Consider the following 131,022-nt stretch of genomic DNA (forward strand, 5'->3'; position numbering starts at 1 on the left):
TGCTGGTCACTGACGTCATCTTTGCCAGAGCTGGACAGCATGTTCATTTAAGGACATGGCCTTGCAGGGACAGAGAGCATCGGGTTTCGCCTTCAGCGTTAGATTCCCCCAAATACGGCACATTAGTGATTGTACCAATATGGCCATTAAGGCACTGAGTGACTGGCCAGTGACATCCATCAACAAGACTGACTTCCACTCCCTCACTGGCCTGCAAACATAGCAAGAGTTGCCTCCATGTGTGCACTCACTTTCCTGGCAGCTGCCATAACTCCTTTACCTTGCCAGTCCAGGCTGCCTCAGATCTTTACTCCAACCCCCAAAGTGCGTGAATGGATCCCAGGGGACAAGGCCTTGAAGCGCTGGCTACCGACCCTTCCATGGGAGCCCCAGATGTAATGTTACTTGATCCTTTGGTATATGAACTATTACAAGATTCGCAGGATTACAACTAATATCCAAAGAATATTGGAAGTTTTATTATAAATTAACTGGAACAAATTTACACCATTACTACAGAGCCACACCAACACACGTCTCACTCTGTCAGGCTACACCAACAACCCCATGGTCATTTTAAAAAATTCTTTCATGGGATGTGGGCATCACTGGCAAGTCAGCATTTGTTGCCCATCCCTAATTGCCCTTGAGAAGGTGGTGGTGAGCTGCCATCTTGAACCACTGCAGTCCATCTGGTGTAGGTACACCCACAGTGCTGTTTGGGAGGGAGTTCCAGGATTTTGACCCAGCGACAGTGAAGGAACGGTGATATAATTCCAAGTCAGGATGGTGCGTGACTTGGAGGGGAACTTGCAGGTGGGGTGGTGTTCCCATGCCTCTGGTGTCCTTGTCCTTCTATGTGGTAGAGGTCGTGGGTTTTGGAAGGTCCTGTCGAAGGAGCCTTGGTGAGTTGCTGCAGTGCATCTTGTAGATAGTACACACTGCTGCCACTGTGTCAGTGGTAGAGGGAGTGAATGTTTACGGTGGTGGATGAGGTGCCGATCAAGCTGGCTGCTTTGTCCTGAATAGTGTCAAGCTTCTTGAATGTTGTTGGAGCTGCACTCATCCAGACAAGTGGGGAATATTCCATCACACTCCTAACTTGTGCCTTGTAGATGGTGGACAGGCACTGGGGCGAGAGGAGGTGAGTTACTTGCCACAGAATTCTTAGCCTCTGACCTGCTCTTGTAGCCACAGTATTTATGTGGCTGGTCCAGCTCAGTTTCTGATCAATGGTAACCCCCAAAATGTTGAAAGTGGGGTATTCAGCAATGGTAATGCCGTTGAATGTCAAGGGAAGATGGTTAGATTCTGTCTTATTGGAGATAGTCATTGCCTGGAACTTGTGTGGTGCAAATGTAACTTGCCATTTATCAGCCCAAGCCTGAATGTTGTCCAGGTCTTGCTGCATATGGACACAGACTGCTTCAGTATCTGAGGAGTTGTAAATGGTACCTAACATTGTAATGTTACAACCAGGTGAGAAAGGGGTCTCGGGGTTGCCTCTTAGCCTTTTCCTGGTTTGGCTGTAACAGGGTTTAATTTTTTAAAAACACCATGTTTTTAGCTTCCCTTCAGTGAATTCTTGTTCACTGCTTTCCAATTGTAATGGCAAAGAATTCAACTAGACAGATTTTCTTAAACTTACACCTTTCTTGTTTAAATCTATTAACCTTAAAACTCTAATTCGGTTAAACTACTAAAAATACATGACACGACCTTGCTAGCATGCACACGCGATAAACACACACACAGATAGAGACAGAAAAATAGAAAAAATCAAGGGGAAAGGTTTGAAGCAGTAGCTGGTGTTCATTTGCTGTCTTTTGAGTTTGATGAGTCTTTGGTTGCAATTAAATCTTGCTGTCTCATTGGGACCCAGTACGCACATTCAAACTTGTTTTGATAGTTTTCTATCTTCTTGAAATCCAGTTGCAGTCTTTTCATGAGAGAGAGAGAGCGAGACAGGGAGATGCTGTCTTCTTTCAAGTTCAGTTGCAGTCTGTTTTTGTTTTCTATGCGGCACAATTCAAGCCAAACCTAGACCAGCAGGCCAGTCATGTGATCTTTTTTGGAGCAACCTGCCGGCAAGGTTTTGTGGATTCTTTTAATCATAGTAGACATCCTTAGTAGGCTGCTGGAATGCTGACTTTCAAACATCCAATGTCTTTTGATCAAAATCCATTTGGTTAATTGAATCAGGGAGCAGTTCCATTGTCTTCTCCAGGCAACTGTCTTTTAGAATGCAAATGTTTCCAGCCGCTGTCCTTTTAGAATGTAGGTGCAGCCATGTTTTCAGTCCAGTAAGAGTTTAAAATTAATGTTCCATGTGACGAAATTAAATGCCTCATTCTTGGCAGGTGTGGTTTTCATCACCGTACAATCATTTGCAAATATCTCCACTTCTGACCTTATGATGGAAGGAAGGTCAGTGATGAAGCAGCTGAAGATGGTTCGGCCTAGGATCCTACCTTGAGGAAAGCCGGCTGTGTTGTCCTGGGACTGAGATGATCGACCTCCAACAATCTCAACCAGCTTCCTTTGTGCCAGGCACGACTCCAGCCAGTGAAGAGTTTTCCCTTTGATTCCCATTGACCTCAGTTTGCCTAGAGCCCCTTGATGCCACATTCGGACAAATGCTTCCTTGCTATCCAGAGCAATCACTCTCACATCACATCTTAAGTTCAGCTGTTTTGTGCATGACTTGTGGCTTGCAGATGGTGGACAGACTTTGTGGAGTCAAAAGGTGAGTTACTTGCCACATAATTCCCAGCCTCTGACCCGTTCTTGTAGCCACTGTATTTATATGGCTCGTCTAGTTCAGTTTCTGGTCAATGGTAAACCCCAGGATGTTGATAGTGGGGGATTCAGCGATGGAAATGCCATTGAATGTCAAGGGGAGATGGGTTAGATAGTCTCTTGTTTGAGATGGTCATTGCCTGACACTTGTGTGGCATGAATGTAACTTGCCATTTATCAGCCCAAGCCTGACTATTATCCAGGTCTTGCTGCATCTGGACATGGTCTGCTTCAATAGCTGAGGAGTCGCGAATGGTGCTGAACATTGTACAGTCATCAGGGAGCATCCTCACTTCTGACCTTATGATGGAGGGAAGGTCATTGATGAAGCAGCTGAAGATGATTGGGCCTACCCTGAGGAACTCCTGGAGTAATGTCCTGGGACTGAAATGATTGACCTCCAACAACCACAACCATCTTCCTTTGTGCCAGTTACGACTCCAACCAGTGGAGACTTTTCCCCTGAGTCCCATTGACTCCAGTTTTGCTAGGGCTCCTTGATGCCATACTCGGTGAAATGCTGCCTTGATGTCAAGGACTCTCACCTCACTCTTGAGTTCAGCTCTTTTGTCCATGTTTGGGCCAAGGTCAGGAGCTGAGTGGCACTGCCGGAACCCAAACTGACCATCGGTGAACATGTTATTGCTATTAAGTGCTGCTTGATAGCACCTTTGGCGACCCCTTCCAGCATTTTGCTGATGATCGAGAGTAAACTGATGGAACAGTAATTGGCTGGTTTGGATTTATCCTGCTTTTTGTGGATAGGACATACTTGGGAAAATTTTCCACATTGTCAGGTAGATGCCAGTGCTGTAGCTGTACTGGCACAGTTTTCTAGGGACACGGCTAGTTCTGGAGCACAAGTCTCCAGTACTACAGCCAGGATGTTGTCAGGACCAATGGCCTTTGTAGTATCCAGTGCCTTCAGCCATTTCTTAATATCACATGGAGTGAATCAGATTGACTGAAGACTGGCAATTGTAATGCTGGGAACTGAGGTGGATCATCCAATCGGCACTTCTGACTGAAGATAGTAGCGAATGCTTCAGCTTTGGCTTTTGCACTGATGTACTGGGCTCCACCATCATTGAGGATGGGGATGTATATGGAGCCTCCTCCTCCTCTTTTTTAGTTATTTAATTGTCCACCACCATTCACAACTGGATGTGGCAGGACTGCAAAGCTTTGATTTGATCCGTTGGTGGTGGGATTACTTAGCCCTGTCTATTGCATGCTGCTTCCGCTGTTTGGCATGCAAGTAGTCCTGTGTTGTAGCTTCACCAGGTTGGCACCTCATTTTTAGGTTTGCGTAGTGCTGCTCCTGGCTGCTCTCCTGCACTCTTCATTGAACCAGGGATGATCCCCTGGCTGGATGGTAATGGAGGGATATACCGGGCTATGAGGTTACAGATTGTGTTTGAATTTTGCTGCTGCTGATCACCCACAGCACCTCATGGATGCCCAGTTTTGAGCTGATAGATCTGTTCTGAATCGAACGCAATGTGGCAATGCCACACAACCAGATGGAGGGTGTACTTAGTGTGAAGACAGGACTTTGTTTTCACAAGGACTGTGCAGTGGTCACTCCTACCAATACTGACATGGACAGATGCATCTGTGACAGGTAAATTGGTGAGGACGAGGCAATGTAGGTTTTCTGCAACAACACTTCACTTACAGCTTCTTAAAGTGGCCCTCTTAAGGTGGTCCCACAACACCAGACAGAGTCACAGAGGCAATATAACCAATGCCACCTGCTCAGTAGGATGACCACTGAGCAAGCCATAGGGCTTCTGAAGATCAGATTCTAGTGCCCGGACTGATCAGGTGGTACCCTCCAATACCCTCCTGCAAGGGTCTCAGTCATTGTGGTGATCTGCTGATCTCTGTATAACATGGCCTTCCAGAGAGGTGTGGATCTTGAAGGAGACAGTTCATCGGGGGAGGAGTAGGAGCAGAAGGTAAGGGGGGAGGAGGAATTGGTGGCGGAGGGAGATGATACTAAACAGAGAGGTACCCCTGTTGTACAATGAGGTGGCCTCCTCCTGTCGCTCTCCAGGAGGAGGGCCTCCCTCCTCTCCCTCACAACCTCCAGCATTATATCCAGGTCAGCGAGGGTCTGCCCTACCCCAGGTGCCGGGCCTCCAGCTCCTCTCTGACATCCCGCTTCCCTCTGGTGCTGTGGAAGGCTTTGGCATAAACTGCAGATTTTTCCTTCAGGGCACCCAGCAGCCTCAGTGATGGCTGTCGTTGGTGTCTAAATGAGTCCCAACCTTAATCTGACCAAGCTCCATTCCCGCCCCCACTGGCTCTAAATGGACAGGAAACCCGTCTCCAGATCAATTAAGGGTTCACCCCTGTGAAAATCTGAACTTTAATCAGTCTCCCACCAGAGGTGGTTTTCTGACCCAAAAACAGACTCGACTCCTGTTTGCCGCCTCCTTGGTGAAAATTCCGCCCTGAGCGTAAAAGTCTCAGCTGACGTTCCAGTCAAGTACAGGGGGAACTGCTCTGTCAAAGGTGCTTTATTTCGGATGACACATTAAACCTAGGGCTTGTCTGGTCTCTCAAGTGTATGTAAAAGATCTCATTGTACTATTTTAAAGAAGAGCAGGGGAATTATTTCCAGCATCTTGGACAATATTTGTCCCTCAATCAACAGTATTGCAAACAGCTTATCTGGTCATTATCACATTGCTGTTTTTGGGAGCTTGCTGTGTGCAGATTGGCTGCTGTGTTTCCTACATTACAAGTGACCACACTTTAAAAGTACTTGATTGGCTGTAAAGTGCTTTGGGGCATCCTGAAAGGTGCTATATAAATGCAAGTCCTTATTCTTTCTCGATGTCAACCCTATCAAACACCTTCATAATTTTAAGGACCTCTATTAAGTCGCCTCTCAGTCTTCTCTTTTCTAGAGAGAAGAGTGCATACTGATCAGACTTATTAAGACAATACGCAAAGGGAAAATAGAACAATATAAGCTCAGCTTTGATCGACAGTAATTTAGGCGTGCCACTAAATTGCACACACAGCAAGCTACCTTTCCCAGGCTTCATACAGTTTGAGCATATGAGCAAACGATTATACTCAGGTAACTCTTAATCAATCACCTCTCCTAATTACACTCAGGTTTTTATTGACTCCTTAGGCCATCAGAAATCAGTGATACAATTATATAGAATACACTGTACCTGAAGGAAATAACCAAGCCAGTTTTTAGCAGAACAACTATCAATAGTTCTATAGCTAGACACTGCTCAGTAACACATAGGGGAATAGATTCCATTTGCTAGCTATTTATAGCAAAGCCAAACATGGATTATAAAGAATATGTTTCCAATTACAATACAAATAGGGAACAGAGGAAATCCTGCACCACACCAACTCCCCACATAATTTATTCATTTATTCTTTTGATGTGGATGCTGCTGGCAAGGCCAACATTTATTGCCCCTCCCTAATTGCCCTTCAGAAGGTGGTGATGGTTCTTCTTGAACCACTGCAGTCCATGTGGTGAAGGGGTTCTCACAGGGGAGAATTTTCCAGCAGGCGTGTAGACTTTGACGTCGGGACCATATGTGAGTCCCAAGACTACACACGGCCTCAGCATGCCTGCTGGAGCAACTTCATGTGAGGCGGCCTCCTAATTAGCCACCTCCACATTTGTTGTCCAATTGAGGATGGCAGGAAGTGGGAGGCTCAGTGAGAGAGCCCACAACAATGTCTGGCCGGCTGCCCCACCAGGAGAGGTGAGCACAGCTGGAGAAGAGGGAGACCTAGGGAGAACCTCAAAATAGAGGTACTCACAAAGGCATCCTTCTTCAGCTTAATCAAAAGAAGGCCCGAACTATGAGGGGCCTTAAGGTGGAGGAGTAACCCCTCCACGAAAATGCCTGCGGCCACTTCTGGACCCCTGTGAGCCTTGTAGACTCCCGATACTGCCATATCATGCACCCTCTGATGGTCTGCTGACCTCTCGCCGGGAAGGCCACCTCCAAATAGCTGCCGAGCTCCTGACACAGCACAGGACATGTGCACCTTCAGTAAAGTTCAATACTCCTTGTAAATTTACCATTAATGACCCCCTTAACAGCCTTAATTGGCTACCTGTCTTCAGCAAGCAGGTTCCCAGCCCAACCCCTGGGAAACTCCCCCTGGGGCGGGAGGATCTCGGGAAGCCATCCCAATGCAGCTTCCCCCTACTTTCCCGACCCCCTCACCTCCAAACCCATTTCCACAGGGCCGGAAAAATTACCCCACAGTATCCATAATTTATTACTGCGTGTACAGGTGATAATGTGTTAGGACTTAGAAGTCATCCAGAGTTGACATCTAACCTCTGTGTGGAGCAAGAGTCTGATCAATGTCTTTATATTGCGAGATTTTGGTTGATGTCGCAACTTAAAACTGTCAATAGTTAAATGTTAGTATCAATTTCAGGAGGGTTAACCTTTTACTTGTGGGTAAAGATTTTGGGAAGATATATTAGGGTATACAGTGTCAGGCAAGCCCCACCAGCCAAGGCTGAGGCACACATTATTTCGCCACATGAACGTTAAAACTTAAAATTGCAAGCTCTGACTGGAAGGAAATTTCCATGGTAAAAGACAATGTTGAAACAATAGGGATCCAGCAGTTGCTTCTCCAATACACAGAAGTGGTCAGACCAGTTTTGGACACATGACTGACTGGCTGGAGTTTTTGAATTTGAACTTTCAACCAAGGAGGTTGAGGAGACTGTCCCATATGAGGAGCTAGTCACAAGACTAATCTGATGGGCAACTTGGGAGTTTTTTTTGAATTTGAACTCCCAACAAAGGTTTTTTTGAACAGCTACAAAGCTGTGTGCTCATGGAGTCAAGACCTTCTCCTGGGACTGAGAACATCTCCTCTCCTGCCTGCCCTGTCTGACTACCTTCATCTCTTCCCACGGAACGGAATCTTGTGAAAACACGTGAAACTCAAAGACAGAAGGGTTTGCCACGTGAACAAAGTTTTAAGAAGATTACTGGGCCCCAACGAACTGCAAGACCCTATCTTTAATCAAGGACTACAGCAAGCTCGAGAAACAGTAACAAGATATTGCCTCAAACTGTTCTACTTATCTTTTCTTTTCCATTCCTATCTGCATGTTAATATTGTATGTGCATGCTAGCAGGAGTGTGTTGTATATCCGTAGGCGTGAACCGTATTAGAGTTTAAGTTTTAAAGTTTTAATAAATTTCCTCTTTCTGCTTTAAACTAAAGAAAGCCTGTTTGTGCTCAGTTATTTGCCTGATAATTGGAAACTGTGAACACGGATTCACAAATAGCGGAGCTCAAAACAGTTTAAAATTAAACCCTGTTACAATAAGACCAGGTAAAGACAGCCAAGGACCCCTAGACACGTTGCTCACCTAAGTTGTAACATAAAATAAAAGTGGATTAGTGTTAAAACTATGTGAAAGGCCAAGACGCCGCAGAGCCTCCACGATATTATGCGCAGAGGCTCATTAGCATCACTGCACCGAGCTGCCCTACCCACCCCCCCCCCCCCTATTATGTGGGGAGAGGCAGGACATTTTGACAGCTGTGTAGCAGGTGCTGGGGCCCTATTTAAAGCGTCCCAGCACCTGCTTCCTGACAGCTGTCAAAGAAATACTTACCTGACTGCTGAAGAGTGGGGCTGCTGTCAATCTGGCAGCAATGCAGAAAGTGCTGCAGAAATCCAACAGGTCAGGCAGCATCTGTGGAGAGAGAAGCAGAGTTAACTTGACCAAGTTCACAGACCTGAAAGTTAACTCTGCTTCTCTCTCCACAGATGCTGCCTGACCTGCTGAGTGACCCCAGCCCTTCCTGCTTTGCTGCCACATACTTACCCTGCTGTGGCCCAGTGTCCTATGAAATTGCGATCCTCTTCTTCCACTCAAGTGTAACATTCCTACTTGTAGGCGTGCTGCACCTGGATGAATAATCTTAATTTTTCACATTCCAGGATGTGAGACTTAAATAGACCATAAAAGGCAAATACGCAACAGAAATAAAACCATAATTGAAGAATAATTACCTACTATGAGCATCTAATCATCTGACTGTGTAAAGCCACCGACTAATAAGCATTTGGAACCTGTATTCATTTCTCTGCTCACTATTATGTGATGTAAATACATGTAACTGCAATTATACGATCTTTGTTAGGAAAACTGGAAAATATGTTCATATTCTAGCTGCATTGCCAACTAGAAATATTACACCAACAAATATGATCAACTACTGCAGAAGCAAAGTGTTCGCGAACATGTGTCGATGTGTAATAGTTGAAAAACCATGACAACAGCAGAGATTTCCTCACTCGTCCTGCATTGGTTTTCAAACCTGTACAAGACAAACCTTGTAGCCAGAAGTTACAGCTGTTCCATGGTTCAGTCACTTTTGCATTTAAAGGACCAGTCCAAAGGCGGAGGATGGCAGAGGGGTGCTCTAGGGTGGCCCCGCAGTTCAGCGATGCCTCCCTGGCCACTCTCCTCCAGACTGTGTGGACAAGGTGGGAGGTCCTTTTCACCAGCGACAGTAAGAGGCCCTCCTGCCTGAACAAGACAGTCTGGCTGGAGATGGCAGAGGAGGTGAGTAGCCGTGGGGCCATCCGGCGTCAAAGAGTCCAATGCTGGAAGGGCATGAACGAGCACTCTTCCAGCCAGCCGGGGCCTGCTGGGCCTCGTGTGCACAGGGTACGAGCGCCAAAGTCATCCACAGCCAAATCTGATCAGCAGCCTTCCTCCAGTCAGGCTGCTAGTGCAGAGGCTGCACCAAGAATGGGCAACCTCTCCGTTTACAGAGAACACACTGACACAAATGGGAATTCACGGGTGTCGCAGCAATGTAAATACATCTTTCACTAAATGTTTCTCTCAAACGTGTGTCCTTTTCTCTCTGTGAATGATGTTTGCCAGCATGTAACGCCAATGTCACGTCCCTTTGCACCTTTGGCCCTCAGAAGAGCCAACGTATACAATAACATCATTGCCATGCCACCATTACTCATGAGCATCTCCACGGATGCAGTGACATGGACATTGGCTCAGTCAGCTGCTGCCTCTAATGGTTTACACAGGGATGCTGCAGATGTGGACAGGTGCACAGCAGGTGAGCGAGGGTGATGTGTGACTTGCAGAGCTCATGTCGGTTCCTATGGAGCAGAGAGCCTTTGTCTGATAGGCCACTGCCGTACATCCCTACCTCACTGCTAGCCCTGCGTGCAGAGCCTGGGTGCCACGCGCCCTTCCATATGTCTTTCATGTTCTCGGTCCTCAGCGTCCTTATAGTCCGATGAGGAATCCTGTTGACCTCTCTCCTCATCATGCCAGGTCTGGCCCCTATTGGGTGCGTAGTTGTGCAGAGCAGCAAAAAAAGGAGCTGGCCTTTTTGGCCCGTAGTACAGGGCATCACCCTATCCATCCAGGCATTGGAGGTGCTCTTTCAGCATGCCGATCAGCTGCTCAATGGTGGCTCATGTAGCTCAGTGGCTGGCATCGTATCTCTCCTCTGCAGCAGTGGTGGGGTCTCTCACTGGTGTCAGGAGCTATGTCTGCAAAGGATAGCCCTTATCTCCAAGAAGCTACTCCTCCATCTGAGCCAGTTCAGTGAACAGCGGTGGCAGCTGGGACTGGCACAGGTCTCATGGCAGCTGCCTGAGAAACGGTCACAGATTTGCATGAAGCATCTCTGGTGATCACGTACCAGCTTCAGCTAAATTGAGAGGATTCCTTTAATGGTGAAGTCTGCAGATGGTAGCCTGGCGGGAGGCCTGTTGGCCACATGAGTGCAGTCTATGAACATTACAACCTATGGTTCTCTGGCAATGTTGTCGAAGCCAATGCCCCTCTGGACCTGGCTGTGAGAGTCCGTCCTGAAGCAGACATACTCACTGGCCTCTGGTGCAAGGCATTGGTGACCTCCCTGATGCAGCGGTGCACTGCTGACTGTGACCCCACAAAGGTGGGCCCCTGAAAAGCTGCATAAGCATCAAGCTTGAGAACCACTGCCATTATGAGGACCAGATGCATGGGATGTCCAGCAAAGCCCATGGACTGCAGGTGATCATTGAGCAGGGAACAGAGACATGTCACCACCCTCTCTACATGTGCAATTGCCTCTGATACTTTTTTTAAATTTTAGAGATACAGCACTGAAACAGGCCCTTCAGCCCACCGAGTCTGTACCGACCAACAACCACCCATTTATACTAACCCTACAGTAATCCCATATTGCCTACCACCTACCTACACTAGGGGCAATTTTACAACAGCCAATTTACCTATCAACCTGCAAGTCTTTGGCTGTGGGAGGAAACCAGAGCAGCCGGCAAAAAACCCACGCAGTCACAGGGAGAACTTGCAAACTCCGCACAGGCAGCACCCAGAATCGAACCCGGGTCCCTGGAGCTGTGAGGCTACAGTGCTAACCAGTGCACCACTGTGCTCTGACATTTGATAGCATGTCATGTGGGGCCTGTAGATGCATGGCAATTGTAATGGCGAGCACCCCTTGAGGGCTGCTGCTCACGACCGGGGGCCTCTATGTGGATCGCACCTGCTTGTTGATTTTTGCCTCTGGTGCATACGGATCCTCAGAAGCAGAGGATCACACAATGTAGGATGAGCCATACCTATTTCCATGTGATAAATAAATAATTGAACCCTTCATGTATTCAAAGGATCCTAACAGGGCAAGCATTGGTGCTGACGGGTACGTCAGCTCCTTTCCTGGATCAACTATGTGGCGTGCCATGGCCTTGCCCATCTTGGCCAACACTCAGTGGCACAGCATGACCACATCAAGATCCTCGTAGCTGAATCGATTGCCCCCACCATCCATATAACCTTCATGCTCCCACCCTCTCTGACACCCTCCCCACACATAGGGTGACTAGAGTGCCATTGCTCCTTCACAAACACAAACAAAAGCAAAGTGTACACTGTCTACCGAGAGAGGGTACACAGTACCTCCTTTCATGCCTGCAGAGTTTTCCCTCCAGTAATCCCAGACCTCCTCCCTTTCAGAGTGCAGAGTGACCCCTGTAACTCCCCCCTTCCTTCCTCCCTTTAAGAATGTAGAGTGATACCCCTAAAAACGGAACTTCCCTTTCTGTAGTGAAACCGTCTGCCTCTGATAACCCACTGGCTTTTCAAATCATGAATGTAATGGCACGTGACGGCCGTCCGTTCAAAGTAAAATCAGGAAGTGTCAATGGAGAGGCGGTGGGCTGCATAATCTGCAGAGGTAAGTATCGTTTAACATATTCTAATTGGGGTGCCACTGCTGTGCGGCGGGGGGGCCTCACTGAGGTCCACTGCCGTGCAGCGGGGGGGCCTCACTGAGGTCCACTGCCGTGCGGCAGGGGAGCCTCACTGAGGTCCATTGCCGTGCGGCGGGGGGGCCTCACTAAGGTCCACTGCCGTGCAGCGGGGGGGCCTCACTGAGGTCCACTGCCGTGCGGCGGGGGGGCCTCACTGAGGTCCATTGCCGTGCGGCGGGGGGGCCTCACTGAGGTCCACTGCTGTGCGGCGGGGGGGCCTCACTGAGGTCCCCCTGCCGCCGGTAATTTGCAGCTGTTCCTTCTCACATTGTGGGTCGAGGCGGGCCTCTCCCCGCAGAACTTTACCGGCCTCCACGTCACAACCCGCGGCGTCAAGGGGCTGGTAAAATTCAGCCCCTTATGTTTATTCAAACCATAATCCTCACTCTTGTTCCGATCACCAATATTAAACGTGAAGCTCTCCATGTAGAGGGTTTGAACACTTATCTAATGTTGGTACTCAGTAAGAGCTACAAGCAGTCCCAGATAGGTTTAGTATAGGCCAAAGCATTACTTTGGTCTAGAAATATTCACCTCCCCATACTTCAGTAGAGCATCCCTTTCTGCAGCAATATGGTTTTTTCCATACCAACCTTCAGCACAATGGCATTATGTGCAGTTTAATGTCGAGACCGCCTTAAGGGCCAATTCACCAAATCTATCTAATTTTTACATCAGACCCATGCAATTGGCCTGTCAATAAGGGGAGGGATTTAAACCTATGAAAAACAAATGTTAAAACTCACAACATCCCCTCTAACTATACACCTATAGTATCTGTATAATTCAGTAGCTGATGGGGACAGAGACCCATAGCTGGAGGGGTTAGAGATTGCACAACACTAGCCTACTGCCAAGATCTGACTGTGAGGGAGAATCTTTGCACTGGTACCGATGGACCAAAGACCCAGTTGAGACCCAGGCAGCTCACCAGCAAAGCGGTCCTCAGTTCATTCCTGGAGGAGGGGGGAGGGGCAGAGTGTGGAGCAGGCTATGGTTGGGGGTTGGGTGGGATGTGTATTGAAGTGATTTATGACTTTAACCCCATATAGGGACTAAACTAAATCAAGCATACATCCATATGAGTCTCCTTTAATTAAGTTCAAACTAGACAAATTCTTAGACACTTATTTGGGTCCAAAGAATTGAACTAGTCTCCCCTCAAAGAAAGAAAACTAACCGAGAATATTACCATCTTTCGGAAAGCCTATTTTAAAAATAATTGTAGCTAAGTCATAAATATCCCAGATATTATAAGAGTCTGAGAAACTCTCTTCAATACGTATCTCCCCACTTAAGAAGACACAGAGAGGGGTTCTTGTAGATGTATACAGAATGCTACATGAGATGATTTATTAACTTTTATATATTTATTAAAGAATTGAACATGCAATACACTTTAAGTGGCTAAGTATACTACAATATCAAAGATTGCTAAGAGATGTAACACATAATATTATTTCTAAAATAGAATCCAAAAGTTCAACCTTGATAATGTTACAGCAAAATATCTTAGACTAACCATCAAAATTTAAAATAAACTTTTACCTTAAATTCCCCGAGTACCATAGGTTGAGAAGCATTGATGAGGAATTCAATACTTCTGGTTCTTTGATTCAAAACTCTTATGCTTATACTGTTTCTAACTTATCATCTCATCTTTTAGAATGTAGCTGTTACCTTTCTGTGCGTGTTTTTTCCTGATTTTGAAATCCATATATGGTTATATCATTAGCTACCATCCCCACTTAACTTATTTGCTGGAAATACCCTTCTCTTGAAGTTGTGAGCTTTTATCTGGTCAAAATATTTGTAATTGGGTTTACTTGGCTTCTGTTTTTATAAGTACCATTTCATTTTGTGATTTATCATCTGTAATTGTCTTTTTATGGTACCTTGTACCATCCTTTTGAGTCAGTCTGTCTATATCACTAACACTATCAACTAATTAAGTTTATAGCTCCTTTTACTGATGTCATATAACTTATCTCGGTGTGTTTCAACCTCCAATTCCATAACAGCAGAGACTCTGAAATGGATTTCCCAACTTAAAAGGTGTTTCTGGTTCTCATTCTATTGTAACAGGGATGTTCATGGATCTTTAACTCTGCCCATAAAAGGGGATTTCAGTGAGTCTTGAAAACTGACATATTTATTCAATCATTAATTCTAAAAGGTATGATATATTAATTATTTCTAAATTCTACCTAATTAAACCTATTATACCTATGTTTCATCACAGTCTGATCACAATGCCTATGGAGTCAGGGATGCACTCCTGCTCCTCCCCGGCATCACGGAAAGGGTATTTTAAAAATAAAAATTATAATTACCTTTCGTTGGCAGCCATACAGACTGCTGAAGAATCCTGAGCGGGTCTGCCCCATTCATCACTGACTAATTTTAAAATGGGATCCCTTAAGAAGGGTTGGACCCAAGGGCCTCTTTTAAGCATCCACTCATAACAGCTAAAAGGTGGGGCCCTTGGATTTAGCTTTAGAACCAGTACATGTGCAATTGGCACAGACTATTCCATTGCTAAATTGGTACGCTCTGCACTCTAAAAACGAATGCAACTCACACTGATTTCTACCCCAAAGAGTTTAATATGCAATGCTTATTTAAGAACCTCAGTAAACCAGCCAATTACCCAAAGTTAAAGGGCTGTAAGTGATCAAGCAACCTTGTCATGCCTCCATCTCCTGAATGCTCTGTACATGTCATCAGTGCACACAGGTAACTCAGGAATCAAAGACCAGCTACAGTAGGTCTACAACTTCACTCACAATCTGCACAAGTATTGATAATCAATAAGGTAATTGAGCCCTCAAAAGACTGTCAATGCAGCTAATTGCAACCAGGAAAACGTTAGCTAAAATAAAAGGTGAAGTTCAATACGTACAGGAAGGAGAAAGGAATAGAAGCATATGCTGATAGGGTGAGATGATGTAGGGTGGAACGAGGCTCATGTGGAGTATATGCACTGGCATTGACCAGTTGGGCCAAATGGCCTGAATCCATACTGTACATTATATGTAATTCAATGTAAAAATAATAACCAAAGCCAAAATTATTGTTGGTTTTCATCAAAAATTCTAGTGTTGAAGGGTTTTATTTTGAAAAAGCAGTAATATTCTCATGGCTGTGGTGTACTGACTCACAGGATAACAATACATTAGTGATAGCATTACCTTACTCACACAACCCACAGCCCTATATTCTGCTACAAATTGACAAGTGTGCACCCAAGCACAACTTGCTTTGGAAGTGCCCCAATGTCAGTGTATAATTGAGCAAGTGCACTCCATTCCATTACTAGCACCAGAGCTTCCAGTAAAGCCGTGACTCCTTGCCTGCAGGAAAAACCAAACTGTTTATGCAGTCACAGAAAAGCTGCCAAGACCTGTCTGCCCGTGAAAAGGGAAGTCAGTAGATGGTTTTCAAAAAATGGGATCTAAAATTAAAATTCTTCTTACTCTGTAAGAACATCTTGCATTTAAATAGCACCTTTAACAGAGTAAAATGTCCCAAGGTCCCACAGGAGCGCAGTAAGGTAAAAAGAAAAAAATAGACATTGAGCCAAAGGAGACCAAAAGCTTGATCACAACATTAGGTTTTAGGAAGCGTCTTAAAGGAGGAAAGGTTGAGAAGGACAGTTGATTGATTGATTCCAGGGATAAGGGGTTTGTCTTATGAAGAGAGATTGAGCAGTTTGGGCCTTTACTCTCTAGAGTTTAGAAGAATGAGAGGAGATCTAATTGAGGTATGTAAGAAGATTAAGGGGATTGACAAAGTAGACGTAGAGAGGATGTTTGCTCTTGTGGGGCGATCTAGAACCAGAGGTCATAGTTTTAGGATAATGGGTAGCAGATTTAAAACAGAGATGAGGAGAAATTACTTAGTCATAGAGTTATACAGCACAGAAACAGGCCCTTTGGCCCATCGTGTCTGTGCTGGTCATCTAACACCCAACTATTCTAATCCCATATTCCTGCACTTGACCCGTAGTCTTGTATGTTATGGCATTTCAAGTGCTCATCTAAACACTTCTTAAATGTTGTGAGGGTTCATGCCTCCACCACCTCTTCAGGCAGTGCGTTCCAGATTCCAACCACCAGCTGGGTGAAAAAAAATTTCCTCAAAAGCCCTCTAAACCTCGTACCCCTTACCCTAAATCTATGCCCCCTGGTTCTTGACCCCTCCGCTAAGGGAAAAAGTTTCTTCATATCTAACCCATCAATGCCCCTCATAATCTTGTATACCTCAGTCATGTCCCGCTCAGCTTTCTCTGCTCCAACGAAAACAACCCTAGCCTTTATAGTCTGTCTTCATAGCTGAAATGCTCCAGCCCAGGCAACATCCTGGTGAATCGCCTCTGCACCCTCTCCAGTGCAATCACATCCTTCCTATAGTGTGGTGACCAGAACTGTACACAGTACTCCAGCTGTGGCCTAACTAGCATTTTATACAGCTCCATCATAACCTTCCTGCTCTTATATTCTATGCCTCGGCTAATAAAGGCAAGTATCCCACATGTTCTTCCTAACCACCTTATCTGTGCTGCTGCCTTCAGTGATCTATGGACAAGTACACCAAGGTCCCTCTGACCCTCTGTACTTCCTAGGGTCCTACCATCCATTGTATATTCCCTTGTCTTGTTAGTCCTCCCAAAATGCATTACCTCACACTTTTCAGGATTAAATTCCATTTGCCACTGCTCTGCCCATCTTACCAGCCCATCTATATCATCCTGTAATCTAAGGATTTCCTCCTCACTATTTACAACATCACCAATTTTCATGTCATTTGCGAACTTACCGATCATATCTCTTATATTCACGTCTAAATCATTAATGTACACTACAAACAGCAAGGGTCCCAGCACCGATCCCTGTGGTACACCACTGGTCACAGGCTTCCAATTGCAAAAACAACCCTCGACCATCACCCTCTGCCTCCTTCCACTAAGCCAATTTTGGATCCAATTTGCCAAAATGCCCTGGATCCCATGGGCTCTCACCTTCTTAAACAATCTCCCATGTGGGACCTTATCAAAAGCCTTACTGAAATCCATGTATACTACATCTACTGCTTTACCCTCATTTACACATCTAGTCACCTCCTCGAAAAATTCAATCAAGTTAGTTAGACACGATCTCCCCCTGACAAAGCCATGCTGACTATCCCTGATTAAACCCTGCCTCTCCAAGTGGAGATTAATCCTGTCCCTCAGAATTTTTTCCAATATTTTCCCAACCACTGATGTTAGACTCACCGTCCTTTAATTACCTGGTTTGTCCCTGCTACCCTTCTTGAATAATGGTACCTCTCCTGTGGTCAGAGAGGATTTGAAAATTTGTGCCAAAGTCCCTGCTATCTCCTCCCTTGCCTCATGTAGCAGCCTGGGATACATCACATCTGGGCCTGAGGATTTATCCACTTTTAAGCCTACTAAAACAGCTAATATTTCCTCCCTTTCAATGCTAATATGTTCAAGTATATCACAATCCCCCTCCCTCATCTCTACACCTACATCGTCCTTCTCCATAGTGAACACCGATGAAAAGTAATCATTTAAAACCTCACCTATGTCCTCTGGCTTCACACAAAGATTGCCACATTGGTCCCTAATGGGCCCTCTTTCCCTGGTTATCCTCTTTTCCTTAATATACTTATAAAATGCCTTAGGACTTTCCTTTGTCTTGCCCGCCAGTGTTTCTTCATGCCCCCTCTTCGCTCTCCTAATTACTTTAAGTGCCACCCTACACTTTCTATACTCCTCTAGTGCCTCCGCTGTTTTCAGCACTTGGGATCTGCCGTAAGCCTCCTTTTTTTTTTCCTGATCCAATCCTCTATATCCCTCGACATCCAGGGTTCCCTGGGCCTGTTCGTCCTACCCTTCACCTTAATGGGTACATGTTGGCTCTGAACTCTCACAATTTCCTCTTTGACTCCCGCTGATGTGATGTAGACTTTCCTACAAGTAGCTGCTCCCAGTCCACTTTGGCCAGATTCTGTTTTATCATATTGAAATCGGCCTTCCTCCAATTCAGTACCTTGATTTCTGGTCCCTCTTTGTCCTTTTCCATAACTACCTTAAATCTTACAGAATTATGGTCACTAGCCCCGAAATGCTCCCTCACTGACACTTCTACCACTTGTCCGGCTTCATTCCCTAGGATTAGGTCCAGTACTGCCCCTTCTCTTGTAGGACTTTCTGCGTACTGGCTCAAAAAACTCTCCTGTATGCATTTTAAGGATTCCGCCCCCTTTAGCCTTTTGCATTAAGACTATCTCAGTTAATATTGGGGAAGTTGAAATCCCCTACTATTATTACCCTATTATTTTTACACCTCTCTGAGATTTGTCTACATATCTGCTCCTCTATCTCTCCCTGTCTCTTTGGAGGCCTGAAGTTCACTCCCAGCCAAGTGATTGCCCCCTTTTTGTTTTTAAGTTCTACCCAAATGGCCTCATTTGAGGAACCTTAGAAGATGTCATCTCTCCTTCCTGCAGTAATTGACTCCTTGATCAACAGTGCAATGCCACCTCCTCTTTTATCCCCTCCCCTGTCCCGCCTGAAGATTCTATATCTTGGAATATTGACCTGCCAGTCCTGTCCCTCCCTCAACCATGTCTCTGTGATAGCAATAATTCTCTCAAAGGTTTGTGAGTCTGTATGACATTGAGTAAATTTAAGGAGGAGATAGACAGATTTTTAATTAGTGATGGGTTGAAGGGTTATGGAGAATGGGCAGGAAAGTGGAGTTGAGGCCGAGATGAGATCAGCCATGATCATATTTAATGGCGGGGCAGGCTCGAGGGTCTGAATTGCCTACTCCCGCTCCTAGTTATGTTATTTTCTTAGGACAGAGGTTTAAGGAAGGAATTCCAGAGTTAGGGCTGAAGCAGCTGCAGCCACAGCCACCAATGGTGGAGCAATGGAAATCAGGGATGCGTAAGAGGCCAGAGTTGGAGAAATGCAGTGTTCTTGAAGGGTTGTAAGGATGGAGGAGTTGACAGAGATAGATGAGGGATTTGAACACAAGGGCAAGAGTTAAATTTGAGGCATCGGTGGACCATGATTATTAAAGAAATATCCAAATGTTACTTTGCAGTTATTTTGCACATTTTCTATCGGGTGTGAATGGTAAGCATACAAGGTAAACAAAATTCAAGTCTTAAATTAAAAATCACCCCATAACTGCTGTAATTATTCGGCAGGGTACTATCTGAATATTGCAACCAATAATGCCGATTTATCCAGAAAAACTCTCAGTTTAAGCTTCAGAGGTTTTTGCTTCCGGCAGCTGTGCGAATGAACTGATGCCAGCCAGACTGAAACAAGCACCCTTGAGACAGCTAAATGCTCTTCCTTTGTATACTGAGCAACATAAACTGGAGGTATAAAAACAAGACATGCTGGAACCACTCAGCCGGTCTGGCAGCATCTGTGAAAAGAGAAGCAGAGTTAACGTTTCGGGTCAGTGACCCTTCATCGGAAAGGGTCACTGACCCGAAACGTTAACTCTGCTTCTCTTTTCACAGATGCTGCCAGACCTGCTGAGTATTTCCAGCATTTCTTGTTTTTATTTCAGGTTTCCAGCATCTGCAGTATTTTGCTTTTAAAAATAATTTGTAGTCTATTGCTTATTTCTTCCACAAACATTATTTCCGATTCTGAACTACCTTCTTGATTCGCTGCACAGTGTATGATGAAGGTATTCCCATCCGCAGTATTTTGCTTTTATTTTAATAAACTGGAGGTAACCTTCCACACTGTGTACAATTTTACATTCCCGCCACCGAAGTCTGCGGCAGGCTAAAACAATGGCGGCTGGCCTGTGCGGGCCACACGTCGCGGAGCCGCTGCGATCCTAAGCGCGGCGGCTCATTTAAATAGCTGGGGGTGGGGGCCCCCGATGACGTGGAGCCGGCAATGGTTTCAGCTGCCTGTACACAGGCGGGACGCCATTTTTAAAGTCTATTAGCCCTACCGTTGAATTAAAAAATTTAAAGAGACAGCGAATATAAAAAGTAAATACATTTATTTTGCCCCTCTCCACCCCTCCAATAACCATTAAATTAATTATTTGCCCTCTCCCCAAAATACTTACCTTGTCCACCTGACCTCCCCCACAAAATGCATTAACCTTAACCTGAAACCCTATCCACCATCCCCCCCCACCAACGATTTTACTTTGACCCCATTTACCCCCACCCCCCACACTGAGAAACTTACCTCCCCACCCCTCGTTACAAGTGTTCTGCCTCGTTTCCCCTAACGGGGATCCGAAGGCGCAGGAGTGCCGCCCAGTGGCAGGAAGATCGCACCAGGATGGAAGGCGGCGGTATAAGTATAATTGATCCAATAATTTTGATTTATTTAGATATTTAAATGGAGGTCCCGTCGCCGAGCAGCAGGGTGGGGGGAGGGTGTCATCATGAGGCCTCGCCACCACTGGCAATACCAGGCTGGGCCCTTCCGGTGTCAGGGCAGGTGGCGGCCCTCTCCTGAAGGCATTTTCTGGCCTCCGTCATCATGACCCCTGCCGTTGGGGGGGTCTGTAAAATTCAGTCCACTGATTGAAGCACTAAGATGTAACAAATCTTGTGCCAGGCCAAACTGATTTGGTCTCTTTAGTCTCCCTGGCTATGAGTTCACTAAGTCTAATCCTCCAGTTCTCCTCAGACAGTAAGAGAGTGTCACAGCAGAAACAGAGCTGTTCTCTTCTCCAGACCAATGTTTCTTTTCTATTCTTTCATGGGATGTGGGCATCGCTGGCAAGGCCAGCATTTGTTGCCCATCCCTAATGCCCTTGACATCTGAATGGCTTGCTAGGCCATTTCTGAGGGCAGTTAAGAGTCAACCACATAGCTGTTGGGTTTGGAGTCACATGTAGGCCAGACCAGGTAAGGCCAACAGATTTCCTTCCCTAAAGTTTTAATAAAATTTAGGAATCTTCAAGTTAAAAAAAATCTGTTTGCATCCATCAACTTTCAATATGTCACTGGACTTCTAGAGGTGAAAGGTTAATGTGAGCAGGACGTATAACAATGTATTGACAGATGCTGCGACAGCTTTGTCCGCCATGGCTTAGTTGGTAGCACTCTTGCTGCTAAGTCACAAGGTTCTGGGCTCAATTCCCATGCCAGGGCTTGAGTACAAAAAATCTACAGCTGACACTCCCGTGTCGTACTGAGGGAGTGCTGCATTGTAGGGCATGCTGTCAAGATGTAAAAGATATCAGGGCACTATTTTGAAGAAGAGCAGAGAAGTTACCCCCAGTGTCCTGGCCAATATTTATCCTTCAATGAACATCACAAAAGCAGAATAGCTGATCATTATCACATTGCTGTTTGTGGGAGTTTGTTTTTAGCATACTGGCTGCCACATTTCCTGCATTACAACAGTGACTACACTTCAAAAATGTACTTCATTGGCTGTAAAGCACTTTGAGTCATCCAATGATCCTGAAGGGTGCTATATAAATGCAAGTCTTTCTTTCTCTCAAATACTTAAAGACCCAACCCATGTAATAGGAAGTATTTGGATTAATCTCCACTGACAATGTGCATTAAAGAAAATCTTTTTTCAAAATTTCATTCTGTAGATGTGGGCATCACTTGCAAGTCTGATATTTATTGCCCATTCCTACTTGCCCTTGAGAAGGTGGTGGGCCTTCTTAAACCGCTGCAGAAATTGAACCCTGCCCAGTTGAGTTAATAACCTGAGATTGTGGAGAAGCGATCACATAAATCCAGACTGGGCAGGGATACATGAGCGAGTCTTCCCATAGACAGTGGGATCCACTGCACCTCGTCTCTCAAAGCAACACCATCTGTCCCCAGGTCATCAATAGCTGATTCAGCCAACATTAACTCATCAGATTATGATGCAGCACAGGGACAGTCAATTCTTCAACCTTGTATTGTATTTAACAGTGTTGCAAACTGCCACTTGTCTGCTGCAAAGCAGTTGCTAGCACGTCTCAAGAATGAACCACACTTCATCAATTTGAAAAGACCACCGAGATAATCAAAACATTAAGGAGCTCTCACTGAATGTTACTCTTGCATTCTACTAGTGGAAGGTAAAATAGGAGCTGCAACTAGTGATAACACTTGTTACCACCGAGGCAGGAGGAGTGCACTGTTTGTTCTAGTCCCACTTCTCCACAGGTCACAACATATATTTAAATTTCCCACTTACCGATACAATCAATCATGCACGCTATTTTTCCCCAGAATAAGCATGCCAACCAGGTTTCTTAAATCAACAGCAAAATTATCCATTTATCATAAACCAAGTCTTACCCAATAATAAAGTAAAACATACACACAAATTGCCATACTAAAGCCCCTTATTTATCCCAGTCCTCAGACACACACACACATAAGCACGGGTTAACCGGGAAAAAATAAAAGGGATTTTTGTTTACAGCTGTTACAAAAAAAATAGAAGGAAAAAAAGAAAAAACACTTAGGCTGAACAGAAGATGTGGAAAGATATCCTTTGTTTTGATTTGGCGTCCCAAATGCGAATAGGCAGCCGTTACTAGGATCTTCATAGAACAGTTCTTTCCAGGCGATGTTGATGATCAATTTGGGTAGGCTTTCCAAGAGGCTTTCCTCTCCAGCTACAGAAAGTCCAAATAGGTTTTACAGCAGGAACACAGCAACAAGGTTTCAGTTCCACACATTCGACAGACAAAGTTCCGGTCAACATGTAGGATTTCTTCAGGAGGAAATAAGAATCTCAAACTGGATGCAGGATTGGTTTCGAGAGAGAGAGTTGAGCTGTTTTTCTTCTGTGCAGGCAGAAATGCCAGCTGTTCTTTTTTAGTTTCAATTTGAACTGTTAAACTTTCCTGAAAGCAAGCCTCCTGATAACCATAAATCTTTTTAGATTTAGAGATACAGCACTGAAACAGGCCCTTCGGCCCACCGAGTCTGTGCTAACCATTAACCACCCATTTATACTAATCCTACACTAATCCCATATTCCTACCACATCCTCACCTGTCCCTATATTCCCCTACCACCTACCTATACTAGGGGCAATTTATAATGGCCAATTTACCTATCAACCTGCAAGTCCTTTTGACTGTGGGAGGAAACCGGAGCACCCGCTTGTCACTTTTTTGTAAACAACTCTCCAAGTCAGAAACAACGCCTATTGGGTTTTTATTTGAAAACAGGTGCCTTTCAGTAACTATTTACAGTTCAATCACAGCCCAAACCTTCTGGTAATATCCCTTTTTTTAAAATAAACACCCAAAGTTCCAGCATCTATGGAATCCTTTTCACTTTTACAACACAAATTCTCAAAACATAACAAAAAAGAGGAAACACTCGTAACACTCAGAGAAACTAGCGGTGCGATAGTAATCAATGTACAACTTTAGAAAGGATGTGAAAGCTCCAGAGAGGCTAGAGAAGAGATTTACTAGAATGGTTCCAGGTTGAGAGATTACAGTTACATGAATAAACTGAAGAAGCTGGGGTTGTTCCCCTTAAAGCAGAGACGGCTAAGAGGAAATGAAATAGAGGTGTTCAAAATCATGAACAGTTTAGATAGCGTAAATAAAGAGAAACTGCTTCCAATGGCTGAAGGGTTGCGAACCAGAGAGCACAGATTTAATGGTGATTACCAAAAGAACCAGAGGTGACATGAGGAAACATTTTTTATGCAGCAAGTTGTTGTGATCTGGGGCTGGATTATGTGCTGGAGGTGGGGCTCCGATCTCTGCATTTTCCTGCACCGCACCGCTGCTGGTACTGCAGTGGCCTCAGACCCAGGCTTAGCACTGGAACCCCAGAACAGAGTTAAGTGAGGCAGGGTTGCCAGGCCCAGTCCAGAAGGCCCCAGCGAGGGGGTTTGGGGTTGGTCGTGCAGTCTAGGGGGAGGGGGATCCCGAGGCATAAAGTTGTTCCTGGTGGGGGTCCTCCTTGGGCCATAAATAACCCACAAAGGAGTGACCTCCCCTCCAAGCCTGCAGGGAGGGCGCTGTGTTTTCCTGAGTCACTAAAAACTAGTATGTAGGTGCAGCAAGCAATTAAGAAGGCAAATGGTATATTGCTCTTCATTGCAAGAGGATTTGAATACAGGAGTAAAGATGCATTGCTTCAATTGTATAAAGCGTTGGTGAGAACGCACCTGGAATATTGTGTACAGTTTTGGTCTCCTTATCTAAGGAAGGATATACCTGTCATAGAGGGAGTGCAACGGATGTTCACCAGACTAATCCCTGGGATGACAGGATTGTCTTATGAGGAGACATTGTAGAAACTGGGCCTGTATTCTCTAGAGTTCTGAAGAATGAAAGGTGATCTCATTGAAACATACAAAATTCTTACAGGGCCGTGACAGGGTAGATGTGGATAGGATGTTTCCCCTGGCTGGTGAGTCTAGAACCAGGGGACATAGACTCAGAATAAGGGGCAGGCATTTTAAGACTGAGATGAGGAGGAATTTCTTTACTCAGAGGGTGGTGAATCTATGGAATTCTCTACCCCAGAGGGTTGTGGAAGCTCAATCATTGAGCATGTTCAAGACAGAAATCGATAGATTTCTGGATACTAATTGACATCAAGGAATATGGTGATAGTGGGGGGAAAATGGCATTGAGGTAGATGATCAGCCATGATCTGCTTGAATGGCAGAGCAGGTTCAACAGGCAACGGGTCCTCTGCTCCGCCACTCCCTCAACACCCATCATGATTCTCCATGCCTCCCCGCCTCAAGGAGGCCCTGGATTGCAATGCCAGATAGGGTGCTAAAAACAGATTCAATAGTGGCCTTCAAAAGGGAATTGGATAAATACCTGAAGGAGAAAAAAATTGCAGTGATAAGGGAAAGAGCTGGGCAGCAAACTAACTGGATTGCTCTTCCAAAGAGTCAACAGAGACTGGATGGGCCAAATGGTCTCCTTCTGTGCTCTACTATTTTAGAATTCTATGAAACTCCTCCGTTCCATACCGAAAACAAACCAAGAAATCAATCCTACAAGAAATCTATCCTACGTAGATACTGGAATCAGAAATCCATTTATTATTTCCATCAGGGAAGACACAGATTGAATTGAGTGAATAGGTTTATTGATTTTATTTATTTGCATAATACGGAGAATATTAATTATATTTAGCAAACCTACCTCCTTGCCTTGCTACTTCCTTCCTTGTGTTTAAAGCCTGCTCAAAACCAATATTGTTCAAGCAGCTTTACTGTTAATTCTCCAAATTCTACTCCAGTTCAGTCTACTCTCTACTATATAAAGAGACTTGGGGCGTTTTAAACCTTAAGGGTGCAATACCACAGCAGGTTGTTGTTAAACAGCTTGACTTCCACAGTGCTAATAGCAAACACACTTTTTTCAGTTAATAACTTAGCTTCCATTAGATTCCAGATGGTATTGAAATGGAAAAAATTGGCAAGGAAGTGAAATAATCTAACATTCCGCACTGAAGTGGAGGTAGGTTTTGTCTGTGCTCTGAATGCTAGTTTGTTTGGCAGTGTCGATCAATGCATTCAGGAAATATATCAAACAGTTTTATTATACTGTGGGTGGAATTGTCTCTTGCTCCTGATGTGACTCCAGCAGGAGACTGGGTCAGTTATCTTTTTCCTGATTAAGTGCATTTCACTGCACTTTTAATGATATCTCTACATTTACCTTCCCCAAAAGTAACAGCGCCTACACTTCAAATGTAATCTACTAGCTCTGATTTGGGATATTCTTAGGATGAGCAAGGTGCTTATCTGGGAGTGGTAACCATGGCTCAGTTGGTAGCACTTTCATCTCTGCATCATAATGTCTTGGGTTCTGCAGCGAGTAACTCACTTCCTGACAGCCCAAAACATGTCCACCAACTACAAGGTACAAGTCAGGATGGAATACTCTGCACTTGCCTGGATGAGTGCAGCTCCAACATTCAAGTAACTTGGCACCATCCACAGAAAAGCAGCCTACTTGATCGGCACCCCATTCACTACCTTAAAAATTCTCTCCCTATACCACTGGCATACTATGGCTGCAGTGTGTACAATCTACTAGATGCACTGCAGCAACTTGCCAAGGTTCCTTCTACAGCAGTTTTCACTAGAGCAGTGACCTCTACTATCTGGAAGATCGGGGCTGCAGACACATGGGAACACCACCACCTGCAGATTCCCCTCCAAGCCACACACCATCCTCACTTGGAACTATATCACTGTTCCTTCATCATCGCTGGGTCAGAATCTTGGAACTCCTTGCCTGGGTGTGTACCTATGTCACACGAACTGCAATGGTTCAAGAATGTGACTCACTGCCACCTTCTCAAGGGCAATTAGGGATGGGCAATAAATGCTGGCCTAGCCACTGATACTCACATCCCATGAATAAATATTTTTTTAAAAGTCCCATTCCAGAAATTTGAGCCCCATAATTGGGTGAGACTCCCAGTGCAGTGCCGAGAGAATGCTGAGGTGCCATCTTTCGGATGGGATGTTAAACTGAGGCCCCATCTGCCCTCTCTAGTGGATATAAAAGATCTCATGTTGCGCTTTTGAAGAAAAGCAGGAGAGTTCTCCCTGGTGTCCTGAACAATATTTATCCCTCCAACAACATCACTAAAAAACAGATTACCTGGTCATTATTACATTGCTGTTTGTGGACCTTGCTGGGTGCAAATTGACTGTCAAGTTTCCTACATTACAACAGTGACTACTCTTCAAAAAATATTTCATTAGCTGTCAAGTGCTTGGGACGTCTTGAGCGTGTGAAATGCACAGACATACAGGCCTTTCTTTCAAGTCTACAAGAAAGGGACATTGAAATGCATAAGATCCTGGAAAGTCCTATTTCTACTCTTTAGCAATTAGTAATTGGAATTCTAACAAAAAATAAATGGCAGTAGCAAGAAAGGAATTATTGGAAGATGCAATTTGCTGACACTGGTGATGTCCATATCCGATAATGTTATCTGGTCATACAATTTACAGAAAGCAGCCTCTGATCATGGGAGATTGCCTACTGAAGGGCAAGAATTCATAGTGTTCCCTGTGTTGGGAACAATGAGCACAATGTTTATTTGTCAAAGAAAAACATATTGATATAGAAAGCCTGTCGAGCACAATTTCACAAAAATGGATACATTTATTCCTAATTCTATGCACAGACTGAATGCATAAATTAGAAGCTGAGATTTATACTAAATCCCTTTAAGCTGTAAAACAAGCTTTAATATTTTATAATACAAACTTATTCTAGTATTGTTTTTCCGTTTATGCCTTAAGTCTATGATAATATTACAAAGGTGACGCTACAGGTGCGTACCAGAAGATCCCAAAACACAAGTTGCCATTTAGTCGTGAGTGAAAAATATAATTTATGCTTTAAATTAAGAGATATTTAACACATGACTGTTTTACAGATAAGCCACTGTGTTTTGTCTACTGTACATGGAAATATCTCACACAGCCAACACTAATATGGTAATTTGATAATGGCCGGAACTTTACGGTCCCCCAAAGAGTGGGATGGTGGCGGTGGGCGGGGACATAAAATGGCGTGAGAAGCTCGGGGGGCCCTTCCCAACCCACTCCCACCGCCATTTTACGCGAGGCATCTGCGGTGTAAAATGACCCACCCACCCCAGGCCAATCAAGGCCTTTAAGTGACTAGGTAACGGCCACTTAAAGGCCTCTGCCCGCTGCCACGGGGATTTTACCATTGGTAGGCGGGCAGCCCAAGCCTGAGAAAAGCTGCCTGTAAAAGGTAGGCAGTCTTCTGATGGCCTGGGGGTGGGAGGGTGAAATGGCCCTGCTGATTGGGCACTATGTGCCTGACGGAGGGCCACCCCCGATATCCCAACCACCCCCCAACGCACAACACACCCCCGCCCTCCCAATCCACCACCTTTGCCTCGCCGGGGCCTGACCGATCACCCTGGCGAGGCTCCAAAAACTTACCTCTTTTCCATGCTGTCGGTTATCTGGTCTGCAGTCCCAGCAGTGGCCACCGGTCCCAGTGGTGCTGCTGGGACTAAGAGCTGCCGGCCCGCTGATTGGCCAGCAGCTCCATTAGGTAGGACTTCCTGACTCAATGAGGTGGAAGTCCCGCCTCAGACCAATTAAGGGCCTGGGACCATAAACTACGGTCTGGATCCCCCTGCCCAGCTGAAGTGGGGTCGTCATTGACTTTTCAGTCGGTGGATGACTCCCATCCGATGAGCATAAAATTCCGACCAATGTTTCCATGTACAGGCCACTACTACCACAGAGTAATCTATATATTACTGGCAAAATTTGTTATTGAAAAATTATACAGGTCTTGTCAAGGACTCTTTCAACACAGTTGTTTAAAAAGAATGAAACAATTTCCTCTAGCTCACGTGTGAGATCCAGCATCAAGCTGTGAGGGGAAGGGTGTGCAAATAGAAAGGCCCGAGGCCTACAACTGTGAAGGAATCCGGCCATAATGAGGGGTTATCAGGTTAAAAGGGTTACTTTCCTATGAATTAGGGATTAAAAAATTAAAAGCAGGGTTCTTCTTCCTAAAAGGTTAAAAGCGCTCCTGGGTTGCCTCTGATATGCCTCTGTGTTGAAGGGCTTGACTCTTCTTAGAACATACAGGCAGTTTCTGATAAGAGGGATTCACTCCTAAAAGTCAGGGACCTCATCACACGGTAACAGATTGATAGCACAGTTTTGCAAATGATCATGTAAGTTACCACAGTGTAATAGTTGATCAGATAATTTTATGCAGACAGCCCTAAACCACAGTCAACTGAATTTTTGACTAAACTGATGAAACCCAAGAAACTGAATTATACTTTTGAAACAGTTAGATAACTAAGGGATATTGACCACCACATGAGACTCACAGCTTGCCGTTAGCCTAGTCCTTCTTAGAAATCAAAGAATGTGGCTCTTAACTAGAAATTAACAGTTATGCAGCCTTATTTGGGAAATAAAGGGGGGGGGCGAACCTACTTGCAAAAGGGGTAACACCCCCATATGTAAATGAATTAGTTATGCAACTTAGAAACAGTATAAATATTGGAACCACACAGTGGATTTTTAAATTCACAGAGGTATCTTGCTAAACTCTGTAGCCTTCTACTTGGGGATTTAAGGTAAATGTTACTTTAAATGTTGATAGATATCTTAAGTATTTTACTGTAACAATATTTAGATTTAAAAATTGGATTCTCTATTAGAAACAAGATTATACTTCCCTTCTTTTCCTAGAACTATTAATGTTACATTAGGGATAAATATTGGCCATATATTACCAGGGAGAATTCCCCTCCTTTTCTTTGAAATAGTGCCATGGGATTTTTAACATCCTTCTGAAAGTGTGGATGGCGCCTCAGTCTAAAATCTCATCCCAATGTACAAAGCAATCAGCTGTTTGGTATCTCTAGCACTTCAAACAACATAAATAGCAGGAAGGCACAGTTACAGCCTGCACAATGTCAGTCTGAGGTCGTGATGCTGGATTGGTAGTACCAAACTTCAAGTTAGCAGGCTGCATGTCTAACATAGCCATCGAAGGAAAGAAAGAAGTTTCTGTGTCTCTATTCACGCCTTTCACAACTTCAGAACATCCCAAGGTGCTTTACAGCACTATTCGCCTCACTATTATTTTGACAGCAGTCTTTGGGCCAATTAGTCTGTTGTGTCAAAGAGAAAATTCTTTGCTCTAATTTGAATCTGAAAGTGGACTCTTACTGTTGTGAAAAGCAGCAGTTCCCTGTAAGCCACTTCTGAGCTTACTTCTTTAGCTCCAACAGCTCCATCCAGATAGACAGAATAGGACCCAGATACAGGCATTTGTTATGTAGATAGTTGTAGAATTAGTAGACGCACCTTTATGTTCATGTTTTAATTAATCATTCTGGTTCTGAAGAATTGATTCCACGACTACTTCCACGATTCTGGGCGTACAGGTCCACAGGTCACTGAAAGAGGCAACGCAGGTGGATAAGGTAGTCAAGAAGGCATACGGCATGCTTGCCTTCATCGGTCGGGGCATAGAGTATAAAAATTGGCAAGTCATGCTGCAGCTGTACAGAACCTTAGTTAGGCCACACTTGGAATATTGCGTGCAATTCTGGTCGCCACACTACCAGAAGGACGTGGAGGCTTTGGAGAGGGTACAGAGGAGGTTTACCAGGATGTTGCCTGGTCTGGAGGGCATTAGCTATGAGGAGAGGTTGGATAAACTCAGATTGTTTTCACTGGAACGACGGAGGTGGAGGGGCGACATGATAGAGGTTTACAAAGTTATGAGTGGCATGGACAGAGTGGATAGTCAGAAGCTTTTTCCCAGGGTGGAAGAGTCAGTTACTAGGGGACATAGGTTTAAGGTGTGAGGGGCAAAGTTTAGAGGGGATGTGCGAGGCAAGTTTTTTACACAGAGGGTGGTGAGTGCCTGGAACTTGCTGCTGAGGGAGGTGGTGGAAGCAGATACGATAGCGACGTTTAAGAGACATCTTGACAAATACATGAATAGGAAGGGAATAGAGGGATACGGACCCCGGAAGTGCAGAAGGTGTTAGTTTAGGCAGACATTAAGGTCGGCGCAGGCTTGGAGGGCCGAATGGCCTGTTCCTGTGCTGTACTGTTCTTTGTTCTTTGACTATAATTTAGAGATCAATTCTTTCTGGTTGTCAAATACTCTCATTAAATGGCCCGATCCTGGGACAGTGACGAATATATTTTGCAAGGAACACAGATACTGATGGATATGATTAAGCACATGCAGAAGAAGTTTTCTAACTGGATCAAAGAACAGCATCTCAAACCTTTGTATCCATTTTCAGGAAAGCTTGAAAGTCTTAACTTTGAAGGCCCATTTGAGTATATGCATCTGTTTCTTCGTAGTCTTGTGTCCAATCCTTTGTCACCTTTGTAATAAATAGAGATTGAATCCCTTCAATTTACTGCCGACTACATGGCATCCTGCTTTGCAGACTAATGATGAGCTTTTGCCCAATGTTGGCATTCAGGCTAGCTAACATCACTGATGGTCCTCTTCCCCCAAGCACCAACTCGCTCTCTGTCAGAGCCGCTGTTATCACCCACTCCTGGAAATGTACCTTTGAATCATTCACAGTCTCTACTACCGCCTTATCCCAAGCTTCCTTTCTAAGGTCCTTGAATGCATCATTGCCTCCAGCTCTGTGCCATTTTCTCTTATGATTCCATTTTTCAATCCCTCCAACCCAGTTCCCACTCGTCTCAAAGCACCAAAACATCCTGAGGCAAAGTCATGGATGGCATCTCATGTGACTGTGATCATGGTACACCATCTCTTCGTATTCTCTACAATGCTTCTACATCATTCAGCATGGCTGATCACCCAATCCTCCTTCAACATTTGAAAATGTGGTGCGATCATGCCACTTGCCTGATATCCGAGAAGCTATGTACCACAAAAAAATCAACAAAAACTTACCATTGACAGTTTCCTGACCAACCTGCAGCAGCTCTTTAAAGCTGTATACAGTATTGTATATAATAAAGATTAGTATTTTGGTTTATTTCTCTTCATTCACCAGCAGAGGTCAGAGTTAATAAGAATCTGTCAGTCATGACAGCAAGCTGGTTAGCTTGCTCTGTGCCAAGCAATAACGGAAAGAACATATGCAGCTCATGCTCTGCCAATGCATCAAGTTGCACCAGGGTTGAATGTATGCCATAGGAGCCCAAATCACATACCTTAATGAAGTTCCTGCTTGAAACAGGCAGATACCTGTGAAGACCCTAAACAAACAGATCAGGATCAAGAACAGGAGTGAGGCAATAAAAGAGAGAAAAACTTGCATTTATGTCGTGCCTCTCACGGCCTGGCGAATTCCCAAATCACTTTACAACCAATGAAGTACTTTTTTGAAGTGTAGTCACTGTTGTAATGTAGGAAACAAGACAGGCAATTTGCACAAAGCAAGCTCCCCCAAACAGTAATTTGTGCAAAAAATGACAACCCAGTGGCAGACAAGGTAAAAATTAGAATTATCTTCTTGGAGTGTTCCATAGCAGAATTCACTTTAACATTACTTGCTGTTCAGATACATCAGACACACGAAATGTCAATAAGCTGTATACCTCTTGCAAGTCTTTCCACTCAAGTCTGATCAAAGGAGCCCCCTACTGCTTCCTTTCCTACTCTAAGGATTTTATTTTGCAAATTAAATAAGATTTTACTTCAGAATGCTTGGACAAATCACTTGTCAATAATTAGTTTCTTTTTTTAAAAAGCCATTCAATTGGCCAGGATTTCATGAGAACCTTCTTTACCCAGAGAGTGGTGAGAATTGGAACTTGCTACCATAAGGAGTTGCTGCAGTGGACAACATGGTTGGATGTAAGGGGAAGCTGGGTAAGCTGATGGGGGTTAGATGAAGAGAGATGGGAGGAAGGAGGCTTTGGAGAGGGTACAGAAGAGGTTTACCAGGATGTTGCCTGGTCTGGAGGGCATTAACTATGAGGAGAGGTTGGATAAACTCGGATTGTTTTCATTGGAACGACGGAGGTGGAGGGGTGACATGATGGAGGTTTACAAAGTTATGAGCGGCATGGACAGAATGGAAGAGTCAGAAGCTTTTTCCCAGGGTGGAAGAGTCAGTTACTAGGGGGCATAGGTTTAAGGTGCGAGGGGAAAAGTTTAGAGGGGATGTGCGAGGCAAGTTCATTACACAGAGGGTGGTGAGTGCCTGGAACTTGCTGCCGGGGGAGGTGGTGGAAGCAGGTACGATAGCGACGTTTAAGAAACATCTTGACAAATACATGAATAAGAAGGGAATAGAGGGATACGGTCCCCAGAAGTGCAGAAGGTTTTAGTTTAGGCAGGCATCAAGATCGGCACAGGCTTGGAGGGCCGAATGGCCTGTTCCTGTGTTTTACTGTTCTTTGTTCTTTGAAGCTCATGTGGAGCATAAGCACTGACATAGACCAGTTGTGCTGAATGGCCTTTCTCTGTGCTGTAAAATTCTGTGTAAATGTTGGTTTACCCAACATAACTCGATGGCATATAATCTAAACCTGGGAACTGACATTAAACAACAAAAACAACATGCCATAACTTTACACAATGTTCTCTATTAGAAGAAGGGTCACTGACCCGAAACGTTAACTCTGCTTCTCTTTCCACAGATGCTGCCAGGCCTGCTGAGTGGTTCCAGCATTTCCTGTTTTTAGTTCTCTATTAGAGGTTGCCTAAAATTGAAGAAAAACACATAAACCATTATTCAGTTCATTATAAAATAAATATTACAACATATAGTATGTTACAAATTAAATGTATAAGACTACAGTATTGTATATAATAAAGATTATTATTTTAGTTTATTTCTCTTCATTTGCCAGCAGAGGTCAGAGTTAATAAGCATCTGTCAGTCATGGCATAGAGCTGACTGGCTGAACCTCAGGAGCAACTAAAACACATGAAAAAATAATGTTGGGCAACTTTGGAATCAGAAAGTGTCTCTTTATAAACTACTGTATTTTTTGGTAAGATACCCTAGTTGTGTATACATGTATATTTAGGATTTGGTTTAATCTCATATAATTGAAGTTTTTGGTTTCTTTTCACTTAATGAAATGGTTAAAAGTTGTTCATTCCCTTGAGGATTTAATGTATCAGTGTATAATTTAGCTGACACTGGTTTAACTGTTTGCATACACAGGATGCATACGATTCGTGTTTCCTGATTTGTATAAATGGCCACATTGTGAAACAAATAGCCAAGGCAGTTTTGCAATCAAATGTGGAACAATGAACAGGGTAAAAAACAAGTTGGAATCTATTGTTTTGTAGGCAGTGCTTTCTTTCTGAGGGTCTTATACAAAGTAACACTTTCATGCCATAATTAATGATAGAGCTCATGAGAAACAAACTGTAAAGATCTTAAGTTTTTCTTAACAAGATGTAGAGAAAGGAAGGTTACATTTCTATCCAGGGAAAGCAAACAGAGTAATAGCATTTATTTCTCTGTGTGTCTACTGCTTAAAGATATTGTGTGTATCGGGACTTGGTGGGTAAACAAGAGCAGGGTAATGGGACTGACTGGATTGCTGATCAGAGAGCTGGCATGGACTCAATGGGCTGAATGGCTTTCTTCTGTAAAGATGCTATGTGTTGAAAATGTACTGTTCTTCTTCCCACCCTCCCCCCTTACACTTGTTCAAAACCTGTTACATCTCTAACTTTTCCCAGTTCTGATGAAAGGTCACAGACCTGAAACATTAACTCTGTTTCTCTCTCCACAGATCCTGCCGGACCCGCTGAGTATTTCCAATATTTTCTGTTTTTATTTCAGATTTGCAGCATCGGCAGTATTTTGCTTTTGCAGCTCCAAACCATATTCTGGTGTAAGAATTAAACTGTTAGAGTACAATGTGGAGCATAAACACTGGCATAGACCAATGGTGCTGAATGGCCTTTCTCTGTGCTGATGTTAAACAGAAAAAACAACATGCCATAACCTTATACAATGTTCTTTGGCTAATTGCCAAATATAGTGACTTTAAACATCAACTAAGTGCTGGGTACGGCACTTGCAATATAAAGAACAGGGAAGTACAGGGTGGAGTCATTCTGATTAATTGTCAGCAACGTTCCATTTGATTACAGAACCTGATTGTTACGACTCTGCCTTTGTCAAGAAACGTTTAGATTTAATTACCCAGTATTTGGCTTACGCTCTTCATATAAAGGTGTGATCACTTGATTTCCCATCCGAAGAGCATTCAACCTGCAGTGACGACAAATTACAGCAACAATGTGCACACAAATAAGTAAGTCTTTTTTCTGATATTCCATTAGAAGTTAGTGTCTCAAATCAACTTGCTTAAAATTGGAATCAACAGATGTAATAGAAGGCTATGCTGATAGGGTTTAATAGAGAGGGTTGGGAGGAGGCTCATTTGGAGCATAAATGCCGGCATAGAGCAGTTGGGCCGAAGTATGTGCTCTGCATTCTTTGTATTTCGATGTATGCAATATCTGCAAGTTAGCTTTAAAATATTTTCAGATTGTAACAAATGAGGAAGAGGAGACGTATTAGATGGATTGGGAAGGAAACTGGGGGAACTCGGGAGGCTGGCATGAGACTGTTAGTGTTGCATCCTGGAAATACAGTAACTTAACTTCAGCAAATCTCCCTTTTGATTCCAGCCAATTTGTCTCCCCTTGCCTGGACAGTCCACCTGTACAATAGTCTCTTTTACCCTAGAATCAGTCCCAGTATTCTCAAATTTAGCTCACCTTTCCAATTAAGACCACCCAATGCGTCTATTAAATGAGTCCATTTTAAAAAAAATGGTAATTCAACCCGCCATCTACTGCATTGTGTTCTTAAAATAAGGTTCTTCCCTTTCTCTTTCCCTTTCTGGGTCCGTTATTCAATGTACAACATGTGAAAGATCGTAGGTAAAATGGATGACTTGCCAGAACGTGACATCTCCCAGTTTCTGAGTGACTACAAATTATTTGTTCTATTCAGAGAATCATAGAAATTTACAGCACTTGTTCCCGAGTGACCGACTCCATTTCTGTCCCTGGCAACTATCTAAGGCTGAACCAGAGTGTTCACCCTCCTTAAAACATATCTCTTTAACAAAGCTTTTGGTCACTTGTTCCAATATGTCTTTATGTGGCTTAGTGTCAAATTTTGTCCAATAATGCTCTGGTGAAGTGCCTTGGGATTTGTTTTTACGTTAAGGTGGTATATAAATGCAAGTTTTTGTTATCATAAATTGCATGCCCTAATCATAGAATTTTAGAATTTTGCAGCACATAAGGTGCCCATTTTTCTAACTGTGGGATGTGGGCCAGGCCACCATTTATTACCCATTGAAAATTGTCCTTGAGAAGGTGTTGGTGAGCTGCCTTCCTGAACCGCTGCAGTCCATGTGGTGTAAGTACATTGTTACAGACAGTGGGGAGATGGTGTGGGTGACTTCCACTTTTTACCTCTCAACTGACCGTAGACAGTGCTTTTATTGTTTTAGGCCCTGAGTGTTTTAGTGGTCAAACAAACAGACAAATGACAGGTTTTCTCATAGGATTAAAAGAAAGATAAATCATTTATTAAACAATATCCAAAAATATTCGCAATCTCATATATGCACATACATGCACACACACAAGAAGAGATAGAAATTAGAGGATAGCATGCATTTAAGTTCAATTGTTGTAAACAGAGTTCACTTTGAAACCTTCATGGTCTTCCGGGAGGAATTTTTAAGTGATGCAGGCCTTGTGTTTGTTTTCTTGGTTCACTGAAGTATTGCAAACTATTCTGTTTAAGATTCAGTCAAAGTTGGTGGCGAGAAGCCTGTTACAATTTCTCAGATGGGATATTTTCAAAGTCAGTCTCTCCCTCTGTGGTTTAAAGATTTTATTTATTTTTATTATTGAGAGATACAGCACAGAAACAGGCCCTTCAGCCCACCAAGTCTGTGCCGACCATCAACCACCCATTTACACTAATCCCATATCCCCACCTGTCCCTATATTAGATTAGATTAGATTAGAGATACAGCACTGAAACAGGCCCTTCGGCCCACCGAGTCTGTGCCGAACATCAACCACCCATTTATACTAATCCTACACTAATCCCATATTCCTACCAAACATCCCCACCTGTCCCTATATTTCCCTACCACCTGCCAATACTAGGAGCAATTTATAATGGCCAATTTACCTATCAACCTGCAAGTCTTTGGCTGTGGGAAGAAACCAGAGCACCCGGTGAAAACCCACGCGGTCACAGGGAGAACTTGCAAACTCCGCACAGGCAGTCCCCAGAATTGAACCTGGGTCACTGGAGCTGTGAGGCTGCAGGGCTAACCACTGCGCCACTGTGCCGCCCATTTTACAGGCAGGTTCTTCTTCTTGGCTGGAATGGGCCTTCTCCTTCCTGGCTGGCTGGCTTTCTGCTTCTGTCTTTTAGAGAAGTCTCTTTTTTAAGAAAGGAACCTTATCAGGTTAGTGTTGGTCAGGTGACTGCAGATGCTCTCCCTGGTGATGGAGCCATTGTTGCACAATGGGGTAAAATGTGACTTAACTTGATAAAGTGGTGTAATGTTCCATCTATTATCTTGGCTTTGAATCTGGAGTCTCCCTGTCTGCGAGGGCCTTTGTCAATCCAATTGGAGCCATTTAGCATTGAATGGGCTGTTTAGCATTTTAATATGCCTTCCCCATGACTAGTCCAGAAGCAATGACGGATTTAGTCTCCAACAATCCCTCTGTATATTTGCAGTACAGCAGAGATCACCTGACCTCATACTCCATCTTGTCTGCAACAAAATTGTTTCCATTTTTTGGAGTTTAGTTCATCAGTTCACTTTTACAGTTCCTAATTGCTCCAGTTCACTTTAGTTCATAACTGTTCCTCAAGTGAACGTGACAACATCGAAAGTTAGGGAGGGAGTTCCAGCATTTTGACCCAACAACAGTGAAGGAACAGTGATATATTTCCAAATCAGGATGGTTGGTGACTTGGAGGGGAACTAGGAGGTGGTGGTCTTTCCATACACCTTCTGGCCATGTTCTTCTAGGTGGTAGAGGTCAGCGTTTGGAAGGTGTTGTTGAAGGGGACTCGGTGAGTTGCTGCAGTGCATCTTGTACACACTGCTGCATTTGCTCCATCATGACTGCTGGCTGTTTGAAAGACCTATTCAAATGGTTCTATTCCTCTGCTCTTTCCCCACACTGCGTAAATTCAATCTCAAATGTATATTAGATTTGCCTACAGTGCACTTTGACCTCTATTACTGTTACAAATTTGGGACAGCTTAGACATTATCTTGGATGTAGGATCCCAGGTAACTCCCATAAGTAGTTCCTAAGGGTGCAAAATTGCCTTGTGTAGTGCTGCTTGTAGTGGCACTCTGGAGGCCTTCTGCCCCTTTTCATGTGTGAACTGTGCCACCAGCTACTTCCTACATGGCCTGTGCAGCTTTCTGTGAGGACAAGGCCATAAGCAGGGCCATCCCCTGCATGCGCTGGAAGGCTCTGATTTGGCATTATTCCCAACGCCTGATCCTAAATTTGGGTAACAGATCTCCAGGCAATATCTTTGCTGTTCATTCGAGAAAAAAACAAGCATGAAGCTGTATGATGGGCCTTGCAGTCGGGTTATTTAAAGGGCCAGGACCCTTATTGCAGGTAATTTCTTGGAACACTTTTTATTGCAAATTCTCTGGAGATACTCTGGAGAGCTTTTGGAGGTGTTTTGATGAGTGCCTGGATTTTCCAGAGAGTGTTGCTGTACCCACAAGGAGGGCAGTGGAATAGGTGACCTGTCCACACAAAGGCTGCAACATGTAGGTAGGCAACGGTAGCAGTGCCTCTGGGTCTGCAACATGACAGGGAGATAGAGCAGAGGCTGCTGAGACGACAAGCTCTGCGCAATGCGTTTTGCCAAGTTGGAGCTGAACTCCTCCATGCTCCTTGATAATGACAGGAAGCTGTCTGAGAGGCCAGCCAATGCACCCAGCATCTCGGTGTGCATGCCCATCACCACTATCCTGTATGCTGTCCCATCAAGGTCAACTGTGTCCTCTGTGGCAGTACTTGTCTGCCACCTCACCCTCCAGTGAACTAGCACATGAACCATCCTTTACCCCTGGACTGGCTGCAGGCCACTCGTGCCCAGATGACTCACCACGTGTTGATCCCAACTCTATATGATCCTGCAAAGTGCGTGCAGTGCCAGGTTCTGAGCTGGTGGCTGCAAGTGTCAGATCAAGTGACAAGTCCTCTTCATCAGTGCTGTGCTGTTGCTCTGTCTCTTCCTCGTGGGGCTGCTGTGGCTGGGCAGGTGGCAGTTCTTGGGTGTCTGAAAGCAGAAACTCAGAGGAGAGGGTTGGTGAAGGAAGGGGGTGGGGTGGGAAGCAAGAGGTTCATGGTCACAGCGTTAGTAGCTTGCTCATCATGCCAGATAGCAGCACGAGGGCATGCTGGGTGTTGAGAAGGGGCAGAAGGCAGGAAGATGCCGTCATCCTCAATGTTTTCAGCAATGCCAGATGCCAGGCACCTTGACATAGCAGCCCCATGATGTGGAGAACCATCTACACTTGTGGGGCTTAGGAGATGCAGGTGTCCTTGTCCCTCACTGATTCTGCTCTACTCCCTTTTATTGTGTGCCACCTTGGACTGCAAGACAGAGGACGGAATGTTAACGGTTGTGTTACACTGTGTTTGGATGATGCCATGACTGGCTGGAGCTATGCGGAAGCAGCGAGAATGGGTGTGAAGCTGGCAGCATTGAAATGTGAGGGTGAGGTGGAGTAGCTGGACATTGTTTGAGAGCCCTGAGTGCCAGGGAGTGCTGTTGGGTGAATGATAGGTGTGTGGAGCATTGAGCAATGTTAGTGTTGTGGTGGGTACGAGATGTCATGTGAAGATGCATTCACTGACCTTAACCACCCACATGAGGTCATTTGACTTCTTGTGACACTGCTATCAGGTCCTTGGGTGCAGACTCTGGGAATTGACCTTGCTGGTCATCTGCCCACATTTCCTTCTGAGGGTGGTCCTTGAGGGTCTCCTGACTCCCCTGCAGGAACATGTCATCACGCCTTCTGCCCATCTGCACCACTAACACCTCCAGTGCCACATCTGTCATTCTGGAACCTTCTGTCTGTCCTGGTGTTCACTTTGCAATAATTTACATTGCAGCAATATTTTCATGCAGCTCACTTTTAAGGTACAGCCTGCCTTTAAGAGAAGCAGGCTGGCTGTACCACGTGTTCAGTAAAAACGCTGCCAAGGCGTCCCCTGCTGTGCACAGAGGCTGGAAGCAGTAGACAACAGCACTGGAGCCTCTCGGGCTAACATGACAATCATGCAGATGAGTCGGGTACACAAAAATTGCGTGGTCCCCACCTTGACCTGCATGGAGCAGGCAGGTCGCATATCAAGACTACTGCACCCAAAAACAAGGATAACCCAATTTTTCAACCTGTAACCCTTATGTTCAGGACTTGACCCGTACTGTCCAAATATCACATAACAAATGTCTACAGCTATCTAAATAGTGCTACTCCCCTGCACTTTCCCCACAGCCCTGCCAATTTTTCCTTTTCAAGTATGTATCCAATTTTCTTTTGAAAGTTTCTTTGAATCTTTAAGGTGAGGGACTATGCATAGTGTCTCTTATGGGACCAAAGATTCATTCCTTTGCATGGAATCTACCTGAAACCAATAGAATTCAGCAAGCATCTGCTACCTTAATGTTGAGGGTGGTTTTGGGCGTGTCCTCAAAAACTGTACTTCACGCTTCAACTGATACAAAGGGGAAGTAGAAACACTACTCTCGCATTATATTTTTGTTTGTCATTTAAGTAAAACTGTCATTTTGTGCCCACTTTACTAGGACCTTCCATCTATGGCGATATCACAAAGGTTGAGACAACAGGTGCTTCCGAGGCGACAGCAAAACAGGATAATCTGACATTTAAAGGTGAGGGTTGGATGTACTTAATAGCTGCTGTGATATATGTGTGCGGCTGCAACATACGGAAATACCTGGCACGTGATTGTACTCCGTTCGCAGTGATTGTATAAAGCTTCTATTACTACTGTACATATTCTGCATTTTACAGTCAAGGTGCAGTCGTTATTGGAAAACTAGACTGGTCTTATCAGGGACTCTTTTTCTTGAGAGCTAGGTTCTTCCCTTTCCATTGCTAATCAAAGGCTGAAAAGCTAGCATCAGTTGTGGATCAGTCAGTAGCATTCTCATCTCTAAAGTGGAAGGTTTTGGGTTCAAGTCCCACTCCATGGCTTAAGCATTAAAAAAAAATCAATACTGACAATGCAGCTCTGAGGGAGTGCTGTGCTATTAGAGGTGCAGCCTTTCAAGTGAGATGTTTAGTTTAGTTTAGAGATACAGCACTGAAACAGGCCCTTCGGCCCACCGAGTCTGTGCCGACCATCAACCATCCATTTATACTAATCCTACACTAATTCCATATTCCTACCACATCCCCACCTGTCCCTATATTTCCCTACCACCGACCTATACTAGGGGCAATTTATAATGGCCAATTAACCAATCAACCAGCAGGTCTTTGGAAACCGGAGCACCCGGAGGAAACCCACGCAGTCACAGGGAGAACTTGCAAACTCCACACAGGCAGTACCCAGAATTGAACCTGGGTCGCTGGAGCTGTGAGGCTGCGGTGCTAACCACTGCGCCACTGTGCCGCCCATAAATCTGTGGTTCCACCTGGTTGGCTGTAAAAGATCCCATTCCACTGTTTCAAAGAGCAGGTAAGTTCTCCCTGGTGTCCTGGCCAATGTTTATCTCTCAATCAACATCCCAAAGACAAATTATCTGGTCATTATCACATTGCTGTTTGTGGGAGTTTGCTGTGCGCATACTGATTCTGTGTTTCCTGCAGTACAACAGTAAGTACTTCAGTGGCTGGAAAGTGCTTTGAGATGTCTGGTGGTTGTGAAAGATGCTATATGAATGCAAATATTTCTGCTTTTCTTTATTAGGGTGGCCACACGACATAGGCTGTGTGATTTTAGCTGCTTAAACTCGAGCAGTATTCCCATGCAAATTTCAGGGTGCTGAACAACACCACCCCACCCCCACCCACCCAGTTCCCCAAACCTGGACCTTGATAAACAGAGGTGCTTGTAAGGTGAGAAATTGTGCACTTCATACCAGGCAGGTTCCCAGTAATGGGAAAAGAGTTGGGCGGGTGTTGGACCAGGACAAGACTGGACGGAGCCAGACAGATGATGCTGACACATCGCTGTTGAGGTTCAGACACAAAATAATGTGTGGTGGATTAGTGAGAGCTGCTGGAACATTCCACCACAATAAGTCATCATGTCAGAAACTGGGAAGGAACTGTTGAGAAAAGATTACAATTGCAAGTCAGTTAAAAAATTATTTAGGGTGGTGGGGGCCATTTTAATTGTTAAATATAAGGTCCACAGCTCAGGTCTATAAAGCCAAATGAGAGTAAATCAAATGGAAAGCAATTCTGGAGCAGGACTTTTGCTTCTGTTTTGACAGGTGTGGCCGCTTCTCACAAAATGATGGAGACTGACTTGGAGAGGGTGAACAAGTACAAGATTCTGATAAATAAAGTCGCCAGTGCTAACCAGATAGATCCAGCGATAATTGGCGCCATCATTTCCCGTGAATCCCGTGGAGGCAATGCCTTGGAAAATGGCTGGGGAGACCATGGAAATGGGTTTGGCCTCATGCAGGTAGGAAGCAACTCACTTTGTGACAGAGTGGGGGAAGACTTTCTCCTTGGCATGCATTAGAACAATTGTGACAAACTTAGCCACGAGCTATAATTTAATGGTTGAATCCCTCATACTACCAAGGGAGGGAGAGGGGAAAGAATGAGACGTCAGTGTAATGGATAGGTACAAAACCAATTCTGTGCCCCTCCATCCTCCAAAGAGAAGAAATGAAAGGTGTTTCTCGCTTGTGGGCAATTCATGTGGCTGGTGTTTAGAGATACTCAGAGGAAAATGTTCCACATGTTTGAAGGGAGAAATAAATAGCTGGCTTGTTCTTTTCAAACTGGATATTCTGGAGGAGCTAGTAGATCATTGAATGCCCAGCCCCAATTACTGTGGTACCAGACATCAGCCCACAGAACAGGGCGGTTCTGGTATTGAGGTCATTTGAAAATACTTACATGTTTTAACACATTGATTCTAACTTGTTCCATTCCAGCAGGCAGTTGCCTAGTACTGGATGCACCGACAATATTGAAAAGCGTAGCTTGCAACCTGCTTTAACATCCATTTTATCACAGCTTTTTTATCAATTAATAACAACTTATATTTATTTAGTGCCTTTAATGTAATAAAACATCCCAAGGCATTTCAAAGGAGCATTATAAAGCTGAATATGACACCAAGCCACATAAGGAGATATTAGGCCAGATGATGCAGGTTTTAAAGTGAGGTGGAGAGGCGGAGAGGTGTAGATAGGGTATTCCAGTGCTTAGGGCCTATGCAACTGAAGGCATGGCCACCAATGGTGGAGCGATTAAAATGGGAGTGCCAATATCATCACACTCTATAAAAACAAAGGTGACCGCAGTGACTGCAACAACTACCGTGGAATCTCCCTGCTCAGCATAGTGGGGAAAGTCTTTGCTCGAGTCGCTCTAAACAGGCTCCAGAAGATGGCCGAGCGCGTCTACCCTGAGGCACAGTGTGGCTTTCGTGCAGAGAGATCGACCGTTGACATGCTGTTCTCCCTTCGTCAGATACAGGAGAAATGCCGAGAACAACAGATGCCCCTCTACATTGCTTTCATTGATCTCACCAAAGCCTTTGACCTCATCAGCAGACGTGGTCTCTTCAGAGTACTAGAAAAGATTGGATGTCCACCAAAGCTACTACGTATCATCACCTCATTCCATGACAATATGAAAGGCACAATTCAACATGGTGGCTCCTCATCAGAGCCCTTTCCTATCCTGAGTGGCGTGAAACAGGGCTGTGTTCTCGCACCCACACTTTTTGGGATTTTCTTCTCCCTGCTGCTTTCACATGCATTCAAGTCCTCTGAAGAAGGAATTTTCCTCCACACAAGATCAGGGGGCAGGTTGTTCAAACTTGCCCGTCTAAGAGCGAAGTCCAAAGTACGGAAAGTCCTCATCAGGGAACTCCTCTTTGCTGACGATGCTGCTTTAACATCTCACACTGAAGATTGCCTGCAGAGTCTCATCGACACGTTTGCGGCTGCCTGCAATGAATTTGGCCTAACCATCAGCCTCAAGAAAACGAACATCATGGGGTAGGACGTCAGAAATGCTCCATCCATCAATATTGGCGACCACGCTCTGGAAGTGGTTCAAGAGTTCACCTACCTAGGCTCAACTATCACCAGTAACCTGTCTCTAGATGCAGAAATCAACAAGCGCATTGGAAAGGCTTCCACTGCTATGTCCAGACTGGCCAAGAGAGTGTGGGAAAATGACACACTGACACGGAACACAAAAGTCCGAGTGTATCAGGCCTGTGTCCTCAGTACCTTGCTCTATGGCAGCGAGGCCTGGACAACGTATGTCAGCCAAGAGCGGCGTCTCAATTCATTCCGTCTTTGCTGCCTCCGGAGAATACTTGGCATCAGGTGGCAGGACCGTATCTCCAACACAGAAGTCCTCGAGGCGGCCAACTTCCCCAGCTTATACACACTACTGAGTCAGCGGCGCTTGAGATGGCTTGGCCATGTGAGCCGCATGGAAGATGGCAGGATCCCCAAAGACACATTGTACAGCGAGCACATCACTGGTATGAGACCCACCGGCCGTCCATGTCTCCGCTTTCAAGACGTCTGCAAACGCGACATGAAATCTTGTGACATTGATCACAAGTCGTGGGAGTCAGTTGCCAGCGTTCGCCAGAGCTGGCGGGCAGCCATAAAGGCGGGGCTAAAGTGTGGCGAGTCGAAGAGACTTAGTAGTTGGCAGGAAAAAAGACAGAGGCGCAAGGGGAGAGCCAACTGTGTAACAGCCCCGACAAACAAATTTCTCTGCAGCACCTGTGGAAGAGCCTGTCACTCTAGAATTGGCCTTTATAGCCACTCCAGGCGCTGCTTCACAAACCACTGACCACCTCCAGGCGCATATCCATTGTCTCTCGAGATAAGGAGGCCAAAGATTAGATTAAGATTATAATAACAATTTATATTTATTTAGTGCCTTTAATGTAATAAAACATCCCAAGGCATTTCAAAGGAGCATTATAAAGCTGAATATGACACCAAGCCACATAAGGAGATATTAGGCCAGATGATGTAGGTTTTAAAGTGAGGTGGAGAGGCGGAGAGGTGTAGATAGGGTATTCCAGTGCTTAGGGCCTATGCAACTGAAGGCATGGCCACCAATGGTGGAGCGATTAAAATGGGAGATGTATAAGAGGCCAGGATTAGCTGAGCGCAGATATCTCAGAGGTTTATGGCTGGGGGAGATTACAGAGATAGGAAGAGCGAGGCCATAGAGAGATTTGAAAACAAGGATGAGCATTTTAAAATCAAGACGTTGCTTGACCGGGAGGTCAGCGAGTACAGGGGTGAAAGGGGAATGGGACTTGGTGCAAGTTAAGACACAGGCAGCAGATGGCCTTAAGTTTCCGGAGATTTGAATGTGGGAGACCAGCCAGAAGTGCATTGAAATAGATAAGTCTGGAAGTAACAAAGGTATGAATGAGTGTCATGCAGGTCCCCATCTGCCAACAATGAGGCACCTCAATTTCGCCACATGGACATTAAATTTCAAATTGTTGCTGGGAAGAAGAGAAGGCCTGTGACAAGGGGTTGCCAGGCCCCTGGCTGAAAAGACAGTTTGCATATTAACGGACAGTGTTTTAAAGGACAAAACAATCTACAAAGCCAGAAGTGGCTATACCAGTTAGTCACATGACTAACCTGCTTGGCAGTCTGTTTTTTTTTTCTGAATTGTACAGTTTTGTACTGAGAGTCGGCAGAAAGCAGAATGCTCCTGCATTGAAGAAGACCTCCTGTCTGTCTGCCTGCTCCCATCTCTTTCTCATGGAACTCCAAAACACACTGAAGATGCATGAACCAAGCAAGAAAGGTCTTCGACATTGAACAAGGTTTAAGAAGAATACTGGGCCCCAACAAAAAGCAAGACCTACCCACAATCAAGGACTCTACAACGAGCTCGAAAAACCATAACAAAAAAACCGTCTTCAGAGATTGCCTCAAACTTTTCCACTTAATTATGTCCTGCTCTTTTCTATCCCTATCTGCATGTGTGTATCGCGTATGCGTGCTTGCGTGGGTGCGTCATGTCTCCATAGGCATTGACAATTAGAGTTTAAGTTTAATAAAATTTCACTTTTCTTATTTAAACCTAAGAAAGCGTGTTTGTGCTGGTTTCTTTGCCTTATAATTGGAAAGCGGTGAACAAGGATTCACCAAATTGAAGTTAAAAACACTGTTTAAAATTAAACCCTGTTACAGTAAGACAAGATGAAGGGTGAAAGGGAACCCTAGACCTCCTTCTCACCTGGTCGTAACAATGAGGAATAGGAAGGAAACAATGATAGAACACAAGAGATGAACTTTAATTCCACTTTGAGTCTGGGGGCGGGGGGGGGGGGGGGGGGCGGGGGTCGGTTGTGGGGGGGCGAGTGTCGGCAAAAATCGGGAGCTGAGGTTCATGGCTTTATGTCCTATGGTACAGATAAGCATAATGGCCAGCAGTTAGCCAGACAGAGTGTTTCAATCCATGGCTCCACCATCTTCAGAAAGTATTCCTCTTGGCACTATTCACTGTGGCAACAATCACAATCTATCGGCAGGCTGAGTTGGTTGGGTGTAACTGTTTTGCTTGGCACCTTTTTATTCATTCTCGAGATCTAAGCATCTTCATGAACTGCTGCAGTCCATGTGGTGTTTGGGAGTGAGCTCCAGGATTTTGACCCAGGAATGATGAAAGAACTGCAATATACTTCCAAGTCAGGATGGTGTGTGGCTTGGAGGGGAACTTGCAGATGGTGGTGTTCCCGTGCATCAGCTGCCCTTGTCCTACTAAGGTGGTAGGGGTCACGGGTTTGGAAGGTGCTGTCAAAGGAGTTTTGGTGTGTTGCTGCAGTGCATCTTGTAGATAGTGCACACTGCTGCCACTGTGCACCAGTGGTGAAGGGAGTGAATGTTTAAGGTGATGGATGGGGTGAATGTAGAAAGCTGTAGGAATCCTTGAAGCTCACCATCAAAAACAGCAACTTGCATTTATATAGCGCCTTTCACGTAGTAAAATTTTTCAAGGAGCTTCACAGACGCGATCAAACAGAATCTGACACAATGCCAAATAAGGGAATATTAGGACATGTGACCAAAAGCTCAGTCAAGGAGGAAGGAGACAGGTGAAAAGGGAATTCTAGAGCTCAGGGACTAGATAGGAAAGAAGTGGAGGATATACAAAAGGCCAGAATTGACGGATTGCAGTAATCTCAGAGAGCTGTAGACACAGTACACACACACTGAGTGATATCCTTTTATAATTCTGTGTGACATGACATGGCCTGATGGAGCTACATTTACACAATAAATGATGGCCTGAACCTTGGAAAAATTGGCAAAGGAAGCCTTGCTATCCAGATACCAGCTGCTGAAGCTCAGTGTCAGAGCTCCCATACCAGGGAGAATCCCTTATCAGGATTTGGTGATGCTCTGGATACAGCAGTTCTCTGGCAGTGCAATAGACACCATTTAACTAGTTAACGAGAGCAAAACGCTGAAGGTTTCCATTCCCTTTTGGAGCTGGCGGAGGCAATGTCCCCAGTTTCAGAAATTCACGCACATAGAACAACATTGTCACCCATTGGCAGAAGATGGGTACTGCAGTGACAGCCTGCATGATATTACCATTAGGTAAAGGAGGAGGCCATTCAACCCCTTCGAGCCTGCTTTGCCATTCAATTAGATCATGGCTGATCTGTACCTCAGCATTGACTTGCCTTTGCTCCATATCCTTTACCTAGCAAAAATCCATCAACCTCAATCTTGAAAGCTCCGATTGTCCCCAGTATCCACTGCTTAATGGGAGTGGAAAAGAGAGTTCCAAATTTCTTCTACCCTTTGTGTGGAAAAAGTGCTTCCTGATTTTGCTGCTAAGTGGCTCAGCTCTAATTTTAAGCTTATGCTCCCTTGTTTTAGATTCCCCCGCCAGGTGAAATAGGTTCCCCATAGCTGCCCTATCAAATCCTTTTAACACTTTAAACACCTGCTTGCAAGCTAAAATTAAAAAGGAAGACAAAACAAGCATTAAACTGCCTCAGATTAGTCTAGTTTCTGTTCAGAATTTATATGGCCAGTGAAACCTACAGTTTTTTTTTGTATATTTGTTCACAGGAAGTGGGCAAAGCTGGCAAGGCCACATTTACTGTCCATCTGGAGTTGTCCTGGGATGGTAGTGGTGACCTTCTCCTTGAGATGATGGGGCTCCCACAGTGGGCTGAGGTAGAGAATTCCCAGGAGTGTGACCCATTGATGATGAAGGATTTGCCAAGATTTTCTTTGGGATTGGGGTGGTTGATAGTACTCTGAGGGTTCAAGTCTCACTCCGAAACTGGAGCACAAAATCAAAGCTGATACTCCACTGAAGAACTGAGGGAGTGCTGCACTGCTGGAGGTACCAACTTCCGGATGAGCCGTTCAACAAATTTGCCCCCTCCGGTGGACGTAAAAGATCCCATGGCACTATTTTGAAGGCGGCTATTCCTGGGGTCCTGGACAATATTTATTTTTCAACCAATATCATGAAAACAAATTATCTGATGATTGTCACATTGCTGTTTGTGGGAGCTTACTGTGTGCAAATTGCTGTCATGCACTTTGGGACAACCTGTGGTCCTGAAAGACCATTTATAAATGCAAGTATTTCTCTCTTTCTTCCTTCCAATGTTGCTCTTATCCTTCTCAGTGTTGGAAATTGCTGGAGTCGTGGAGGGAGGTGCTATATCAATATTGGGGTTAGTGATGTATTAAGCATTGCTGGCTACTGCCACATAGGTCACACCCTCCCAGCAACAACACCAGCATAGACCTGCTGGGAAAGCCCAGAAAATTGTTCAAGAAGGGGAGTAGAGACAGCCCTGGTAATTATAGACCTGTGAGCCTTACTTCGGTTGTGGGTAAAATGTTGGAAAAGGTTATAAGAGATAGGATTTATAATCATCTTGAAAAGAATAAGTTCATTAGAGATAGTCAGCACGGTTTTGTGAAGGGTAGGTCGTGCCTCACAAACCTTATTGAGTTTTTTGAGAAGGTGACCAAACAGGTGGATGAGGTAAAGCAGTGGATGTGGTGTATATGGATTTCAGTAAGGTGTTTGATAAGGTTCCCCACGGTAGGCTATTGCAGAAAATACGGAAGTATGGGATTGAAGGTGATTTAGTGCTTTGGATCAGAAATTGGCTAGCTGAAAGAAGACAGAGGGTGGTGGTTGATGGCAAATGTTCATCCTGGAGTTTAGTTACTAGTGGTGTACCGCAAGGATCTGTTTTGGGGCCACTGCTGTTTGTCATTTTTATAAATGACCTGGATGAGGGTGTAGAAGGGTGGGTTAGTAAATTTGCGGATGACACGAAGGTCGGTGGAGTTGTGGATAGTGTCGAAGGGTGTTGTAGGGTACAGAGGGACATAGATAGGCTGCAGAGCTGGGCTGAGAGATGGCAAATGGAGTTTAATGCGGAAAAGTGTGAGGTGATTCACTTTGGAAGGAGTAACAGGAATGTAGAGTACTGGCCTAATGGGAAGATTCTTGGTAGTGTAGATGAGCAGAGAGATCTTAGTGTCCAGGTACATAAATCCCTGAAAGTTGCCACCCAGGTTAATAGGGCTGTTAAGAAGGCATATGGTGTGTTAGCTTTTATTAGTAGGGGGATCGAGTTTCGGAGCCACGAGGTCATGCTGCAGCTGTACAAAACTCTGGTGCGGCCGCACCTGGAGTATTGCATGCAGTTCTGGTCACCGCATTATAGGAAGGATGTGGAAGCTTTGGAAAGGGTGCAGAGGAGATTTACTAGGATGTTGCCTGGTATGGAGGGAAGGTCTTACGAGGAAAGGCTGAGGGACTTGAGGTTGTTTTCATTGGAGAGAAGGAGGAGGAGAGGTGACTTAATAGAGACATATAAGATAATCAGAGGGTTAGATAGGGTGGGTAGTGAGAGTCTTTTTCCTCGGATGGTGATGGCAAATACGAGGGGACATAGCTTTAAGTTGAGGGATGATAGATATAGGACAGATGTCAGAGGTAGTTTCTTTACTCAGAGAGTAGTAGGGGCGTGGAACGCCCTGCCTGCAACAGTAGTAGACTCGCCAACTTTAAGGGCATTTAAGTGGTCATTGGATAGACATATGGATGAAAATGGAATAGTGTAGGTCAGATGGTTTCACAGGTCGGCGCAACATCGAGGGCCGAAGGGCCTGTACTGCGCTGTAATGTTCTAATGTAAAATAACCAAGATTATTCACCGCCATTAGCACCCCTCAAAATCCAACATTAAATTCATCTTTCTGTTCATGTTTTAATTCAATATCCTTGTTTGGAGAAATGGAACCCAATGCATGGGTTAAAAAATGCAGTGTTTATTTCAGGTTGACAAAAGATACCATAACATTGTTGGAGCTTGGAACAGCGAGGAGCATCTTGAACAGGGCACGCAGATACTGACGGACATGATTAAAACCATTGCAAATAAGTTTCCCGGGTGGACCAAAGAACAGCAGCTCAAAGGTTTGGACCTTTTGATTGTTTTCGTCGCTATTTAAAAGTCTGAACTTGAGGTCCCGCGGCAGGTAACATTTCGTTATCTGGCATTCTTGTGTTCAATCCCTGGCAATTTTGTGACAAACAAATATCCAGTGCCTGCCGTGTGTTGGTGAGCACGTGGCCCAACATTTGGCCAATTTAGCAAGTCTGTTCCCAAGGCCTAGGAATCTGGCTGTGAATAGACGCTTGAATGGCTGGCAATCCAATGTGAATATGGCAAGGTAAAATACATCGGCTGAAAAATTTGGCTGCGTAGCACTGCTGGAGAAGGCACTACAGAAGCCAGGGCCCTCAGAGAGGCATGCAGCATTTGCAGCTGCTTTCTGCACAGTAAGCTACACTGGGAAAGGCACTCACTCATGCATGCACCTAAAGCTTCCCAACTAACCAAATTGCAAAGCCAAACAGCCACTTCGGCTGATTTGATGCATGACTTCCAAACTTGGTCTGCGCAGGTCCACTCAATACATTCGCTTGTTACTCAAAGTACAGAGACAGAGAGGGACCCCCAATGGCATTATTGAAAGCAACAGCCGTCCAAATTGCAGGTAAGAAGATTTGGACTAAATGCAGTCATTGCAGTTTGCGGAATCACCGTAGAGTGTTTTTGGAGATGTGGTGGTAAGTTCTTGTATTTGGCAGGGATTGTTGCTGCATCCCCCTAGCAATGACCTGTCCACACAAAGGCAGTAACAGATATGGGGGCAGCAGTTGCGGTGCCTCTGGGTCTGCAAAACGACAGGGAGCTAGAGCAGAGGTGAAGAGAGGGCACGCTCTGCATTCTCCCTTCTGCCAAGTTGGAACCAGACTCCTCCATGCGCCTTGACACGGACAGGAGGCTGACTGGCAGACCAGCCAATGCATCCAGTATGTCGGTGTGCATGCCCATCCGCGTTCTCCTGTACGCTGCCCCATTGAGGTCCTGATCTGAGGTCTGCTGCAGCAGGACTCGTCTGTGACCTTGCCATCCTTTCCCGCTGACCTGGCTGTAGCCCACTCATGCCTGGTGATGCACACTGTGCAGATCCTGATTTCATACTAGCCTCTAAGGTACATGGTTGTGCCATTACCTGAGCTGGTGGCTGAGAATGTCAGATCTATTGCCAGGACCTCTTCATCAGTGCTATGCTGTTGCTCTCTCTTCCTCCTCGGGCTGCTGTGACTGGGCAGTCAGCAGTTTTTGAGCATCTGAAAGCCGAAATTCAGGACAGGGAAGGATGGGGTGGGGGAAGTGTGGGGGTTGGAAAGTAAGGAGGTCCATGGTCACACCATGAGCAGCTTTCACATCATGCCAGGTATCAGGATGAGGGTGAGGTGGGAGATGAGAAGGGGCCTAATGCAGGAACATATCATCCTGCAGCAACTCACCAGGTCTCCTTCAACAGCACCTTCCAGATCTGTGGCCTCTATCACCTAGAAGGGCAACAGATGCATGATAACACCACCAAAATCCTGGAACGCCCTTCCTAACAGCACTGTGGGTGTAACTACACCACATAGATTGCAGTGGTTCAAGGCAGCAGCTCACCACCACCTTCTCAACGGCAATTAGGGATGTGCAACAAATACTGGCCTAGCAAGTGACGCCCACGTCCCATGAAAAAAATAATTTTTAAAAATCCTCAATGTTCTTAGCGATGTTAGATGCCACAGGCTCTGTAGCGACCAGCCCCATGATGCAGGGAACCATCTCTTCCATATGGCTCAGGGGTTGCAGGCATCTTGTCATCTACCAGTTTTGCTCTGCTCCCTTCTCTTGTGTGCCACCTTGTCCTGCAAGACAGAGGTAAAAATGTCACTTATTGTGTTTGGGTGGCGAGCAGATGAAAAACTGGAGGACGTGGAGGCAGCAAGAGGGTGTGAGGCTGGCATCTTTGGAATGCGTGTGAGGGTGAGGTGAAGTATCTGGATATTGGTCAGAGTCTTGAGTATCAGGGAGTGCTGATGGCTGGGTGATGGGTTTATGGTGTATTGAGCAGCAAGAGTTGGTGTAGTGTGTATGCAATGTCATTTGAAGATGCGTTAATCGACTTGGAGTATCCATGAGGTCATTGAACTTCTTCTGGCACTGCTGCCAGCTACTTGGAGCCAGATTCCCACCATTGACCTCTCTCAGCACCTGCTCCCAATCCCTTTTGCCTTGAGGGCCTCATGTCACCCTCCTGGAAACAAGACCTCTCCGCTCTGGTCCACCTCAATTACGAAGGCCTCCAGTATCGCATTTGTAAACGTACAAGCCCTCTGTCTTCCCTGGTGCTCCATTTGTGCAGTTCCAGCGTCAGTACAAGCTCCCTTTTACTGAGTCCAGCTCTCCTTTAACAGAGACAGATTGCGATTTGAGTAACAGGTTTTCTATGCCATGTGCTATCAGCGCACCCTGCTGAGCATTCAGGGAGCTAGGAATGCAGGCCCCACTGGGACCAACGCTAGAATCATGCAAATGAGGAGGCAGAACCAAGTTTGCGAGCTGCCTGCCTCAACGGCAACGGGTGCAGGCAGACCACGAATCATGGCTCCTCCGCCCAAAAACAGGCCTTAACAAATTTTTAGCCTATAAAGTTTTCGCGTTTTGACAGCACTAGGCACTGTCCAACCTTCAGAATGTGTATCTAAGTCAAAGACGCAGTAGCTTTTAATTGCAAATTCTTCTTCTTTGGCCTCCTTGTCTCAAGAGACAATGGGTAAGCGCTTGGAGGTGGTCAGTGGTTTGTGAAGCAGCGCCTGGAGTGGCTATAAAGGCCAATTCTAGAGTGACAGACTCGTCCACAGGTACTGCAGATAAAATTGGTTGTCGGGGCTGTTACACAGTTGGCTCTCTCCTTACACTTCTGTCTTTTTTCCTGCCAACTGCTAAGTCTCTTCGACTCGCCACACTTTAGCCCCGCCTTTATGGCTGCCCGCCAACTCTGGCGATCACTGGCAACAGACTCCCACAACTTGTGATCAATGTCACAGGACTTCATGTCGCGTTTGCTGACGTCTTTAAAGTGGAGACATGGACGGCCGGTGGGTCTGATACCAGTGGCGAGCTCGCTGTACAATGAGTCTTTGGGGATCCTGCCATCTTCCATGCGGCTCATATGGCCAAGCCATCTCAAGCGCCGCTGACTCAGTAGGGTGTATAAGCTGGGGATGTTGGCTGCCTCTAGGACTTCTGTGTTGGAGATACAGTCCTGCCACCTGATGCCAAGGATTCTCCGGAGGCAGCGAAGATGGAATGAATTGAGACGTCGTTCTTGGCTGACATACGTTGTCCAGGCCTCGCTGCCGTAGAGCAAGGTACTGAGGACACAGGTTTGATATACGCGGACTTTTGTGTTCGGTGTCAGTGCGCCATTTTCCCACACTCTCTTGGCCAGTCTGGACATAGCAGTGGAAGCCTTTCCCATGCGCTTGTTGATTTCTGGAGGTGGTCAAATTAATTGCAAATTAATTATGTTAGAACTACATGGAATATACAGCCCAGAAACAGACCAGTCAAACTAGTCTCTGCTGGCATTTATGCTCCATCCTGGATCCTCCCATTCCATTGACCTCATTGTTGCCTTTCGGTATATCTTTCCATTCCCTTTCCTCTCAAGCATTGTTTGTGCAAATGAGGGGTGTTTCATTTTCCAATCTCATTTGTGTTTTCTCAAGCACTGTCAGATGTCATAAACAAATTGACTATTAGGCTACCTTGAAGTCTCTGCTAACACCTTGCAATGATCACATTCTAATTACAGCCTCTATTCAGTGTGGGGGCTCCAGTGATTTGGGGTGGGGTGCCCTTGGGCAAAAGGGTGGTGTCCATTTCCAAAATTATACCTTGTGATCCTAAGCAGACAAACTATATAACACACACCTCCCCCTTCATGCAGAATGATGGTTTCTATTGTATCCTGCTCCTGTTATAAAACCGAATGGCAATCAGTTTTGCTTGGGTCTGTATAAGGTTTAAATTTTAATCACTCCACTATTGACGGCCACGTCTTCCGATGCCTAGGCCCCAAACTCTGAAATTCCCTCCCTAAAGCTCCCTCTCACCCTTTAAGACACTGCTTAAAATCTGCCTCTTTGACCAAGCCTTTGGTTACCTGTCCTAATATCTCCTTACATGGTTAGAGTCAAACTTTGTTTGATAATTGTACCTTTGAAGCACCTCAGGACATTTTACTACAGTAAAGATGCAACATGAATGTAGTAAATGCAATTTGTGATCTGTTTATTACAGGTGGAATTTCGGCATACAATGCTGGACCAAAAAATGTCCAAACCTATGACAGAATGGATATTGGTACAACCGGAAATGATTATGCTAATGATGTGGTTGCAAGAGCCCAATGGCTGAAGAATAATGGATATTAATCGTTTTTTCATTGATGCTGACCAGTATGTTGTGCCTCCGACTAATTCTTCGAACATTGCGGTCTATAAAATGGAAAAGCTTTTATACCCCATGTAATATTGGTGAATAAAAATCAATTGAATCTGGAACATGGAGACTTAGTCAACAACAAAATCTCTCAAAAAAGTTTAATTTATTATGGCTGTTTTGTTTCAGTAAACACACAGTGTTAGAGCTGCCACTCAGTTACACAAGTAACATCAGCACAGTATGGGCAAAATTGGTCGAACCAAAAGATCGGGGTGTTTTAAATGCAAGCGATCACACCAAAACCACCGACATTTGTGTTTTCCACAATCTTTAATGTTGGTTCAAGATTCAAATTTGCCCGGCTCAGGCCACACCTAAATAACTGGCCACATTTCCTGGTCAAAACTGAGATTCTGCCAATTGTGCTGCTTTGGGAATGCTCTTCAAATTGCACTCATTTTCATAAGTGCACAGGCACTACTTGGCACGTTTTTCATGTTTAATAAAAAACTAGTGTACATCAATGAAACATTAAGTACCTTACCACCCTTAAATACATCACAGAATACTTTTTAATACAAAGAAAAAATATTTTCTGACGCAGCCCAATTGCACTGGGCTTATGTAAGATTTTAAGTTTGTTATTCTGCAAGTGAATGTTAATGGCTACTTGAACTGTAACCAAATCAGTGCAATTTCAAGCACATTTGGGAGCAATTCCAGTGCAGGAGTTTGTTCCTTTCTTACTTTACTGGTCAGTTTTTGTGGTTTATGCAATGTTAAACGGAATTAAAACAGTCAGCTCCACGGAAATTTGAGGTTGCCAAGACTTGGATTTTGAAATGATGTTATGGAATATTAGCACAAGAAAGCCAGAGTGTTTGCCAGAAGTTCCTCTCCCCGCAATCTTAGTGGAATTAAGCTGTTTAAAATTTTAAAAAGTTTTTGCCTATTCGATGAGAGAAAGGGATTTCAGACAAAGCCATTAAGTGCTCTTATGGTAGTGCCCCACAGTGCAATGTCAGGATTCTGGATAAACTATGCTGTATGCTCTCTGGGGGAAACTCAACTCAGTCAAAACAGGAATTCATATTGGCCTCCTTGGTTGGAGGTCCAGGAGCTAAAATGATCAGAGCTGTTGCTTTGATAGCTATTCTCTTTGGCCTCCTTATCTCGAGAGACAATGGGTCAGCGCCTGGAGTGGCTATAAAGGACAATTCTAGAGTGACAGGCTCTTCCAAAGGTGCTGCAGAAAAATTTGTTTGTCGGGGCTGTTACACAGTTGGCTCTCCCCTTGCGCCTCTGTCTTTTTTCCTGCCAACTACTAAGTCTCTTTGACTCGCCACACTTTAGCCCCGCCTTTATGGCTGCCCGCCAGCTCTGGCGAACGCTGTCAACTGACTCCCACGACTTGTGGTCAATGTCACACGATTTCATGTCGCGTTTGCAGACGTCTTTAAAGCGGAGACATGGACGGCCGGTGGGTCTGATACCAGTGGCGAGCTCGCTGTACAATGTGTCTTTGGGGATCCTGACATCTTCCATGCGGCTCACATGGCCAAGCCATCTCAAGCGCCGCTGACTCAGTAGTGTGTATAAGCTGGGGATGTTGGCCGCCTCGAGGTCCTGCCACCTGATGCCAAGTATTCTCCGGAGGCAGCGAAGATGGAATGAATTGAGACGTCGCTTCTGGCTGACATACGTTGTCCAGGCCTCGCTGCCATAGTGCAAGGTACTGAGGACACAGGCTTGATACACTCGGACTTTTGTGTTCCGTGTCAGTGTGCCATTTTCCCACACTCTCTTGGCCAGTCTGGACATAGCAGTGGAAGCCTTTCCCATGCGCTTGTTGATTTCTGCATCTAGAGACAGGTTACTGGTGATAGTTGAGCCTGGATAGGTGAACTCTTGAACCACTTCCAGAGCGTGGTCGCCAATATCGATGGATGGAGCATTTCTGACGTCCTGCCCCATGCTGTTCGTTTTCTTGAGGCTGATGGTTAGGCCAAATTCATTGCAGGCAGCCGCAAACCTGTCGATGAGACTCTGCAGGCACTCTTCAGTAGCTATTATATATAGAAAAATGTAGGCTGAGAAAGAGGAGTGAATACGCAAGGCTTACATCATTGCATTACTCGTCAAAAAGAAATTCATAGAACAATACAGCACAGACTATTTGGCTCATCAGGTCTGTGTCTGCCCTTTTCAAAGAGAGCTATCCAATTAGTTTCACTCCCCTACTCTTTCCTCATATACTTCATAAAAGGAACATGCAGGGCTATTTGGTAAGAGATGCACATATAACTGCACTACAAATTCTTTAAAAAAAGAGACCCACAATTGTTCAAGTAAAAGGATATCAAAAGAACATCAGTCAGTCAATTTAGACTTGAGAATAGGATGTAATCCTGTACAAAACCAGTTTTTGCAGCTAATGTAATCAGGTGGCAGTAACACTGCAGCTTTTCCGCTTTCTAATCAGTCATTAAGTTCTGTGCTATTAAATTTACTCCAAATCAAAACTAATCAACTGAACAACTGAACCCAGCAAAGTCAGCAGTCACCAACAAGCTGAAGCTTTAACGATTGAAACATCTTCTCTACTTCATCTCATTTTATCAGCATATATCCTTCTATTCATTTTGCCCACATGTACTTACATAAGAACGTAAGAAATAGGAGCTAGAGTAATCTATTTGGTCCTTTGACCCCCTTCCGCCATTCAATAAAATCATGGCTGATCTGATTGTGGCCTTAATTTCACTTTCCTGCCTACTTCCCCGATAACCTGCTCAATCTTTCTTCATAACTCCTTCATCCCAGGAATTTTCAACTGCCTCCAATGCAAGTATTTCTTAAATGAAGAGACCAAAACTGTACGCAGTACTCGAGGTGTGGTCTCACAAACGCCCTGTACAGTTATAGTTAACTAAACTTCCCTCTAAAAAGATTTTGATGCTAGATTTTTGGGAGATCAATAATTCCTTGAACAAAGTATGACTGCTCATCTGGGAAAAACTTCAGAAAAAGGCAGGTCCTGTACAATGGCAGTCTGCCTCCAACACAAAATCTACATACACTATCACACACCATCCAGTCAAAAGATTTTCCACCAGTCAGAAATTTAGTATTTCTTTAGGAGGAAAGAAAAAGGGGTAGGGGGTCATGCAATAAACTACAAAACAAAAATGGGAATTGCATACATTCACTTCAACCTTTCTTCCTGACCTGCTGGGCTCCTCAACATTCCAGGTACATGAATTGTTGGCACATTCTGGCATGTCTCTCCATAGTAAGCTGATGAAAAAATTCCTCCAAATCTCATCGATTATTTATCTACCATTCCGATAGGCAATGGAAAAGTTGACTTCAACGTCCAATTGACGAAATCTCGCAGGAAACTTTCAAAGCCTTTGCCATCATGGGTAAATTCTACTTGCTTAACATATTTCTCACCCTTGACTGTTTTAATTGCCGCCACTGGGACCTCTCCAGAGATTTTATCCAAACTAAATTCTAATACCTCACAAGCAAAGTCTTAGTGATTAAAAAAAAAATTCATATATATAAAGACACATTAGATTTTACATCAGAAAATCTCTGGTAACATATTTGAAGTATTCTTTTCATTCTTGTTCATAAAAAGTTATTTCAAGGTGTTACAATCCCATTAACTTTTAAGAGAAAGTCTAATTGCCAGTAATTACAGAAGGAATGCTACAAGATTTCATGTTTTAAACAAAACACTTTACAAGAGTTAAACAAAGCAAAAACACTATCTGCTTAACACTACAATTTGAAATCACATTTTTAAAAACTCAAAACCTTAACAGGACACTACCGTTTGACTTTTACTTCAACCCCAAAGGTTCCCCTAAACTTTACAGAATCTTGGTGGTTTGTTCAGTTCCCAGGGACCAATCCAAAGTGTTACCACAGCTCTTCGGAATTCACTTCAATGTTCCTTAATTTCTCAGCTATTTTCTGGGGTATCAAATCTCCTGGGGATTCTCCCTCTATCTTTGGCTAGGCAAACCCTAGGAATCCTGCAGCAAGTAGCTCACCTCCTGCCTCCCCAGTCCCTGTCCACCATCAGGGGTGTGATGGAATACTCTCCACGTGCCTGGATGGGTGCAGCTCCAACAACACTTAAGAAGTTTGAGAACAATCCAGCCCACTTGATTAGCACCCCATCCACCACCGATGCACAGTGGCAACAGTGTGCAACAGATATAAGATGCACTGCAGCAATGCATCAAGGCTTCTTAGACAGCACCTTTCAAACCCATGATCTCAACCACCTAGAAGGACAAGGGCAACAGATGCATGGGAACACCACTGCCTGCAAATTCCCTCCAAGTCACACACTATCCTGACTTGGAACTTCACTGTCACTGGGTCAAAATCCTGGAACTCCCTTCCAACAGCACTGTGGGTGTACCTACCCCACATGGACTGCAGCGGCTCAAGAAGGCAGCTCACCACCACCTTGAGGGCAATTAGGGATGGGCAATAAATGCTGGCCTAGCCAGTGATGCCCACATCCCATGAATGAAAAAAAACCTTCCAATTCTCCAACATCTTACAAATCTGGACTTCCCAGCTTCAGCACGGGCCTGCCTCAAAACAGAAACACCTAATGTTCCCGATGGCCTTTTAGCTCCCGAGTCCAACTGACTTCCAAAAATGAACAGCTTTCTCAGTGACCAATTGCCTGTCTCAAACTAACAGCATTCCAAAAGCCAACTACTTGTTTATCAACAAGCACACAGATCTAAATACCAACAGGCAACCCCTGTATCATCTATTTCCATAGCAATGTGGGACATGTAGGATATCCCAGATAGCAATTCAAGCTAATTATTTCCAATGCCAAATCTTCTTTGTTCTGGGAAATCATATGAATAATTTAAACCCTTCATTGAGGCAGCTGCAAGCACACCATCTCCATCAAAATTCAGAGAGGTTCCCTTTGTTCAGGGTCTTCACACTTCCTATTTTCACCTTAAAAAAATAAACATGGGCCACCATTTGATTTGTAGCCACCCTAGCTTTGTTTGTCAGCTTCTGAAACCAGTTGTTTTCATTTGTCTTGCATAAAAATATTCAATTACCAAATTAAAAGTTACCTCTAGAAAATTAATACAAACCATGAACAAGGTGATCATAACAAAGGACGTAGTTAATTACCCACATAATTTAATCACAGTAAATGTGTCAAAACAGACCCAGAAAAGTTAAAAATGTATTTCAACATTCTGTACATTACAGAATAAATGCATATTAATTACATTATAAAATTCAAGATTCAGTTTACTTCTCTTCATCCTCCAGCAAGGGGTCAATAAGTTAACATCTGTCAGTCACAGCATAGAAGATGATTGACTGAACTTCAGTAGCAACTTAAACACGTGACAAGTTAGAGCTGAATCAGAAAATGGGAGCTAAAATCCTTGATGCTGTTTATGCCTGAAGAGAGGAAGAGACCCAGAGAAAAGAGGAATCGCTACACTCTTGGAGAAAAACTGCTTTGGAGAAAGGAAGCCTGTGTTTCCTGTGTGGCATGTTGCTGTTGCCTCCAGTCAAGAATCCCTGCCTCAAGAGTGAGTTCTGTTGTTGCTGTGCTCTGGGGAGAAGGCTCCTTTGTGGAGAGTAAGTCCTGTTGACTTTGGTGTTTCGGAAGTTCCTGAAGTCTCAAGAAGGTTTCAACTGTTAGACTGCTACTTTAAAATTTAAATGGACTTGTTGCTACAATCAATTGCTGAAAGATCTGTGTGACACCTGCTGCAGATGAACTACCTTGAACACCCACCCACCACAGACTGTTCATTAATTTCACCTGAAGACTTCGAGGGGCATCTGACTATTCAACTCTGGGACACCTCACCAATTCGGAGAATACTATTAGAAGTTACAACCCAGTTATTTTATTCCTACAAAACCATTACAATTCAAAACACCCTTTCTCCCCGGTTAACCGATTTTTGAATGCATGTGTGCGCTCGACGGTTAAAAAGATTAAGGAGTTATAAAATCTTTTCATAATATAGATTCATCTCTATCATTTAAAAGGATTAATAGTTAATTTTGTTGTTTAAAGAAATTTGGTTTAGCATGCTTTATTCAGGAGATAAATAAAGTGATTAATTTGGCTATTTTTACAGTAGGTGGGAAACTTTACTAATATGCTGTGACCTGTGGAGTGGTGGGACTGAATTAACAGTGCATTACTCCCATCTTGGTCGTAACAATATAGTCATTGAATATGAAAGTCTAATTGGGAACTGTTTTCTCCCGAGTTGAAAAGGTAGGTTTATATCTGATGGGCTCAATATTTTTTTTTGAGGAATAAACAGTCTATTTCCTTGAAATCTGCCTATTATAATTTCAACATCTATCATTGAAGAAAGCAGTTTCCTAACTATGAATCTTGTTCTATGACAAAGACCTTGTTTGGGATTCAAGTTTCATAGTAACTGCTCCTTCCTGGAGTTTAATTCTGTGCGGTGGCATTGCCATTGAAGTTAGACTCTGGAGGGTTGAAGACTGTTATCTCCTTTGTCTGTAGAATCAACGCTGATGTATTCTTTTAATTCATCTAACAGCTTTTCTAAAACTTTTTTCATGCAAATCTAGTGAATCTTCATTTTAGCACAAAGAATAGCTTTTGAATAAGCTGTATGAAAGAATTGTCCCCACCATTTTGCCACACCTAATCCTCCCCACCCATGTCATCCCTTCCCTCTCATCCCTCAGACAATCTCTGCAGCCTGGGTAACTTTGTTGTCGGGCTCACCTCACCACCTGCTGTTCTTGTTCCCCACCAACTGCACACACCCTGACCCCGTAGATGAGATGCTGTTCCTCGAGCTTGCGTTGATGTTCACTGGAACACTGCAGCAATCCCAGGACAGAGATGTGAGCATGAGAGCAGGTGGGAGTGTTGAAATGGCAAGCAACCGGAAGCTCAGGGTCCTGCTTGCGGACTGAGCGGAGATGTTCCGCAAAGCGGTCACCCAGTCTGCGCTTGGTCTCCCCAATGTAGAGGAGACCACACTGTGGGCAGCGAATACAGTATACTACATTGAAAGAAGTACAAGTAAATCGCTGCTTCACCTGAAAGGAGTGTTTGGGGCCTGGGATAGTGAGGAGAGAGGAGGTAAATGGGCAGGTATTACACCTCCTGCGATTGCAGGGGAAGGTGCCATGGGACGGGGACGAGGTGGTGGGGGTAATGGAGGAGTGGACCAGGGTGTCGCGGAGGGAGCGATCCCTCGGAATGCTGATAGGGGAAGGGAGGGGAAGATGCGACTGGTAGTGGCATCACGCTGGAGGTGGCGGAAATGGCAGAGGATGATCCTTTGGATATGGAGGCTGATGGGGTGAAAAGTGAGGACAAGGGGAACCCTGTCACGGTTCTGGGAGGGAGGGGAAGGGGTGAGGGTAGAGGTGCAGGGAATGGGCCGGACACGGTTGAGGGCCCTGTCAACCACAATGGTGGGGGTGGGGGGGGGGGGAAACCATCCTCGGTTGAGGAAAAAGGAGGTCATATCAGAAGCACCGTCATGGAAGGTAGCATCATCAGAGCAGATGCGTCGGAGACGGAGAAACTGGGAGAATGGAATGGAGTCCTTACAGGAGGTAGGGTGTGAAGAAGTGTAGTCGAGGTAGCTGTGGGAGTCGGTGGGCTTATAATGGATATTAGTGGACAACCTATCCCCAGAGATGGAGCCAGAGAAGTCGAGGAAGGGAAGGGAAGTGTCAGAGATGGACCATGTAAAGGTGAGAGAAGGATGGAAATTGGAAACAAAGTTGATAACGTTTTCCAGTTCGGGGCGGGAGCAGGAAATGGCACCGATACAGTTATCAATGTACCGGAAAAAGAGTTGGGGGAGGGGGCCTGAATAGGACTGGAACAAAGAATGCTCGACATATCCCACAAAAAGACAGGCATAACTAGGACCCATGCGGGTACCCATAGCGACACCTTTTACTTGAAGGAAGTGCGTGGAGTTGAAGGAGAAGTTGTTCAATGTGAGAACAAGTTCAGCCAGGCGGAGGAGGGCGGTGGTGGATGGGGACTGGTTGGGCCTCTGTTCCAGGAAGAAGCGGAGAGCCCTCAAACCATCCTGGTGGGGGATGGAGGTGTAGAGCGATTGGACATCCATAGTGAAGAGGCGGCGGTTGGGACCAGGAAACTGGAAATTGTCCAGAACGGAAAGGTACCTCCATGAGGCCAAGTACTCCTCCCCCAACAAGTCCTCAACCTCGAGTCCTAGGCCTTCAGATGCAGAGGACGAGGAGGGGCGAAGGAGACACAATGTCTTGAAGAGGCAGAAGAGGAATGAGTTGAAGCATCGTGTGTTGGCTCTTCGAGATGAGGTGCCGGAACTTTCCAAGAATGACAAGGCCTCAAAAGTGGCCATCCTGAGAAAGGCAACAGAGTATATTAGCAGGCTGTTGGCAGAGCAACAGAAACTGAATGCAGAAAGGGAGAAACTTCAAAAAAAAAAAACCAGCAACAACTGAGGCGAAAATTCTCTGAACAAAAGTTGTCAAACCACCGAAATGATATATGGACTTTTAAGCTTCTGCACTCAAATTTCATAATCCCTATCCTCATGTATGTAAATTTTATAATCTCTATCCCTGCAGAACTAATTTTGATGTTATCCAATTTTGTGTGTTTTTACTTAGTGTCCGAATCTCATCTTTGGAAAGAAAGGGGATGTTGTATGATCGCTTCAAGAGTGATGTCCCTTTAAGTATTTAGGATGCTAATGAGCCAAGTACTAGGATGTAATCATGTGACTAGAAGCCAGAGTCACTCTGCAATTAACACCCTAGACAGAGGTTCTGTATATAGATTGCTCTGTATTGTATATACTAGTTTAACTGTTAATAAACCTATTAGAAATCTTCAAAGAAACTGAAATCCACATACCTCATTGGTGTTGTTTAAAATAACACAAAGAACACATGACAGCAACAAATGCATATATTTAGTGGCATAGCCTTGTTTCTGTCCTATGTTGCCTCAGAGACAGGAAAAAGCCTCTTACTTGACTTCAAGAAAAAGTATTCTGGCTTTCTTCAGTCACCCAAGAGCTCCAAAACCCTGCTCTCCTGACATAGCAGATGATGCATCTCTTGTTTAAAGTACTGCAGCTCCCTCCCTGCTCTGATGAGAGAGACAAGGAATGTGAGGAAAAAGCATGGCTATCCCAACTTATGCTTTGGGAGAGAAGCAGGAGGATAATTAATACCAGTCAAGTGATATGCTCCCAATTGTAGGCACTTGGAATAGAGTCATAGTCATATAGTCAGAGAGTCACTTACAGTACAGCAGGCAGCCTTTCGGCCCATCGGGTCCATGCTGGCTGTCCACAGAGCTATTCAGTCAGTCTAAAGCATACATTACCCTCTTTGTCCCTAATAGGCCCCACATCACCTCTTACTACTTGCATGCTGGTAGAAGATCCTTGGTTTCTCTTTTATGTTGACTGGCATTCCAATCACATGTTCCCTCTTTGCCAGTCTAATTTTCCTCTTCACCTCCCCCTCCACCTATTGTATATGGCCTTGTTCTCACTTGAAGAGTTCACATGACATGCATCGGTTACGGACAGGTAGTAGGGGTGTGGGTGGCTCCCACTGTTGACCTCCCAACAGACTGCAATCGTGCTTTGTTTAAAATGAGTTAGCCCGAGTGCTTTACTTGGCAAATAACCAGACAGTGATAGGTTTAAAACAGAAGATTAACCATGAGAAAACCTATTTATTGAATATTCATTCCCTGAAAGGTTCGCAACATCACTCACGCACGCATTCACTCTCACAGGCACTCTCAAGGAAAGATAGATAGAAGGTAAAGGGTAGGATTTCAAGGTGTGGTAGATGTTCATGGTTTACAGTAATGTGATGGAAACCACACCTGCCAAAATGAGACATATTAATTTTGTCATATGGAACGTTATTTTTGAACTGTTACAGGACACCGGACAAACTTGTTTACAAAGACCGCAGAAAAGTGGCTGGAAGTATGGCTGCACATTTGCATTCTAAAATGGAGACATAATGGGAGTACTCCTGGATTCAATTAGCCAGATGGGTTTTGTCAATAGTGATGATCAAGAGACATCGAGAGTCATTGAACCAACCTTCCACCCAACCACCCGCCCCCACTGAGAGCATCTGGTAAACTTGGAGGAATCCAAAAATCTCGCAGGCTAGGCTGCTCCAAACAAGGAGCTGCTCACATGACTAACCTGCTGGCCAACCTGGGGTGTTTTGAATTGTGTCTGAAACAGAAGTTTTTTTTTTAAAAAAGCGACTGCATTTGAACTTCTCTCTCTCTTGCAAAGGAACCCACAGAAGTAACTTAAACCTCAAGACTGAAGACCAGCAAAACAAGTTTGAAAGTGTGCATTGGACCCCAATGAGAACTGCAAGACTTAACTTCAAAGACTTCACACCCAACTCAAAATCAGCAACTAAATTTCCATCTACTCCTTCAAACCTCCCCTCTCCCCCCCCTTTAATTCATTCTCCTCCTCTGTCTCTATTTGCATGTGTTTATTGCATAGGCACGCTAGCGCGGTCGTGTCGCATATTCTTAGTAGATTTAACAGTTAATAAACTTACACCTTTCCTATTTAAATCTGAGAAAACCAATTTGGTTGATTTCTTTGCATTTACAATTAGAGAGCAGTGAGAATGGACTCCTTGAGGAGAAGCTAAAAACACTGTTTTTGAAAGTTAAACGGCCAAACCAGGAAAAGGCCGAGGGGAGCCCGAGACCCCTTTCTCACCTGCTCATAACAGTAAACCTGTTGAATCTTCTAAGTAGAACAATCTCTTTTAAAGATGCAGGCCTGGGTGTTTGTAGTCTCCAACTTGTTGAGGTGTTGTAGATTTCTGGTGGTTGCGATTTTAGTTTGGAGGTGGCAGTCACTTGCAGTTCTCTGCTACACGGAGTTGGAAGTTGAAGTGTAGAATTAGCAGCAGGGCTGCTTCTTTTTTAGGCTGGATCATTCCACAGCCCTCAGCTGGACTCCTTCTGGTGAGGTTGTTGTGATCTCTTTCTCTCTCCATAGGGTTACCTTTTAAGGCCACAATTCAGCATATTCGCATTTCTGATACCCGAAATGATCTTCTCCCCTGGTGAGACCACACAATGGACCAAGACGTGGGATCCATGGCCATCCATGAATGTCTGGATGGGTAGAATTCTGTTATGATGTGTCTACTTCACACCTTCTTTGTCTCAGAAGAAATCTATTCGATTCAGGAATGTCTCAATGGTTCTAGAATGGGTTTAGTGAACACCTTAGTCTGGAATGTATTCTTTTGTCCTTTCAAGACAGTGAAGCGGTGTTTGAATACACAAACCAGGTCATCTGACCTCTGGTGGCCATTTTGCAGTACTGACTTTGCCTTTAAAAAGTGGACAATTTCAAAGATTCCACATTAAAGTTTGTATCTTAAAAGTTGGAATATGATATGTCTTTACCAGGCATGACATTATACGCCCTCTTTTTTGTTTCATCATAATGTCCATCTCCCTCATCATACAATGAGCCATGTTATTGTGTCCCCTATCTTTCACCCTTGTTGGAATGTTCCTAGCCTGTACCTGAAGCATCTCTTCCTTAAAAATAATCCATTGTTCCAAAGCAACTCTTTCTGTTAGTCTTTGGTTTCATTCTACACTGGCTAGATCCCTTCTAATCGCATTGAAATTAGTCATCTTCCAATCTAGACATTCTGCATTTTGTTCCTTGCTTTTCTGCATTACTAGTCTAATCCTAATGATATGATGATCACTCTTACCCAAGTGCTCCCCACCAGATACTTGATGACCCACAGTACCCAGCACCAGATCCAGCAATGCTTCCTTTCTAGCAGGGCTGAGAACATACCAATCAAGGAAGTTCTTCTGAACACATTTCAGAAATTCCTCCCCCTCCTTACCCTTTACTCAAATTATCCCAATCAATATTTGGGTAATTAAAGTCCCCCAAATTCACTACTCTATAGTTCTTGCACATCTATGATTGCCCTGAAGATTTGCTCCGGTCTCTCATTATTAGGTGGCCTATAAAATACCCCTACAAACATGATCATACCCTTTTTGCTCCTCAACTGTACCCAAATGGATTCTGCCCTTGCCCCTTCAAGAACATCCTCCCTTTCCAACACTGCAATGTCTTTTTTTGGCGTGAACCTTAAAAAATACTTATCAGTTATTGAACAGATTGTCCTGGTTTGATATCATAAAGAACGTAAAATAAGAAATAGGAACAGGAGTTAGCCATAGGGCCTCTCGAGCCTGCTCTGCTATTGAGCAAGAGCATGGCTAATCTACCTCAACTCCACTTTCCCACAACATCTCCATATCTCTCAATTCCCTTAAAAAAAATCTATTGATCTCAGTCTTAAACTTACCTCAGGTGACTGAGCATCCACAGCTCCAGGGCAGAGAATTCCAAAGAGTCACAACTCGAGTGCAGAAGTTTCTCCTCACCTCAAACCGAAATGGCCGATGCCTTATTTGGAAATAGTGATCCCTAGTTCTAGACAGCCCAGCCAGGGGAAACATCCTTTCAGCATCTACATGTCAAGTTGTTGACAGTGCTATCAAGCAGCACCTACTCACCAATGCTCAGTTTGGACTCCGCCAGGGTCATTCGACTCCAGACATCATTATATCTCTGGTCTAAATATGGACAAAGGAATTCTAAAGGTGAAGCCAATGTGACTGCCCTTGACATCAAGGCAGCATCTGACCGAGTGTCACATCAAGGAGCCCAAACAAAACTGAAGTTAATGAGAATCTAGGGGAAATCTCTCCACTGGTTGGAGTCATACCTGGTTGTGGTTGTTGAAGGCCAATCATCTCAGCCCCAGGATTCTTTTTTAAAATTTGTTTGTGGGATGCAGGTTTCGCTGGCTAGGCATTTGTCGCCCATCCCTAATTGCCCTTGAACAGAGGGCATTTTTTAATAGTCAACCACATTGCTTTGGGTCTGGAGTCACATGTAGGCCAGATCAGGTGAGGATGGCAGATTTCCTTCCCTAAAAAGGGCATTAGTAAACCAGACTTTTTTTTAAAAACAACAATCGACAATGGTTTCATGGCCACCAATAGACTAGCTTTTAATTCCAGATTTATTAATTGAGTTCAAATTTCACTATCTACCATGGTGAGATTCGAACCCATGTCCCCAGAGTATTAGCCTGTGGGTCTGGCTTACTAGTCCAGTGACACTGCCACTAAGCCACTGCCTCCCCCAATCACTGCAGGGGCTCCTCAGGGTAGTGTCCTAGGCCCAACCATCTTCAGCTGCTTCATCAATGATCTTCCTTCCATAAGGTCAGAAGTGGGGATATTTACTGATGACTGCAGAATGTTCAGTGCCATTTATGACTCTTCAGATACTGAAGCAGTCCATGCCTGCATGCAACAAGACCTGGACAACATTCAGGCTTGGGCTGTTAAGTGGCAAGTAACATTCGTGCCACATAAGTGCTAGGCAATGATCATTTCCAACAAGAGAGAGAATTTAACCATCTCTCCTTAACATTTAATGGCATTACCATTGCTGAATTCCCCAACATCATCCTGGGGGTCACTATTGACCAGAAACTTAACTGGACCAGCCACATAAATGCTGTGGCTACATGAGATGGTCAGAGGCTGGGAATTCTGCAGTGAGTAATTCATCTCCTGACTCCACAAAGTCTGTCCACCAAAAAAAAAGGCACAAGTCAGGAGTGTGATGGAATACTCTCCACTTCCTGGATGAGTGCAGCTCCAACAACACCCCAGAAGCTCGACACCAGCCTGCTTGATCAGCACCTCTTTTACCAGTGGCAGCAGTGTGTACCATATACAAGATGCAGTGCAGCAACTCTCCAAACGGTCCTTCGACAGCACCTTCCAAACCTGCGATCTCGACCACATAAAAGGACTTGGGCAGGGGACACATGGGAACACTACCTGCAAGTTCCCTTCAAAAATCACACACCAACCGGACTTGGAAATCGCCGTTCTTTCACTGTTGCTGGGTCAAAATCCTGCAACTCTGTCTCTAACAGCACTGTGGGTGTACCTACACCAGATGGACTGCAGCAGTTCAAGGCAGCTCACCCACCACCTTCTCGAACCCAATTAGTGATGGGCAATATATACTGGAATTACTAGCGATGCTCACATCCCACAAATGGAACAAAAAACAAAGCCCCTTAAGAGTTTTAGGTTTCAATGAGATCACCTTTCATTCTTTGAAACTATAGGAATATAAGGCCTTATCTGCACCAACATTTCCTCACAAGTTAATCCCTCATCTCAGCAATCAGACTAGTGAACTTTCATTGCACTTCCTGTGAGGCATGTATAAAGTAATCAAGGCGCAAATCAGCTATCAGAAGTTTTATATTTTACAAATAAGGTGTGGTCTGAGTCATCATGTACTGACATCGTGAACAAACAGTTGGGCAGGTTTTTTTCGTTCGGTATCCCTGGCAAAAGCAAATATTTAAAGTCCAATAATTAGCGGATTAGTATCCCACTGGTTACTCTGGGATCACATCTGCAAGTGCCCTCCAGTGCTGACCGCACTAGGGCCAGTTGGTTCCGTAGGCATGACCATCATTGTAAAGTCAGGTGCAAAAAGCACTTTAGCGACATCTCTTGTGCCCATCAGCTCATGGAGGATGTATTCCCAGACAACCCTGGGGATGTTGCCCATAAGAAAATTGGCTCAAACACCATTCCCCTTCAACAGCCAAAGAGGAGGCTGAGTGCTGAACTGTGCCATCACTTTCTTGCACCTAAAAAGTCTCTTTCCCTTCAAAGTAGTTCTCCCCAATGTCCTGGCCAACATTCATCCCAGAACCAACATTAAAGTGATCTGATCGTTATCACATTGCTATTTGGGAGACCTTGCTGTGTACAAATTGGTTGTCATATTTTCTACATTACAATAGTGACAATACATCAAAAACTTAGTTGACTGTGAAACACTTTGGAATGTCCTGAGATTGTGGTAAGCTCTGTAGAAGAAGGTCATTTTCGCTCTACTAGGAACTTTCAGTCATGGGTTTATACTTGATGGTAATGATCCACTGTTTAGTTGGAAGCCAGCAGATGCACAGCTCCAGTCAGAGGAATTCTTGCTCCAATGGATTTCGGGTCTCAAGATTGGAGCAGGTCAGGCCTGATGGCCTAAAACATCTGACAAAACATCTTCCCCTTGATGAACCTTTGGATGACCTACCTTTTTAGTCTTTCTTCATTAGTTTTGTAGCTCAGTAGCTGCTCGAGAAGTTCGACCACTGAAGATGCATACCAGCTTCTAACAACTGAAGAAACTAGTGCAGGAGAAAAAGGTAGTGCTAGGGTTTGAAACACAAGTAGTTGAGAAACAGGCAATTAACAGGAAATGTTGATTGTGCTTCAAGTTGGAGGGACTTGTTAACGCAGCCAAAATTTATTAACTGGCCCCAGAAAATCATTATAGGCCTCTTCTATTGATTTATCTGTAAAGTCAATAATCATCTTACAGCAAAGCAGCAGAAACATTTTTCAATCACCGAACACCTTTAAGCTATTCAAAGATTGTGGTCTATTTTATATGTTGTCAATCAGAATAAGGAGGGCTTACAAAAAAAAAAGTAACAATGGACCTCCTCCTAATCAGGCATTCATTCACATTAAATATTTCAGGCTCTCAAAATCATTTACAATACTGGTATGTTTTGATCGATGCTGTTTTAAACCGAAAGGGATAGTTAAAACACACAGTTCCAGACTCACCAAAAAAAAATGGAACATGCTTTAAAAGCAAGACTTTCCCTTGATTAACTTTTCCCTATCAAAAGGGACAGAGATTAATGTTCCTGCTTCCTGACTATGTTGTTAAACAGCCACTTCTATATATACACACCACCACATAATGAGATTGCAAGAAGCCAGTTAGTCCAGCTTTAAAGCAATGATCTATTTCAATAACTGGTAAAATTGTAACAGTAATCAGAATAATTTTCCTTCCATAAGCGAACATAGTTATGAAAAGTTCCGAAGAAGGGTCACTGACCCGAAATGTTAACTCTGCTTTCTCTTTCCACAGATGCTGCCAGACCTGCTGAGTGATTCCAGCATTTCTTGTTTTTGTTTCAATTTCCAGCATCCGCAGTATTTTGCTTTTATTATAGTTATGAAAAATCCCTTTGATGTCCATGAGAGGAGAGTGAAAGACGGAGAGGTCAGGTGTGGTGTAGGACTTGCATTTATGTAGCACCTTTCATAACCTCAGGACATCCTGAAGTTCTTTACAGCCAATGAAGTACTCTTGAAGCATAGCTGCTATCGTAATGTAAGACTCGGGGGGGTTAGGTGCTCTCTTTCCCAGGTGTACTAAAATCAACAACACATTTATAAGGAGGACAGGTCAATGATTTGTCACAAACGAACAGGAGAAATCTTGACATAAAAGGAATAGTGATAATATTAAAAAGTGCATTGTCGATTGTTTAGTTTCAGGGAGTACCTGAAAACAAGCAGAGTAAAGCACACTTTATGACTGTGTACACTTCCAGCAGTGTTGAGGAATAGGGCATTCCCACACTTTACAGTCAAAAGGAGTATTGCAGAGTTAAGTCAAGTATAAAACCTGATGGGGAATGCACAGCCTTGCTAAATTATTTTCACAATGCACATCAAGCCTTGTGTGAATACCTTTTTACCGAGATAATACAACTCATTCGCTCTCTACAGATCAAGAGATTTAGACCAATACTGCTAATTAGCCCACAGTGAGTGCACTGCTGTATTGTGTGCTCGTATGCTTTTGGAGTTGAAGTAAATCACAAACCACCCCCACCCCCAACCACCACCTCAACACAGGGAATTATTGAAATTCGGATCATAATGAAGTAGTAGTGCTCAGGGGTGAGATACCAAGCAGCCTCATAGATTCAGGTGAAAGAACCAGTTCTGATAAAAGGGTACAGACCCAAAACCTCATTATTAGCGTGCTCTCTATAGTTGCCATCTGACCTGTTCTGCGTTTCCAGCATTTGCTGTTTTTACTTCAACCTCGCATATGGCTCTCCTTACTTTTAGTATCATTTATTCAAACTGACAAAAATTTAGAAAGAGAAAAGGAAGGCAGGAGGTGCATGTGAAATGGTTTGGCTACAGTTGGGAGAGACCATCAGAGGATGGAAAGGTAGAACATCAGGAGCAGCAACCAAGGCCCACCTATTGGCTGTTCAGGGAGGAAGGGAGGGGGAGGAGCCTCCTGTATATGACTCTCCTTACACTATTTAACTTCAAACTTTTTGTCTCAAGCCAAGGAAAAGGATGAAAGGCTCTTCCACACCCACCCTACTCAACAGCCGACCGATTCCCAGCTTTTGCTCCCTACAGTTGACAAGTCTCAAGACTCTTGTGAAAACTCTTAGACTGATAAGAAAGAAGACAATCAACAGTCTCAGTGCATGCAACAGTTCCAGCTGGTAGTACTAACCTTGAATGCAATCTAAGTGTCAGCTTTGGCTCGAAGTTAGCACTCTGAGGTCGCAGGTTAAAAGGCCACTTTGAGCACAAACTCTAAAAACACCCCAAGCTGAAATATTAGTGCCGCACTGAGGACTGCACTGCAGGGAAGTGCTGTCTTTCGGATGAGATGTTAAACCAAGGCCTTGCCTACGTGTTCAAGTGAACATTAAAATATGCCATGGTACTATTCGAATAAGAGGAGTTTCCTTGAGCAATAATTGATTTAATTTAACCAAGACCAAAGCAAATTCACCGGCCATTTATCACATTTGATGTTCGTAGGACCTTGCTGCAAACTGGCTCGTTGCTTTTGCCTAATTAACAATGAGCATGCTTCAAAGGTAATTCATTGTTTGGAGCACTTTGGAACATTCAAGGCGCTATATAAATGCAAGCTCTTTCCTTTTAAACTCAAGGGTACTAAAGTAATGCTGCAAACATCAACAAATTAAAAGCAGCATTAAATTCAAAAAGTTATTTTAAAACAAGAGTGGCAGACAAAATAACTGAACAACTATTCAGGCAATTTTCTATTCTGTACAGATCTTAAGTCGGTGTAAAAATATAGTACAAAATCACAAACAAGTGAATGTGAAATCCTCAAGTTTTAAGTAAGGCTGAAAGTTTTTGCATCACCCCCGCAAATTCAGTGTTGTTATACAAGTTATTATCCTCTCCTGGATCAGTTTTATGAAGATAAAGCTCTCCAGCATGAATGTCACTGAGATTGGCGCTGAAAGTGGATGCATTATAACTAACCCATTGCGTGTACCTGTAGTCATCAGAACGGATAGAGTATCCCATGATTCGAATGTCTTTCAGCAAAGGAAGGTCAGAGTTTAGCTGGGGCTTGTCCGCCGGCCGGGGGTATTGGCTGTAGGCAAACAATTCACTGTTCCAATTCATAGCGTTAAAGTTTAAATAACAGGCCACACTTTTCCCCTCGGTACATAGTTCTACGTGAAAGGAAGATGCTGGACATCTCAGTGGGTGAGGTAACCCAAGAAGTTGGCAGAGTGTTGGGAAGAGGTCCACTAATTCCACATTGGTATCACTCATCAACCCTGTAACGAAATTTAAACACTTGAGTAACTCACTTTGTAAATAAAAAAATGCACCGTCAATTGGTGTGTCGGAAAATAGGGCTTTTAACCAGATATCTCCGTTAATTTTGTAAACAGGGGTAGACATGGCTTATTGCACAAGAAATGTCAAAAACAAGAAATGGTCATTTGGTCTATGATTATAAACTATCTGAGCCCAGCACCGAACTGGGTTTTGAAAACATCACCAGCAGACATGAGGTTGGATTCCACATCTATGCTGACCACACCCAGCTCTATCTCTCTGCCATATCGGCTGCTCTCTGTCGTCTGGTAACGAGTTGGGAATGAGTCCCAATTTCCTACCGTTAGATTGGGAAAACTGTTACCATCACCTTCATTCCAACCCCTTCCCAGCCTAAACCAGACGGTTCACAATTGACACCAAATTGAGCTTCTGATCCTATGTCCTCTCCATTACAAATACCACCAACTTCTAACTCAGTTGGATTGCCCACCCCTGCCCTTGTCTCAGAAACCTTCATCCAGGCATTTATCTTAGCAGGGAGGTCAGTGACGAGGGGGCATAGATTTCAAGTGATTGGTAAAAAAAATTAGAGGGTTGAGGGTAAAGTTTTTCACCCAAAGGATGGTGGGGGTCTGGAACTCACTTCCTGTAAGGGCAATTGAGGCAGAAATCCTCAACTCATTCTAAAAGAGTCTGGATATGCACCTCAAGTGCCATAATTTGCAGGGCTACGGACCAAAGGCTGGCAGGTGGGATTAGAATGGTTGGATTGTTTTTCGAACAGCACAAACACGATGGGTCAAGTGGCCTCTTTCAGTGCCTTGAACTTTCTACGATTCTATGATTCTATGCATTGTTTGCTCCAGAAACAACTATTTCAATCTTCTCCTTTGCACCACCTTCTATAGACGTCAATTCAAAGCCTTTGCTGCACTGCATCCTACTCTGCACCAGATCCTGCTCACCTATCACCCCGGTCTTTGCTAACTTACACTGGAAATGTCAAAGGTGGGAGCCAAATTAAAATTCATATGAAATAAAAACAAGAAATGCTGGAAATACTCAGCAGATCTGGCAGCATCTGCGGAGAGAGAAGCAGAGTTAACATTTCAGGTCAGTGACCCTTCTTCAGAACAGACAAATATTAGAAATGTACAAGATTTTAAGCAAGTAAAGCGGGGGGGGGGGGGGGGGGGGGAAGAGGAGGATGAGGCAAGAGATAACAAAAGAGAAGGTGTTGATTGGATAGTTCTGCCCCACCCTCCCGCTTTACTTGCTTAAAATCTTTTACATTTCTAATATTTGTCAGTTCTGATAAAGGGTCACTGACCTGAAACGTTAACTCTGCTTCTCTCTCCACAGATGCTGCCAGACCTGCTCAGTATTTCCAGCATTTCTTGTTTTTATTTCAGATTTCCAGCATCTGCAGTATTTTACTTTTATTAAAATTCAAATGCTTGTGTTTAAAACTTTTCCTGGTCTTATCTCTTTCTTTCTCTGTGACCTCCCTATAACCCACTATTGGCAGCTGTGCCTTCAGCTACCTGTGTCCCATGCTCAGAAATTCCCTCCCTACACCTCTCTGCTTCGACATCTAGCTCTTATTCTTTAAGACCCTCCTTAAAACTGACCTCAAATAGAAAGAAGACATGCTGGAAATACTCAGCAGGTCTGGCAGCATCTGTGGAGAGAGACGCAGAGTTAACGTTTCAGGTCAGTGACCTTTCATCAGAACTGGCAAATATTAAAAATGTAATAGGTTTTAAGCAAATAAAGCAGGGGTGGGAAAAGAGGTAACAAAAGAAGTGTTGATAGGAGAAGGACACCCAGAATAACTGACTAGAAGGTCATGGAGCAAAGGTAAATAGTATGTTAATGGTGTGGTAAAAGACAAAGCATTAATGCAGAGAGGGCGTTAATTGACAGAAAAATGAACAGCCCTGGCCCAAAGCACAGACACGAAAAAACAACAGTGGGTAGGCACAGTAGAAACAAACTAAACAAGCTTAAATAAAAAATAATAAAAGAAAAAATAATGAAAAATAAAAATAAAAAGGGGGGCCCCATCACGCTCTGAAATTATTGAACTCAATGTTCAGTCCGGCAGGCTGTAGTGTGCCTAATTGGTAAATGAGATGCTGTTCCTCGAGCTTGCGTTGATGTTCACTGGAACACTGCAGCAATCCCAGGACAGAGATGTGGGCATGAGACCAGGGGGGGTGTATTGAAACGTCAAGCAACCGGAAGCTTGGAGGTCATGCTTTCGGACTGAGCGGAGGTGTTCCGCAGTTGGGGGCCCTGTCAACCACCATTGGGGGCGGGGGGGAGGTGTGTTGGGGGGGGGGGGAATCCTCAGTTGTGGAAAAAGGAAGACATATCAGAAGCGCTGTCGTGGAAGGTTGCATCATCAGAGCAGATACATCAGAGACAGAGAAACTGGGAAAATGGAATGGAGTCCTTACAGGAGGCAGTGAAGAAGTGTAGTTGAAGTAGCTGCGGGAGTCGGTCGTCTGATAACTGATCTCTTTGGCTATACTTTTGACCAACCCTCCTAATGTCTGACGACATCTCTGCAAAGCGCCTTAGGACGTTTTCCAATGTGAAAGACATTATTAGAAATGCAAGTAGTTGTTCTTTGCCATTTGTGCAGGATATAGGAAAATAGAACAGTTTATCTCAGCAGATGCAGTCACTTGAACTAGATTGTGGGGGAACCAGGGAGAAAAAAGCAATTCAGTGTAATATTTTTACACAGTCGAGAAAATTTCACCTCAGCAAAATCCGAGGAGGTACAAAAAGACAGGCATACAAAAGAGAAGAGAGGAGACTAGAGGGAAGGAGAGATTTACAGATAGAGAGGAAAAAAGTGAATAAGTAGAGAACAAAGATGAAAGGAAGCACCAACAGATGTGACAATAAGAGCAACTATAAAAGCAGAAGAGAGAGAGAGACAGACAGAGGACCTGACAGTATTCTGCTCTCTGCTCCAAAGTTGCAGTGGATTACACTTTCATTTTATGAAGATTGGGTCGTAGTTAACCTTAAGATTTCCATTTCAAGCAACCGGTTTGCTTACCGCAAATTCCATTCAACTTCAGGAGGTAGACTGCAATGTGTTCATACTTTGGGAATTAGCTTCTGTTTCTTCAAAACCAGGAAGTGATCTAACTGGAATCAGTGAGAGCCTTGGAGCCTCGGTTGGTAGAATTCTGGCCAAGTCAGAAAGCTTTGCGGTCAAACCCCACTCAAGACTTGAACACGTAATCCAGGCTGGCATCGCAGTGCTACACTGTTAGAATTGCCGTCCCTCAGAAGGGATATGAAACTCAGACCTTGCTGCCTCTTCCAGAACTAAAGCCATCCCTTTGTAGAGAATGTTTTCCTACCAATATTCTTCAAAAGCAACACCAAAAACACAGATAAACTGGTCACTTATTACGGAACCTTACTGTGCATAAAAAGGTTGCAGCACAAAATGACCACAAAAAGGTGTAGTTACTGGATGCAAAGGCATGTTTAACTGTTTGAAAAGCACTTGACTGTTTGAGGAGCATCTTAAGAAACCATTTAGTTGCACTTCTTTTATTGGACATGTAAATTAATACACAGCTGATGCTAAAACATCGAGGTCATTGCCTGGGAATTCTGCAGCAAATAAGTTGAATTGTAAATAGTGGTGAGATTTGAACCCATGTCCCCAGGGCATTAGCCTGGGCCACTGGATTACTAGTAGAGTGACATTACAGCCAAAATTTTACAGCCCCCCCCAACCAGCCAGCTGTGGAAGGGGGGAGGGGGGGGGGGAAAAGAGAATGGGGGGCATTGGGGAGGGCGGCTGGGGGCATAAAATTGAGTGGGAGGCAGGGGGTTTCCAGTCCCAACACCTTCCCAACCCCACTGCAACTTTATGTGGGGTGATAGCAAGAAACAGCCCACCTGCACCAGGCCAATCAAGGCCTTTAAGTGGCAATTAACTGCCACTTTTAAGGGCCTCCTTCTCTGCCGCTGCTATCTTACCCTTGGCAGCCGGACAGCAAAAGCCCCAAGAACCCCGCCTGGTAAAACCTTGGTTCCGGGGCTGTCCTTCCTGTTGCCGCTAATGGCTGGCTGCAGTCTCAATAATTGCCACCGCTCTCGGTGGCGCTGCTGGGACTAAGCTGCTGGCCCACTGATTGGCCGGCAGCTCCATGAGGGGGACCTCCTGCCTCAAGGAGGTGGAAGTCCTGCTCAAGACCAATGAAGGGCCTGGGGGGTGAAAAATCCCAGCCTGGCTCCGCAGGTCCAGCAGAGGAGGGCTCGTCACTGATTGTTGTTGGGCGGGGCCCTCTCACCCAACCACTATGTCACCATCTCCCCTAATTTGTATCGGTATTTACTAAGGAAGAGGATGCTGACAAAAAAAAATGTAACGCAAGTAAAAATTGATGGGCAGATGTATTGGAAAGGCTGGCTATGCTGACAGTGGATAAGTTGCCTTGCCCGGATGGCTTGCATCCCAGGTTGCTAAAACTGGGGGAGGAGATAGTGGAAGGGCTTGCCATAATTTTTCAATCTTCCCTTGAATTGAAGAGATGCCAGAGGATTGGAGAGTGGCAAAAGTAACAGAGTTATTCAAGAAAGCGTGTAAGGACAGTCCTAGTAACTACAATAAAAGCAAAATAATACGGATGCTGGAAATCTGAAATAAAAACAAGAAATGCTGGAAAAGTTAGCAAAGCATATAGGATCTTGGGTTTCATAAATGGACGTATGGAGGTATTGAGTACAAAAACAGGGAGGTTATGCTGAACCTTTATAAAGCTCTGGTTCGGGCACAACTAGAGTATTATGTCCAGTTCTGGTCCCCACACTTTAGGAAGGATGTGAGGGTCCTTGACAGGGTGCAGAGGAGATTTACTAGAATCGTTCCAGGGATGAGGAATTTTAGCTACAAGGTTAGGTTAGAGAAGCTGGGGTTGTTCCCAAGAGCAACAGGAGATTGAGGGGAGATTTGATCGAGGTGTACAAGATTCTGACAGGTTTGGATAGGGTAGGCAAAGAAAAACTGTTCCCATGAACTGGTGGTACAAGGACTAGGAGACATAGATTGAAGGTTTTGGGCGAGAGATGCGGGGGGAATGTGAGGAAGAACTTTTTTTTTATGCAGGCCGTGGTACTGACCTGGATTTTACTTTCTAAGAGGGTGGTGTAATGCGGAGACACTGAATGATTTCAAAAGGAAACTGGATGGGCACCTAAAGGGACATACAGGCTATGAGGGTAGAGCCGGGGAATGAGACTGATTGGATTGCTCTGCAAAGAGCCGGCATGGACCCAATGGGCTGAATGGCCTCCTTTTGTGCCACTATGACTCAAAGACACTAAAAAGCTGTTCCTTGAGCTAGCGTTGAGCTTCATTGGAGCACTGTAGCAGGCCAAGGACAGAAATGTCAGAGTGCGATCAATTAGAGATTTGAAATGACAGGCAACTGGAATCTCAGGGTCATGTTTGCAGACCAATGAAGATGATCTGCAAAGAGGTCACCCTCACCTTTGGACTGGGCACTTTACAGCCTTCTGGACTCATGAGATCAACAACTTTAGGTCATATCCTCTACCCCATTTTGTTTCACGTCTTTTGCCAGTTTGGTTTTTCTCATTTCTTAATTCCTTTACTTTGTGTTCAGACAGCTGCTATCTTGCCATTCACAACTCATGTAGAAACACCTTTTGTTTCTTTACTTATCCTATACCACTCCCTTTGGCCTTGTAAATTGAAACCTTTCATCTTTTCATCTGTTCTCCCCTCCATCCTATCAGACCTTCCCTTTTGTTCTTTTTCCTATCCTCCCTCCTTTCACTTGTTCAAAGGCTATTACATTTCTAACTTTTCCCAGTTCTGATGAAAGGTCACAGACATGAAATTTTAACTCTGTCTCTCCCCACAGATGCAGCTCGACCTGCTGAACATTTCCAGAACTTTGTTTTTATTTCAGATTTTCAGCACCCACAGTATTTTGCTTTTGTATTACATTCTTTTACTTTATTATCTCAACTGGATTTTGATCTTTTTGCATACATTACAGAGAAATATTCTGGGAAAAATACTTTTGAACATTGAGCACTAAAATACAGTTGGGATAGCAACATTACTAGTTGAATAAGCAACAAGGTTCACCGTCCAACCTCCGTATGAAATTTTCTGATGCACTTACCTACACTGAATGTTTTAACCTACCTGCAGGCAAATTCCCCACTTTATTAGTAAAGGGGTTAATAAAAGGAAACATCCTTTGACCGCGAGGAGGAAAGTCTGCAGTCATTCCTGGTACATAAAACATCAAAGGGACACGGGTGGCTACATCAAAGTTGCTGTATTTAGCCCATTCTCCATGTTCCCCTAGTGACCAACCTAAAAGAAAAACAAGGCAATAGGTCTAAATCAATTTGAAAACCAGAAAGCTAAAAAAAAAATTGAAAATGAAACATCTGTGGAAGAGCTTGCACAAGATTAGAATTTAACAGCAAATTCCCCATTTCACTGGCTTGTTCACATGAAGTGCGTTGGAGTAATGGTCTACTACACAGCAACAATGCTTGTTGGGAGATTGTAATGAAATTTCTTAAAATCATTTGCAGGATTTGGACATGGCTGGCATTTATTGCCCCACCCCTGGTCGCCCTCGAGAAGGTGGTGCAACCTTATTTTTGAACCACTGGCAGCAGTTTGGTACAGCTGAGTGGCTTGCTAGGCCTCTTGCAAGGGCGGTTAAGTGTGCAACTGGAGCCACATTTAGATCAGACCAAGGGAAATAGTAAACCAGTTGGTTTTTATGACAATCCAATGACTTTTACTGTAGCACTTAGTACATTTACCAAGTTCCTTCACAATTATTAGTTCACAATTAGCCTAGCTACACAAGGATTAAAGTTGCTCGATTTCACTTGTGAAATGCCACGAGATTGCTCTATATTAAAAAGGCGCTATATAAATGCAGATTATTGTTGTAGCTGCCATCATCACAGGTGCATATCAAGTTAGTTGACTGATCTGATATCAACAGGGTTAACAGTGCTAACTAGTGTAGTGACTGAGTGAGCAATGGCCAACACAGTTTGTGTGGAACAGAGTACAACTGAATCAAGAGAGAGTGGTAATATTTAAATCTGTTTATCAATAGGCTCATGAATAAAATCAAGAGCTATTCCCCTTACAACCACCAAAAAAATTCCCCTACTTCAGCCAATGAGTATTAAACATATCTATTAGCCAACTGGACCCAATTTATTGCTCACCATGGTCAGAAGTAAACACAACGATTGTATTATTAGCAAGATCCTGCTCGTCCAGTGCATTCAGCAGTCGGCCCACTTGAGTATCCATGTAGGAGACAGCAGCAAAGTAACTCTGGCGAATAAGCACCTGAAGAGATGCAAGGGGCATAAATCTCAGCCTCGGTTCAACATCTTCTGGGGAGTCAAATTCCTAACGTCCACCTGCCCTACACCTCCCACCAGTGTGATGGAACAGTGCACTGACTTGGGTGCACACCAAGCCATTTCCAAATGGCTAGTTGAGGGGGTTACCTGAATGGCTTCCCCTATGCTGTACAATTCTGTAAAATGCTTGTGGCATCCTCGGGACTTGAGTGAAGTTTAACAGCTTGGTACAGGACTGGAGGCAAAGCGTGTGTGTTCTACAGCAGCCTCTAAAGTACACAATGTACAATGCAAATTCAAAACACTACACTACACGACAATGCTCACTAAACATTAATACATAAGAAATACTAAACATTGGTATACAAGCGATACACCATTTCTGCTGACTACAGCATGACCTAAAATTAGTTGAATGGCCAAGACTTAAAATGTTAACAAAGGCTCCTTTGTCCAGAATTGGAGTAGCTGAGAGAGATACAAGGCTTTTAAAGGGGCCATCACCTCAAGATATTTCAAAATCCCAAACAGGACCTGGGAGCAAGTCATCATTTTCCCCAGCCAAGATATATAAAAGCTAGCAACCCATTTTCTTTATTGTGTGTGAAGGAAGCTGTGCTTGGCATCTGGTGCATTCATTAACTGAATGCTCCCTTTAAGAGCAGATTAGACACATACCTGAAAGTCATCAGGAATGGATCCATAAGGAAAACTTATATTGAGGGCCCGAACGTCATCTCTTATTCTTAGGTCAGTCCATGGATTATAGGCCACTGGGGGTAGTTTTGGTGGGATTTTGGGATCAGGCGCAAGATGGATCTTCTCACGTGGATACAATTTTAAAAATTCCTGAACAGAATTTTTTAAAAAAATCATACAAGTTTAAATTTACACAAAAATGCATTCTTTAACCCTTTTAAAGATACAGGCCTTCTCTTGTACACTCACGTACCTGAGACCAAATTCTAGTGCATATAGTTTTTGAAGACACTTACAGCTGTAATCATTAAACAATGGATTCTAAGCTTTACACCATTTATCAGCAGGATCAGAGACTGGGCCACAAAACTCCATTTTTCAACCCGACACAAGTGCAAGGCAATATGTTCAGAGTGGCCTGCACAATAGCTCCCTAACTAATTGGCCATCACCATCCTCAAATGCAGCATTTTTGTTCTGCATCAGTTTGATGCCCACAGAGTCAATGCTTGATGCACACACAAAATCAGAAGACTGCAAATAGACACAAAATTAGCCCTCTGCAAAGTCATGTAATCTGCATGGAACACGCCCTGCAGCGATTCAAGTTCCTAGCCATTTTCACTTGCACAAAATCAAGGTCAACGCTTCAGTGCAGGGCCGAGGGAGTGCTGCACTCTCAGAGAAGCCACCTTTTGGAAGAGTCATTAAACCAAAGCCCGTCTGCCTTCCCAGATGGGCAAAAAAGACTCCACTATTATTGTTTTCAAAATAATGCTGTGGAGCTCTCCCTGGTGTCCTGTCCAACATTTATCCTCAACTAACATCACAAACAGATTATCTGGTTTGTGGGAGCTTGCTGTGTGCAAATTGGTTACCATGTTTCCTATATTACAACAGTGACTAGACTTTAATTGTACCTCTGACTGTAAAGCACTTTGGGACATCCTGAAAAGAAAGTTCTTTCTATGAGCCGGATATTTAGATCTGTGTTAAACAACAAAGATCTGCTTAATTTTGTAAACAGCAATCACTACAGGATTTTTATTGTGCGCAGCTTGTGTACACACTCTTAAGTATATAATAGACAGCTCCCAAAGACTGTACCAGACAATGGAGTTGTTACCTTAGGATATTTCAACGGAATGTGCGGTTTATGGTAACCAACAGCCAAAAAGAAAGGGCTTTTCATGCTTTTCATGCTCTTCAGTAACCAAATTGCCTCTTCAGTGCTCTGTATATCAGGTAGTGTATGTTCTGGCATTTCCTCAACATCCACTGGGCAAACTAAGTTAGCATGCTTTTTACCATCTGGACCTTTGCAGACCTAGCTGAAGAAAACACCCAGTTAATGAAGTTCTCTTCAGGTCCAATGCTTCATCGTTTTAATGGGCTGTCATTGGAAATTCTGTAAGTAATACGTACAATGTCAAATTATCAGTGCAACATTGCTTATTTTTGCATTACATAAATTATACCGTGGTTTGTTGCAACAGCACTGAATTCTTCAGAAGAACCAGAATAGGACAGAGTCTCTGGTCCTTAGAGTAAATTAAATCTGGTCACAGCTTCATACATTCCTATTATGTGCTTAGTGATACTTTAATGTAGCCACACGTGAACAGACACTACCCGTTCAAGCAAAGTAGTGGAGAGGATAATCAACCCCAACAGCAGGAACCAAATCTTTCGTCTTATATTGTACGAATTTTAGGTTAAATTTAATCTGGCTGGCAAAGCACCATGCATGACAACCAGATGAAAATGACATCAATGGGCCAGATTTTCAAAAGGGCTGCAGGGTAGGGACCCATTGTGAACACTATTTCAAAATCATGGTCTCGGTCGTCTCAGGATCTCAACGCCTCCAGGGCAGCTTGTAATTTTTAAAGGGCTGGCAGGGTAAAAATAGGAAACTTGCTCACTGCTGATTAATGGCCCCTTAATCAGCTTGTTAAAGGGGCCTGTCCAGTGCAGAATGGAATTTTTAAAGTTTATTTTGCCGAACCCAAACAGTCTGGTGCACATTAATACACAGCTGTCAGGTTTGCCATGGGGTCAATTAAAGTTTATGCCTTAAAATTGTTTTTTTTTTTAAATGGACCTTCTTGTGCCACTGTTAGTGCTAGACCTTCATTTTTCCTGCATGTCCCCTTTTGCCCTCGATGCTCCTGGCCCTGTAAGGAGCTGCCTGCTCCCTTTAGCAAGGCAGTAGCAGCCCCCAACATGACTGCTGCCTGGTCTTGCCACTGGCACCAGGCACACAGCTCCTGCCTCCTGGAGACGCTCAGCTCCACTAATTGAACGCCAAGCTCCCCTCCTGCCCAATTAGGGCACCTACATTTAAAAATAGCGTCGCGTGTGTGACACAGCTGAGGCGCAGGGTCGGGACGCAGATTTCATCTGGGCGTTGGGTTCCCAACCCAGATTTGAAAATCCGGCCCAATGAATCATCACTCTGAAGTGAGGACACCAACTGCACCAGTGCTTCCAAGTCCTCCTCCAGCATTTGAGACACTAGCTCTGATTTGTGAAGATAAAATGATTTGCCAGCATTCAGCTCAAACAGATCTAAGAACCAGATTTCCTCGGTTAGGGGCTATCACCTTGGGATAGAAAGAACGAAGAAACATTAGCAAAGTCAGGATGGTGTGTAACTTGGAGGTGGTACTGTTCCCATATGCCTGCTACCCTTGTCCTTCTTGGTGGCATAGGTTGTGCGTTTGGCAGATTTTGCTGAAACCTTGACCAGCACATGATTCAAATCCACACTGGTTGACTCAATGCCCTCTGAGCAACACTGTCAGTGACACCTTCATGCCCAGAAGGATTTCAAAAAAAAACATAACATTTAAGTCTTACCTTGGCATTTTTATATTTCTGTGTTGAAGGATGAAATGGCGGAACTGACCAGCTGTAAGGATAATCATCTGTATGATTGGACACAATCCCTAAGAGATGAGGGGCATTTCAGTTAAGTGATACATGATCAACAGCATTAAAATAGGTCTACCTGGAACTGAAACATACAAAGACACAAACATATTGAGCAACAAAGGAGCCAAATGTTAATCTTTTGAAATCAGAAATTGGCGGCCCATCTCACTGCTTAATGTTGACTACAAGATTCTGTCCAAAGTCATAGCCAGTCGAGTCAAATCTGCTCTGGAGTTGGTGATTCACCCCGATCAGACCTGTACTGTACCCGGCAGGAAGATCTCTGATAGTCTCGCGCTACTCAGGGATACGATCGCCTATGTACGGGACAGGAGGGTGGACACCTGCCTCATCAGCCTGGACCAGGAGAAGGCTTTTGACAGGATATCGCACACTTACATGATGGACGTGCTTTCCAAAATGGGGTTTGCGGAGGGAATCTGCAATTAGATCCAACTGCTCTACAGAAACATCAGTAGCGCAGTCTCAATCAACGGGTGGGAATCGGAAAGTTTCCCGATCAAATCTGGAGTCAGACAGGGCTGTCCTCTCTCCCCGGTCTTGTTTGTTTGCTGTATTGAACCCTTTGCTGAGTCTATTAGGAAGGATGCGAGCATAAGAGAGGTGACAAATCCCAGGCAGCGGAGGCACTCAGGTTAAAATCTCCCTGTACATGGATGACGTCGCCGTCTTCTGCTCGGATCCGCTGTCCGTGCGCAGACTGATGAGCATCTGCGACCAGTTCGAACTGGCCTCGGGAGCCAAAGTTAACCACGGCAAGAGCGAGGCCATGTTCTTTGGGAACTGGGCTGACCGATCCTTTGTCCCCTTCACCGTCAGGTCAGATTACCTGAAGGTGCTGGGGATATGGTTCGGAAGGGCCGGGGCATGCACCAAAACCTGGGAGGAGCGAGTAGCCAAGGTACGACAAAAGTTGGGCATGTGGGGGCAGCGATCTCTCTCCATTGTGGGTAAGAACCTGGTCATCAGGTGCGAGGCGCTCATGTTGTTGCTGTACGTGGTGCAGGTCTGGCCCATACCCCACTCCTGCGCTGTGGCAGTCACCCGAGCCATTTTCCACTTCATCTGGGGATCTAAAATGGACCGGGTCCGGAGGGACACGATGTTCAAATCTCTGGACAAGGGTGGGAAAAATGTACCCAACGTGGCCCTCATCCTGATGACCACCTTCGTGTGCGGCTGCATCAAGCTGTGTGTAGATCTCCAGTACGCAAACTCCAAGTGTCACTACGTGCTGAGGTTCTATCTGTCCCCGGTGTTGCAAAGGATGGGCCTGGTCACATTGCCGCGGAACACTCCATGCAGTTGGACCGTGTTGTACCACCTATCCTTAGTGGAGCAGTTTCTGCGGGAAAACACCTTTGACCACCGGTCCATCAGGTAGTGGTCTGCACGGAATGTCCTCAAGGCCCTACGGGAAAAGGAGACGGGGGATCCTGTTGGATGGTTCCCTGAGCAAACCGCCAAAGTCATTTGGCGGAATGCCTCATCACCAGAACTTTCAAACAACCACCAAGATGTAGCTTGGCTGGTGGTGAGAAGGGCCCTCCCCGTCAGATCCTTCATGCACGCCCGAAGTCTAGCCCCCTCTGCACAATGCCCCCGCGGCGGCTGTGGTGGGGAAGAGACGGTTGCCCACCTCCTCCTGAAATGTGTCTTTGCAAAGGAGGCGTGGAAAGAGATGCAGTGGTTTTTGTCGCGGTTCATCCCAAGCAGCTCGGTAACACAGGAGTCTGTGCTCTACGGGCTGTTCCCAGGGACGCACACCGAGACAAACATCAACTGCTGCTGGAGGACTATCAATTCGGTGAAAGACGCCCTTTGGTCTGCCCAAAACTTGCTGGTCTTCCAGCGCAAAGAGTTGTCCACGACCGAATGTTGCAGACTGGCACATTCCAAGGTCCAGGACTACGTGCTTGGGGCAGCTGCAGCAAAGGCTCAATGGGGAAAGACCCCTGTATAAGGTCCCCCCCACCAAGCTGAACTGAGGGGCTGGATTCATGGGAAACCCCTCGAACTGTATCGGGAACATTTTGTGTGCTGTAAATGTAAAAATATATATGGCATGACAATGAAAAGGAAGGGTTGTGAGGCAACTCATAATTGTATGGAAGGAAACTGATCACCTTTGCACTGTTTGTATTTTTTGACTTGATGCTGTTTTAAACTGTTTGGGAATGTAATTTTTTACAGATTTTTATGAATAAAGTATATTTTGGGAATAAAAAAAAAGTAAAGAAAGATCATTCCATCATAGTTAGTTGCTTCATTCTGCTATTCACAGCCAATGAGAATGTTAACACAAAAGTTACAAAGATTGTTATTGCATAGAATTTACAGCACAGGCAGAGGACAATGGTCTGTGCCAGTGTTTATACTCCACACAAGCCTCTTCATCTAACTCGATTAACATATGCTTCTAACTCAATTTGTGATTATATACACAACTCGTTCAACATGTTTGTATCATCAAACATCCTGATTCCATCTCTAATTCCAACCCCTCCCCAGACACAAGAATTGTGGTCATGGTCTGCACAAAGTGCTGTGACCTTGTTCGAAGATGAAGACCAAGATGGACTTGTATTTATATAGCGCCTTTCATGACCATCAGATGTTTCAAAGAAGCGTAGTCACTGGCTGCTGCGTTTCCTATATTACAACAATTTGCATGTAGCAAACTCCAAGAAACAGCAATGTGATAATGACCAGATAATGTCTTTGCGATATTGATGGAGGGATAAATACTGGCCAGCAAATCGGAGATAACTCCTCTTCAAAACAGTGATGTGGGAACTTTCACATCCACTTGAGCGCGGAATTTGGTGCTTTGAACTACGGAAGCTTAAAGTCAATCACATCCTTTTTAGGTCATGCTAGATGGGAGTGTACTGATGTCATCGATAACAAGTGGAAAAGAGAAGGAAACAATGGATTGAAGAAGGAGAAAGAGAGAGACAGCACCTCTGATAGTGTAGCACTCCCTTGCTACTGCAGTATATCAGCCTGAGTTATGTACTCAGGTCTCTGGTGTGGGATTTGAAACCACAAGCTTCTGACTTAGGGGCAAGAAAGTTACCTGTTGAGCCATAGCTGACACCTCACTTCAAATGAGGAAATAAATTGACAAATTCTGCTCCTAATTTTAAGTTAATGATGCAAGTATTTTAATCGCCTAGATTAACAGAACATTTATACAGGATCCCCAAAAGGAAAATTAATGAGTGATCTACAATTTGTACAGCGTCATTCAAACCTGTCACCCAATAACAGATGAAAGCAAACTTTAGATCCTGTTCTTTATGCTGCCCATCCACTCAGAGAACAGAAAAATAGCAGCAACATCACATCAAGGTCATCATCTCACTTTTAGCTTTTTATTTACGTCTTGTTAGGATAAGGTGATGCGATGCACTTTGGTCGGAAAAATAGAACATCATGTACACTGAATAGGGTAGAAGAATGGGAGTCAAGGACACAGGTGAAAAAATCATTACAACATCACAGGTTAGCAAAGCAATTAAAAATCCTAACAAAGCACTGGAATTTATCTCTAAGGGTATAGAATTTTAAAGTCCTTTTGTTAAAATTCCTTCTTGGGGTGTGAGCTTCACTGGCAAGGTCAACAGATGCTGCCCATTCCAAATTGCCCTCGAGAAAGTGGTGGTGCGCCTCCTTCTTAAACAGCTACAGTCCATGTGGTGTAGGTCCACCCACAGTGCTATGAGGGAGGAAGTTCCAGGAATTAGGCCCAGCAGCATCCATCCTGGTAAGGGACTATACCAGAACTGAGGAATTACAGATATAAAGGAAAGATTGAACAGGTTGTTTCTTTTTTTTTAATAAAGAAAAACATACTTAGGAGGTGACCTGATAGAGGTCTTTAAAATTATGATGAGTTGGACAGGATAGACATGGAGAAAACGTTTCCATTTGTGGGAGAATCCAAAACTAGGGGCCAGAAATACTAGACAGTTACAAGAGAGAAATAAGCAGAACATTTCTTTGCTCAGTGAGTGGAACTCACTGCCACAAGGAGTGGTTGACGCAAACGGCTTAGATGCTTTCAAGAGAAAACTGGAAGTGTACATTGGAGAAAAGGTAATAGAAAGATATGCCGAAAGGCTGAGATGAAGCAAATAGAAAAGGGAGGAAACTTGCGGAAAATATGAACACCAGCACAGACTAGTTGGGCTGAATGGCCTGTTTCTGCACTGTATATCCTCTAATTCTATCTAACATTAAGGCAGATCATTACTCAAACACAAATTCACAATTTCCCTACCCTCCTTGCGTTTCTCGACTGCCCGGTGGGTGACAAGTAGAATGCTTCATCTCACTGTTATTTGTCCACAGCATATCAGGATGCTCCTTTGCCAGAAGATTAATAACCATTGCTTTGTACCTTATAATCACACCCGGAGTACAACATTCAATTCTGGGCACCACACCTCAGGAAGGACATATTGACTTTTGGAGGCAGTGCAGTGCTGATGTACCAGAATTATATCAGGGGTAAAAAGGGTTAAATTATGGGGACAGCTTGCTTGGACTGGGTTTCTGTTCCCTTGAGTACAGAAGTTTAAGTGCATTTAAGATGATTAATGCAGTTCAGAGGGTTGAGAGAAACTATTTCCTCTGGGGGCGGGGGGGGGGGGGGGGGGGGTGGGGGTGGAGTCTAGAACAAGGGGGCATAATGCTAAAAATTAGAGCGAGGCCATTCAGGGGTGATGTCAGGAAGCACTTCTCCAGACAAAGGGTAGTGCGAATCTCAAACTCTCTCTCAAAATGCTGCTGAGGCTGGAGGTCAATTGAAAAGGTCAAATAGATTTTTGTTAGGCCAATGTGTAAGAATGAATACATCAAGAAAGATTTTGTGCAAAAGCCCATGAAGATAGGCGAGCTAACTTTAACCCCCAAAATGGGCGAGCTTGGTTCACTTGGGAAGTTAAAATTTAAAAAATTTCAAACCCGACCCCAACACACCCACTTCTGTTTTTTTTTTAAACGAAGGTATGGAGGGCGGACAACCAGCCCTCTCTCAGAAGGCCAGTCCCTCATTTAAATATTTTAATGAAGCTGCATGCCTAAGACATTATCTCTCTCCCAGCTTTAACATTCTCTGGCAGGTTTTTCCAGGCCTCAGGAAACTCAGCAGCTGAAGGGAGGAGAGGACTGCTGGATAGAAAAGACTAATTGCCTTTCCAGCACTGCTAGTGGGTCAGGAGGTGCAGGAATACTTCAGGTAGCTACCAGAGAATTGACTGGCGTTGCATTAATAATGATCAGATTGTTAATAAAGTGCTTACGTTCCAACCCTATATGCTGCAAGTTTAATGGACAGTTAATGCTCAAATCCCCTCCCACCCACCCTCTGTACTCAATGCCCTCCCAGCCTGCTATAGCTCCCCCACCCTTTTAATCTACTCTTCAGCCTGTAATCTTCCGGCAGCACCCACTGCATTTTGCGCCCAACTTCCCCACGATCTTCGCTACTCCTTTGATCTCCACAGCCCTGCTTTCCCCCCACCGCTGGCTGCAGCCAGAGAACAGATTCCAAAAATGGTAATCAGGTCATCCTGTTAATTTTGGCAGCACTCCCTGCTAACCACTTCCCCCCTCGACCACAAAACTGCCCACTCCCACCCCACCTCTCAATATCAGGGCCGTGGTGTATACACAATTTTCATTATGCTACCTGGCAATAAAACTGTTCAAACTAAAATGCTGAAATAACCTGTGTTTAGCATAGCTATTGTCATCCGAGGTAACGTCTTTAAAAGAACTTGGTAAGAATGCTTTGTTGACTCGCTCGTGGTCGACCAGCCTTATCACAGTCACTGTAGCTCTGGACAATGTCCTGTTACTAAACAAAATCAGTCGCTGATGGTTAAATCAGCTGCATCTCCTTCCGGCCTAAACCTACCAGCTGACAATAACCAATCAATCTTTTTTCTGTGCTGACACATTCTATGACCTTTCCGGGCCTTTTTATGTGGTAAAAACAAGGTCATATTTCAGCCTTCCAGGTTCAAGGGTCCTGCTGTTACAGATATATTTATAGGTGATTGTAAGGGGCCAGTGGGAGAGGAAGAAGCTACAATGAAGAGCACAATTGAGCAGGTCAAGCATCTCTACTCAGGAGAATGGAGTCTTTTTCTCATTATTCGTTTGTGGGATGTGGGTGTCGCTGGCCAGGCCAGCATTTACTGCCCATCCCTAATTGCCCTTGAGCTGAGTGGCTTGCTCGGGCATTTAAGAGTCAACCACATTGCTGTCAGCCTGGAGTCACATCTAGGCCAGACCAAGTAAGCACAGCAGATTTCCTTCCCAAAAGGACATTAGTGAACCAGATGGATTTTTACAACAATCAGCAATGGTTTCATGGTCACCATTAGACTAGCTTTTAAGTCCAGGTTTATTAATTGACTTCAAATCTCACCATCTGACATGGTCAGATTCGAACCTGTATCCCCAGACCACTAGCCTGGGTTCTGGATTACTAGTCCAGTGACATTACCACTACACCACTGCCTCCCATAATTTTACTGTTATTACAATCATGGATTGAGCCCTGTAATTGTTTTAATGTGTTAGGTTCAACTACCTCAGTAAAGAATCTTGTTCACCACCCACAAGGTGTCAGGGTCAGATTTGCTACAGCAATGGATTTGGAACCAAGGCTGGCAAATGGCTTTCAGACATGGTCTAACTGATTGGCAGAATGGCCTACATCTGTTCCTATGCTACGCAGAAACAGAGATCTTACCTGGATGAAAGACTTTTCCCACTGACAAGGTTAAGTAGTTATGCATCTTCAAATACTGAGGAAGTGTAGTGTAGTTACCAGCATGCACCCTCCAGTAAGAATTATGATCGTAAAGCCGAGTGGTGTCAGGTCTGCGGCTGGTTAAAAATGACGTCCTGCTCGGCCCACATAAAGCTTGCTGCAACCCATTGAAAAAAAAAGTGTTATTTGTCATTCTAAAATTCCACATCAAACCGGTGTTAAAAATTTCTCCAAATGAAAGCAGGGGACCAAATCTTGCTGGAAAAATAATGAGGTGTTGACATCACTCATTTATTAATGTGCAAATTCTGGGGATTAAGAAATATACCACAAGTTGCGAATCACCAGAACCTGCTGGTCGATTTACCCTGCTCCACCATTTGTTTCACACAAACAGCGTCTCGTTCCCAGCCTTCCCGTTACTTTTAAGAATTTGCTGGATTTGCACATTACTGCTAACTAAAGCCACCACAAAGTTAGGTTGGAACTTAAAAGTTCAAGTACCATTTTCACAATGTGACAATTGTTAATGCAGTGCCAAGCAACCTCTCTGGCCCACAAATTGAACAATTTAAACTGGTGACTCTCATTCCTGAATGTAGGAATTGTTGTTAGAGATTTTCAAAAATGCCAAACTTTTTTTTGTTCTCTTATTTTTCTTTTGTCTCTATCTTTCCTCCCCCCTCCATTTCTCGGTGTCTAATTTAACTCTAATTCACCCTATTTCCATTGCCATTGCTCCTCTGCTTCTTTCTCAATTCTGCAATCTCATTGATTTAGGGGATAGACTGTTGGTCCCATTGGTCGCTGAGGTCCCAGATGTCGCATTACCCTCGCCACGCCATTATCAGCTCACACTTCTAGCAAGTTACAACGCAAAAGAATTTTGAGCTGAAGGGTATGGGAAAATGTCTAACAGTGCTCTCTCCCACTCCAGCAAGATCTGGCCCATCAAGTCAAGTTTTAATTACAGCCTTATTAGAACATAGAGGAGCCAATTCCACTTTAACATTATTCGGACATATGCCCAGAGCTACTGGTGTGAGTCCAGATTGATTTTGGTCCTATGTCCTCATTAGAATGAATCTCTGGGCTGCCAGCATGAAGTGTAATCCCGAATAGACAGTTTGCTAATCTGGCAATGAAACAGTCAACCACAAGGGGCCTGCACCATCGCCTTATAGGCTGAGGTTGTAGCAACAAAAATCAGAAGAAGCCATACATAAAAATCAGCAGATCTTACAGCAGAAGATATATTCATTATGGAAGCTGCCAAGATTCAAAACCCACAAGTAACTGGCATTAAAGGGTTTCCCAAACCTTTGTCCAACTTTCAGAGTGCAAGGAGATTTCAGGTTTGGCCTTTGCCCTGTGTAGATCTCAGCTGGGGTATAAAGAGAGACTTAAATATATACAGTCTTTTATGGCCTCAGGTCATCCAAAAGCATCTTACACTTGGAAGTAGTACTTTCGAAGTGTAGTCACTGTTGTAATGTAGGAAACGCAATAGCCAATTTACACACAAGTTCCCACAAACAGCAATGCGATAATCACCAGATAATCTGTTTGAGTGGTGTTGATTAATGGATAAATATTGGCCAGGTATCACCAAAACGTGCTAGGTCGAAAGAGGATATTTTAAAATCCACCGGCTGGAAATCTGAACATTAATCTGGTGGAGACAATCCATTCAAACCTTGCAAACTTTGAACTCTGCTTGCTGATCGTGAGCACCGAGGCATATTCATACGAACATACAAATTAGGAGCAGAGCAGGCCTTTCGGCCCCTCTACCCTGCTCTGTCATTCAATAAGATCACGGCTGATCTGTGTGTCTCGAATTCCACACTCACATCTACCCCTGATAACTTTTGATTCCATTGCCTTACAAGAATCTATCTACCCCCGCCTTAAAATTATTCAATGACCCTGCCTCCACCACCTCCTAAGGCAAATGTTGTCCAATCGCAGAATCACATCTGATGTTGGACACTGTTTTGAGATTTGCAAGCACGTCCTGGTTGGGTATGGCCTGTACCTTTCCCATTGCGAAAGGCAGAAGGGACATGTTGTTTGATACAATCCACCAGTCTTTGGGTTTTACGGCCTATATACCTAGCATCACACAGTCATTGAAATTTATATAATTCATATGTCAGTAGGGCTCGCAGTGTGGCGCATTTGCGCATACTGGAAGCTACATATATTAATACAAAGGACCCTGTTCTTTGCAGACAGAAAGAATACGTACAAACATTGCGCTTGTTTCAGCTGAACAAAATAAGTGGCAGCTATTCACTGGTTCATTCCTCAGGACAATGCCTTGACCAGAGTCAAGCTGCCTGGTTTCAATTTTAAACAAAGCTTGGCAGTTAACTGTCAGTCACCATAAACTGGAGCATTTGCCATGGCAACGCCTTACCAGAGTTCACTTTCCAACCAATCAGCACTCTCTTCTCATGCAGTATTCTTCTTCTTCTTTGGCCTCCTTATCTCGAGAGACAATGGGTAAGCGCCTGGAGGTGGTCAGTGGTGTGTGGAGCAGCGCTTGGAGTGGCTATAAAGGCCAATTCTAGAGTGACAGACTCTTCCACAGGTGCTGCAGATAAAATTGGTTTGTCGGGGCTGTTACACAGTTGGCTCGCCCCTTGCGCTTCTGTCTTTTTTCCTGCCAACTGCTAAGTCTCTTCGACTCGCCACACTTTAGCCCCACCTTTATGGCTGCCCACCAGTTCTGGCGAACGCTGGCAACTGACTCCCACGACTGGTGATCAATGTCACAGGGCTTCATGTCACGTTTGCAGACGTCTTTAAAGCGGAGACATGGACGGCCGGTGGGTCTGATACCAGTGGCGAGCTCGCTGTACAATGTGTCCTTGGGGATCCTGCCATCTTCCATGCGGCTCACATGGCCAAGCCATCTCAAGCGCCGCTGACTCAGTAGTGTGTATAAGCTGGGGGTGTTGGCTGCCTCGAGGACTTCTGTGTTGGAGATACAGTCCTACCACCTGATGCCAAGTATTCTCCGGAGGCAGCGAAGATGGAATGAATTGAGACGTCTCTCTTGGCTGATATACGTTGTCCAGGCCTCGCTGCCATAGAGCAAGGTACTGAGGACACAGGCTTGATACACTCAGACTTTTGTGTTCCGTGTCAGTGCACCATTTTCCCACACTCTCTTGGCCGGTCTGGACATAGCAGTGGAAGCCTTTCCCATGTGCTTGTTGATTTCTGCATCTAGAGACAGGTTACTGGTGATAGTTGAGCCTAGGCAGGTGAACTCTTGAACCACTTCCAGAGCGTGGTCACCAATATTGATGGATGGAGCATTTCTGACGTTCTGTCCCATGACGTTAGTTTTCTTGAGGCTGATGGTTAGGCCAAATTCGTTGCAGGCAGCCGCAAACCTGTCGATGAGACTCTGCAGGCACTCTTCAGTGTGAGATGTTAAAGCAGCATCGTCAGCAAAGAGGAGTTCTCTGATGAGGACTTTCCGTACTTTGGTCTTCGCTCTTAGACGGGCAAGGTTGAACAACCTGCCCCCTGATCTTGTGTGGAGGAAAATTCCTTCTTCTGAGCACTTGAACGCATGTGAGAGCAGCAGGGAGAAGAAAATCCCAAAAAGTGTGGGTGCGAGAACACAGCCCTGTTTCACACCACTCAGGATAGGAAAGGGGTCTGATGAGGTGCCGCTATGTTGAATTGTGCCTTTCATATTGTCATGGAATGAGGTGATGATACTTCGTAGCCTTGGTGGACATCCAATCTTATCTAGTAGTCTGAAGAGACCACGTCTGCTGACGAGGTCAAAGGCTTTGGTGAGGTCAATGAAAGCAATGTAGAGGGGCATCTGTTGTTCGTGGCATTTCTCCTGTATCTAACAAAGGGAGAACAGTATGTCAATGGTCGATCTCTCTGCACGAAAGCCACACGGTGCCTCAGGATAGACGCGCTCGGCCAGCTTCTGGAGCCTGTTTAAAGCGACTCGAGCAAAGACATTCCCCACTATGCTGAGCAGGGAGATTCCACGGTAGTTGTTGCAGTCACCGCGGTCACTTTGTTTTTATAGAGGGTGATGATATTGGTATCGCGCATGTCCTGAGATACTGCTCCCTCGTCCCAGCACAGGAATAGCAGTTCATGTAGTGCTGAGAGTATAGCAGGCTTGACATTCTTGATTATTTCAGACGTAATGCTGTCCTTCCCAGGGGCTTGTCTGCTGGCTAGAGAATCAATGGCATCACTGAATTCCGATTTTGTTGGCTGTACGTCCAGCTCATCCATGACTGGTCGAGGCTGGGCTGCATTGAGGGCAGTCTCAGTGACAACATTCTCCCTGGAGTACAGTTCTAGGTAGTGCTCAACCCAGTGGTCCATTTGCTTGCGTTGGTCAGTGATTCTGTCCCCTGATTTAGATTTGAGGGGGGCGATCTTCTTGATGGTTGGCCCAAAAACTCTCAATGCCATCATACATTCCTCTGATGCTTCCGGTGTCTGAGGCCAGCTGAATATGACTGCATAGGTGTTGCCAGTAGTCATTTGCGCAGCGCCTGGCTGTTCTTTGTGCAGTGCTTCTGGCTGCTTTAAGTGCTACGGACGTTAACTCGCTGGGGGCTTTCTTGTAGTTCAACAGTGCAATGCGCTTAGCAGCTATGACAGGTTCCAGCTCTTCAATATGAGATTGAAACCTGTCTGCATTCCTCTTCGCACGTTTGCCGTAGGTGGTCAAAGCTGACTCATAGATGGCGTCTCTGATGTGGGCCCACTTGGTCTCAGCATCCCCTGTGGGAGTGTTTTGAAGGGCTGTTACAAGTGAATTTAGAAATTTTTCTAACAACTGTGGATGAGAAATTCTGCTCGTGTTGATGCGCAGGTGGCCCTTCTGCTTGGAATGATGCAACTTCTTTGGTCTGAGCATCTTGCTGCACATCAGGGAGTGGTCGGTGTCGCAGTCCGCACTGTGGAAGCTGCGTGTGATTTGAACACTGTTTAAGGCGGCTCGCCTTGTGACAATGAGGTCTAGCTGATGCCAACGACGCGATCTTGGGTGCCTCCATTAAACCTGATGACAGGGTTTAGTGTGAAAGAACGAGTTGGTGATGCAGAGGTTATGATAGGTACACAACTCAAGCAGTCTCTGCCCGTTCTCATTCATCCTTCCAACGCCATAGCACCCAAGGCAGGAGGGCCATGAGTCATGGTCGGCCCCAACCCTGGCATTAAAGTCCCCCAGCAGGAACAGATGTTCGGTGTTGGGGATGCTACTAATGATATTATGTAGTTCCTCGTAGAACTGGTCTTTAGCTTCAGGTGGGGAGCAGAGTGTTGGAGCATAGATGCTGAGCAGGTGTACTGGACCAGAGGTGGTGAGCAGTCGGATGGACAGTATGCGTTCCGAGCCATTTGAGGGAGGCTCCATCATGCTGAGCAAGGAGTTTCTGATGGCAAAGCCCACTCCATGCTGTCTTGGTTCTTCAGGATCCCTAACCTGCCAGAAGAAGGTGTAGTCTTGCTCTGCTGGAGATCCACTCGCGGGGAGGCGTGTCTCCTGAAGTGCTGCAATGTCTACATTGAGTCTACTGAGCTCATTGTTAATGATGGCGGTCTTCCGAGAATCGTTGATTTGTGTAAGGTCTACCGACAGGCCGGGACACACAGTTCTGACATTCCAGCTTGCAAAGCGAAGGGCTGGTACCTTCTTTCCTTTTTTCATGTTGTTTGGTGTGGTGATGCAGTCCACCTTTCGGGCAATGACCCTGAGCTCCAAGCACCCATTGAAGCAGGTGGACTGTGGCGGGACAGAACCTTATTGACCGGGGGCTGCCCGGTTTGAGGCGGGCAGTAGCTGTCCAGTGAGGTGCGATGACCTCTCCCGCCAACAAAGGCAACCCGTGGCGCCCAATCTCTACGCCAACTGAGCTGGACTTATAACCTGTAACTGCTGCCTTCCATGTTGTTTCAGTCGTTGTGAGGCAACTATGGAGTGACCTCTCCATGGCGCATGCCTGGGCGAATGTATGAAGGTTGAGAGTTGCCCAAGTGTCAAAACCCCCCTCTCAGCCTTTCTGGTGGGGTCCAAAGGAGTGCAGAGCATGACGTTTGGCACCGGTATGGCTGCAGGAACTGCCGGAAACATGCCAAGGGCGACACATGACCGCCTACGGGGTTCCGCTCCGGATTTTCTGTTAGGGTTTACTCACTTAGCCTTAGTCTCTCCCGAGACGCCCACAAGGCAGTGGGGTTGTTAGGGCCCCTACACAGGTGTAGGAGGATGCCGGTGGGAGGAGGGGGTGCAAGGGAGAGGGGTGGAGGGAAGGGGGTGCGAGGGGGAGCTGGGAAGGGGGCTGTAAGGGGGAAGGGGGTGCAGGGGAAAGATGGTGCAGGGGGGGGGCTGGGAAGGGGTTGTGAGGGGGGAGGGGTATGCGGGGGGGGGGGGGTGAGCTGAGAGTGTGGAGCTGGTAAGGGGAAGAGGGGGTGGGGGAGGGGAAGGGGGGGAAAAGGGGGTGCAGGTAATAAGCCATTTCCTCAGTTCCCACCATCGAATCCTGGAAATCTCGTCCGTGTCCTTCGGGAGGTGAGCGACATCCTCGTGCGCCGGTACCAGCATTGCCGACATTGCGCTGCAGATGCTCTCCGAGCCATCTCCCGCGGGCGCTTTGAAGTTGCGGCCGAGGAGCCGTTCGTGGCTTTTTGCATGTTCGGGGCACCTTTATGCAAGGCTTCCCCTCTGTGGTAAACTTATTTCCCTAGGGTCCAGCTGCTCCTTCTCTACAATGGACTTACCGCACGCCGTGGCCGTGGACACTCCGGACGGTGTAGACAGCAGGATCAGAGATCAAAGTATCACCAGTTGCGCTTTGCAATTTCGTCCAGATTTCGTTCAATTTCATTGAGAAAACAAAGAGCAGGTATGGCTGGGGGAGGGCAGTGGGCCCAGGTAACACAAACTAGCTGATAGCTTGTAGTTAGGGCTAAAATGAACTGATTAAAGAGCCAGGGGAGTTTAAACAGTTTAAGAGGGTAGATTGGGGGAGAAAACACTAAGAATGGGAGCAGATGGCCATGGATAGAGTTGAACAGCAAGGGAGCTTCCTAGGGAGCTTGTAGCCCAGGAGCCATCTTGCCATCATGCAAGATAAGTTGTTATAATAAAAGTTGTTATAATAAAAGCAAAATACTGCGGATGCTGGAAATCTAAAATAAAAACTTGAAACGCTGGAAATACTCAGCAGGTCTGGCCGCATCTGTGGAGAGAGAAGCAGAGTTAACGTTTCAGGCCAGTGACCCTTCTTCAGACGTATAAGTTGTTGTTTTCCCTTACATTGGTTATTCTTGCGGTTGTCCTGATGAGTGCAAGAAAAAAAACTTTGACATGTCTCTATTTTCAGCAATACTCAAGTTCTGTACTACTATATGAAAATTGGATAAATATTTGAAGGGGAAAAAAATTGCAAGGCTATGGGGAAAGAGGTGGATTGGGGAACTACTTCGATAAGTCTTTCAAGGAGCCAGCATAATCGGCTGAATGGCCTCCTTCTGTGCTATCTGATTTTATGAATAAGCGGTATTCTAGTATTAATTTTCAAGTTGAATTGGCCTGATTAAGGCAAAAGGCATCTCTTAGATATTAGGTCATATAATAGCTATTTCAGTCTGTTCGCAATTTTAGGGTCATATTTGACCCAAGATTAGCTTCGGATCTCATTCGCGCCATCACTGAGATCACCTATTTCCACCTCAGCTCACTGCTGCTGAAACCCTCATTCATGCCTTCATTACCTCTAGACCTGACTATTCCAATGCACTCCTGGCTGGGCTCCCACATTCTATCTTCTGTAAACTTGAGTTCATCCAAAACTCTGCTGTTTGTGTCCTAACTCGCACCAAGTCCTGTTCTCCCATCACCCACGATTTCTGACCAGTTAAAGCAATGTTGTGATTTTAAAATTCTCATCCTTGTTTTCAAATCTTTCCATGGCCTCACCCCTCCTTATCCCTTGAATCTCCTCCAGCCCCAATACCCTCCAAGATATCTGCGCTCCTCTAATTCGGGCCTCTTGAGCATCCCCAATTTTAATTGCAGCACTTTCAGTTGCCTAGGCCCCAAGGTCTGGAATACCCTCCTTATTACATCTCAGCCTCTCTATTGCACTTTCCTCTTTTAAGACACTCCTTAAACCGTACCTCATTGACCAAGCTTTTGGTCATCTGACCTAATATCTCCTTATGTGGCTCGGTGTCATATTTTGTTTCATAATGCTCCTGTGAAGCACTTTGGGATGTTTTATTACATTAGAGATGCTGTGATGAAAACCACACCTGCCAAGAATGAAGTATATTAATTTTGTCATATACAACATTAATGTTAAACTCTTACTGCACTGAAAACATAGAATGCAGGTGCAGCCAACAGGACAGTGTCTCGAAACATTTGCATTCTAAGAGACAGTTTCCTGGAGAAGACAAAATTCCTCCCAGATTCAATTAACCAAATAGATATTGATCACCAGACATTGACTGTATGAAAGCCAGCATTCCAGCCCCTAAGGATGTTTACTAAGACTGAAAGAATGCACAAAACCTCACCAGGCAGGTTGTTTTTTAATAAAAAAAGCTAGTTACTTGACTGGCCTGCTAGCCCAGGTTTGGTTTGAATTGTGTTTACAGAATAGGTTGAGATCAGACTGCAACTGAACTTGGAGAGAGATCTCCCTCTCTATCTCCCTCAAAAAGAGAAAATTGCAACTGGATTTCAAGACGACAGAAAACCATTGAAATGAGTTTGAAAGTGTGTACTGGGCCCCAACGAGACGGCAAGATCAAACTGCAATCAAAGACTTTACATCAAACTCAAAAGACAGTAAATGAACTCCAGCTATTGCTTCAAACTTTTCCCCCTTGATTCTTTCTCCTATTCTGTCTCTTTCTGCATGTGTGTTCATCGTGTATGCATGCTAGCATGGTCGTATCGTGTATTTTTAGTAGTTTTAACCAAATTAGAGTTTTAAGTTTAATAGATTTAAACAAGAAAAGTGTAAGTTTAAGAAAACCTGTCTGGTTGATTTCTTTGCCATTACAATTGGAGAGCTCAAAACACGGTGTTTTAAAAATTAAACCCTGTTACGGTCAAACCAGGAAAAGGCTGAGAGGGAACCCCTAGACCCCTTTCTCACCTGGTCCTAACAACGCTAGATAAATACAAGTTGGTTGTATTATCGGTCAGACTTGCACAATGCCAACACAAGCTACAGGGTTTCATTTTTACACACTGTAACTATCCAACTTACTTGGGCAAATGCATTTTTGAAAACAACACTCTTGGAGGCAAGTTGATCAATGTTTGGCGATTTCACTATCGGATCACCATAGCATCCCAGACTAGTGCGCAGATCATCAGCAATAATGAAGAGGACATTCATGTTCCCTGATGACAAAAATAATTAGATATTAGTAATTTAAATGTTACTTGTCTTCAATATGCACATCTAACAAACCTAGTCAAAAATGACTGACTAGATCAGTAGCTACAATTGTTGAGAACATTTTTGAAGTAGGGTGAAATTGATATTCAGCGACCGCGGATCACCAGCCCGCTTTACACTGCGCCTGACTTTCTTTACCGTTGATGTCCATTGGGCAGGTTATGTCTGGGCTGCCGCCTTCTATTTCTCATTTAGCACTATTGCGGAAGACCCGTTTCAACCTCATTACATCAATAAAACCTAGCAATCAATACACAAGGTGTATTAACTCACATGGAATGTTTTCAAGATATCCTAGACAGAACTGGAAGACAATCTGTAATTATCTTGAATGAGTTGATATTGAATCTGTATAGTTCTCATCATAACAGAATTGCCTAGTTCTACTGTTAAGAGAAGTGAACACATTTAGACCACATGACTGATAACTAGCATTATGCCTGAGCAAAGATTAAAATAAGATTGGATTTCAAAGAAATGGAGTCTGCTTTTCCCCCCTCATGCCAGTATCAATGTGACATTTCCAATTAGCCATCGAAAGTTAACACTGATGGTTTTACTTGATCATACAGCACTGAAGGAGGCCATTCAGCCCATCATGCCTGTGCCACTTCTTTGAAAGAGCTATCTAATTAGTCCTAGTTCCCTGCTCTTTCTCCATAGGACTGCAAATTTTTCTTTTCAAGAACTGCCTCGGTTTTTTATTTAGTGCATCCTGCTGTTCCCCAAGCTACGGAAAAAAATCATAATGCGAGAGAACCAGAGCTTTGGAATGTGTCAAGTATGTTGTGTTACATCTGTTTATATGACTTCAGAAAGCCAGCATAATGAGAATTCAAGATTGGCTTCATATTTACAGTAAAAAGTTCCCTCTGTACCCAGAAGAGTAACCAATACAAGACACACTCCTGATTCAGCCACGTTGCAGCTCGGTAAAGAGATATCTGTCCAAGATGTTTTTCTTTATTGACGCAAAGGATTTTTTTGTCAGTTCCTTTTAATGGACAGAAAGATATTCTGTTCTGCCAATTATTTAAGTAGAATTTTTACTCCAAGCTTCGCAAGACAGAGAATCAGAGTTTTTTTTATATGTAAAGAGCTTCTATATTTTTTCCCTGTGCTGAACAAGGTTAGCTGGTATTAACTGAGCAGCAGCTTCTAAAATAAACAGGTTACAGTCCCAATGGGTTAGAAAGTGGGGCAGGGAAGGGGCAAAGTGAATCACAGTTCTCATTCTGGATCATTATTCAGTAACCTGCATTTCAAATGTTGATTATAGGATCAAACACAATTGGAGACAGGAATAGAATTAGGCTGTTCAGCCCCTCTAGCCTGTTGTGCAATTCAACAAGATCATGGCTGATAGATTAGATTAGATTAGAGATACAGCACTGAAACAGGCCCTTCGGCCCACCGAGTCTGTGCCGAACATCAACCACCCATTTATACTAATCCTACACTAATCCCATATTTCTACCAAACCTCCCCACCTGTCCCTATATTTCCCTACCACCTACCTATACTAGTGACAATTTATAATGGCCAATTTACCTATCAACCTGCAAGTCTTTTGGCTTGTGGGAGGAAACCGGAGCACCCGGAGAAAACCCACGCAGACACGGAGAACTTGCAAACTCCACACAGGCAGTACCCGGAATCGAACCCGGGTCCCTGGAGCTGTGAGGCTGCGGTGCTAACCACTGCGCCACTGTGCCGCCCCACTAACTCCACTACTTCTCCCATATCCATTAATACCTTTGGTTAACAGAAGTCTATCAATCTCAGATTTAAAATTGATACTTGGATCAATTTCTGTTTGTAGAAGAGAATTCCAAACATCTTTGTGTGTCGAAGCCTTTCGAAACATCACCCCTGAAAGGTCTGTCTCTAATTTCTGGACTATGGCCACTATTCCTAGACTCTCCAACCCATGGAAATAGGATAGTTTCTGCTCCCCTTAAAATTGTGATTCTGCCTTTCTCTGTCTGTCTTCTCCCTCCATCCCATCAACATTACTCACTGTCTAGGGTCATGAATGACGATGTCCACTTAAGTCCACTATGGGCGGCACAGTGGCGCAGTGGTTAGCACCGCAGCCTCACAGCTCCAGCGACCCGGGTTCAATTCCTGGTACTGCCTGTGTGGAGTTTGCAAGTTCTCCCTGTGTCTGCGTGGGTTTCCTCCGGGTGCTCCAGTTTCCTCCCACAAGCCAAAAAGACTTGCAGGTTGGTAGGTAAATTGGCCATTATAAATTGTCACTAGTATAGGTAGGTGGTAGGGAAATATAGGGATAGGTGGGGATGTGGTAGGAATATGGGATTAGTGTAGGATTAGTATAAATGGGTTGTTGATGGTTGGCACAGACTCGGTGGGCCCAAGGGTCTGTTTCAGTGCTGTATCTCTAAACAAAACAAGTCAGAAACCAGAACGACACCCCATTGGTCCAGATTTTTTCTTAAAATGCACAACTGCAGTTCTCCATGTAACAATAATAAAGTAAATAACGAGCTCCTTGATCCAACCTATGACATCCCATGTGACTGTGACAAAAGTAAACTTTGCCTCTTTGTCCTTCTCGACCTGTCTGCAGCCTTTGGCACAGTTGACCACACCATCCTCCTCCAATGCCTCTCCACTGTCATCCAGCTGGGTGGGACTGCACTCGCCTGGTTCCATTCTCATCTATCTAATCATAGGCAGAAACTTACTTGCAATGGCTTCTCTTCCTGATCCTGCACCGTTACCTCTGGTGCCCCTCAAGGATCTACCCTTGACCCCATCCTATTTCTTGTCTACTTGCTGCTCCTCGGCAACATCATCCAAAGGCACAGTGTTAGTTTTCACACATATGCTGATGACACTCAGCTCTACCTCACCACATCTCTCAACTCCTCCACTGTTGCTAAATTATTGGACTGCTTATCAGAGACCCAGTATCGGATGAGCAGAAATTTCCTCCAATTAAATAGTGGGAAAACTGAAGCCATTGTTTTCTGTCCCTGCTCCAAACTCCACTCCCTAGCTACCGACTCCATCACTCTCCCTGGTGACAGCGAGATGAAGCCAGCCTGCTTGCATGCATCACATTTGACCCCAAGATGAGCTTCCGACCTTATACTTGTGCCATCACCAAGACCGCGCATTTTCAATTCCACAACATCACCTTACTTCGCTCTGTCTCAGTTCACTACTGCTGAAACCCTCATTCATGTCTTCCTCTATTCCATTGCACTCCTAGCTCAGCTCCCACATTCTACTCCCCATAAACTGGAGGTCATCCAAAAACTCTGCTACCCACATCTTAACTCACACCAAGTACAGCTCCCCTATCACCTCTGTGCTCGCTAACCTACATTGGATCCCAGTCAAGCAATGTCCTGATTTTAAAATTATCATCTATTTTCAAATCCTGCCATGGTCTCTCCTCTCCCTATCTCTGTAATCTCCTCCAGCCCCACATCCCTCCTAGATATCTGCACTCCTCTAACTCTGGTCTGTCGAGCACCCCTGATTTTAATCGCTCCACCATTGGTGGCCGTACCTTCGGTTGCCTCGGACGCAAGCTCTAGAATACCCTCCCTACACCTCTCTGCCTCGCTTTCTTCAACATACTCTTTAAAACCTACCTCTCTGACCAAGCTTTTGGTCATCTGACCTAATATCTCCTTTTGTTTTATAATGCTGCTGTGAAGCACCTTGGGACATATATTTATATAGCACCTATAATGCAAGTTGTTCTTGATCTCTTACAAGCTCTAAATGCTATTCATTTTGCATCAGAGTTATTGGGTTGATAAAGGCAGGGTTCTGGTTTAAACAGAGAGAAATGGGGATGAGCTGAAAGATTAAAACAAAAAACGTCTTCACCAAGCGAGTGGAATACACTTCCACAAGGGAAGTGGTTGAGATAAATAGTATGGATGCATTTAAGGAGAAACTAGGGAAGCTTTATAAGCAGGATATGTTGATGGGATTGTGTGAAATGGGAGGGGACTCATAGGCAGCATAAACACCAGCACGGTTTGTTGGGCCAAATGGCCTGTTCCTGTGCTGCTAAGTACTTTGCAATGCTTGATAATTAAAACTGCTCATTCTCAATTACTGCAGAATGATGAAACTTTGAAACACCAGAATGTAATTTTACTGGTGGGCCATTATTATAGCAAAACACTGGTTCTCTACCACTTTACAGAACAGATATAGTACTCCCAGAACTGTAGGCCAAAGTCCACTGTTGAAGGGATGAGGAGGGCCTACTTTCCCCATATTCTCACCTCCGGGATCAGAAGATGATGGTTCCAGGCCCTCTGGAGGAGACTGGTGCACAAAACCTAGGCTGACACTCCCAGTGCAGTGCTTAGGCAGTACAGTACAGTCGCAGATGCCAGCTTCCAAATAAGTCATTAAACCCAGGCACTGTCTGCCCTCTCAAGTCACTGTTAAAAAAGGTATCACGACACTTTTTTTCAAGAAAAGCAGAGGAACCCTTCTGGCCAACATTTAACCTCAAACAACAACGCTAGAAAAAAAAATTATCTGCTCAGTTTCAGTAGCTGTTGATGGGAGCTTGCTGTGCACAAATTCCTACATTACAACAGTGACTACACTTCAAAAAGTACTTCACTGTAAGGTGCTTTGAGATGTCCTGAGGTTGTGAAATGCAAGTCTTTCTTTTCAAACGTTTTATTTTTGATAGCCCATCGTCTCCCTCCCCCTCCTTCACTCCCAGTACTGCCACTCGTGTGCTCCCAAACTCCTATTTGTGGATTTGTCCTTTGATTCCAGGTCGGTACATTAGGAGATTCCCACACACCCTGTTCTTCTCGAAACCCCGACAAAACCTCCCCGTTACCTTCCTTCCGCATAAAGTCTTGGGCTACATTGGGATCGTGCTGCCCGAAAGCAACACAACACATCAACACGGCCACCGCCGTCAGCCCTTCTCCTGAATTCCACTTGCGATTCATTCCGAAAAGACAAACATCACAATATCCACATAAGCCTCCTGACTTGCAATGATTCAGCTCATTTCATAATAGCAGATTAACTGCAAACTTGCAGCTGAAGCGGATCTCCTACTAGCAGCCTGCTCACAGGTCCCGCCTGTGATTCCGCTCAGTGAATTCTCTCCTGATGGTGCAATGTCCTGTCACTCAATTCACTGCCGCTGACACACAGGATCCCGGAAATTTACAGAGCCCAAGCAAATCCGACTGGGATCTCATCACTGGCACCAATCGCTGCAAGTAATAATTAATCAATGGTAATTACAACACTGCTGGCGATTAGCCAGGCAAGTGAAAATCACTTGGTCAGTTTCATCCAGAGCTGCACAGTTTGAGAGACTTTAGTTTAAATCTCTGAAGCTTATTTTGCGGCATATATAGTGACTGCTATTCTTTCTGAGAATAGAGACAGCAAATTTCCAACTCACGCAGAGGTACACACATACCTCTCCTCTCCGAAACTAAGAACTTAGATTTATAAAGCGCCTTTCACAGCCTCCGGACATCCCAAAGCGCTTTTACAGCCAATTAAGTAGTTCTGAAGTGCAGTGTAGTAATGTAGGAAACACAGCAGGCAGTCTGTGCACAGCAAGCTCCCAGAAACAGCAATGACCAGATAATTAGTTTTAGGAATTTAAAAAATGCTGGAAACACTCAGCAGGTCTGGCAGCATCTGTGGAAAGAAATCAGGTGAAAGGATGTTGACCTGAAACATTAACTCTGTTCCAGTGCAGTACTGAGGGAGTGCTGTAGTATTGGAGGTGCCGTCTTTTGGATGAAACGTTAAACTGTTTGCCCTCTCCGATGGATGTAAAAGATCCCATGGCACTATTTTGAAGACGAGCGGAGGCGATATCCCCAGTATATGACCTTTCATCAGTTCTGAAAACACCTGAAACGTTAACTCTGTTTTTCCCTCTCCACAGATGCGGCCAGACCCGCTGAGTATTTCCAGCATTTTCTGTTTTTATTTCAGATTTCCAGCAACTGTGGTATTTTGCTTTTGTGTTTGAGTTATCCCCGTTGTCCTGGCCAATATTTATTCCTCAATCAACAACACAAAAAGTAAATAACTGGTCATTAACACATTACTGTTTCATGGGGCTTTTTGGGGCACAAATTAGCTGCTACATTTCAGGCATTTCATAAGTGCTTTGGGGCATCTAGTGACTGTGAAAGGTGCTATATAAATGTATCTTTCATTCTCAGTACTGCAAGGGAGTGTCACCCTTGGTTTTGTGCACAGTTCTCTGGAGTAGAACTGAACCCATGCTGACTCAAAAGCCAGAGAGCTACCCACTGAACTGTGGCCTGAAGAAGTAAAAAATTGTGTAAAGCAAACCGTAGGCAAGAGTACGTCAGGAAATGGGAGACTCAAGACTGTCCAGTAAAATACTGGGAATGAGAGGAACAAAGGCAAAGCTTCAGAATAGGAATCAGCTTGTAGAATTCGTTCTCCTAATGACGTTGAAAAGGCTGGACCAAGGTTCCTAGGCAAGGTTGGGAGCGGGTAAACAAACGAGGGTTGCAGTCCCTGGAATTTAGAAGGGTAAGGGATGATTTACAGAATCTGATATGCACATCCAGGTCTGAAAGTCCCAAATATTAAATCAAGATAAACTTTGTTTCCTCTATTGAAAATACCCTCTATAGGAAAACAAAATCCCTTTAAATCAAAGGCTGGACTGAAATTTGGAAGGCTTTTATCGCCCTTAGAATCAAACCGAAATATTAGTTTTTCACTCCATCAGTGTTTAACTGCCTTTAGCCCACTTGCTGATCTGAGCATAGGAGAAACCTATTGGGAGAAAACCATTAAAAAACACAATGTGTTAATGGTGGATTAGGTGTTGTGGTGGTCTGAAGATTTGATTTATGTTCTTCACAAATTTCTGAGTGAACAGTTATGAATCTGAATGCTCATTAAATAAACACTAGCATTTCAAGTTTTTATAAATTATTTTAGGCAGTGCTTTATTGAATAGGCCTCAGAGATCAAATGTAATAAAGTAATCTCACACTAGGAAAGAAATTATAGGGTAAAGGCTGTCCAGGTAAATTAACAGACTAGCATCACTGCACTAATTTATTGTTCAAGAAAATAGGCAATAGAATAGAATCATGGAATATCACAGCACAGACGGCGGCCATTTGGCCCATTGTGATTGTGCCAGCTCTTTTATAGAGCTATCCAATTAGTCTCACTCCCCTGTTCTTTCCCCACATTTTGCCTGCAATGCTCTTTGTTACTCTACAAATTTTTGGACTGCCTTAGATATTATCCTACATTACAATGGTAACTTCACTTCAAAAGTGCACTACTTCAGCGGCTGTGAAGCACTTTGGGACATTCTGAAGTCATGAAAGGTGCTATATGAATGCAAGTATAAACCTAGACCCATCTTTTGGTTTCTTTCTTATCCCATGACCACCCTGTTTTGCCTTGTACCATCATCCAATTTGTCATTAAATCTCTCCTGACTTTCCCTCTTGTTCTATCCTCCCACCCACTCCCACCCTTTCCCTGCCTCTATACTTGCTTTAAACCTGTCGCATTTCTAACGTTTTCCAGTTCTGATGAAAGGTCATCAACCTGAAGCATTGGGTTGAACTTTTTGGGCCCCCCGAGGGATGGGAACAGTGGCGGGGAGTACACAAAATTGTGTTGGAAGGCAGGGGGCGGAGTGCCCGGTGCCTTCCCAACACCTTCCAATTTAGTCCAGGGTGGGGAAGGCCAAGGACGACCTTCCCACCCAGGCCAATTGAGACCCTTAAGTAGCCAATTAATGGCCACTTAATGGCCTCTTCCCACCTCCACCTCAATTTAATAGAAGGCAGAGGAGCCTGCCGCTGCAAAGAAATGCCGCCAGGTAAAACCTGGCAGGCTCCTAGCAGGGTCAGCAGTCCCTCATTTGGGGGCTATCCAGGGCCCCCAGGTCCCCACCAGCAACGATTGCCAGAAAGACACCCCCTGCCCTCACTAAATTCCGCAGCCCCCCCCCCCCCACCACACCTCATCGCCGGGGCCTGCATGAATGGCTTCAGCGACCCCAACTCGACTTGCCTCCCCCAGGGTCTCCGACACCTTCATACTGCAGGGCCTCCTGTAGTATCAGCAGTGGGCACTGCTCCCAGTGGAGCTGCTGGTACTGCACAGCTGCCAGCCATCCAATTGGCCAGCAGTTCTGGAGGCAGTAGCTCATCCCTTAAAGGGACAGCATCCCCGAAAGTGGGCAGTTAATTGGCTGCCTGCTGTTAGCTAGGGGGTCTAACAGAGGGCCGAAGAGGGGTCTCCCCTCACCTTCTGGCCCATTGCTGGGTCCCTGTCGCCAGAATAAAATTCAGCCAATTAACTATGTTTCTCTCTCCACAGATGCTACGAGACCTGTTGAGCATTTTCAGCATTTCCTGTTTTTATTTCAGATTTCCAGCATCAGCAGTATTTTGCTAAATCCAAGTTTTTTTTTCTTTTATTGCCACTTATTTCTTTGCAAACACTGTCTTCCCTGTGCTGCCTTGTATTGCTCCCTCACTTGCCTCTGGTCAGTTCAATCTTCCTGCCATTCCAGAAGCTGCACACCACTTGTTTAGACGAGATTCACATGTTGCCTTTGTTAGTCTTCATCAGAGATGTCTCACCCTGTCTGGTCGGCTAGCGATAATTCATCGTGCTCTAATTTGGATCCATTATCACAGCCTGTGAAAGGCAGGTCACCAGGTAGAACCCTGGAAGCAGTAAGTCAGTGCGGAAATTGCTGATTGTGATACTTGCACTTCAAAACTTTTTCTAAGGACAGAAAGAACTGGAATTTATATTGTACCTTTCATCTCCAACAATGCAGCATGCTCTCAGTACTGCACTGGAGAGACAGTCTTGATTTTTGTGCTCAGGTTTCTGGAGGGGGACTTGAAGCAACAACCGTTTTACTCAGCGGTGATCTGCCTATACCCTTGATTCTAACAGTGAGTTTCAGGAAGCGGTTGTTTCAGGATCTCACAGTTCACAAGGTACATGCAGATGGGTGGTCAGTGTGTGAGGATCCCAGTGAGGGTCAGTACTGGGGTCAGTCAGTGAGTCATAGAGTCATAGTCACAGAGTCATAGAATTATACAGCACAGAAACAGGCCCCTCGGCCCACCGTGTCCGTGCCGGCTTTCAATCACCTATCTATTCTAATCCCATTTTCCAGCACTTGACCCGTAGCCTTGTATGCTATGGCATTTCAAGTGCTCATCTAAATAATTCTTAAATGTTGTGAATGTTCCTGCCTCTACCACCCCCTCAGGCAGTGTGTTCCAGATTCCAACCACCCTCTGAGTGAAAAATGTTTTCCTCAAATCCCCTCTAAACCTCCTGCCCCTTACTTTAAATCTATGCCCCCTGGTTATTGACACCTCCACTAAGGGAAAAAGTTTCTTCCTATCTATGCCCCTAATAATTTTGTATACCTCAATCAGGTTCCGCACCCCCCCCCCCACTGCCCCCCCATCCAACCTTCTCTGCTCCAAGGAAAACAACCTTAGCCTATCCAGTCTCTCTTCGTAGGTGAAATGCTCCAGCCCAGGCAACATCCTGGTGAATCTCCTCTGCATGCTCTCCAGTGCAATCACATCCTTCCTGTAGTGTGGCAACGAGAACTGTACACTGTACTCCAGCTGTGGCCTAACCAGTGTTTTATACAGTTCCATCATAACCTCCGTACTCTTATATTCTATGCCTCGACTAATAAAGGCAAGTATCCCATATGCCTTCCTAACCACCTTATCTACCTGTGCTGCTGCCTTCAGTGATCTGTGGACAGGTACACCAAGGTCCCTTTGACCCTCTGTACTTTCTAGGGTCCTACCATCCATTGTATATTCCCTTGCCTTGTTAGTCCTCCCAAAATACATCACCTCACACTTCTCAGGATTAAATTCCATTTGCCACTGCTCTGCCCATCTTACCAGCCCATCTATATCATCCAGTAATCTAAGGCTTTCCTCCTCACTATTTACGACACCACCAATTTTCGTGTCATCTGCGAACTTACTTATCATACCTCCTATATTCATGTCTAAATCATTAATGTACACTACAAACAGCAAGGGTCCCAGCACTGATTCCTGCGGTACACCTCTGGTCACAGGCTTCCACTCGCAAAAACAATCCTCAACCATCACACTCTGCCGCCTGCTACCAAGCCAATTTTGGATCCAATTTGCCAAATTGCCCTGGATCCCATGGGCTCTTACCGTCTTGACCAATCAACTATGCGGGACCTTATCAAAAACCTTACTGCAGTCCATGTAGACTACATCAACTGCTTTACCCTCATCTACATACCTAGTCACCTCCTCGTAAAATTCAATCAAATTTGTTAGACATGATCTCCTCCTGATAAAGCCATGCTGACTATCCTTGATTAATCCCCGCCTGTCCAAGTGGAGATTAATCCTGTCCCTCAGAATTTTTTCCCAATAGTTTCCCTACCACTGATGTTAGATTCACTGGCCTGTAATTACCTGGTTTATCCCTACTACGCTTGTTGAATAATGGTACCATATTCGCTGTCCTCCAGTCCTCTGGTACCTCTCCTGTGGCCAGAGAGGATTTGAAAATTTGTGTCAGAGCCCCTGTAATCTCCTTCCTTGCCTCACATAACAGCCTGGGATACATCTCATCTGGGCCTGGGGATTTATCCACTTTTAAGCCTGCTAAACCCATTAATACCTCCTCTCTTTCAATGCTAATTTTTTCAAGTATATCACAATCCCCCTCCCTGATCTCTGCACCTACATCGTCCTTCTCCATAGTGAACACAGATGAAAAGTAATCATTTAAAACCGCACCTATGTCCTCCGGCTCCACACACAGATGGCCACTTTGGTCCCTAATGGGCCCTACGCTTACTCTGGTTATCCTCTTGCCCTTAATATACTTATAAAACGCCTTGGGATTTTCCTTTATCTTGCCTGCCACTGTTTTTTCATTGCCCCTCTTCATTCTCCTAATTACTTTTTTAAGTACCCCACTACACTTTCTATACTCGTCTAGGGCCTCCACTGTTTTCAACCCTCTGAATCTGTCATAAGCCTCCTTTTATTTCCTTATCCAATCCTCTATATCCCTTGACATCCAGGGTTCCCTGGACCTATTGGTCCCACCCTTCACCTTTACGGGAACATGTTGACCCTGAACTCTCACTATTTCCTTTTTGAATGACTCCAACTGACCTGATGTAGACTTTCCTACAAGTAGCTGCTTCAAGTCCACTTTGGCCAGATTCTGTTTTATCATATTGAAATTGACCTTCCCCCAATTCAGTACCTTTATTTCCAGTCCATCTTTGTCTTTTTCCATAACTACCTTAAATCTTTACCATGTGTCTACCCACTGATTTTTTCATAGTTATGCTTTGGGCCAGGGCTGTTCATTTTTCTGTCAATTAACACCCTCTCTGCACTTACGCTTTGTCTTTCAGCACACCATTAACATAACCAGAGGTCATAGTCTAAGGATACGGGGTAAACCTTTCAGGACTGAGATGAGGGGAAATTTCATCATCCAGAAAGTGGTGAGCCTGTGGAATTCGCTACCACAGAAAGCAGTTGAGGCCAAAACATTGTATGTTTTCAAAAAGGAGTTAGATATAACTCTTAGGTCTAAAGGGATCAAAGGGTATGGGGCGAAAGCCGGAACAGGCTACTGAGTTGGATGATCAGCCATGATCATAATGAATGGCTGAGCAGGCTCGAAGGGCCAAATGGCCTACTCCTGCTCCTATTTTCTATGTTTCTATATCATTTGCCTTTACTCCATGACCTTTTGGTCAGTTATTCCCTGTGACCCTCTGTCCTATCAACATCTTGCCTTTTGTTATCTCTTGCCCCACCCCTGCTTTATTTGCTTAAAACCTATTACATTTCTAACATTTGCCAGTTCTGATGAAAGGTCACTGACTTGAAATGTGAACTCTGCTTCTCTCTCCACAAACCTGCTGAGTATTTCCAGCATGTCTTTGTTTTTATTTCAGATTTCCAGCATCTGCAGTATTTTGATTTTATATTAATTAAATCTTACAGAATTATGGTCACTATCCCCGAAATGCTCCCCCACTGACACTTCTACCACTTGTCCAGCTTCATTCCGTAGAATTAGGTCCAGTACTGCCCTTCTCTTGTAGGACTTTCTACGTGCTGTCTCAATACACCTCTCTGAGATTTGCCTATATATCTGATCCTCTATCTCTCCCTGACTGATTGGAGACCTGTAATACACTCCCAGCTAAGTGATTGCCCCCTTTTTGTTTTTCGCTTCTACCCATATGGTCTCATTTGAGGAACCTTCTAAGATATCATCCCTCCTTACTGCAGTAATTGACTCCTTGATCAATAGTGCAATGCCTATTTTACACCCCACCCTCGCCCCCCCACCCCCGTCACGCCTGAAGATTCTATACCCTGGAATATTCAGTTGCCAGTGAGTGTCAGTACTGGGATCAGTGAGTGAGGATCCCAGTGAGTGTCTGTACTGGGATCAGTGAATGAGGATCCCAGTGAGTGTCAGTACTGGGGTCAGTGAGTGAGTGAGGATCCCAGTGAGGGTCAGTACTGGGGTCAGTGAGTGAGGATCCCAGTGAGGGTCAGTACTGGAGTCAGTGAGTGAGGATCCCAGTGAGGGTCAGTACTGGGGTCAGTGAGTGAGGATCCCAGTGAGGGTCAGTACTGGGATCAGTGAATGAGGATCCCAGTGAGTGTCAGTACTGGGGTCAGTGAGTGAGGATCACAGTGAGGGTCAGTACTGGTGTCAGTGAGTGAGGATCCCAGTGAGGGTCAGTACTGGGATCAGTGAATGAGGATCCCAGTGAGTGTCAGTACTGGTGTCAGTGAGTGAGGATCCCAGTGAGGGTCAGTACTGGGATGAGTGAATGAGGATCCCAGTGAGGGTCAGTACTGGGGTCAGTGAGTGAGGATCCCAGTGAGGGTCAGTACTGGAGTCAGTGAGTGAGGATCCCAGTGAGGGTCAGTACTGGAGTCAGTGAGTGAGAATCCCAGTGAGGGTCAGTACTGGGGTCAGTGAGTGAGAATCCCAGTGAGGGTCAGTACTGGGGTCAGTGAGTGAGGATCCCAGTGAGGGTCAGTACTGGGGTCAGTGAGTGAGTGAGGATCCCAGTGAGAGTCAGTACTGGGGTCAGTGAGTGAGGATCCCAGTGAGTGTCAGTACTGGGGTCAGTGAGTGAGTGAGAATCCCAGTGAGGGTCAGTACTGGGGTCAGTGAGTGGGTGAGGATCCCAGTGAGTGTCAGTACTGGGGTCAGTGAGTGAGTGAGAATCCCAGTGAGGGTCAGTACTGGGGTCAGTGAGTGAGTGAGGATCCCAGTGAGCGTCAGTACTGGGGTCAGTGAGTGAGTGAGAATCCCAGTGAGGGTCAGTACTGGGGTCAGTGAGTGAGTGAGGATCCCAGTGAGCGTCAGTACTGGGGTCAGTGAGTGAGTGAGAATCCCAGTGAGGATCAGTACTGGGGTCAGTGAGTGAGTGAGGATCCCAGTGAGGGTCAGTACTGGGGTCAGTGAGTGAGTGAGAATCCCAGTGAGTGTCAGTACTGGGGTCAGTGAGTGAGTGAGAATCCCAGTGAGGGTCAGTACTGGGGTCAGTGAGTGAGGATCCCAGTGAGTGTCAGTACTGGGGTCAGTGAGTGAGTGAGGATCCCAGTGAGTGTCAGTACTGGGGTCAGTGAATGAGGATCCCAGTGAGTGTCAGTACTGGGGTCAGTGAGTGAGTGAGGATCCCAGTGAGTGTCAGTACTGGAGTCAGTGAGTGAGGATCCCAGTGAGGATCAGTACTGGGGTCAGTGAGTGAGTGAGGATCCCAGTGAGTGTCAGTACTGGGGTCAGTGAGTGAGGATCCCAGTGAGGATTAGTACTGGGGTCAGTGAGTGAGTGAGAATCCCAGTGAGTGTCAGTACTGGGGTCAGTGAATGAGGATCCTAGTGAGGGTCAGTACTGGTGTCAGTGAGTGAGGATCCCAGTGAGGGTCAGTACTGGGATGAGTGAATGAGGATCCCAGTGAGGGTCAGTACTGGGGTCAGTGAGTGAGGATCCCAGTGAGGGTCAGTACTGGAGTCAGTGAGTGAGGATCCCAGTGAGGGTCAGTACTGGAGTCAGTGAGTGAGAATCCCAGTGAGGGTCAGTACTGGGGTCAGTGAGTGAGTGAGGATTCCAGTGAGGGTCAGTACTGGGGTCAGTGAGTGAGGGTTCCAGTGAGGGTCAGTACTGGGGTCAGTGGGTGAGGATCCCAGGGAGGGTCAGTACTGGAGTCAGTGAGTGAGGGTTCCAGTGAGGGTCAGTACTGGGGTCAGTGGGTGAGGATCCCAGGGAGTGTCAGTACTGGAGTCAGTGAGTGAGGGTTCCAGTGAGAGTAAAATGAAGCATGAAACTTATTGACTGTAATGCCTGACTCAAAGGCCAGTTCAAGCATTAATTCTTCCTTGAGTGAAGATTTTCCTGACACCTATCCTAAATTAACTTTTATTTAATCTGAGTTTCATTTTCTGCTTGGTTAATCTTAAAGTAGTGCTTGAGAATGATTTCATCAACACCAATTAATAAAATAAATAGCTCCTGAATATCATCTGTCAGCAACTTACTTTCACACTGTACTGTGGGGAGATGGTGGCATATTGGTAACATCACTAAATTAATAATTCAGATGCCTACGCTAGTACTCTCGTGACATGGGTTTGAACCCCACCACAGCCGATGGTGAAATTTGAATTCAAATAATAAAATTAGAATGAAAGGTTGTTGTAAAAACTCATATGGTTCATAACTATCCTTTAGGGAAGGAAATGTTTGTCATTACCTGTTCTGGCCTACATGTGATTCCAGACCCACAGCAATGGGGTTGAAAAGGTCCAGCAAACCACTTAGTTGTAACAAACTGCTGGTCCCCTGGTTTAATGGTAGAGTGGTGGATATGCTGGTCCATGAGGTTACAGATTGTGGTTGAATAAAGTTCTGCTGATGGCCCTCATGGATGCCCAGTTTTGAGTTACCAGGTCTGGTTGAAATCTATCCCATTCAGCACAGTGGTAGTGCCACAACAACATGATGGTGTGTATCCTTAATATGAAGATGGGATGTTTTCTCCACCATGACTATGCAGTGGTCGCTCCTACCAATACTGTCATTGACAGATGCATCTGCGACAGAGTAGATTGGTACAGACAAGGTTTCCCCTCACCACCTGCTGCAGGCCCAGTCTAACAGCTATGTCATACAGATATACAGCACTGAAACAGGCTCTTCGGCCCACTGAGTCTGTGCCAACCAACAACCACCCATTTCATACTAATGCTACATTAATCCTATATTCCCTATCACATCCCCACAGTTCTCCTACCACCTACCTACACTAGGGGCAATTTACCATGGCCAATTTACCTATCAACCTGCAAGTCTTTGGCTGTGGGAGGAAACTGGAGCACCTGGTGGAAACCCACACGGTCACAGGGAGAACTTGCAAACTCCACACAGGCAGTACCCAGAACTGAACCAGGGTCACTGGAGCTGTGAGGCTGCGGTGCTAACCACTGTGCCACTGTGCCGTCATTTAGGACTCAGCCAGCAGTGGTGCTACCGAGCCACTCTTGGTGATGGACATTGAAGTCCCCCATCCAGAGTACATTCTGTGTCCTTGCTCTCCTCAGTTCTTCTTCCAAATGGTGTTCAACATGGAAAAACACTGATTCATCAGCCGAGGAGTGTGGTAGGTGATAATCAGCATGAGGTTTCCTTGCCCATGTTTTACTTGATGCCATGAGACTTCATGGGGTCCGGAGACGCTCCAACCTGGTTCAATGAAGAGTGCAGGAGGGCATGCCAGGAGCAGCACCAGGCATACCTAAAAATGAGATGTCAGCCTGGTGAAGCTACAACCCAGGACTACTTGCATGCCAAACAGCCGAAGCAGTATGCAATAGACAGGACTAAGCGATCCTACAATCAATGGATCAGATGCTGTGCAGTCCTGCCACATTATCCAATGGTGATGGACTATTAAACAACTAAGAGGAGGAGAAGGGTCCACAAATATCCCCATCCTCAACGATGAGGGAGCCCAGTACATCAGTGCAAAAGCCAAGGCTAAAGCATTTGTATCATCTTCAACCAGAAATGCCGAGTGGATGATGCATCTCGGCCTCCTCCTGAGGTCCCCAGCATCACAGATGCCAGTCTTCAGCCAATCTGATTCACTCCACGTGATGTCAAGAAACAGCCGAAGGCACTGGATATTGCAAAGGTTATGGGCCCTGACAACAGTCCGACAATAGTACTGAATACCTGTGCTCCATGTTACAACCAAGTGAGGGAGGGGGTCTCAGGCTCCCCTCTCGGCCCTTTCCTTGTTTGACCGTAACAGGGTTTAACATTTTAAAAACTTAGTGTTTTTAGCTTCTCCTCAGTGAGTCCTTGCTCGCTGCTCTCTAACTGTAATCGTGAAGGATCAACCAGACAGGTTTTCTCAGGTTTAAACAAGAAAGGTGTAAGTTTATTAACCTTAACACTGTACCTCAGTCAAAACTACTAAAAATACGTGACGCAACCACGCTAGCATGCATACACAATAATAGATACCGAGGAGGAGAAAGTGTTAAAGGGGGGAAGGTTTGACGTAGTAGATGGAATTCAGTTACTGGTTTTGGTTTTGATGTAAAGTCTTTGATTGGAATTAAGATTTGCAGTTGTCGTTGGGGCCCAGTGCACACTTTCAAGCTTGTTTCGCTGGTACCAGAAGGTTGCAGGGGTCTTCTGTCTTGAGCTTAAGTTACTTCCATGGGTCCCTGGAACTTTGCGTGAGAGAGAGACAGAGAGAGAGAGAGAGAGAGATCTTGCTTCTCTTTGGTCTTCAAATTGCAGTCTGCCAAAAAAACTTTACTGTAATGCACAATTCAATCAATTCCCAGATTGGCCAGCAGGTTAGTCATCTGACTAGCTTTTTATTTGAGACAGCATCGCCTGCGAGGATTGTTCATTCTTCAAAGCTTACTTGACACACTCAGTGGGGGAGAGGGGGGGGGGGGAGTGGAATGCTGGCTGTTACACAGACAATGATTATGAATGTCTTTTGATCATCACTATTGACAAAACCCATCTGGCTAATTGAATCAGGGAGCACTCCCATTGTCTCTCTAGACAACGGTCTCTCAGAATGCAAATGTGCAGCCATGTTTTCAGCCACTGCTCTGTGGTCTTTTTTAAACAAGTTATGTTCAAGGTCCAGTAAAAACTCAAATAGTGTTCCATATGACAAAATTAATGTTTCTATTTGGCAGGTGTGGCTTTTGTCACATCCAGAACTAGCTGCACCCCTAGCCAAGCTGTTCCAGTACAGCTACAACACTGACATTTACCCAGCAATGTGGAAAATTGCCCAAGTATGTGCTGTAGACAAAAAGCAGGACAAATCTAGGGGTTGTGATTGTTGGAGGTCAATCATCTCAGCTCCAGAACATCACTGCAGGAGTTCCTCAGGGGAATGTCCTAGGCCCAACCATCTCCAGCTGCTTCATCAATGACCTTCCCTCCATCATAAGGTCAGAAGTGGGGATGTTCGCTGATGATTGCACAGTGTTCAGCACCATTCGCGACTCAGATACTGAAGCAGCCCATGCCCATGAACAGCAAGACCTGAACAACATCCAGGCTTAGGCTGGTAAGTGGCAAGTAGCATTCATGCCACACAAGTGCCAGGCAAAGACCATCTAAAACAAGAGAGAATCAAACCATCGCCCCTATATTACCATTGTTGAATGCCCCACTATCAACATCCTGGGGGTTACCATTGACCAGAAACTGAACTAGAGCAGTCACATAAATACTGTGGATACAAAAGCAGGGCAGAAGCTGGGAATTCTGTGGCCTGTAATTCACCTCCTGACTCCCCAAAGCCTGTCCATCATCTGCAAGGCACAAGTCAGGAGTGTGATGGAATACTCTCCACCTACCTGGATGGGTGCAGCTCCAATAACACTCAAGAAGCTCGACACCATCCAGGACAAAGCAGCCCGCTTGATTGGCATCCAATCCACCACCTTCAACATTCACTCCCTTCACCACCAACGCACAGTAGCAGCAGTGTGTACCATCTACAAGATGCACTGCAGCAACTCACCAAGAGTCCTTCAACAGCACCTTCCAAAACCGCAACCTCTACCACCTGGAAGGACAAGGGTAGCAGATGCTTGGGAACACCGCCACTTGTAAGTTCCCCTCCAAGCCACACACCATCCTGACTTGTAACTATATTGCTGTTTCTTCACTGTCGCTGGGTCAAACTCCTGCAACTCCCTTCCTAACGGCACTGTGGGTGTATCTACACCCCAAAGATTGTCAGGGTGCAAGAAGGCAGCTCACCACCACCTTCTCAAGGGCAATTAGGGATGGGGAATAAATGCTGGCCTGGCCAGTGACGCCCACATCCCATAAATGAATAAAAAAGTTAAAAGGACACAGTTGCTCCAGCTTTTCTTCTTAACTCAATCTTCTTGCTCTAGGGATTAGCCTTATGGATTTTCTCTGGGCTTTCCTGACAGGTCAAAATGTTTTCTTCCTGTCTGGTGAGCAAATGTGGGCACAATGCTGAATGTGCAATTTAATCAGCACATTCTATACTTACAGATTGCCAACTTCTGACATATTCCGTTCTATCGTTCACCTTTAGTTTTATTGCTGCTGCACAGTGGTTTAACATGATATGTTCTGAGTATACAAAGACTCATTTATACCCCCTAGAACAGCACATGGCTCCTTCCACAGAAGAAGATTTCAGAATCTTACAGCCTAGAAGGAGGTCATTTGGCCTGCTGTGTCTGTGCCGACTCTTTGAAAGTTTTGTCCAATTTAGTCCCACATCCCAGCTTTTTCCCCAAAGACCCGAAAATTAGTTCTCCTCAATTACATGCCCTGTTTTGAAAGTGTGTGTAGAATCTGATTCCACCACACTTTCAGGCAGTGCATTCCAGATCTTTAACAACACTCTGTGAGAAGGAATTTCTGCTCATTTTTAGATTTTATTTATATTCCATCGCCAGTGTATGTATGTTAATGTACAGCAACTCACATACACTGGCATTAAATGTCACTGCTGCTATTTCAAGCCTGCTTCCCCACTCCCACCAGCCCCCCCACCCCCACCACCACCAGTTACCCCAATCCCATGTCAGAATTTTAAATATATTATACAGTGCAATACCTGAAAGAAATTCCCACTTTATGCTTGCAATGCAATAGATGTTAAAAGTCTGGTTTTAATGTTGAGTTGGTACTAAACGTTCACTCACAGAGCAGTTCATCCGTCAAGTTCATTTGCAAAACCATGAATCTTAATTAAATCTCAAACATTCTCTTACAAGGTCAAAACGGCAAACATCTACCCATGACTATGTGCCTCATTTTAAGTATTTCTTGGCAGGTGGGACTGTTCAAATTAAATGCCTTTAGCTTCTGAAAGCCCATCTCAGGTGGAGACTGAACCATAACCTGGGTTGGAAATAATCAAACTGTAGAACAAAGTTAGACTCAATTTAGAACAAACTCAAGAGATTCTCCCCGCAATACATCATGAATATCAATCATTTTCTTTGTTCTTTCAACACCAACAGATCATATTTTGCCCAGACAGTTTTATTGACAGAGCTTTGTTGCTAGGTTTCTATTTTTATTGGAAACCGTCGCACTTCTTGATCAGTTTCGAAACACAAAATGAGTCATCTGCAAGTTTGGCGGTTTCCATATTTACAACGCTGATAGCTAACTTTACCTCCCCACCATCATCTCTATTTTCCTGCACTATCCAACTCAATGGCCTGGAGTTTCCATTGGGTTGTGTCAGTTTTCCCGCCTTAATCTGGCCAAAATCAGCATAACCAGCGCAAATGACTGTGGAATTTTAAGCACAAATTTCATTCAGTGCAAGTCATATTTCCTCAACCTTTTGCACTAGTTTTATAAACATCTAGAAGGTGACCATTCCAACAAAACTGGCACCCTCCCAGGGTGAATTAATTATCATGGCAAGTTTTTATTAATTGCACATGTTTGTGGGCCTTTGAAGAAGCTCCAAAAATTAAGTTGGATCTTTTGTGCACAAGGACAGTAATAGGAACGATTTAAAAGCTTTGAATGAGATTTTGTTTTTAATTTACTAAGAAACTGACTACTGTGCCCAAATATTACTAGCAAATGATGGCTATATATATATTTTTTAAAGTCATTTTAGTAATTTTCTATCTGGTTACTCACAGGTGATGGATTGACACTGATTTAAAATGTTTATTGTTTTGTGATAAACTTATTTTCAATGTATTAATCAAACCATACCAAGTTACCATTCTTAAATCTATCAAGGAATATTTTTTAAAGAAATTCTTTTTACAAATTTTTAGTTTTTTAAAATTACATTTTAAAACGTTGCCAATTGCGCTGGGCAAGGTAGGTTTTACATTCAGTGATATGCAAATGCTGCACAGAAACTTGAGATGAAAAAAACCACTTTTTAAAACAGCTGCAATTTTGACCATAATTATGCCTGTTTCACCAATTGCAGTGTAGGTGTAGAGTGCTCTGGCTGGCACACAGCAGGACATTGCAGGATGGCTCAGCGACCAAGGGAGAGGGTGCACAGACTGTTGGGTGTGGCACTGATGGTCCAGAAGGGGTGGGATATCCCATGCCCACAATGGGGAAGAACACTACTACACCCTCCTGTCTTGTTCTCCTGCAGCATTTGGTGCTCTGCCATCCAGACTAGTAGAGACCCCTAGCAAGATCTGATGACCAAGTACTCCCTTTCTTCTAGTGACCCATATAATGCGGACAAGCACAGCACTTACTCTTTTTAGGTTAAATCCTCGGAGAATTTCCAGAATAAAGTTTTCTCGGGCTTTCGTGAGGTCTTGACAATGTGCCCCAGAACGTTTTCCGATGTGTTTCAGAGGTCCTCTTCACAGCTCCGACAGCAATGGCCATGAAATGGTGAGTATCACTTTAAGTGATGAGTGTCCCTTTCAGTAGCGCTTGAAATCGATGTCAGCGCTTTGTTACGACCGGGTGAGGAAGGGGTCTCAGGCTCCCCTCTGGCCTCTTTCCTGGTTTGGCCGTAACAGGGTTTAACTTTTAAAATACAATGATTTTAGCTTCACCTCATTGAGTCCTTGCTCACTGTCTCTAATTGTAATTGTAAATGAACCAATCAGACAGACTTTCTCAGATTTAAACAAGAAAGATGTAAGTTTATTAACCATATCATTCTAACTCAGCTAAAATTACTAAAATATGCGATGCAATCACACTAGCATGCATACGAGATAAACATACACACACAAATAGATACAGAAGGGGAGAAAGAATAAAGGGGGGGCATTGGAGTGGTAAATGGAATTCAATTACTGTCTAAGTTTGTATTTAAAATCCTTAATTGGAGTTAGGTCTTGCAGTTCTCGCTGGGGTGCAGTACACACTTTTAAACCTGTTTCACTGGTACCAGAAGGCTGAAGAGGTCTTCTGTTTTGAGGCTTAGGCTGCTTCCATGGGTCCCTGGAACTTTGCTGGAGGGAGAGACAGGGAGAGAGCGGTGCTTTTTTCTTGAAGTTCAATTGCAGTCTGCCCTTTCTGTGTGGCACAATTCAAAAAGACCCCAGGTTAGCCAGTAGGTTAATCATGTGACCAACTCTTTGTTTGAAACAGCATCATCTGCGAGGATTGTTGATTTCAAAAGTTCTCCAGTGGGGGTGGTGGAATGCTGGCTCTTACACAGGCAATAGCTCTCAATGTCCTATAATCATCACTATTGACAAAACCCATCTCGCTAACTGAATCAGGGAGCACTCACATTGTCTCACTATTCAACTGTCTCACAGAATGCAAATGTGCAACCATGTTTTCAGCCATTCAGCTCTATGGTCTTTTTAAACAAGTTATGTTCAATGTCCAGTAAAAGTTCAAATAGTGTTCCAGGTGACAAAATTAATATGTTTCCATTTGGCAGGTGTGGTTTCCAACACAGCTTGTTACTTCGAAACAGCTGGTTGTTGGTAAAGGAGGGTGTTAGTTGAAGCACTAGCCACCAGAATGCCTTGCAACCTCTTTATCACAGAATCATAAAATGGTTGCAGCACAGAAGGAGGGCATTCTGCCCGTTGTGTCTGTGCTAGCTCCATATAACAGCAACTCACCTAGTCCCACTCCCTTGCCTTTTCTCTGCAGCCCTGCAAACTTTTTTCTCCTCAGATAATCCAATTCTCTTTTGAAGGCCTCGATTGAATCTTCCTCTGCTTCAATCTTAGGCAGTGCATTTCAGATCCTAACCACTTGCTGCGTAAAAAAAGTTTTTCCTCATGTCGCAGTTGCTTCTTTTGCCAACTCACCTTAAATCAGTGTCCTCTGGTTCTAGATCCTTCCACCAATAGCAATAGTTTCTCCCTATCTACTCTGCCCAGACCCCTCATAATTTTGAACACCTCTAACAAATCTGCTCTTAATCTTCTCATCTCCAAGGAGAACTGCCCCAGCTTCTCCAACCTATCCATGTAACTGAAGTCCCTCATCCCCGGAACCATTCTTGTGAGTCTTTCTGCACCCTCTCTAATACCTTGACAACCTTCCTGAAGTGTGGTGGCCAGAACTGTACACAATACTCCAGTAAAGGCCAAACCAGTATATATTCAGGTTTATGAAAACTTGCTAGTTCTTGTACTCTATGCCCCTATTTATAAATCTGTATGCTTATTAACTGCTTTCTCAACCTGCCCTGCAACCTCAATGATTTGTGCACATATACCCCCAGGTCCCTCTGCTCCTGCATCCTTTTTAGAATTGTACCCTTTAATGAGTGTTAGCACATAGTTTAAGTGGAAATCAGCTGTTTAACAAGCATGCAGGTGGCCATTTCTAGTCCTGGTTTCAACTCCTTTACCAGGATGGGATCTTGGGCCAACCATGGGCTGACCATGGGCTAAACCAGCATTGCAGCTTAAGACCCCATTTTGGCCACCTCTTTACCACCTAAGTATTCATCGTGAATTGTCCCCTTTGCATCTTAAACTTCCACTCCCTTCCCTTTGTTGACTGCAAGCTGAGGCTGGAACCTTTTCTCATTAGTATTCTTAGGCCAGCACTAATACTTTACGGCTGAACCTGAAAGATCCTAGGCAGCAACACAATTCTATTCAGTTGACACATCAGTAAGGAAGGGCTCACTTTGCAGGTAAGGAATAGCTGGGAAAATGGGAAAAAGAGTTAGGTAATGTTGTCGGGACAGAAATCTGGCAAGCGCAAATGAAATGTGGATGAATACTAGACTGAATCCTGTTGATTTAAAATTGTATACCATACATAATAGGTTACAGAAGCTGGGCATAATGCCACACACAGTGTTGATGGTGCAGAGGAGACTGCACAGATAATGTGCATTCCAATACTGCCAGTCCTCAGGATGTTATGGGATAGGATGTTTAGTAGAATAGTTTATGTGTAAAATCAGAACATACACATGAGTTACATTAGAGCGCCTCCAATAAAATTCCAGGCCCATTAAAAAACAGGAAAGAATGGTCTTGTAGTTAGTGCTTTTTTTTCTGCTAAAACCGTCAAGTTATAATTTTGGAAACGTTTTGTAGCAGCATCAAAATTCCAGTGATGGAATGTTCTACTAATCATGGTCTGTGTGGCAAAGAAACCATTTCAGACTGTGGCTATTCAGAGAGAACTGGAGTCCTGGATAGGAAACAACAACAACAACTTGTATTTATATAGTGCCTTTAAAATAGTAAACCCTAACAGAAAATCCGGAGCGGAACCCCGTAGGTGGTCATGTGTCACCTTTGGCATGTTTCCGGCAGTTCCTGCAGCCATACTGGTGCCAAACGTCGTGTCCTGCACTCCTTTGGACCCCACCAGAAAGGCCGAGAGGGGGGTTTTGACGACTGGGCAACTCTCAACCTCCATAAATTTGCCCAGGCATGCGCCATGGAGAGGTCACTCCATAGTTGCCTCACAGCGACTGAAACAACACGGAAGGCAGCAGTTACGGGTTATAAGTCCAGATAAATTGGCGTAGAAACTGGGCGCCACGGGTTGCCTTTGTCGGTGGGAGAGGTCATTGCACCTCACTGGTCAGCTACCGCCCGCCTCAAACCGGGCAGCCCCCGGTCAATAAGGTTCTGTCCCGCCACAGTCTGCCTGCTTCAATGGGTGCTTGGAGCTCAGGGTCATTGCCCGAAAGGTGGACTGATACACCGCACCAAACAACATGGAAAAAGGAAAGAAGGTACCAGCCCTTCGCTTTGCAAGCTGGAACGTCAGAACTATGTGTCCTGGCCTGTCGGAAGACCTTACACAAATCAACGATTCTCGGCAGACCGCCATCATTAACAACGAGCTCAGTAGACTCAATGTGGACATTGCAGCACTTCAGGAGACTCGCCTCCCCGCGAGTGGCTCTCTAGCAGAGCAAGACTACACCTTCTTCTGGCAGGGCAGGGATCCTGAAGAACCAAGACAGCATGGAGTGGGCTTCGCCATCAGAAACTCCTTGCTCAGCATGATAGAGCCTCCCTCAAATGGCTCGGAACGCATACTGTCCATCCGACTGCTCACCACCTCTGGTCCAGTACACCTACTCAGCATCTATGCTCCAACACTCTGTTCCGCACCTGAAGCTAAAGACCAGTTCTATGAACAACTCCATAACATCATTAGCAGCATCCCCAACACCGAACACCTATTCCTGCTGGGGGACTTTAATGCCAGGGTTGGGGCCGACCATGACTCATGGCCCTCCTGCCTTGGGCGCTATGGCGTTGGAAGGATGAATGAGAACGGGCAGAGACTGCTTGAGTTGTGTACCTATCATAACCTCTGCATCACCAACTCGTTCTTTCACACTAAACCCTGTCACCAGGTTTCATGGAGGCACCCAAGATCACGTCGTTGGCACCAGCTAGACCTCATTGTCACAAGGCGAGCCGCCTTAAACAGTGTTCAAATCACACGCAGCTTCCACAGTGCGGACTGCGACACCGACCACTCCCTGGTGTGCAGCAAGGTTAGACTCAGACCAAAGAAGTTGCATCATTCCAAGCAGAAGGGCCACCCGCGCATCAACACGAGCAGAATTTCTCACCCACAGCTGTTACAAAAATTTCTAAATTCACTTGTAACAGCCCTTCAAAACACTCCCACAGGGGATGCTGAGACCAAGTGGGCCCACATCAGAGATGCCATCTATGAGTCAGCTTTGACCACCTACGGCAAAAGTGCGAAGAGAAATGCAGACTGGTTTCAATCTCATAATGAAGAGCTGGAACCTGTCATAGCCGCTAAGCGCATTGCACTTTTGAACTACAAGAAAGCCCCCAGCGATTTAACATCCGCAGCACTTAAAGCAGCCAGAAGTACTGCACAAAGAACAGCTAGGCGTTGCGCAAACGACTACTGGCAACACCTATGCAGTCATATTCAGCTGGCCTCAGACACCGGAAACATCAGAGGAATGTATGATGGCATGAAGAGAGCTCTTGGGCCAACCATCAAGAAGATCACCCCCCTCAAATCTAAATCGGGGGACATAATCACTGACCAACGCAAACAGATGGACCGCTGGGTTGAGCACTACCTAGAACTGTACTCCAGGGAGAATGCTGTCACTGAGACTGCCCTCAATGCAGCCCAGCCTCTACCAGTCATGGATGAGCTGGACATACAGCCAACCAAATCGGAACTCAGTGATGCCATTGATTCCCTAGCCAGCGGAAAAGCCTCTGGGAAGGACAGCATTACCCCTGAAATAATCAAGAGTGCCAAGCCTGCTATACTCTCAGCACTACATGAACTGCTATGCCTGTGCTGGGACGAGGGAGCAGTACCCCAGGACATGCGCGATGCCAACATCATCACCCTCTATAAAAACAAAGGTGACCGCGGTGACTGTAACAACTACCGTGGAATCTCCCTGCTCAGCATAGTGGGGAAAGTCTTTGCTCGAGTCGCTCTGAACAGGCTCCAGAAGCTGGCCGAGCGCGTCTACCCTGAGGCACAGTGTGGCTTTCGTGCAGAGAGATCGACTATTGACATGCTGTTCTCCCTTCGTCAGATACAGGAGAAATGCCGTGAACAACAGATGCCCCTCTACATTGCTTTCATTGATCTCACCAAAGCCTTCGACCTCGTCAGCAGACGTGGTCTCTTCAGACTACTAGAAAAGATCGGATGTCCACCAAAGCTACTAAGTATCATCACCTCATTCCATGACAATATGAAAGGCACAATTCAACATGGTGGCTCCTCATCAGAGCCCTTTCCTATCCTGAGTGGTGTGAAACAGGGCTGTGTTCTCGCACCCACACTTTTTGGGATTTTCTTCTCCCTGCTGCTTTCACATGCGTTCAAATCCTCTGAAGAAGGAATTTTCCTCCACACAAGATCAGGGGGCAGGTTGTTCAACCTTGCCCGTCTAAGAGCGAAGTCCAAAGTACGGAAAGTCCTCATCAGAGAACTCCTCTTTGCTGACGATGCTGCTTTAACATCTCACACTGAAGAATGCCTGCAGAGTCTCATCGACAGGTTTGCGTCTGCCTGCAATGAATTTGGCCTAACCATCAGCCTCAAGAAAACGAACATCATGGGGCAGGATGTCAGAAATGCTCCATCCATCAATATTGGCGACCACGCTCTGGAAGTGGTTCAAGAGTTCACCTACCTAGGCTCAACTATCACCAGTAACCTGTCTCTAGATGCAGAAATCAACAAGCGCATGGGTAAGGCTTCCACTGCTATGTTCAGACTGGCCAAGAGAGTGTGGGAAAATGGCGCACTGACACGGAACACAAAAGTCCGAGTGTATCAGGCCTGTGTCCTCAGCACCTTGCTCTACGGCAGCGAGGCCTGGACAACGTATGCCAGCCAAGAGCGACGTCTCAATTCATTCCATCTTCGCTGCCTTCGGAGAATACTTGGCATCAGGTGGCAGGACTATATCTCCAACACAGAAGTCCTTGAAGCGGCCAACATCCCCAGCTTATACACACTACTGAGTCAGCGGCGCTTGAGATGGCTTGGCCATGTGAGCCGCATGGAAGATGGCAGGATCCCCAAAGACACATTGTACAGCGAGCTCGCCACTGGTATCAGACCCACCGGCCGTCCATGTCTCCGTTATAAAGACGTCTGCAAACGCGACATGAAATCGTGTGACATTGATCACAAGTCGTGGGAGTCAGTTGCCAGCATTCGCCAGAGCTGGCGGGCAGCCATAAAGACAGGGCTAAATTGTGGCGAGTCGAAGAGACTTAGTAGTTGGCAGGAAAAAAGACAGAGGCGCAAGGGGAGAGCCAACTGTGCAACAGCCCCAACAAACAAATTTCTCTGCAGCACCTGTGGAAGAGCCTGTCACTCCAGAATTGGCCTTTATAGCCACTCCAGGCGCTGCTTCACAAACCACTGACCACCTCCAGGCGCGTATCCATTGTCTCTCGAGATAAGGAGGCCCAAAAGAAAAGAAAAGAAAGAAAAATAGTAAAACAGCTCAAGGTGCTTTGCAGGAGCGATATCACAAAATTTGGCACTGAACCACATAAAGTGATATTAGCACAAGCGACTGACAGCTTGATCAAAGAGTAGGTTTTAAGGAGTGACTTAAAGGAGAAAAATGAGGTGGAGAGGTGAAGAGGTTCAGGGAGGGAATTCCAGTGCATAGGGACTAGGCAGCTAAAGGCAATCGTGGAACTAGAAAAATCGGGTTCGTGCAAGAGGGCAGAATTGGTGGAGCATAGAGATCTCAGAGGGTTGTGAGGCTGGAAGAGGTGACAGAGATAGGGAGAGGCGAGACCATGGAAGGATATAAAAACAAGGATGAGAATTTTAAAACTGAGACGTTGTCAGACCGGGAGCCAATGTAGGTCAGCAAGCACCAAGATGATGAGTGAATGAAACTAAGGAACGAGTTAGGATATGGACAGCAGATTTTTCTGAAGGAGGTCAAGTTTATGGAGGGTGCAGTTGAGAAATAGTTGGAGAGACACACGAGTCCATATCAGTGAATGGGATAGACTCAAATGCAGGAGAGGATAAGCTCAGTGATGTTACCACCTATTAACAAATTCTAAATGAGATACAAATATGATAGTTGGTGCTTTGTTTTGATTCAGTATCTTAAACTACCCCCACTTTCCTGGTAATATATGACTAACCTACCAAAATAATAGGCAAAAAAAGATAAGCTGGTCCATCAAGTTTATGCCAACACTGATGATGCCTTGAGCAACATGATTAGAACCCACCTAACCCACCATTGGCGCCCACTCCCCAGTCCCCGCCCAGCCATGTAATCTCCTATAAGAGGCAAAACCCAGGGCCAGTAAGAGAATAAAACTCTGAAAAATTCCTCTCCAGCCCCCTCAGGCGATGAAAACAAGTCAGGATTTCACATTGACCATTCGTACTTTAACTGGTATCCACTTACCTTTTATATGATGCAAAATATATTTAGGTTTGTATGCAAATATGTAATTATTATCTGAGCAGAATCCATGACCTGAACAACTAAGCCTAACAGTATCTCATGGTCTCTACCTGTAACACCTCAAAATCATTCTTGGTATATATCAATTTCAAGAAAAGCTTACTTCAAATATAAAGAAACTTGTCTACAAATTCACCAGTGTGAGAAAACTAACGTTTTATTGCACTGCTAACCAACAATAAAACAGTTAAATCCTTCATTCAACCCTGCCAAGGAAATTGCCACTAAAATGTTACTACCCTAGGCTTTAATGTAACTGAACCACAGCCACGTAGCCAAGAGTGGTTTGAATGCTCTTCATTTTCAGAAGAGTAAAAGGGTGTTGTTTCACTTACCACTCCCTCTCCTCCTGTTCCAAAACCAGATTCAAGCAAATTATATGTTTGCCACTTGAAAAAAAAGATGCGGAGATCACCATTAATGATAGTGGTGAATGCAATCTTAATACTTTGGCTTGACATTCCTCTCTCTGCTATTTTATCAGAGCAGTTAGTTCCTTTAAAGTAAACATGTTAACACATCTGTTCCAATAGGGAACAGAATGGCATTGGAGGAAGTTAAGCATTCATCTACTATTATTGCCACCAATATTCATGGGTATGTCCCCCCCTACTGGCAGGACAGACCCACCAGCTGTGGTGGCACAGTGGTATATCGTTGGTAAGGAGCGACCATGGGAGTCCTCAACATTGACTCCGGACTCCATGAAGTCTCATGGCATCAGGTCAAACATGGGCAAGGAAACCTCCTGCTGATTACCACCTACCGCCCTCCCTCAGCTGATAAATCAATGCTCCTCCATGTTGAACAGCACTTGAAAGATCACTGTGGGTGGAGACAGTGCCTTAGCAGTAATGTTACTGAACTAGTAATCTAGAGGCCCAGGCTAATGCCCTTGGGACACCGCTTCAAATCCCACCATACCAGCCAGTGGAATTTAAATTCAATTAATGAATAAATTCAATTAATTAATAGAAATCTGAAATTGAAAGCTAGTCTCAGTAATGGTGCCATGAAATTATCAACGATTGTTATCAAAACCCATCTGGTTCATTAATGCCCTTAAGGGAAGGAAATCTGCTGACCTTACCTGATCTGGCCTACATGTGACTCCAGACCCACAGCATTACGGTTGACTCTTAAGTACCCTCTGAAATGGTCTAGCAAGCCACTCAGTTGTCAAGGGCAATTAGGGATGGGCAACAAATGCTGACCTTGCCAGTGACGCCCACATCCCATGAAAGAGTTATTTAAAATAGTAGAAAAGGCACAGAATGTACTCTGGCTGGGGAAATTCAATGACCATCACCATGAGTGGCTTGGTAGCACCACTACTGACTAAGTTGGCCGAGTCCTGAAGGACATATCGACCAGACTGGGCCTGCAGCAGGTGGTGAGAGAACAAACAAAATGGAAAAGCCCACTTCACTTCACCCCCACCAATCTACCCGTCACAGATGCATCTGTCCATGACTGTATTAGTAGGAATAACCACTGCACCGTCCTTGTGGAGATTAAGTCCCAGCTTCACACTGAGGCTACCATCCATCATGTTGTGTGGCACGATGGCTGCGCTAAATGGGATAGATTCAGAACAGATCAAAACTGGGTATCCATGAGGTGATCTGAGCCATCAGCAGCAGCAAAACTGTATTCAATCACTATCTGTAACCTCATGGCCCAG

The 131,022-nt window shown here is 44.8% G+C and overlaps 2 protein-coding genes across 2 annotated transcripts; one reads left to right on the forward strand and one right to left on the reverse strand.

Moving 5' to 3' along the window:
• The first annotated feature begins 34,691 nt into the window (after positions 1-34,691).
• On the forward strand, positions 34,692-54,908 carry LOC137377482 (lysozyme g-like). Its single transcript, XM_068047117.1, has 5 exons — positions 34,692-34,925; positions 40,517-40,603; positions 42,176-42,372; positions 50,258-50,396; positions 54,646-54,908. Exons 1-5 carry the CDS (start codon positions 34,910-34,912, stop codon positions 54,777-54,779), a joined length of 573 nt encoding a protein of 190 aa, XP_067903218.1. The 5' UTR covers positions 34,692-34,909; the 3' UTR covers positions 54,780-54,908.
• Positions 54,909-69,208: 14,300 nt separating this feature from the next.
• Positions 69,209-105,906, reverse strand: ids (iduronate 2-sulfatase). Its single transcript, XM_068047118.1, has 9 exons — positions 105,627-105,906; positions 100,580-100,716; positions 91,272-91,449; positions 84,407-84,495; positions 82,671-82,871; positions 81,524-81,694; positions 80,702-80,828; positions 79,644-79,817; positions 69,209-73,419 (listed from the first exon to the last, which is right to left on the reverse strand). Exons 1-9 carry the CDS (start codon positions 105,739-105,741, stop codon positions 72,956-72,958), a joined length of 1,656 nt encoding a protein of 551 aa, XP_067903219.1. The 5' UTR covers positions 105,742-105,906; the 3' UTR covers positions 69,209-72,955.
• Positions 105,907-131,022: the final 25,116 nt, after the last annotated feature.

The sequence above is a fragment of the Heterodontus francisci genome, chromosome 15, assembly GCF_036365525.1.
Source record: "Heterodontus francisci isolate sHetFra1 chromosome 15, sHetFra1.hap1, whole genome shotgun sequence".
Taxonomy (NCBI): Eukaryota; Metazoa; Chordata; class Chondrichthyes; order Heterodontiformes; family Heterodontidae; genus Heterodontus; species Heterodontus francisci.

Coding starts and splice junctions, on each gene's coding strand:
- ids (XM_068047118.1), bottom strand. CDS start 105,741: ATGAATCGCAAGTGGAATTCAGGAGAAGGGCTGACGGCGGTGGCCGTG. Junction 84,496..91,271: donor GGGAAAAGTCTTTCATCCAG/GTAAGATCTCTG, acceptor CTCATCTCTTAG/GGATTGTGTCCAATCATACA. Junction 79,818..80,701: donor TGTGTTTACTTCTGACCATG/GTGAGCAATAAA, acceptor TTTTTCTTTTAG/GTTGGTCACTAGGGGAACAT.
- LOC137377482 (XM_068047117.1), top strand. Junction 42,373..50,257: donor ATGGGTTTGGCCTCATGCAG/GTAGGAAGCAAC, acceptor TGTTTATTTCAG/GTTGACAAAAGATACCATAA. Junction 50,397..54,645: donor CAAAGAACAGCAGCTCAAAG/GTTTGGACCTTT, acceptor TGTTTATTACAG/GTGGAATTTCGGCATACAAT.